This window comes from Rhopalosiphum maidis, chromosome 3, assembly GCF_003676215.2.
Source record: "Rhopalosiphum maidis isolate BTI-1 chromosome 3, ASM367621v3, whole genome shotgun sequence".
NCBI classification, from domain to species: Eukaryota; Metazoa; Arthropoda; class Insecta; order Hemiptera; family Aphididae; genus Rhopalosiphum; species Rhopalosiphum maidis.
The window spans coordinates 51,076,752-51,178,308 of NC_040879.1; the positions used below are offsets into that span (position 1 = coordinate 51,076,752).

General features: G+C 26.5%; 7 protein-coding genes and 2 non-coding genes across 15 annotated transcripts; 5 read left to right on the plus strand and 4 right to left on the minus strand.

The window, feature by feature from the left end:
- Positions 1-6,928: 6,928 nt before the first annotated feature.
- Positions 6,929-8,197, plus strand: LOC113557953 (histone deacetylase HDT2-like). Its single transcript, XM_026963492.1, has 2 exons — positions 6,929-7,165; positions 7,439-8,197. Exons 1-2 carry the CDS (start codon positions 6,929-6,931, stop codon positions 8,195-8,197), a joined length of 996 nt encoding a protein of 331 aa, XP_026819293.1.
- Positions 8,198-24,574: 16,377 nt separating this feature from the next.
- On the minus strand, positions 24,575-24,769 carry LOC113559497. Its single transcript, XR_003405997.1, has one exon. It is a non-coding gene; the product is annotated as a U2 spliceosomal RNA (small nuclear RNA).
- Positions 24,770-32,619: 7,850 nt separating this feature from the next.
- On the plus strand, positions 32,620-32,746 carry LOC113559516. Its single transcript, XR_003406015.1, has one exon. It is a non-coding gene; the product is annotated as a U5 spliceosomal RNA (small nuclear RNA).
- A 2,387-nt stretch (positions 32,747-35,133) lies between these two features.
- LOC113555463 (WD repeat-containing protein 20) lies at positions 35,134-52,590 on the plus strand. The gene is made up of 7 exons (XM_026959769.1): positions 35,134-35,152; positions 35,862-35,909; positions 49,189-49,517; positions 49,854-50,036; positions 50,804-51,201; positions 51,739-52,258; positions 52,341-52,590. The coding sequence occupies exons 1-7, from the start codon at positions 35,149-35,151 to the stop codon at positions 52,428-52,430; spliced, it is 1,572 nt and encodes a 523-aa protein (XP_026815570.1). The 5' UTR covers positions 35,134-35,148; the 3' UTR covers positions 52,431-52,590.
- On the minus strand, positions 42,045-47,922 carry LOC113555464 (general transcription factor IIF subunit 1-like). Its single transcript, XM_026959770.1, has 11 exons — positions 47,784-47,922; positions 47,642-47,715; positions 44,617-44,751; positions 44,426-44,545; positions 44,201-44,371; positions 44,006-44,133; positions 43,828-43,932; positions 43,427-43,553; positions 43,106-43,359; positions 42,862-43,000; positions 42,045-42,799 (listed from the first exon to the last, which is right to left on the minus strand). Exons 1-11 carry the CDS (start codon positions 47,796-47,798, stop codon positions 42,541-42,543), a joined length of 1,527 nt encoding a protein of 508 aa, XP_026815571.1. The 5' UTR covers positions 47,799-47,922; the 3' UTR covers positions 42,045-42,540.
- Positions 52,591-55,468: 2,878 nt separating the features above from the next.
- On the plus strand, positions 55,469-75,771 carry LOC113556107 (battenin). Of its 4 annotated transcripts, none has more exons than XM_026960859.2 (9): positions 55,469-55,720; positions 67,508-67,735; positions 69,667-69,803; positions 70,784-70,942; positions 72,449-72,595; positions 72,958-73,141; positions 73,213-73,362; positions 74,463-74,603; positions 75,383-75,770. In XM_026960859.2, exons 2-9 carry the CDS (start codon positions 67,589-67,591, stop codon positions 75,503-75,505), a joined length of 1,188 nt encoding a protein of 395 aa, XP_026816660.1. In that variant the 5' UTR covers positions 55,469-55,720; positions 67,508-67,588; the 3' UTR covers positions 75,506-75,770. The 4 variants fall into 4 exon arrangements, with proteins under 4 accessions (XP_026816660.1, XP_026816658.1, XP_026816661.1 ...); XM_026960857.2 differs by lacking the exon at positions 55,469-55,720 and adding an exon at positions 66,310-66,536; XM_026960860.2 differs by lacking the exon at positions 55,469-55,720 and adding an exon at positions 66,688-66,706 and having other exon boundaries at positions 75,383-75,771.
- On the minus strand, positions 75,180-90,519 carry LOC113556106 (Bardet-Biedl syndrome 1 protein). 3 transcript variants are annotated; one of them, XM_026960855.2, is made up of 13 exons: positions 90,397-90,519; positions 87,873-88,023; positions 87,695-87,794; positions 82,487-82,764; positions 82,260-82,397; positions 80,918-81,136; positions 80,173-80,425; positions 79,291-79,446; positions 79,102-79,217; positions 77,777-77,908; positions 75,876-76,023; positions 75,627-75,678; positions 75,180-75,536 (listed from the first exon to the last, which is right to left on the minus strand). In XM_026960855.2, coding segments are annotated over exons 2-13 (1,680 nt in total). In that variant the 5' UTR covers positions 87,960-88,023; positions 90,397-90,519; the 3' UTR covers positions 75,180-75,535. The 3 variants fall into 3 exon arrangements, with proteins under 3 accessions (XP_026816656.1, XP_026816657.1, XP_026816653.1); XM_026960856.2 differs by lacking the exon at positions 90,397-90,519 and adding an exon at positions 90,102-90,213; XM_026960852.2 differs by lacking the exon at positions 90,397-90,519 and adding an exon at positions 88,127-88,334.
- Positions 90,520-90,580: 61 nt separating this feature from the next.
- LOC113556108 lies at positions 90,581-93,787 on the plus strand. 2 transcript variants are annotated; one of them, XM_026960861.1, is made up of 4 exons: positions 90,581-90,719; positions 91,396-91,875; positions 93,190-93,340; positions 93,438-93,680. In XM_026960861.1, the coding sequence occupies exons 2-4, from the start codon at positions 91,496-91,498 to the stop codon at positions 93,678-93,680; spliced, it is 774 nt and encodes a 257-aa protein (XP_026816662.1). In that variant the 5' UTR covers positions 90,581-90,719; positions 91,396-91,495. The 2 variants fall into 2 exon arrangements, with proteins under 2 accessions (XP_026816662.1, XP_026816663.1); XM_026960862.1 differs by lacking the exon at positions 90,581-90,719 and having other exon boundaries at positions 91,496-91,875; positions 93,438-93,787.
- Positions 93,788-95,293: 1,506 nt separating this feature from the next.
- On the minus strand, positions 95,294-100,537 carry LOC113556903 (tubulin polyglutamylase ttll-4-like). The gene is made up of 18 exons (XM_026962123.1): positions 100,418-100,537; positions 100,001-100,307; positions 99,606-99,899; positions 99,201-99,418; positions 98,740-99,131; positions 98,638-98,672; positions 98,449-98,562; positions 98,254-98,358; positions 98,067-98,177; positions 97,053-97,321; positions 96,775-96,982; positions 96,590-96,716; positions 96,268-96,487; positions 96,079-96,204; positions 95,859-95,987; positions 95,700-95,785; positions 95,489-95,610; positions 95,294-95,406 (listed from the first exon to the last, which is right to left on the minus strand). Exons 2-18 carry the CDS (start codon positions 100,302-100,304, stop codon positions 95,309-95,311), a joined length of 2,958 nt encoding a protein of 985 aa, XP_026817924.1. The 5' UTR covers positions 100,305-100,307; positions 100,418-100,537; the 3' UTR covers positions 95,294-95,308.
- Between the last annotated feature and the right edge of the window lie 1,020 nt (positions 100,538-101,557).

Genomic DNA, 101,557 nt, shown 5'->3' on the forward strand with positions numbered 1-101,557 from the left:
CCCTAATTTTATGGTACGATTTCCCTGTAGCGTCTAGCGTCAACTACCTGTCTGGACATAGGTAAGCATCTAGACGCGGCGTCATGACATAGTGCTGTTCCACTCTTTGACGCTGCAGTATCTTTAGGGTTTTCAGCTTAAACGAGATGAGTCCATAGAGCATGTGTTTAACTAATACATGATTAAACTAATGATTCAGATTTAAATTAAAACAAAAAGCATTTCGCACAGAGCCCCGATATTCACCATGCCTGGTTATCACTAGTATATTTGCTTTGACAAACTAACGTTGTATGTTGTTCATAGTTTTAGAAATAAAATCATTTTATTTCTCAAATACATTGATATGTTATGTATTCAACTCGATCTAGATAAATTATTGTATTCAATCATATGATTAATATTTAATATTGCTATAAGCTAATAAAGTAATAACCTAAGTTGTTTAAACTGAACCGTGAATAATAATAATAAAGTATTTTAAATTTTAATGTATTAATTATTCCAAAAAAGCGCCTATTAATACTTAAACAACAACTAACTGAACATAGCATGATTTTATTCAAAAACTTTACTAGGTACCTATGAATTTTTTAGAAATAATCAGAAAAGACAAAAGTTTCTCTACCATAACAAAATGATATGTAACATTTTATATCAATGTACAGTATGTAATGCTATATATTTACACAATTCCTTTCCATGGAGAATATTTTAAAAATAGAAGAACAAAAAAATAAAATATCATGTAATATAAATAATACAAATGGATCTACATTTCAATTTTTTAAAGCTATAATAAAGGCTTAACCTTCAATATACTAAAGATTTATCATGATGAGGTTTATAATTTATACTAGTATTTTCATGTTTAATATAACCTATCTATTACGTATGGTGATTTTTATTAATTATTATATTAGAACCCAGTTATACTGTATTCTTTTTTCCATAACATACCATCTTAGTATGTCTAATTTTACATATAATTTTTAGTATTAAAAAAAACTATAAATAAAACTATAAAATATAAATAAACAAAAATAAATCAAGTATGTATAATATTGAACATGAATTGATTGATATAATTATATACTATTATGTTGTTTTTTAGTTATTTTTTTAAACAATTTGAACTTGGATGTTAATGACCATAAATTTATTAAAATATGCATTTTGAAATGTTGAAATAAACAATTATAATTAAATATTCTTTAGATTTATAAAATATGATTAATGATTATTGATTGCTTTTCCACTAATAAATGTAAAAAAAAGGTACCTAAATGTTATTTAAAATTCAAAACAATGTATTAAAATGTACAATGTTAATACAATTTTAACTATTTACATAATGTGCTCTGTTTATCAAGCATTATACAAATCTATCAAACAGTATAGTTTAATAGTTGTGCAAATAATTCAATGAGACCTTTAGAAGTATAACTAAATCTAATTATACGAATTATGTTTAAATAATAAAGATTTACAAGAATATCCCTACAAAATTATTAAGCATTCAATGTACTTTTCGTGAGATGTTTGTGTGAACAATTTGTCGAAATTAAAAATAATTGAGCCAATTTGCATGAAACTAGAGCTATAAAATTAATGTACAGTATGTGAAAAAAGTTTTTGGTAAACATTTTATAGATTATTTAGTTCCAACTATATTTAATTTTACATCAATATTAAAAAAAAAATTGTAATAATTCAAATTAAAAACTTATATATAATTACTGAATAGAAAAATAGTGAACCATAGTTATTTAAGAAAAATCACTTTGTATATGAATTTATATTTTATTTTATTTTAAATTAAAAAAATTAAAGTTTATGATTTTATAAAAACATAGTCATTTTATTTTGCCTTGTATAAATTGTCTATTTAGTCATATTGGTAAACAATCAATAATCTAAAAAAATTATCTTTTGTATCCTAGTAATTTTTCAAAATAATAGTAATGAAATTGAACAATATTCATTTTTTTAAATTAAAAATATGCTATTAGATCTAAAAATTATCACTATTTGTATATAAGCGCAAAATAGTCAAAAGAAGATAAGAATTAGAAGAACCTAATGGTTTTGTAAGTAACTACAATTTAAGATAAAAGTATACAGAAACTTACCCAGGACAGGTCCAGTTATAATTATTCTATATTATATAATAGGTACACATTATTTTTTATTTTTTTTCATAAAATTTTTAAATTTAATTAGAAAAATGATCATATAATACAATATAACACAATTTCTCTTTTTTGTCTTATTAATAAATAATAATATTTAAAGATATTTAAAAGTAAAATTTAGTTCTCATATAGTTGAATAATACATGAATATAAATGAAACAATAGTTTTTTTTAATTATAAGCACCTTCATAAAATATAATTATTTAGTGAATTTAAGTTTTTTATTTTTCAATTTAGCTCCTTAATATTTGGTTAACAATGTTTTAAAATTAAAATCTACTGAATTATGTTTTTTGCCATACCTGAAATATTTTTCCAATCATTGTATCCCGTGACTATTATTAAACAATCTTGATGTTTTTACGAGATACAAAATTATATAAAATGACTTGAAAAATCAGAAAATTGCATCCAATTGTACATAATATTAAACTACGTTGCTTGTCACAAATTTTATGACGTGGAAAATTAATAATTTATCGAATAGATTGTACATCACTATTTAAATTAATACCGAGCATTTCTAGATAAGAAAATGAAGTAGAAGACTCGTTTGCAGTCGAGGTAACTTTTAATTTTAAATTTTATCGATTGAGGTTGATTTATTGTACTGTTATCATGCCCTTGTGGATTTCGAATAGGTCTTTTAAAAAAAAATTATAAGCAAAATAAAATAAAAATGTAAATACACATCAATAGTACTAGATTATTCTAGCAGTGTACATAGGTTAAAAACAAAGACAAAACGATTACCTCGAACTGGGCAAGTCACTAGTCACTTGTCACTACACAGACGTCTACACACCGTGGCACGTATATTATATTTTAAACACCAAAAAATAAAATTTATAATCCACATTCGTTATCTTACATCGACATCGTCAAATTCTTGACGACTGTCGAGGGTGAACGACCAGTGACGAACGTATAAATGACAATCGTTTCGGGAATATTATTTAATTTAGTATTTACTGAATTTTTAGTCGTCGCCGCCCGATCAGTAGATCACAATATTATTCGCATCGAACGAAAGAATTATCATAAATACGTACAGACGCTCGATATAAATGGGTAATAAATAGATAATTTTTGTTCCATAACGATTGAATTCCGCATGGTTTTACGATTAAAAAATAAAAAGAAAGATTATAAAATCGTGATTCTTGAAAAATTAAATAATAATCATGTCGATGTGAAAATAATAACATTAGCTATTTGAAAACCGGATAAGCTCGGGCCTACCAGAGTATCAGACCTGCCCGCCGCGCACACCCCACTGATAATATAACATCTCTATATAGTGTGGTTTTATCGATTATCGTCTCATCGTCTCGCTAGTGTATCGTGGTATATCATGGTATCGTGGTCGTACAACCCCGTCGGATTATCGAATCTAACCTGTTAATCGTGGTAAAAAAAAGTGGATTTAGGTACCAGGGACCTATACGGCAAGTGACTACCGCCGCCGTAACGTTTGGGCGGCGTAGCGGCGCGCGCGCGCCGTCGCCGATCGGCGCGGTTCAACGGTCCGCGGCGCCGTTCGCCGCCGTCGCGAGTCATATGAGCCCCTGTTAACCTAATATAATTTTCCGGGGTTACGACGGCCAGAGCGACGACCAACGCGACATAAAAATCGAAAATCGTGACACGGCTCAGTATGTCACGACATGGCGTATCAACGCGGCCACATAATATTTTATACAATGCCCACGATTGAAAGATTATATTGTATAGGTTGCTCAACGAGGCCCTATTAGTGACGCGCAAACGTTCTGGTTTCAAGTAGCCCAACAACGTCAGGAGGAGAACAGCTACTAACGCTCCAAGCGTTAACATCGACCGACAACCCGATATCGTATACGTTTTCAAAAATGTTTTTGGCGGGTTTTAGAATTTTTATAAACGTATAAACGTAGAATCTATAATTATCAGGTATAAATAACAAATATGTCTGTTTCTATTATCCTCCCCCTAATTCCTGTATCCGTTCATTATTCACATAAACTTGAATTTTTACTATAGATTTTGAAATTATTTTCAAAATTAACACTAAAAAACTAAACGCATATGATTTTAAAGTGATTAATCATTAAAAGCCTTTAAATTTATTGGATGTTCAGAATATTATTCACGAATTCAATATTAACAATGTATGCCGAGGAATAATAAAAAATAATACAAATAGTCTTGAAATCAATATAATTAAACCTAATTTTCGTTAGTGGCATTCGATCTAAATGCTTACGTACGTTAGTGTCGTTAGTAAATAAGAAATTTACTTAAGACAAATTTACTTATTATGATATTATATGTAACAATAGGGAATATCATGCTGTAAGACGTTTTTGCTATAATATTGTACTATATAATGTCGTAGTAGTAATTAATTGTTATAAAATATTTAATGACATTTAACATTAACAACAATAAGCAACTGTATCACCAAAACTTCGTAGATACTAATTTTTTTGATCGTCGTGTTTCAAATATTGTTACTTTCCCGTCAAGAGTCCTGTAGTGTAACGATTGCCGTCTATCGACATCGACTCATTGGATAAATTAAATAAAAAATATGATTAAAATAAAGCATCAATGATTTAATAAAAATCAAACAAGTCGAGGGTATTTTAAAAGAGTATTTATTATAATATTTATCTTAAACACACTATTAACTTTTCCTTAGAACTTATAAGCTCTCGAAATGTTGTATTTTGTTTCGTAATTTGTAGCTCAATTTTAGATAACAGATTATAAAATTAATCTTGACACATTCTGAAGTACTTGTAGAATAATGTTTCTTCTTCTTTCAAATCATTAAACACTGTATGATACTCCCCAAATTGCTTTCTTTTTCTTAACATCTCTCGTATCCACATCCTTCTACGCCGGTTTCTGTTCAAGCCTCGTCTAATACAATTGTAATTATTGCAAATTTTTTCTATTATAAACTTAATTTTAATTTACAATAAGATCACATCAAACTCAGAGCAGTGGTAAGTGCATCACGTCGCGTCGGTTAAATTTCCGTGGCGTTTCTGGATTATGACGTTGTAATGTGAACGGATGGAGATTTTAACGTGACGTTGCCGGTCTGTGACGTGACGGTGATGTTCCGTATCGTGTGAATCGATCTTAAGTAGAGCACGCGCTGCTAATAAGCCGAGTGTGGCTAACTGCTGACCAAAGGTTTTGGAACACATGTCGGTGTATATAATTATGACCTATGCGTGTTTGACGGAAGTGTGTGACACGGAGAGGAACCCGACAGGTGACAGTGAAGAAGACTGTGCGACAATACGTACGGCCACCATCGAATATCCGCACTCACGGCACGTCAACACCTACCCGGATCGGTAACCCTATTCATATATATATATATCTAATATTCAGTATATACATTATCTAATATCTATCTTACAGTTATTATCGATTATATCAATAATATACATAAACATAACTACCACAGAAACGTGCGTACACATTGCGAGTTAGTGAAGAGGGAGCGTTACAATAGTATATAAAAAAAATTGTAATTTATAGCTATTTCTAAACTATATAATTAATGTTGTATTGAGAATAATGGAAAAACTCATCGTCTTGTACTCAGAAATATTATCAAAATTTAATTTTATAATAGATATATTTACTCTAGAACCAAAATTAAGCAATTTCTACTCAGACTGCGTAGATGCGTTTTGTCTATGTTGCGCGTGGGCTAGAGAGAGAAAACAGTGTGTGACATCCTCTTAACGAAAAAATTTTTTTTAGTAGATAACAATAATAGATAGGTACAAAACATTTTAATTTGCAAGTTTTTACTTTTATGGCGAAGCTTAAGTTCACTCGTGACGTTTTTTAAAAAATCCTAGAGTTAATATCCTCTCATTTACTCTAATTAAAAAGAAAAACAGTTGAGTTTTAGAAAAAATAACTATTAAGTTATCAAGTTGCTATGACTTTTTATAATAGGCTCTATGATCCTCATTATTTCAGAATTATCAAATGGGAAATCAATAATAAAAACATTAAACAATATACTATGCATTATGCATGTGTATGGAAGTAAGTCAACTATACATTTTTTGCTATAATATTTAGTGATGCAATTTGCTCTAAAATTTTGTTATGAGGGTTCTAGCATAATTACAACGTAATACAATATATCTACTGAAGAGTAAAATTATAATATATTATGACCATATCGTGAATTGTGAATGTAATATATCAATTACATTTTGTATCCTTATTGTAACAATTGAAACTATTACAAAAACAACTTTAAGTAAATTCATTCATTTTGGATTAATTTTATCCGAGTTCGAATTTTTTTGCAAGGAGGCTATGCGTACTTTTTTCTTTAGTTGAGCTTATTTCAATGTATTATAATTTACATATATTCAGTGTTTGTTATTATATAAATTATTATAATAGGTTATTATAGGTTTTAGTTAAAAGTTACATACTATTATTACATAGTAGGTATATAATATATACTAATATACTATATATAGTAATTTGTATCTGGCAATGCTGGCATATAGAATTTATAGCTTTTCTGTTTTAATTGATTCGTAACGAAATAATTTTCTTGAACCCTAGCGACAAGATTTATTTATTTATTTATAAAATTAATTCAAGTTTTAAAAATTAATTTTAAATTGACTATAAAAAAAATTTATTTAGCAAAAATTTATATTTTATCAAATTTGAGGTGTATAGTTAATATTAAATAATGGCACATAATTGCAAGCGTATAGCTAAGTCTGAAGGGTGTTGCCGGCGAGATAAGCAAATGATGAGATGTGCGACAATTGCTCTAAAGCAGATGAAGGATATGTTTGAAACAGCTTGGTGTCCAATCAAAGAAAACCAACAGGACAAAGAATTGAGGAAATACAATGGTTGTGTAATAGATCCTGAATGTAATATCAAGGAATGTCCATTCCGTGGAACTGGGGTAGCACCTAACGTAAGTATAATGGAATTATAATTATTTAAATGACTATAAATTCGTAAAAATATAGTTATAACTTTATAAGATAACTATATTAATATATTGAGCATGCATAACTTCAGAACACTTTAAACTACAAAACAATTCTAGGAAAAAAATATTGTTACACAATTTATGTATGAGCTTTTCCAATCTAGTAGACAATTTATTTACAAAGGATTAATATATACGATTGAAATTAGCTCGATTGGTTAAATAATATTTGATCCGTACGCGATCGTTACGCAGGTTTTGCAGAACTATTGCACCAAAAGCTATGAGAGAACCTTCGGTGGGCAGTCGGACCGTGACGCCATGCGGCTGATGCCAGGCGAAGTAGGCCTGCGCGGTGACCGCGCCACGTTCTCTTTAGTCCGTGACGACTGCTTGGTGTATGATAACTACAGCACCGGCGGCGGTGAGGTATATTACAACATACGTCCGAACGTAAATCAATTTGCAGAGGAAGAAGATGTAATCAACTCCGATAATAATGACACGCAACAGCAGGAGCAAGATCAGGAACAAGATCAGGATAAGAATCAAGATAATGATCTAGAACAGGATGAGAATGAGAATGATGAGCAGCAGGTAGACGAGTCAGAAGATCTACCATTGTCAAACGAACGCAAACATGTGATGGAAGTGCTACCCAAGTCTGTGAAACCAAAGCTAGGACCAGTTACCGGGCTGCCTGTCAGCGATGATGAGCACGTGTTCGTTTTGTGGCTGGGTAAGCGGCCGGGCGAGCCTGATGAGAAGGCCCGACTGCAGATCGAAGTGCGCGTGCCCAAGTGGGTGCCGGATCCGGAGGAGGAGTCATCTGAGACGATGCTCGCAGAAGAATCACCGGAAATGATAACAAAGCCGGTAAAACACAAGAAACCTGGAAGCTCCAAAAAGTCACGCAACTCAAAGAAGTCTGACAACTCCAAGAAGCGTGGCAACTCCAAGAAGTCTGGCAACTCCAAGAAGTCTGGCAACTCCAAAAAGTCCAGTCGGAAATGAAACCTATAGAAAGTAAGAATGTTATTACGCGCGTAAATTATATTTACTTGGTGACCCCGTGTACTTCGTTACCCGTTTAAAATGATTTATGATCAAAACTTAAAAAAAAATACCTTAAATTATATTAAAATAATGCAATGTGACATTGAAACGCATATTATTTTTAAATAAACTAAAAATAATTAATTTATAACTAAAACGGTACAAGAAAGTTTTATTTTTACCTGTCCGTCATGACAAGTTTATTTTGACCAAAATTATAATAATTAACTATTTCATCTGTTGGAAACAATAACAGTTCTATATGTACAAAATAATCAGTTTTCGTGATCCTATACTAATCTTTGTATAAGCTATTCTTAAAAACGCAAATTTCTCATTTTTTACGAGTGTGAACTTGCATTGTAAAATGTCGAAATAAAAATACTGTCAATATTCCAAACATTAATTTAGCTTTTACATTTAAGCTATACATTGATTTTCTTTCAGTTAGGCCGTGTATAATTTATAATACGTAATACTTTCTATTTATTTTAATAATTATTAGTATCAATGAATCTTATTATTATAAATTATCGCATCTATTAAAATGTGTGAAACCTTACAATTTTACAATTTGCTGTATTTTTGAAAATATAAATTGCTTTTATTCATTTAAAATTCAACCGATTTTAAAATTCTATTTTATATATTTATAAAAAAAAACTAAAGCATTGGCTATTTTAGAGAATTTAATGAAAAAGTTAGTGTTTTTTGAAAAATGTATTTTTAGATCGTGATAAAAGGAAGGCATTAGTTGTATATATTATATAAAAAAAGCACCAAAATATCTGCATTATATTTCAAATTGGAGCTACTTACTTAACTTTCCAATTAATTAAGATACCATGTAGATATATAATACATAGATAGTAAACATATATAATTATATAATAATATTTTACTATTTAATACTATGTTGCCATTGTATTTGTAAGCACAGATACCTGTTGCTGCTCGTGAATGCTGTCTTAACATATTATTGCTGGCTATTCTGGCCGGCATTCTTGAAGCTGTTGAATTTTTTGGAACCGCTGCACTTTTACCGCTTCCGTGCTTCAAGTGTGTTACCGGCGTTGTTGTCATTTTCGGCTATTCCTACGTACCTACGTTATAGTACACCGCACCGCCACCGGTACTGTAACAGCTGTGCGTCAAGGCATCCAGGTTCAATCCTCTTCTTATTGTCTTTTGAGCATTAAGTCTGCAAAATCACGACGGACATTTCCAAATTTTACATACAGGGTAGATTACATCAACATTTCTGCTTATAGATTTGTCCAAATTTTCCGGATTTTCTGTGATCGTGGGCCAAAAGCTAATTAAAACGAGTCCGTTGCACAACCATTGTTTGTCCGATTTCTCTTTGATCGGCCACCAAACTGTTTTGAAGTAGCTGTTCTTTAGAGCAGCCGTCAGATATCTCATAATTTATTTGTCTTGCTGGCAACACCTTTCAGTTATATTCACTTGCAGTTATGTGCCATTTTTGAATCTTTTATTGTGTTTTAAACGGTTTATATTGGAAATATATTAATATTTAAAATATACTAAATGAAAATTTCAATGTTTGAGATAAATTAAAAGAAAGGTGGGCAAGTGGGTATCGCTCTGCTGTATAGTAGAGATAGATAATAGGTCACTATAATGAATGTGTTAAATTTGAATGCAATGACAGGTATCATTGTATACGAAAAACAATTCTGAACGGAGATGATTTATCAGTCTAGGGTAATTAATAAAATATATTATATTATTACCTATATTTAAATTGTAATATATCGTTATTTCACTCAATTTCGTAAAAAAATAAACTTCATATGCTCATAACATTTTTTCTATATTGACTATATTGAATATAAATATTCTATATATATTTCTATATTTTTTGTAACAGACAGATGTAATTTGATTATCTTCTTTATAAACCTATTTTACAATCTCTTACAGTGATTGTAATATTAATGTATATTCCCTAATTTGTCATCATATTTGACAACTAACATTAAAAAAGGAAACCTAGGGTTTAAAAAAAATCACTTATTAAAAAATAAAACTTATTCTAACACAGTAAGTATTACCATATTTCAAAATAATTTTGTTTTTAGTGGTTTGATACTTAGCTAAATTATTAATGTTATCAATAGAGTTTAAGTGAAACAATTACACCAGAATTAAATTAAAATAAATCTTATGAAATATGTACTATAATTTACATACACCAGCAATTATAGAGTATAATATTTTATCAAGATGTTAAAAATGTCCAATAACCTGGACCAATGTGGGGATTTCCATACTGACAGTGTAAGACAATTAATATTTACACATGTTGAAGGTCTATTATAAAAAATAGGTATATATAATATAATATATTTAAAAAATATATATATAAAAATAACCCGGGGCGGTTCGTCAGGGGAGACTTTGAGACTACGTCTTCCCTTAAAAATAAACTAGCTACTTATAAATAATATAATTAATTAAAAATAATAATGTATAGAAATTAGAAATATTTTTATTTGAATTGAAAATATATTATATCGTTTTCATTGTTTATTATTATAAATTGAAAGTCACAAAATCGAAAACCTATTAGTTATGTCGATAGAAATATTAATAATACTATCGTCTAATATTTATTATTTTTTACATTTTTATAAGCATTTCAGCATTTGTTCTTATTTAAAAATGCAAAAAGAAAATATAATAGAATTTTTACTAACCAGTGGTTTTAATGCTTTAACATACAAACAAAAAAAATGTTCGTTATTATATAACGATTAATCATCGGAATTATTATTATTAACTAAGATGATTAAAAAAGAAAAAAAGAAAAATAGTTTTAAAATAACACATAATTATCTTATTGATCGATATAAAATATAGGACGTAGTACTGTATGTAAGGTACTAAGGTATGTTATTTGCAACTTATAAAATATTATATTATAACAATAAGGAAATTATTTACTTTATAAGTTAAATAATATATAAGTTGTTGAAAACAACCTATATACACTTACAAAATACAGATTAATAATATTGAAATTGTATAACACAAATTTGTTATTTAGGTTTAAAGTTGTAAAAACTCTAATGTAGTACCTACTTAGTAGTCGAATAATTATTAATTTGGTCTAGGTGTGTGCTATGCACCTACTATGAATAAATATTTAGTAATTTATAAATATTCAGATACATTACAAACAACTAATTTATGAACTTATAGGTACAACTTATAGTACTAAGTATAGTACTTATGTTAACATATTGAACTAAGCACCACCAATGTTCAAATGTCCAACCAGAACGGTATATACGTTATATAAGGTATCTGGTTTTGGGAACCAAGGTGAGAAATTCATATACTAGATAATAGTTAATAAAATGAACACACCAAACTGGCATCATTTACAAGGCATATAATTGGCCGACGCCGACCCAACATTCCATCTGCCAGGAAATATTGTTATGCTCATAGGAGATGAACTGTTTTATTACATTCTACAAGATGGCAAACATTTTGGACCAAAGGGTACAGAAATATACTACAGAATTCAAGATTTGGTTGGATTGTCGCCGGTCGCTGTAACAACATCGCAAAAACTGATTCCACACAAACAGTTATTTTATTAAATGAGAACATATATGTTTCATGTTTTAAAGCAAAATGTGAATCGGGTAATTTTCTGAAAATGTTGACGTATTGTAATAGAAATTTGAACGAAAACTTTTGGAGTTATTTATTATACTTTAAATGTTAAGAAATGAGGATAATAGTCCATGTTTTGAAAACTGTCAGGTGCAATATTAATCCATAAGCATTTAGTAATAAGTAGTAATCATTATTGAATAGTTTATATTGCATACCGAATTATAATTATCGAACTCGTATCATTTACAAATTATTTTTGTATAATAGATTATTATCCTTAATTCTTAGTATTTAAAGTAGAATAACTCCGGAAGTTTTCATTCAAATTTCGATTATAATACGTCAACATTTTTAGAAATATTACTTGATTCACATTTTGCTTTAAAACATAATATATGTTCTCATTTGAAAAACCAATATTATGTCACAGGATACTTCTAAAATATTGTGAAAAATTTAAGTACTCGAAACTATTGTCTTTAATTACATTTAAAAATTCCAAAACTCAGAATTTGAATGTGTACATAATTTAAGCATAAAAATGGGGCGAGCATGCTTAAAAAGTTACCTTATAATATATAGTATATTTATATGAAACGTGTTGTGATGGGTGGCGCGGTGCGATAAACTATTTGGCATTAATTTTATACAAAATCCTTCTATTTTTAGATAATAAAAAAATAATTTAATTTCTAAATACACAGAATTGTTATTATTATCATTATTGAATAATAATGCTCCTATAGTCTAAACATTTTTCATTCTGATCAGACATATAATAAATTGTAACCATGACAATATTTAGAAAAAAAGTTAGTTTAAAAATTTAGGACCCAGCCGCCCGGGGCCCAGGGATTTTGTGTACCCCTAGCACCCCCGGTAGTTGCGGCACTGCACACAGATCACTACAAATGTACTATTATTAGTTAATAGCAACTTGAGAAACAAATTTAAAATTTCTGAAAGATTGAAGAAGTACCTAGAGTGACAATAATTGTCAAAGGAAGATCAACTCTACGAAGAACACTTTCTTAAAACATGTAATCGAAATGAAAATGGACGTTATGTTGTACGATTGCCATTTAAAGAAACTCCGCACTCAGCGAAAAACTCGTATGAAGTTGCTGTACGAAGACTCGCTTAGGTGAAAGGTCTCTTCACCAAAGTTTATCCGTGTATAATTGTACAATCAGTAATTCATGTCTGACTAACAGAAGCATATAGAACTTGTTTACTTGTGCAACTCACTGAAGACAGTTCTATTTGATGTCATATTCCTTATTTCTTAATACATCGCTTGAAAGAAAATGAAGTTTCATACACTACATTATTTTTATTTAAATTTCTATCCACCCTTGGAATTTTTATTATTTCAAACATCAATCATGTTCTAAAATTTTAAATACAAACATTTAAAAATGTCATCATAAAAATAAAATTGCATTTATAAAAAAACATTATTAAAAAAATGTGATTGTGTGTTTATGTTACATCAAGAAAAAAAATAAATGCGATTAGTTTATATGTTAGTATGTGGAGTATTAATGTTAATAGATTGTTTTTTCAGATTTATTACAGAAAAAATACTTTTATTCTGTTGATTAACTAAATTGTTACAATATATATTGAATTCTTTCAAACTAGAAATGTTGAACCTACCTCAGATGGATGAAATACAGAAGGATACTTTTTTCTTCATTTTTAAGACATAGCTGGTCAGTGGTCATTGGTAATTTATAACCAAGCAATATAAATTATTAAATTAAATATTATTTAATACAAAAATTCCCAAAAAAAAAAGTTTTACTTTAAAAATGTAAATAAATCGATTTATACATTTTAATATGTCGAAAAAAAACGTATTCATGATTAACTTGGAAATTATTCTAATTTAAGAAATGTTGATTGTAGAGCAATAATGTTAAGATATAAAAAAAAAAAAAATTAACTGAGTATGCACTTACATATATACTATTATGTACCTAAATACCCCTTATAGTTTGCCTAGTAAAAAGTTACTATTCAATTCAATGTAATCGGGTTAAAAAATATTTAGTGGTAATTGAAAAAAATAGCACACCACTATATTTCATCTTTTACTGGTTGCAGTGTACTTATTATTTTGACGTAACGTAATCACAATACTGAGCGTCATTATTTGACAGATGTAAAAGCTGAGCGAATTGCTTTAATTTTTTAATTAGTACACGTTGTGCTTAATTTATTATATCTATTAATCTATTATTTAATATTTTTTTTAAAAATATTGTTATTCAACTTTATAGTCTACTGAGAATATAAAATGCATTTTAATGTAGGTATAAGTATATAACCATAATCTCATATAGTCATATGCTTTATATTTTTTACATTATTAGGCTATGAGTGACAGAGTGAATATTATTATAGCAGTTGGTACTCACTATAGTAAGAGAAACTTACTAAATTGAATTTATCAGTTTTAAAAAAATTAATGTGTTTATAATCAGCCCTACCATTAGTGCGACTTTAATATAACTATTTTATTTTTTAAAAGTGAAATTTTACCAATACATCGGAATGGAGAATTTAAAATACTTTACTAGTAACATTCAGAAGTATTAAAAAAAATTATTACTTTTTAAATCATTTGGGGAGACGTTATAAATACAAAATATTAATATTGCTATATTATTAATAAAAACTAGTAGGTAATTAATTGTTATTTGGTTTTATACATAATTATTCTAATAAGGATATGTTATTAAAAATATTAATGGTAAAAAATAAGTAAGTAGCATACGCTTCATCAAAAAAATAGTGGGAAATAGCATATGTATCGATAGAAAAAAAATATATATTCATTAATTATTATTTTTATCATTCGATAAATCATTATGTTATGTAAGCTCTGTAACTAAAATAATGTTAGGTAAAACAAATTTCCATTGTATTTTATTTATATTGTAAAATAATTATTATAATAACTTAAGCAAATATTAATTATTTAATATCATTATTATATAATATTATGTTTTATTAATAATCATAGCTAACCGATGTCCGCGTTAAAATTAATTTATATAGCAAACAAGTATAACACAACATCATAATTGCTGAACGCAAGACAATGTTATTATAACCAAAAAAAAATTTAATATTATATTACATTAATATTGGTCATTTAATCTCAGTCCGTTGCCAAAGAAATATAATTATGAGTATAAATAAAGAAATTTTAAAATACTTCAAAAATTTAAAGCTGGGCGAATAGGCGATAGATAGTGGGCCAATTGAGGTCACCTTTTATATAAAAAATAAATTAATAAATATAACCAAAAGTTATTTGGAGAACTTGTATTCAATGAAAATAAAAATAAATGGTAAGTACTTAAAGATTTAATGTTTTATTCAATAAAATGTCAATAATTAACTTTTTTTAGAAGAAGAAGAAACTAATAGTATTATTAATTTCTGAAGAAAACAATATGTAAGACGCTTAATATTTAAACATGAAATCAGTTGGGTCTGAATCGCCCACATTTTAAACCCTCGTATAAGTGCATACACTCAGTATGAACAAGCAAATGCATAAAATTCCGGTCTCTAATTATGAGATAAATTATAGAATTAATAAACGAATGTACCTATTGCATTGTTTTTAAAATATGATTTAAAAACTAAAAATATATGTTATTTTTATTAAAATTAAACTTATAATGTTTATAAAAAAACTGTATTTAAGTATTTTTAGATCTTTTGATTGCAGTGTGAACTATTTATGAGAAACTTTGTTTTACATTTTCGTAATCGTTAACTATTAAAAAAAGCGGGTAAGTGGGTGTTGCTTTGCTGTACAGTATGTTAAAATTGAGTTACTGTCATTAATGTAATGGGTGGTGTGACATTTTAATTCAATGATATAAAATCATTGTACATGAAAAACAATTCTGAGAAAAGATGGTCTATTAGCCTATATTATTACTAGGGTGCGGATTTGTATGTATTTACATATTTGTCGCGAATGATAATATTCGAATGATTCTTTATAGAAATATGTTATAGGACTATCTGATTATTTTAAGTATGGTTGATGTTACATATTTTTACATAATTTACTTATATTACATATTTTTGTTAAATATTCAGCTATTTACAAAATTAGTACTGTATTGCCCATTTATATTATGTGTTTTTTTCTTCTCCAGTCCGTATATGTGTGCTAATAATAATCGTGAGTTTCAACTCTCCATAGTCCACACCACGTGATAATAAAACTAAACTAACTTTGCGATACGCAAACTTCTTTTGAATTTAGTCCTTACTGAATTAGGGTCCTTTAAATTTGCTCCTATAACTTCTGTTGACGTAAAAAATACATTGTATCCTAATTGACGTCGATTTACTTTTGACAACCTAGAAAAGTATATGATTGTCAATTGTCTTGTTGACGATAAAGAATGTCATAACTCTAATGAATAATTACTTAATTTGAATATATTCATAATTAATGTTAATAAAATAATAATCTAATGTAGTGTTGTATAATTTATAACTACGTACCTATACACTTATTTTATAATTTTTTTTCTAGAATAAAAACATTTTTTTTTACATATTTTGTATTTTTAATTGCATTTTTGAATAAAAATAAATACACATATATATGTACATATTTTTAAATTTATAATACATATAAATCCGCACCCTAATTATTATTAACTACTAAGTATGTTCAATGGTATTATTGTGAATAAAGTAATTCATTTTACTATTAGGCATCGGCACAGCAGTAGATTAATTTCATTTCTTCCAAAAAAAAAAAAATATATATATTTAAAATTACATTATGTGTATAAGATGTTATATAATCTAAAATTTGCATATGACTGCAAATAATATTTTTAAATTACAATAAAATGAAATTATTATTCTTTTTTGTTTAAATATATAATTTTGTTCGAATTTGAACTTAAAATGTGTATAACAAATAATTGTCTTTGTACATATTTAGATTTTATGGTTTCAATATGAACTACTTATAAAAAATCTTGCATAAAATGTTCAAAACTTAGATACAAGAAAAAAAATTTTTAAGAACTTTTAATTACAAAATAGTTTGCTATTTCTTATGATTTTGATAAATGCCAAAATATAAACTTCTAATACTAAAAATTATGTCTATGAGTCTTTAATATTTCTTAACTGCTATTATAACAGCTTATGAGTATCTTTATATTAAATTTTTAAGCTTTGTTATACAACATAAAAAAGTTTTATTGACATTTGTAATCTGTGTCTTGTTTATATTTCAATAATATTAATGATCATACGCTTAATTAATATAGTCAGGCTGTCTGAACTTTTCTATCATCAATATAAGGAGTTTATATAGGCAAATTCTATACATTTTAATTATTTTGGAAGTATAAAATATTAAATGATTCTTTTATTCTGCTATTTCTATGATACAATTTATTTTATATGTTATTTTATTCATATGGTACACTTCAAATAGTGAATGTATTAAGTATTTTATTGCATTAGTATACTACAGTTAAAGGTATTTTGTATAGGCAACCCTACCACACATTCAATATTTTTGCAATTTCCTATTTTCCTCATAAAGTATTACATACATAAAAATTGTCTACTCATTCATAATTGTTCAACTGTTCAAATTCTGGTATTATTTTTCATGAATTTTTGTCCAAAAACTCGATTTTTTTAATTTTTATTATTACGTTTTTCAAAAATCTAACTCCAAAACTAAATACTTTAATACTGCAGGCCCCATCTAAATAAAACCTTCAAGGATCAACAAAAATGTGTCCCTTGATGATTTTCCAATTAGTGAAAGTTTTTTAACTCAATTATTTATACAGTGATTTTTTTAAATGCAAATTTTTCAAAAAAAAAATTAGTGGAAAAATTTGTTTTAGCGATTTCTTAAACTTAAAATTGAAATTCAATATTTTTAAGAACAGAAATTTGATCTTTAGGTATCACTGCATTGAATCTCGGAGATTTCAAGATGAATATTTAAAGGAGTTAGTATTCTAAGCTGAGTGTCAAAATCATGTACCTATGATGTGTTAGAATAACGAGTTTTAAAATGACAATTTTTTAGAAAAGCTATGTCTTAGAACTTAGAATATAAAACTTTTAGAAATATTTATTTTATTTACTTATAGCATGTCTATATATTCAACATTACTTAAAACAATTTCTCCAATGAATCTGGTTTCGAAATAAATAATTATATTTTTCAATTAAGAAAGTTTGGCAATACTTACCCTAAACCGGTATAATAATAGTGAAAGCAATAACAAACTTATGATTTAGAATATGAATACATACAATTGAGAAAAAAGTTAAATTGTATTGACAGTAATATTAGTAACAACAGTTACATGGTGTATAAGATGCAGTATTTTATTTCAATTTTAATTTTTAAAAATTGTAACTGTAAATATAGGTCCTATCAGCTAGAATCAAAGAGCATTTAGATTGTAAAAATTACGACTAGGTAAAATTTGTAAATTAAAAAAAAAAAATGTTTAAGAAATATATTCGCAAACGATAAAATATGTTTATTATACAATATTTGATATAAAGAAAACAACTACACTAATACCTACTTATTATACGTACAGATTACAATATACCTTGAATACCTTTTTAAAAGCGTAAATATTCTTGATTTCGTAGCGTGTTTCATAATTATCTATTATGAGTATTTATTACTTATTAGTACTGTATATTTGCATCAAATGATTCAATTTTAGGCAGTAAAACAGTAAGTATAATATTATCTTATATGAACGCCATTTACAAATTTTAAATGATTTATTTAAATTCTATTAGTCTATTACATAATATTTACATAAATAACATAGATTTGTTCACGTTTGGCAATTACGCCATAAGCATAGAAAATAGTTTATTTAGAAGTATTTATTCATATAACCACATCGAGAGTTAACCCTTTGTTTAGTATTAAGAATTTAGTATGTAAGCTATATTTCACTGTATAATACGATGCAGTCAGTCGATCACTCGATCGTAAGCCATAATTTGTTTTACTCCAACAGTAAAACATGATTCTTCGTAAAGTAAATCTTTATCGACTATTCGACTCAAAAACTGCGTTAATATTTCTTAGTTCCACAAGAAGAAGCAACTATAAAAAAATAAAACAACCAAACCAGACCTGACTGGAACGAAATATTACACTGTAGAATATGAATAATTGTTCATATATAATTGATGCACTTTTAATTCAGATCATCAAAATTAAGGGGCCCCGCTACTGCCATCAATCTTAGTTCAAAAGACCTTAAGTTTTGACAAAATTAAAGTTAGTTTACAATGTCTGATTTTGATTCTGAAAAAAAAATTTGAATTCGGCAGAAAATTGTTTATAGATTGTTCGGAATACTTTGTTAAAATTAACTCTTATACCATAATGAAATATAATTAAAAATTTAAAATATATGATTTTTTCCAAATCATAGTTAAAATTAAAAACAGAAAGTGTTTCGTTGATCTACAGACATTTTTCTGTTGAATTCAAATATTTTTTCAGAATCAAAATCGGACAACGTTTACACCTCGAAAATGATTATAATTAAATGTATTTTATTGTACATGTATAATACAATACTAATATAAGTCTCAAAATTTACTAACGCTGGACAATAGGTATAGCAAATTACAAAATGATATATGTAATGTAATATATATATGTATAATATGTATATGTACATAATATATGTATAATCATGTTTTCTATTCAAAACTTTTGTCCTCGCCCGTTTGTGTATGAAATTTATTCCATATAGGAGAACGAAAAATGGTGAAATTTAAAGTTTATCAATAAAGAACTTTATGGAGATTCCATTTAAATGGTCAATGTAACAAATTGTCCAGTAATTAAATAGATACCTTTCAAAAATCATAAAAAAAAAACCAAAAAACAATACAAATCACTTTATCAATTATCATATTATTATAACTTAAAATGGTTTAATAATTCATAATTAATAATAATTTTATTATATAAATAATTTTACTTTTTACGTTTTCAAATTTTCTAAGTACCTAGTTTTTTATAATTGATAATAAGTTCACTACCCTGTACACTGTACAGTATACAAATTACAGATCTAAACAGTTCTCCTTAAATGTGATTTTTATAAGTCGTTTATAGTTGTTGGATACAACTTGTTTGCGTATTATGTAGATTTTATTTTATAATTTATATCTCATAACAGTGTAATTATTTCTAGGTTCAATGTTTCGACAAATAATTGAAATAATTGCAAAAACCAAGTTAAACTTATGCTATCTACAATATTCACATTCAAACCTTCATAACTCAAATCATGTATGTTCTTTATAGTTTATAGTATTAATTTTTCTATAATATTGTATAACTAATTTTCATTTACCTATTTTACATCTGAAGCAATTTAACAGATAGGTACACAAAAAAGATAATTATTTATCTTATAAAGTTGCAGTCAACCAGTCAAGTGTGGTTAATGGTGATCGAATTACTAAAACATAAAAAAAAGCTTATGTTTTTATGATGTTATTTTTTATTTTTCTCCATTAGACGTTAATAATAATAAATATAGTGGCGTAACTCTAAATTTGGGTTCCCGGAGCAGTATCAAGTGTTGCCTCCCTCCATATATTTTTAATACCAAAATTAAAAAAAAAACAGTCATTACTTATTATAAATATAGTTTATTTATGTTATATGTACAAAACTACAAAGTAGCTATTAATATTTTTTTTTTTTAGCTTCCATCTCAGAAAATGTTTTTATCAGTTCTTTAGTGTCCATTTATCTGTTTTCTAATTATATGATAGGTATGTTTTGGCTGTTTTGAACTTTTTTCTAAGTACCTACTACTAACCTAAACTGTCTCGTGAATTTTAAAATGAAATTCAAATATTTGTAGTTTGTATATCATTATAGATTCTGAACGGAGTGAGGAATGTATTGATTTTACAATGATGTATGTTTATTTTATTTTTTTGTCTGTCATCATGTTTTGGAGTAGAAATAATGCTTTGATTTTTTAGTTCAGCCCCTTTTTGAAAAACAAAAATTAATCTAGTTGGTATTTGGGAGGGGGTCAAAAAATGTCCAGTAGTTTTCAAAAGCGTCAGGCAAAACCTTAAAAAAGTAACAAAAAACGGGAATTTTTACGCATAATCAGTTTTTGATAAAATTGATTTTTTTATTTCGCTGTAACTCAAAAATGAATCATTGTAAATACTTGAAATTTTACAAAATGTTTATATTATGGTTATATATTTACGATTTAATTTTCAAAATATTTTGACTTTTAAAGCTTTTTGCAGGACAATTGAAATTTTCGATTTTTCTAAATTTTTTTTTTTTACTACGATAAGTACAACTTATAATAAACCTTGTATTAAATTTTATTTTAAATTGTACTTATCGTAGTAAAAAAAAAAATCAAAAATCGTTAGTCACAATTTTTGTTTATAAACATTTAAAGTTCAAATGTTCACAAAATATGTCAAAATCGCAAAAATTAGCAAGGAATTTTGAAGTTGAAAATTCATAACATTTTTGTGATTTATACCTAAGGTTAAAAAACTCAATACAAGGTTTACCATAAGTTTTCCTTCAAATAACTGTAAAAAAGAACTCCAGGTTCAATATAGAAAACATTTTGTGAGTGTATGAAATTTAATTTTTTACGAAATCACGTAAAATAACAATATATTACAATTTAAATATAGGTAATAATATTATATTATATCCTACTAATTATCCTAGACTGACAAATCATCTCGGTTCAGAATCGTTTTTCGTATACAATAATACCTGTCATTGCATTCAAATAGTGACCTATTCCTCATCTCTACTGTACACTATACAGCAAAGCAATACCCACTTGCCCACGCTTTTTTATAATATAAATTGTATTTACAAGAGTCGAGGGCCCCGGAGGGGCCCTCCAAGTCCAGGGCCCTGGAGCATTGCCGTGCCTTGCCATTCCATAGTTACGCTACTGAATATATAACAAAGTATATACATTTTAGGTACACAACTATAACTTAAGGATATTTGCTATAACAATATTGATTGGTTACATTGAATTTTAATATAACATTGAGCTATTGATACAATTTTCAAAATAATTTAATTAATAAAATTGTTTTTTTTTTCAATTATTTTAGTCAGCAAAATACAGTAACTGATGTATCCCCGGGCTAATTATGAAATTATTCTGTTTAGAAAAACATCTTTTTAAAACACTGTTCCTAATATCTTTAAAATCAGTACTCCCGAATTTCTATAAATGAACTACGGACAATGCGATGGGTCCCAAGTCTACAGTTTAACCCTCGTATTGAAAAGCAATTTGCGATAGTTTAATTTGCTTAACCTTCTAAAACTAAAACGCAATACAATGAATTTCTATGAAAAATACATTATTTCTGTATACCTTGTGTTTTCGTTTTATACTTAGATCATATACTATGGATGTAGTTACAATGTATTAATCAGAACAAAAAATTGTTGCAAATATCAGCGACAAGTCACCGAATTAAGTGTTCGATATGCGTATGCGCGACGCAACTTCTTACATATTTATCCACAGATAGATTTGATTGTCCATTGTACCTGTGGATAATTATGCCAGGAGTTGCAATGCGCATGCACACACCGAACACGCGTAATTCGGTGACTCGTCGCTATATCGCAACAAAACAATACACTGTGGTTTGCGACTACATCCATAGTATACGATCTACTGTAGGGTTTTATGCGAATATTAATAAACTATACTATATAAAATAAATAATACAGAAATATATAAAATATTAAAATTTAATTATACAATTTTTTTTTAAAAAATATTACGTATCCAGCACGGCGGTAGTGTTAAGTTATCAGAAAAAAAAATAGCGTAGTAACCACTAACGTGTAGTTACAGGAAACCGAGGGACCATTGAAAAACCACGCTAAATTGTGTTAATCTATCGTTCAGCTCTACGTGGCAAACGACTGAACATAATATAAAGTCGTATAAGCCATAATGTATCAATCGATCAGAAATATTGTGCAGATAGGAACAGAGCCAATAGAGGAACTCACAAGCAGATTGGTTAAACGGCCTAAACATTAAATTAAAAAATGTTCAAGGCGTGCACGGAACATTTTTGCTGGGAGTGCAAAATATCCTAAAAAACAGATTTAACATTTTATAGACTTCTAGTTAACTACGGCTGCTGAGGCCTACGAATAGACTGTAATACTGTATATGTATATGTTATCGACAATCGAAGTGGTACCTATCGTCATTATCTTAATTACATCGTATTAAATCGATATACATATAATTATATTATTAGATTTAAAATTCCTATAGGTACTCCAAATAACAACACATTATTATAGCAATGATAAAGTAGAAGGATGTTATAATAGATTATGGAACAAAAATGTATGTACTTAAGTATTAACTATTAATTAGTACATTTTTATAAAAAAACGTGCAATTTTATTTACATCTCTTGATTGAATTTTGTAGCTTGTTTAGGATTTAGAACACGCCGTAAAAAGATGCAATAGCACGGAAATTCTGTATTTACTAATGATTAAACCTATACTAAATGTAATATCACTACAACAGGAATATCGTTAATATCGTCGAGATAAAATAATATTATAAAATTTAATTGTTTCCAAGTAGGTATCGTATTTTTTTTCGTAGGCTACTATTACATAATATTTATACAAATTAAATTAAACAAAAACTGTTTCAAGAAAATGTGATATTTCAATATAAAAAGCTATGAAAAACATTTAAACATTTATAAGTTATTATTTTTTTTATATCACAAAAATACAGAATTAAGCTATACTATACTAATACGTTTTTAAATTTTTGTTTGTTTTGGTCATGATGGTAATATGATTAATTTCATAATATATACAAAATGATTTAATTAGTCATTAGTTTTTGTACACACGCGACACACCACACACAATATTCATGTTTACAGCCCCCCTCCCAGTCATACTACTTTTCTTTCTAATATTATCGCACCGCCCACATTATGAGCAGTCTATTTACCATTATATAAACCATGTACATACAGCCGTATTAGTGGAGATTATAATATTCATAATCGTGTAGTGTGAACACGGCAGACGGCAATGCACTATGCACATCGATTTGTTACACGGAATACTAAAACACATTGAACATTTCGTAATTTAACGTTTATCTTTACATCAAAATTAAAGTTAAAAATCAATATTAATAAATATTTGTGCAAGAGTTGCATGAAAGTCGTAAACTAAAGATAATAGATATATATAGATATTTAATAATAGCAGTCATATATATTACTACTAATACATTTTAAATTAAACACCACGTCACCACTTTGTACTTGCTTTTTCTGATAATTGAAAAATACAGTAATTTGAATACATCACACTCATAATGAGTATAACATAACGACACGGATCGTTATTCGTTACTATTGAAAACGTCACACAACATCCAAATTTCGAAAAGTCCAAAAAATGTCTAACAATTAAAAATCTTAAAATTTTGGATTTGATATTAGAACATTTTTAAGACGTAAACAATAAAGAAGTATAATAAAATGAATATACTGTAAATATTATGATCGTTTATTATGTGGGCCGTTCCCGGTGGTACTGCAATACCGGGTCAACCCGCGGTGGAGCAGGAGCAAGCCCCAAAATCTCCACCATAGTTTGAAAAAATTAGTTTAACATTTGAACCTTTCAATGAAAGGTGTATCAGATGTTAAGCTGATAAGAACAGATACTACACTTTGATCTTAGCCGATAGGCCGAGAAGCGATACATTTCAATCATCATTGAAGTATCTTAAAGACAAACATGATTCTAAAACGATTGCAGTTTTAAATTTTGACGTTTACAAAAAAGCAAAAATATCGATTTTCCAAAAAACGGATTTTGAAAAATGGCTATACATGTCAATAATGTATTCAACCACACCTTGCCTGTCTTCGATAATTAATTTTAAATACATTATTTCATGGATTAATTGACGACAATTCGATGATACAAATGGTACAACTCAAATGCGCTATCTATCGTCAATGAAAAACGATGCACATACCAAATACGGAACCGCTTCTTTTGCTGACAACGACGCGCAGCGCATCGATTCCGATCGTGTGTTGTTAGCGCCCTCTTGTTGTCCTTTTTAAATAATTAAAGGCCCAATAAATAATGGCCTTTACCAATCGATGATTAGTGGGACTACTATAAAATATTCAGAAATCAAAAATGATTTAATAACTAACAATATTGCAAAATTATCGATTATAATTTTTATTAAAAATCGTTTTTGTAATTGTGTTTAAAAATAAACATCAAAAACAATTCAATTATTTCACATTAAAATATATGTAATATATTTTCGTATATACTTTTTTTAATATTTTAATTTTGAAGCTATTGGTTATTAATATTAATAATAACTTATTATAAATACATAAAAAATATTGCATAAAACTCGCTTTAAAATTAAAATATCAAATAAAACAGGAGAACACGGATAATATTTTCACCTTTAAATTTGTAGTAATATTACAATTATCGACACAAAATTGATTCTAGTGAACGCAATAATGCTTTGTTTTATGTTTGTATGACGGAGACAACAAATACGGGTATAGCCGACGGTAATCGGTTAAAAAGTCCGTTTTAAAAGAAGTTAGATAAAAAAATCCGGATTCAGTTTTTATAGTTGGATAAAAAGTCCGAGCACATTTTTAGTGTCGGACAATAAGTCCGAAAATACATTAAAATATATTCTATATAATTAGGGTTGTGAATTTGTAGGAAAGTTCATTTCTTTTTGGTAATTGTGAAACGTAGCTTTGTTAGTACCTTCATATTTTGAATTGTGTAATAACAAATCCATTTATGAAACTTTTATTTTGTATTTTTTTATGTTTTTAATTTTTTAGGTCATTTTTGCCTTTTTAGATCATATTCTCCTGTTTTAAGTTTATTTTCCAGTGTTTTAAAAACCTTTTAAAAAAATGTTTCTGCCGTTTCAAGCGAATAGTGTTATTAAAGAATCAATAATTTTTTGGCATTTTAAGTACATATTTTAAGGTTTTTCAGTGCATTAAATTTACAGTCCTATATATAATTAATAATTATTTAAAAAATTTAAAAATGTTTGTAGACATAATATATTATACACATTATACTCGTACACATATGAGTATATGGCATATTATATTATTATATTTTTTTTCTATTTTCTTATTTTCATTTATAATTATATAATTTATTAATAATTTTAATTTATTTTAATATGTACGTAGATACATGTATTTAAAAATATTAACATACAGTCACACGATATCTTAGGCTTAACATTATCAAAATTTTATTTGTAATTAAATTTATAATATTAATTTAATTTGAAATATCAACTATCAAGTGTTATTCTTTATACATAATATATTATATATAGGTACCTAACTATAGTGGATTCCCGTTATATTTTTGTTAGTTATACGAAAATATAATATAATATGTGTACAAAGTACAAACATTTTTAAATTTTTAAAATAAATATTAATTCTATAAAATATTCTGTAATCTGTAAATAGTTTGTATAATTTTATGTTTATTTATTTAAATGTGATGTACTAATGTAATGTATATTGTATAATATAAACAAATTTACGTAGTGAAATTATATGCTAATCTATTTTGTTATAAAATAGTATGTAATAACTAATAATTAATTTAGGCTATGATTATACTTTATTTATGCGACACAACAAGGCCGTCTAAAAAGTTACTCTTGGACGCAAATAGGCTATGACCCTTTTTAAACCTTTTTTTATGTGACGTAAATCGCCTACTGATAATATTATAATAATCTCAGACGCAAGTAGTATGCACCGGTGTGATACACTGATCCCCATACCGGCCATACCCGAACCGTGGAATAAACATTCTTTGAATACAATAATATTATAACACATTAACACAGTAGACATATTATAATATTTTTGAAATGTTTTTATGAAGGTAATAGAATAGATATTTTTAAAACATGGAATAAAATATAAATACATTATTCTGTTAATATGTAATAGCTAGGTACAATTTATGAACTCCGGAAAAAAGACCAAGTTCATAAAGAACACAAAACAAAGTAGAAATGAATAAGAATAGGGAAAAAAGGACAAAAGAAACAAAGAAATTTTTTTAAATATATTAATTGATAATAAAAATTTAAAATGATCACTTACTACGCAGTATGCACACTTTTACATGACCCGTACTCACACGCATAGAAATTGTCTATATTGAACTCCTTAAAAACGGTTGGTTATCAAATCACCTTTAGAAAAATGTATAATATATATATAAATAATATAAATATATAATATAATTTTTTTAAATATTGAAATATAAAAAAATATTTCTTTTGAAAATGTTGTTTTATTATTAAATAAAACTATGTAAAAATTAAAAAAAAATAAAAAATACATCTTTCATTCTTCATTTTTAAATAGGTACCTAGTATATTTTTATTTTTTATATATTAAATACAATATAACTTAGCATAATATGGAGTAATACATTTTTATTACACTAATATACATTATGATATTATTATTTTAGTTTTTTTTGTGATCAATTGAACAAATATTACCAGCAACATGCTAAAGATTTTTATGTTATATATTTATAACGCTTGTAAAATTATATTGGTAATCGGTAAAAAACGACAAGGAAAACAACGACTAAGTGAAAAACATTAATTTTGGTTAAAAGTTATTAAAATAATTGTCGTCATAAATAAAATTAATTTTAAATTACGTAGAAATTTGAAAGCACGCTTGTCGAAATAACTTTACATTATATTAATTTGTTTAATATATAAGTTATATATATTATATATATATTTTATTTGAAGTAAGGCTTCAACATCACAGGTCATTAGCCTAAAGTTATATTTACATACCTATACAATGATACACATGGGTTGCGATAAACCGAATTTTATCGTTAAAAATGTAATCATATTTTATACCTAGGTACCTACGTACAGTGGCGAATCTAGGATTTTTTTATGGTGGGTGCTATTTTGTTAATAATAATAGTCCTAAAGTAGCTATTGTGTATAATTTGGGGGAAAAAAAATTAATAATTTGGTACTTAAACATAATTAAGCAAAATAAAAGTTATAAACAATTTAACATATTTTATTTTTTTTAAATTGGTGAATTATTAGTAATTTTTAATAGAAATACGCGAAACGAGGGGTGCTTCAGCTCCCAAGCACCCTCCCTAAATCCGCCACTGCCTACGTAGTTTTGATGAGCGAAGTCGCAAGGATAATAATAATAATATAGAGAATAGACACCTGTTACTTATTGAGTATAAAAAAAGTTTAAATTACGACTTTGGATGTTATGGTAAGATTATGGATTTAAACTATAGGTTCTAATATAGTTTGCAAAACGTTAGTTGTCAGTTACGTCTTGATTATTCGACATGAAAACGTGATACTTTACGGAAATTTAATAATTAACTAAAAATAATTGATTTTTTATAACATATTTATACTTAATTAATACCAATTTGAAATTTTAAAGTTAACTGCATTTAACTTTTTTGTCGTGTCGTATAATATTCAATATGATATCTATATAATTTATTTTTATTATAATTTATTTATAAAATGTCGTTTTTTTCCTAGATTTATTATAATAATATGATATTATTATTATAATTAATAAATGATTAATAATAATAATTTGATATCAAACATTTTTTGGGGAGAATAATTATTTTTATATAATTTCTATATGGGTATGTGCGGGTATTTAAATAATTATATTTTAATTTCCATAATAACTAATATATTTAAAATGTTTAAAAATTGTCTTTTTTACCGAATACCATTAACAAATATATAGATAGTAACTTTTTTTATTTACTTATGATTTTATTAATATATCAAATTAATAATTGTTGTAAAGTTTAACAATTAATGTTAATAAATAAACTTTTACATTTTCGATAAAACGACAAGTCAAACAAAATATTAAAAAAAATATTATAATACAATATATGAATTAATTGGAAAGTCACAATAGCTGTAATTCGAAAAATAATGCAAATACTGTAGTGCAGTTTTTTTACAGTATGTAATACATGTAATACAGAATACTAATAGTCCACCTTTTACAATGGCCTGAAATAAAAAAAGGTCAAAAACTATTTAAATACATATTTCTTTTTTCAAAATAGCCTTTTTGATGTTATTCATTTGTAATACGGAGAAAAAACAATTTTGAATGTATAAAAGAAACTTATATTTAAAAAAATACAGCATAAATCATTGTTTAGTTTTGATTACTATAAATTATAATGAGTATATAATGCTAGGCAATCCAAACCGTAATGAAGAATAGGTACAGTACTCATTGAAATTGAATTTAATATTTGCATTATTTTTCAAATTACAGCCAATTAATTTACGTACTGTACAATGTACATATAAATATAATTAAATATTACAATGTTTTTTTTAGATTGAAGTACATTACCATAGACATTTGACATTACCTTATATTATAATTTATACCTAGTTTATATTAATATATTATCAAAAGTTCACATCATTGTCACATTAAAAAGTTTTCGTCAAAAGATAAATAAACGGTGTAATAAATATCAATTAATATATTAATTTTTTATCAAAATATTGTACTACAATGATATTTTATTTCCGGGTATTTTTATTCTGATTACTTCGTATAATCTTCACGATGTACCTAGTATTCACCTTCACGACGGTGGCTATCGGTTTGATCGTTTTCGTCTTTTTGATCGACGACTAAGAGCTACTTTTTTGGATATCATAACGCTACAATCTCTAATTCGATTTTCGTACGATTCTCTCTTGGCCGCCTCACGCGTCTCCGTGTTTGATTAGTTTTAATATAAATATAAATAAATTATAAACTATCCTTGGACATATACGTTGATCGTTCTCATTAAGAACCGTTTTTCAACGTGTATCATTGAATTCAAATTTAAACACATCCTTTACAGTCGACAGATTTTCAATGACGATAAGGTATACTCGTCACTCGATGCCTACTATACAGCAAAGCTGTTACATGCCCGATTTCTAACATACCTATAAACTTTGATTGTTATTACTTTAAATTGTTCCCAGTTTGATGGTTTAATCGCCTGAAGTCAAAATAAATTTATAAATATTTCATCAAATATGATTACCGAAACTGAACAAAATACGCGTACCTATAGACGACACTTCCTAATCTGTTTTAAATATATTAACTAATTAAATGGTAATGAACTTGAAATAATTTAATTCTACCTTGTCATCCTAGTAATATCGGTGTTCGTAATTCATACGCTTAAATGTTTCGCGTACCGGTAGAGTGCACAGTTGATTGTGTTGCATTAGAGTTTGATAATATGAAGTCAAGTCATTCTATAATATTAAACTCAACACATATTTGGAACTGATGACCGCAGATTTTGTTACGTTCTCCAGTGGTCCACTTTAAAGACAAAGTAATAAGCATAATAATATACGTGAGTGGACTATATTATAAACTCTGACTACGGACGTTATTTAACGTATTTACCACCAGGATCACCGGTTGTACATAATAATATTCCGGCAAACGGTCCGTGGATGGCATTGGTGGCGGAAACAAAAAAAAAACTGTGTCCGGCAGCACGGTAAAGCCTTGAACTATGTTTGCTATGGAATTCTAGTTATATCGACCGCTGCAATTGTTGTTGTTTCCGACAATGTACGGACCGCGGCGTAATTATACGCAGTCCGTCGTATACGATAAATATAATTCCAGACGGATCCGCACAGTGGTGGCGGGATGTAATGTCGATCGGTATCGTCGTAGATCGGCTAGAGAGAGAAATAAAACGTAAAATAATGCGCGAGTGAACGCCGATCGACTCGAATTATAGTCAGAACGATGATTTATTCTCTTTCACGGGAGCGATACAATAGAAACACCAATTAATCTAGCAATTGTTTGATAGTGTCAGCAAATGAGCTCATCTTATCGATATTTATATAATTATTGTCGACTGTCGTCCGTGTTTAAATCGTTTTCTGTTTCTCTAAAATTAACAATTCATTTAATCGACAAAATTATTGGTCTTACTCGGTCGTAACTATTGATATTCAAACGTTAATATCGCGGTTTGGTCGTGGTTTGTTAATCGGTATCGACCGTGTAGTCACTGTTCCCGTCTTTGATAGGGTATTTTTGAGACTTTTTTTACGGCGTTTAATGCGGACTTTATCCGCCTGGAGTGGTGAGAAAGCCTTGTAATGTATTTACTATTACGGTATAATGAATTCGACTAAATACAGTAATTATAGTAGATTGTAGATTGAATATATTTTGATCGTAATGTACGTGCATTTTAAACGTAATGTCGACAACAGTTTCATCCGAATGTTTATCTAATTCATACCGATTTATCGGTAACAAAAGAGTTACTTTACTGGTCACCGAAAATGATATTAAAAGCAATTTATCATCAGAAACGTCGTCAGCGCAGTAAACACAAGCCAGGCACGAACGTAGTAGTATTATCATCGGTGCGTATTTACAATTTACCGGACCTGTTCGACAAACAGATTTCAGGCGTTACAGACATTAAGAGGACGCTATACCCGCCGTGTGTTGTTGTCTCTGTCTTATACACGCGTAACACGGTTACAAACGGTTTTGCGCGGGACAACTTTACTCCCTCGGTATTTATTTCAAAATTACCAACATTTTAAATCGCATTGAGAAGAACCTTACCTGTGTTGTAGCGTTTCTTTGATAGTGGTAACCAATAATTTTTAATAATTAAATGAGAAAAAAAACCTAGAGTTCTCAAAACGATAAGTTTGATTGCATTCATGTTATCAAAACAAAAAAATATTAAAACGCCACGACACGGGTAAAGTACTTCCCAGTGCGATTTATAATTTTGGTTGTTTTGATCAAAATATCGAGGGAGTAAAGTTGTCCCGCGCAAAACAGTTTTTAACTATGTCACGCGTGTATAAGACAGAGACAACACATGTGGGCATAGCGTCCTCTCAATAAGTATTTAATAGTAAGTAATAAAGTACCGTGTAAAACGACATTGTGCCGCACGGTACGCTCCGACTTGGACGTAGACCACCCCGCGAGTCAGCGCCGACCGACGACGCGGCTGTACACACAATATCGTAATGTAAGCGATTTAGCGATGGACCGTTTCAGCGCGCCTGGCGAACAACGCGTCCGCGAGATTTCGACTACGAGTACACGCCGTTTGTCGTCGCGCGTCGTCGTGTTCGCGTCCGCTCGTCGGGCGTTTCATCTGACGGCCGACAGATGTCGTGCGCGGGCACGGTCGTTTACGGACGCGGTTACGAAGCGGTCGTCGAGCGTTCCGGACCGGTCGAATCCACCGGGTGCGGCGGTCGGCCGTCACGACAAAGTAAAAAGCTTGCACTGGTCGCGGTCCGGACTCGCGCCGGCCCGAACCACTTGCGTCCGCGTCTGGGGCACCGGTGCGGTGCGAACACCAGCAAAGTGCACGGCTTCGCGACCCGGCCGATCGTATATAGGGAACCGAACGCGCAACAGGCGGCAACTCCGGTTCCCCTTCAAGTCGAAAAAATCTTTCGCCTTTTACTAAAGATTTCCGTGGAGGGGAGCACTCAAAGGAGTGTACATTGAAATGTAATTTTTTAAATTGCTCGACCTTCTGGTCGGGCTTCTAATGCGTGAAATATAACACTTGTCAAATCATGACCTATGCGTATCACTATCGTTTAACACATACGTTCACGGTTACGTACGTCGTTGACGAATTCTAAATCTCTGATAGTGATGATGTTATGTGTTAGTATATAACGCACATTCATATTTTATGTGAGCTACCGTTTCTGTACAGTGTACCTTACATCGTAATTACACAATATAACTAGTAAATGTATAAAAGCGTTTAAGTGTGTACGTCGGTACTCGTCGCATATTTATCGTGTATCTGCCCATTACCTACCGTAATACGTAAAAAAAAAAACAACAAGACGATACAATACATTAAACGTTTTCCCAAGTTTTTATTTAGTTATTCAGATTCTTCCCATTCTCTCGTTTAAAATAATACATAATAATTATTTATCTATTTTTTTTTTTTTTTATTGATAGTGTTACAGAAGAAATATACATAACTTATAAGTAGGTACCTAGTAGTAGTAGTAGTAGTAGTAGTACGTACACAGTAACGATAGCTATCTACAATAACAAAGTTAACACTAAAATAATATAATAATTAATTATGTTCATTCAATTCAGCAGTTTTTCAAGTATTAAATATCATGGCATTAATACATTATCACTAACTTATACGCAAGAGTAATTCAATGATTGTTACAAAATAGTAACGACTAATAACTATATATATAAATGAATATTACATACGTTATACAATAAATCAAAACTCGATTAGCTATAATAAATTTAAACACGAAAATGACGGTAAACTTTTTATTGACAATATACAAAATGTAATAACTATAACTGCCACGGACGTATATTGTATATGCGTCTGTGATAACTACGTAGTATTGGTTTTTGATTAAAATTAATTTAGTATATTTTTCTAATTGGTTTATACTGTAATATTTATATTAGTAATGAATTTGCAATTTTATGTATACTCAATTTTTGGTTATAATACGTATTTTTTGTTAAGAAAACGAAAACGAAATCAAAATGATAGAATAATAATCTTTGTAAAAAATGGTTTGATAGCTCACTTGAATATGGTTTTGACGAGTGTAATATTTTAAGTTTAACAGTCCTTATAGAAAATAAACCAACAGTGTATTACTGCGTATCAGGTCACCATCTAAAAATATTAATGATTTTATAATTTTTACATAAAAACATTCAAAACTAATGCTTATTTTTGATAATGAAAATTCATTAACGAATGCCGCGTGTAGACACGATATATACATATATGTATATTATATAACGATGACGCCACGACGACGAAGGTGATACTTGTGAATATTTTTCGAAGTTCCGAATTAACAAATATGTGTCCTATTTTTGATTTCCTATAGTTTTATTTTTTTGAAAAATTTTCTAATAGTTTTATTGAACTCCGATGGCGGTAGCCGCCGGCCGGTAGCCCACGTAGATTCTTTGAGAATCACCAAAATTAGATTGTCCTAATGTAAAATGTGGTAAAACTTTTTTTTCATGAATTATGGTATACCATCGTATAGCCCTACAATCTTGATATGATGAGACAGGCAGTGGCGTACATTCAATTTTCTTATTGAGGGGGCTACATTTTATACATATGTTTATTGAAGTATTTCACGTTTTACCTAATGCTATAGGTTCATTCAAAGACCATAGTTAAAATATTCAGAATTCACACTATCATATTTGTAATAATAGGCACTTTTATTAGAAAATTGAAAACAAATCATGTACAAAATAATAAAAAATTGAATAGACACATTTAATAAGTATTTAGAACACTATTAAAAATAAAATATGTCAATAAACATATTATATATTTATATATTAATATTATTTATTCAGTTATGACGTCTAATTTACCAAAAAAAAATGTATTAGGGTAGTGTAAACCAAATGTTCCAAGAAATTAAGATTACCTATCAAGAAATTAAATCATAAAATTGACCTACTTTTTAGATTACTATTGCAAAATTGCCTATTGGTGCGATATAATATCACTATTCACAACACTGATTAGACCGTCACTAACAAGCTACAAAGAATCAAATAATAAATTAATAAAGCTAACATTATAAAATATGTTCAACTGAACGCAAATTTGCTATGATGTACGTTAGTAAGACATGTAACACATGCGGGTATATATGTATAAGGTATAACGTCTTCTTAAGTTCTTATGTTAATTAATAATTTGAAAATAAACTAATTAGTTAAAAAGTTTCAACAAGTTAATTTTTTTTAATATAAGTTTATTTGATTAGTCGTGTATTTATACGAATAGTATTATAAATAATAATATTATATTTCGCCGCATCGGACGAACCGCACTACGGCAGAACAGCATGGTCAGAATAGAAATCGCACTCGCCCCACTCATGTAGAAGGACACGGCGTAAATGTGTAATTTATAAATAATTTATTCTTTTGTATAAAAACATAAAGCCCACAAAAAAATCTGACTATACTAAAAATCATTTAATTATTATTTTTACGGACATCAATAAATATTTTGAAAAATCAACTATATAGAAAGGTAAATAAATCTCCCATTACTATTGAATAGAAAAAACAATAAAATAATTTTGAATGGCTTTCATCGACGAAATTAGGAAACTATAGTTAACAACACAGACTAATATCTCGCTGTTTCTAAGTACCTATTTAACGAAGAAATTCACACTAAATCGATACCGGTTATCGTGTTATATAAATCTTAAATAAACATTAGCAATTAATATTTCCATTAAGCTCGTATCTAAGCTAACTGATGATAAAATATATGTTTTTACGTATAATGAAACATAATAATATGATATGAACAGTACTCATAAATCACTTACGCAGAATAGTTTACTACTAAACAATATTATATGGGCATGATTGTAAATTGTGGTAAAACGCGATTACCGATTGTTTAATTTGGTTTATATCAAAATATGTTAAGGAAAATATTATATATTATATTACGTGACGTGAATGACGAGTTGGTTGTTGATATATTATGCATCTTAAGTTTTTTACGATAAATATTTAAAAACAATATCTGTGCAGTCTGTGTGGTTTGTACTTTAATAATTAAAACGTGTTTGGGTTTTTTTTTTGTTTGAAGACCCATACAAGCATTACGAGATGATGATCAATTTGCGTAATCCTACAGGTAATAACTATACCTACTTAATTTATCATTCAGGCACATTAATATGATTACCCTAACCGCATGACATTTTTTTAATTACCTATCAAATGCCGGGCGTGATCAAAATTCAAAAGATACCAGGATTTTTTTTAATAAACCTTATTAACACAATACCTATTATTAAGTTATACATTTATTTTTTATTAAAAAAATAACGTTGACATACTTAATTGAAAATGTTGTAAAAAATTATTATAAAATAAAAAATACATGTTTAATACTTTTTAATACATATTAAGTAGATATACTTATGTGAATATGTCAGTCATATTTCTATATCGGTATTGATACAATGATATATAATAATAATATATTATAATCTCATTAATCTGTATTATATAAGTAAACATATATTTTATTTATATTTATTGTTTATGAAGATGACCTTTTGGTGTTTAAAGGTCATTATAAATAATTAATATCATAATATTTATAGAATAAATATATATTATACATTATTATTATTTTATGATTTGAACGAATGAACAATGCGAAGCAGTAAAATATTGTAACCATATACACACAATAAATACATCGTATTATGATATCATTTTTAATAAAATTTGAATAATATAATATAATAAATAATAATATCGACGATTCAAGGAAAATAACATTCAAATCATTGACAACACCAAAATAAGTAGTAAAATGTATCATTAATCATAATATAGGCACTATATACATAATAATATAATATACATATATGATCAGTGCTCGACTTGGCAAAATTAAAGTAGGGGGACTCTGTTAACTTTAAAAAAAAAAGCGTCCCCATCACTTGTTAAACGTTACTAAGCCGTGGGGTCTACGCCCCTGCACTTCTTATACCCCTCTTTAAATCATATGAAAAATATTTATAAGTAATTAAACTAAAAAAAAATTACTGTAAATATTATATTGTATACATAGGCGTGCGCACGGGGCGAGCCGGACGAGCCCCGGCTTGACTGAAATTTTTTTAGGGGCATAGTAAAATTTCAAATTTATGTATATTATATTTGACTTTATCATTATATTCTTGGAGATCATGAAAATTGTATTTGTCCTAATAGTGAAATAAAATAAAAATATTTGTGTACAACCACATAATTTTTATTGATTTATTTATCTGACTAAAACATTGTGCATTAAATGTCAAAATATGTACCTAGTATGACTGAAGAAGTACTAAAGAGTCTATACTCTATAGTATAGACAATGGCCTATCGCCTATGGGAAATAAGAAAATTAATTTATCAATTATTACATAATTACACATTTTTATATTACCTACTAATAGATAATTAGATATAAAAAATGCATTGGTATTTATTAATATAATATGTAATTTTATTTTTAACTTAAAAAATATACAAGTACTTATGCCTAGCACATTAGTGTCGTATGCACATTGCACATACAACTTGATTCTATTTGCATAGGAATATACATGTACACAATTTTAAATTTACAATTATTACAATTATGTTGTAATATATTATATTACAGTATGTTAATGTGTCAAAAAATTTAGGGGCACTGTTCAAGTGTTGGGGTATTAATTCTTCTAGGCTGGACAGGAAATTAAAGTCTGCGCACGCCTATGATTGTATATTCTAGTTATAACTAATATTATAACAAACTCAAAACTAACTAAATAAAAACAATTAATTTTAACTATTTATTTAAATAGTTCCATAATTTATCATAAGACGTATATTCTAGGATGTAATAGTAATTAGAACAAATATTTTGTAGCACAATTTGTAGTGATGATTTAAGATAATTAGTAAAATAATAATAATAAATATCTTAATAATTATTAAATCTATGGTAAGAAAAATTATTATGATGTTTTCACGTGCATTTTGATAAAAATTAAGAATGATGCAGACGAAGCAGTGTCCCCTGCGTTTCCCTTAAAAATAAAAGTAGGGGTATACTAAAATTTTTGAAAAATTAGTTGGAGTACTCTGTTCCTCTGCGTCCTCCCCCCAAATCGAGCACTGTTTATGATATATGATATATGTATATAATATATATTAGTATTGCCACCTAAAATATAATCATCTACTGTTATTTTAAACATAATATCATATTATCATGTATATTATTATAAATTATAATTTATAACACTTATTTGCCGAGAGAATAATAATCTGTAGCAAAAAAACGAGGAATTACGGAAGTCACTCTGTTACATGTACATCCATAGGCGTGCGCAGACTTTAATTTCCGGTCCAGCCTGGAAGAATTAATGCCCCAACACTTGAACAGTGCCCCTAAATTTTTTGACACATTAACATACTGTAATATAATATATTACAACATAATTGTAATAATTGTAAATTTAAAATTGTGTACATGTATATTCCTATGCAAATAGAATCAAGTTGTATGTGCAATGTGCATACGACATTAATGTGCTAGGCATAAGTACTTGTATATTTTTTAAGTTAAAAATAAAATTACATATTATATTAATACATACCAATGCATTTTTTATATCTAATTATCTATTAGTAGGTAATATAAAAATGTGTAATTATGTAATAATTGATAAATTAATTTTCTTATTTCCCATAGGCGATAGGTATAATACGAAATATACGAATATACGAATATAATGATAAAGTCAAATATAATATACACAAATTTGAAATTTTACTATGCCCCTAAAAATATTCCAGTCGAGCCGGACGAGCCCCGTGCTCACGCCTATGTGTACATCATGGTTCATGTATAATATATAAATATAATATTATAATATTAGTAAATACCACATCGTTGGACAGGTTATATATATATTGTAATACCGCGAGTCCGTGAATATTGAATTTGAGACTCGAGTTCAATAATAAACCGTCGTATACAAAATACGATTCTGAAAGGAACTAATTTACTTATTCATTTAAGCATTTTTTTTATTAGTATAATACGGTAGATTAAATTAAATTTTTCCAAAAATATTGCATATTTTAATATTAAAAAATAAGTAGCAGGTCTTTAATAATTCTGATTAATATATAGAATAGTGAATTTGTATAATAATTTACATATTTACATGTACAGCTAGTCGGCTATACTTATTAACAATATTAGGTTTTTATAAAAAACAAAACTTTCTCAGTACAAAGTTTGAATTAGGTATCAACACTACAAACAAATTTAATTTTGTAACTATTATTTAGAATTTTTGATTTTTTATGCCATTTTTGGCCCTTTTGAGTAGTTTTTACTTTTTTATTGGTTATTTTTTCGATATTTTTAGTAAATATTGTTATTTAAATAATTTTGAACACATTTTATGAATTTTTATTTAATTTTTGTCTTATAAATTGTTGTAAACTAATTAAAATAATTAAAAATTAAAAATTCCATTGTGTATAGAAAATAAAAATAGAATATGTAATGGTAAAATGTTAAGTAAGTACCTATAAGTAATTATATTATAAGAAAAATTTATTTTCCGTTAATATTCAATTTTATCAATATTTGAACTTTAAAGTTTATAGTTTGATTTTATTCTAAATTTTTTTTTTATTACTTATAAGTATAAGAAAAACTCACTTGAAACCTTGCACAACATTTTTGTCCAGGCGTACAATTTTTTTATCAACATAAATAGAAAACTATAATAGGCAATTTGCATATATTTTATTTAGCGGAGCATTTATGCAGTTGAAGTGTTGTATACTTAATATTTTATGAATTAAAATTATAAATGAAAATTCTTTATGTTTTGATTTTTGCTTTTTGAATGTATGATACATGTAGGTACTTATAAATGTATGTACATAATTAATTTAAAAAAATGGTAGGTACTACAATAATTACAAAATAAAACGTCAACATATGAAAATGATATTTCACCAACAAATAGAATCAATATTGATAAATTTACATTTCATGTTTAAGCTTTTTCAGTAAATAATTACATAATTACTATATAATTCATTATATATTTTAAATTGTAAGTGTTTATTTATATAATAAAATTGGGTCACCAATTTACACTCTGCAGTCACTCCAAACGGAGCCCCTAATATAGAACTAACTTTAACAAAAATATAGTTATAGTTATAGGTAATATTATCAAACAATAATTATAAAAAATTTTCATAGAGTAATATAATATAGTAGCTATTAAGTTATAATAAATTGAAATTCGATACCTATGTAGGTACCCTAGGCATGTTTTAATAGGTCCATAATATTATAAATTACAATATATTAATATTAATGTAGTATTATTTCAAATATTTCAATACATTATCAATTACTAGTCATTACTATAAATCAGATAATTGTTTTTATATTTCAAAATTTAAAAATTCAAAACATAAATAAATATATTTTATACACATTTCAATAACATTTGAAAATTAAAATATATTTTTGTAGTTATAGATTTTTGAATAGTTTATATACTTGCAAAATGTTGAAGCAGTGTAGTAAATAATAATTCAAAATATTAAGTATTATTAATTTATTGATGACAGAATATTGTCAGTAGTCAGTACTCAGCAATAACAAATAAATACCTACCCAACTTTGATAATAATGACAATTATATATTGATTTTAATGCATATTATGTAATTATGTACATCACTAAGTATTTAAAGTTAAATTGTAGTACCATCAACAAATTATCTTTTAATAAAATTAAACATTAAGCATCATGCATTCACATGAAAATTAATTAAGTACATATTTATGTGTTTATATTTTTGTTAAAAATAAGAGTTTTTACTATATTATATTCTTATTTATTTATAAATATAAGATTACAACATGTAAAAATAAATTATATTATCTATTTAATACTTGTAAAATATGGTACATTCTGTAATCTCTATTTACATTTAAATCCAAGCCATAGTCAATGCTTAAAGAGTATAACACAAACACATAGTTGTCTCAATTCCACCAATATACAGCATAAGAAATTTTATGTCGGCAGTTCCAAATACTTTTTGATTTTTATTTTCTAATATTTTAAATTGTAATACCTAATTTATGTATGTATAACATAAAAAAAATTCAAACATTGTATAAAATTCATATGAAACCATAAATAATATTTTTACTTTTAAGTTCGATAATAGGTTAATTCACTCTATTATTAAGGTTTTTACACAAAGCAACAAAATTGGAACTGTTTAACACAAATAAGGTATGTCGTACATTTGTAAGATATAGTTTGTGTTATACATGACTACGTGAGTGTAGTGTCTTTATTCTTCTAAATAATGCTTTACAAAAATGTAGTATAATAAAAACAATTAAACATATTACCTTCAAATATTGCAACATCTAATAAATATTCATAAACTAAATTCCAATTTTTTTTACCTCATGAAGCTCTGTAAATTTATTTATTTTTATTGATAACCTCAAAGAACTGTAATAGGCAATAGGATAATTAAAAAGAACATTGTGTTAGTGAAATAGGAAAGACTATGATAACAATATTAATATGTTACTCATAATTTATTATTGAACTAGTTGCATTAGGATATTTTGTAATAGTAAATGAGAATGCCCAACTATAGTTACAACCATATTGCCAATGCTAGTATTAAAATGTGTAGACAAGATTGTACAGTTGCCATAAGCACGGTTTACAGTGATTAGGTATGTTTTGTAAACAAATTAATTGGAAATAAAAAAGTATAAGCAATAAACATTCAAAAGATACTTTTATACTTTTCTTGGTATCAAAAATAGGTTTTTAACTGTCAATAGTTGGCAGTGACTACTGACTAACAAGTTTAGGTACATATAATGTAAATTACAAAAATTATTATAAGAGTACCAATATATTGTAAAATTTCTTTTATTTAAAATATTGGGTATTTTTGATAAAATAATTTTTTATTAAATATAATTTAATAAAATATTTACTTATTATACTCATTGTTATTATTTATTTGTTTAAATTCAATAAAAAAAATTATCTGTACTTATTTAAAAATCTAATTATAACTCAGCTTACAAATAACAAATAATATTTTAATATACACAAGGAGAAAAAAAAATTATTTAGAATTTGCATTTTGACAAAATATAAAAAAAATATATTAACAGGATATAATAATCAATATTTGCCTTCTTTATTATAAAATATTATTATTACATAAAAGAACGTTATATTAATATTACTTTCATGTATTCGTTTTTCAAGTACATAACACAATTTATGTTTCACAGTTCACTTTTATGATCATTAATTTAACAACAAATTTGAACACAGTAAATAAATTTACTATGCTACATGCCTACATAATATTTAAAATATGAAAACAAATACAGATTTAAATATTATAGTTACTTATTGAGTAAACAAATTTTTTGAGATGTTTTTTTAACCAAGTTAAAATTATGATAAAAATAAATTAACAATAAAAAAAAGTTTAACTATGAATCACAATTTAAGATAATACGATCAACCATCAAACTATACACAGGTAGTCAAATTAAATCACTAAAACAGGTGGTTTTTTGACTACAAGACATGTGATATGGCGTGAGTGCACAATTTAAGTAATTTAAGTACAAAAAAAAAAAAAAAATTGTAAAATTTAATATGATTTTGGTTAGGACTTTTAGTGTTTTAATGACAAGTACATTTTGTTCTTTATCATTTTCTTTTCGGGATTGATCCTCTTTAATAACAATGCTATAATCCTAACCAATTGTTCAGAGCTTAAATTAGAACGATTCTTAAATTTAGTCACAAGTTGAGTAGTAGTTATTGGTTTTCGTGATAAATATCTACGAACAGCCTCCTCAGTTATTCCATGAGTATCAGACATAGTAACTGGTGAAAAATCAACTTTAGCTTTTTTCTGGGTAGGCTCCATACTAAAATGAAAATATAAGTTTTAGTTAACAGTATGGTATGCAATACAAAATGTTAATATTACCTTTGATTAGATGAATCGCCTGACAAACCAATGAGATCACCACCATTATTCTTCATTCCATCTAGACTAAATGGTCTTTTTCTACTAATTGGCTCACTGTCTATATCTGAACTATCTACAGAACTATCACTGTCTGAATCTTCAAATAAAAAATAAAAAATATATGACAATAAGCTATTTGACTTTTTGTATAAGCTTACAAATTAAATTTGATAAAATACTTGATATCAAATAAATTAATTACCTGATTCTTTTTTAGATTTTTTGTCAGTGATTTTCTTTTTTTTCTTATTCGGTGAAGATTGTTTAGGTTTATTTTCCTCTTTTTTGATCTTATCTTCTTCTTCCACATCAGTGTTATTTTGCTCATCCTTATTTTCTTCCTTTTTCTCTGCGTCTTCATCTTCGTCTTCATCTGATGTCAATAGACTTTTTAATGCCTTTTCTTCTGACACTCCCTGCATTTCTTTAGTAACTTTAGCTTCATCATCTGATACACTATAGAAAAAATTATAAATTTTAGATTTACAATGTAAAAAATACTGCAACATAGCAAAATAATTACTCGTCTGAAGAATCTGATATATAATCCAACTCTCTGCCCTCTTCATCACCATCATCACTTTCTTCAGTTGCTGATTCATCAGACCCTTTTGACTTTTTTTTTGGTTTAGCTTTGACTTTGCTTTTTTCTATAAAATAATAATTTCATGATTATATTTTGAAAATCATAAACAAGCAACTATTGTTATATTACAAACATTTATCAAAATAAAATTGCTATTTTTCATAAAAATATCTTTTTTTAAGTTATTTATTATTAAATAAAAATGTAACAATAATGAATATTTAAGTTTTTAGATTTCTGAAACATTGTGAAAATTCTAAATTTCTGATATTAAAATAATTGATTACACAGGATACATAGGTAAATTATAAATTTTTATCAAATGAAGATTGCCTTACGTTTTTGTTTCTTTTTCTTTTCAATTTTTTCCTCGTCCTGTTCTTCTTCTTCAGACTCATCTTCTTCACTTTCCTCCCATTCTTCCATTTCAGATATTTTGAGTTCTAATATAAAATTGACCAAAATATATCAATAATAGCAATTAATATATCTAAATAGTAGTTAAGTTTTTCAAACCTTTGCTTTTACGACTTTTTGCTGTTTTTTTCCCTTTAGTTTTATCATCTTCATCAATTTCTTCCTCTTCTTCATTTTTAAGCCTCTTTTGTACCATGAGAGTAAAATGATTCAAAACTTTATTGCGCCTATGTATTTTTTTATTTATATAATTGTAATATATATTAATTAACTTATAATTTTCTAATCTAATACCTTCCAAATTCTTCTTCTGCTTCTTCAGAAGTTAATGTTTTGTAACGTTGTACTGGTTGAAAGTTATACCATTCTTCTAGTTTATGTGCAATGATTATACCATCTTCACCGTGAGTAAACAAGTAATATGAAGAATTGTCAGTAATTCCACCTTCACGTACACCTCTAAATCTAAAATAACCAATTATGTATTATCATATAAATAAATTAAAAAAAAAGACATACTTTTTCCCACCAACTTTCAATGTCCAAGGACTAGATTCTGATACTTTTTTATTACCTCCATATCTTCTTTTCCTTGCTTCTTGTCTAGCTTCACGACCAAATTCACTTCCAGCCCCAAATCTAATATAAATTAAACATCAAAATTTATAGCATCATGATATTATATATAAAAAAAAACATTTGATAGGTACTTAGGCATATCTTCTTCTGCAATTTTTCCATCTACTTTATTCGTGTCTCTTTCCATTTTGGCATGAGACCACTTGTCAAAGTCAATGTTTAAGTTACTATTAAATTTCATCATCTGATATTTTACATCAGATGTTCTATAAATTAATATAAATACAATTTGTTAAATTAGGTATGTGATGTTAATAAGTAATTGTTTTTTTTTCATGATATTAGTACTGTTACACATATAAACTATATAATTGGTTATAACGGATAAAAGCATTGAATTATATATATTTTATTTTAAATAATGTAAAATAAAAATATGAATGTAGAAAATCTGTTCTAATTTTATGTTTAAAACTAGAGTGAATTAACCTGTTATCAAATTTATAGGTAAGAATATTATCTGTGTTTTCTTGCTGGGTTTTTACAATAATATATTCATTTTGGTTGCAACCCAATTGCATGTAAAAAAAAATAAAGGTACAAAGTTCATGCCATCTCTTGAAGGAGTCTGCCCGAATTGCATGCCACCCATACTACCCACAAGTTCATTTATCATGCACTTAAGTGCATAGCTTAAACTTTCTGATTAGGCAATTCAACTCATATACATACATAATTTTGTGACTTATTTTATGGCTAACAGTTTATTTCCACTATTAAGTTGGGTTAAATTTTCTAATTCTACAATGCGTACAACTAATGTTTATGAATCATTCCATTCCAAACTGAATATCATGTTTTATTCTCTAAGTCCTAGTATATTTCAATTAGTCAATATTTTAAAGCAAGTACAGTGTGATATACAGTGGACGCTGCTTATAAAACTCACTTTGGGACCAGCACAAAGTGAGTCTTATAATCGAATGAATCTTTTAGGCAAAGTGGGGAAAAAAAAATTTAATTACATATTTATGTATTTTATTTTACTACATATTTTGATTTAATTTAAATTACTTTAATACATAAAATTATATATTACATACTTATTATTGAATGAATTTAAAAATTCTGATAAAAAAATTTAAATTATAATACATATTATACAAATAATTATACATTAATAAAAAATTATAAAAATGTATATACTGTTTATGAAAACAATTTGTAATTTTGGTTTATTTTGAGTTATAAACTAATATTCTGAAAATATATTTCTCGTACTCATATTATCATATTACAATAATTGTGAACATGTGAAACGCGATAAAATTTGTTGTACATTCAAACATTATAAAGAATAAATCAAAACTAGAAATAACCAATAATGTTTATTTTTTACCATTTTTTTTTACAAAATTTGAGTCTTATAACCGAATTTTTTATAATGTATTTGAATACATCCATATTGTTCCAGACGATTTTGAAACTAATAAGCAGAACTTTATATCCATAAGTTTTATAAGCGGCGGCCACTGTATATGTGAAAATGCGTAGTTCAAATTTAAATTATAGACGTCAAAAAATATTCGATAAAGAAAAATGTATAAGTTCAGTGATGACAATTTTATTTGTAGATAAGTAAATAATATTCACAGTGTCAACTTCTCCCATATTTGTATATTTTATTTAAATGTAAGAAAAGCCTATTCTTTTAGTGGAAAAGTAAGTTAAATAATTACTTTATTCAGCAAAATTATGCAGGGCATGCAATTTGGATAAAATCCTTTATGAGGTGGAATTTAATTTAGACAGACCCTTCTAAGAGATGGCATGGAATTTGGACATTCCAATTTATATTAATTTTTTTGGCATGCAATATGGATAATAAACCAATTCATTTTTAAGTAACGCATGAATACTATATTCTATTCAGAATGAGATTGTATCTTGGCGGCCAGCTTGTGCGCATGGGTGTGGCTTTACTACACAGCAGGCCTGCAGATAGTTGACTCGGTAGGATGGACAAACGGGTGTTGTCTGACTTCCGCTCGACAAAAACTGGTTGCCGCCTGAGGTACGATCTCATTCCGAATAGAGTATAGACCAATTAATTCTAATATTTAAATTAACAAGACAAAATTGTAAGTATTGGATATACATTTTCCTATGTTAAATATTAATAAGGTGGAAGGTATGATATGTAATATGAATAAAATAAAAATATCAAAAAAAATTGCAGAAAATTACCTACTGTAATAACTAAGAAGAAACTTTTTTTTACATAAGTTACGATTTATAATGATCACATAATGACACCTTTAATTTTATTTAAAATACATTTTTATTTGTTAGTAATCCCAGTATAACAACTTTATAATTGACTTTAAACACAACATCTATGGCAGATTATAGTTGGAATATTTATTGGGAATGAAGAAAAAAAACATTATCAGATATTCAGATAAAACAAAATTTATTTTTTATTTTTTTTATTATTATTATTATAGTAATAGTGTCAGATGAATATTCTTCACTTATTTTAATATTTCAATTTTTTTTTATCATACTTATGACTGTTCATGTATTATTTATTGACATATGTACTGTTTATTGCTAACAATAGGTTTTATAATTTTGTATGCAAGTACTTAAATTAATAATATTAATTTTAAATATTTAGGTACTTTATGTTTAGAAAAGATATAGGTATTAATCATCCATTGTTTATTAATTAATAATTATTAATTTTTTTTTTTAAATATATGAAGAACATATTACTCAGTAGTTATTAGTTTTTTTGGGCTTAAGGATCATTCATTGTAATTAATGGACTTGACAAAAATTGTTAGAGTTAATTTTTTATGGCTTTGTAACACATTGATAACAAAAAATAATCTTATCTAAAATGTACATAATATTTAATAATTTAACATGTACATAAATCAAGTTACAATATGTTTTTGGGGTTATTAAAATGATTTATTTAATAAGGATGATCGTTTAAACTAAAATAATAATTTTAAAACATATAATCTAGCAATTAGAGGATACTTACAAATTATAAAAACACTAACAAGGTTTACATATACAAAATTGATAATTGTACTTGTATGCATAGAAAAAATAAATAAACATTTATAGCTGTATAATACTCACTTGGGTACTCTTAACGAGAATTCTTTTGTATTTACCATGGGTGACATGTAAGCAATATTGCTACTGCCGACTTTCTACAATTTGTAAAAAATGTTAATCTATAGTAAAAAAAGGTAGAATAATTATTAACTATGGAACTTACTTGTGAAAAACTCATCGTTGGCAGTCAAATATAAAATAATAAATTGTTTGATTCGTACGTCGAGTCGTCGTTGTCAAAAATACAAGTCATTAGCGTAAAGTCGCTTTAGACGAGCACACAACACTCAGCTCGGAGTTCAGACTGAACACACGCCAAATGTTATCAATGAACTCGTGATAAATCTCAAAGCTTGGGATAACGTGATACTGATCGTAGCAGTGGTACCAACACCGCCGCTGCCGGCCAAATAGATGAATAGACGACTAATTCACGAAATTAATATTTATGTGCGCGAATGTCGCGAATTAGTTGATTATGAAATAGAAAAAAGATTATGACTTCCGAGTTGCCACTTGCCGGTGTACTATATTATAAACACATCGTCATCATCAGTCATCTTCTATATCCGTTGAAACGTTGGGTTATATACGTCCAAGAGATACATGTTATAAAAAAAAAAATACAAATTTACAATGATACACGACGTCCTGTGCTGGTGCAGCAGCTATTCTAGCGTTCTCAAAACGTAATTCCTTAACCATAGATCGTAGAATTATTATTTTGTGGTCTGCGATAATGTTGATAATTTCGAAACAACCCGGTATGCTCTTTCGAGTCTTACGTTACCTATTATATTAGTTACGTTATAAATGGACATGCATGTCGATAATAAATTTAATATAATTTTCATGGACGAGCCCTCTCTAAACCCTCCAGCCGAATCAAGTATATTATTATCTCCGAGTCGTGTTCAATAACCGCAGCCTCACGATCTGTGAAAAATAATATATATTGTTTATTTTTCATTTTGTTATCACTTGACCTATTGACAGTCAGGACTGCGTTCTGTGCAGTCAGTTCCCCTATCGTCCTATCTGTAATCCCGAATATGTCGACATGTCGAGGAGCTGCAGCTGATAACGCGACTCGACGTCGTCTCCGCCGCCGCCGACGATGAGTTTTTCATCCGTAAGTACCAAGTACAATCCCATGATAATAACACAACTTTATCATGGTAATGAATTCGGGGCTATTTCGTGTATCTTTTATCATCAATCACATTGCTCGTAATATTTTCACCGGTGATGATTGACAACAACAATAACACTACGATTATTGTTCCTTCGCCGTCGATCGCAGTGATACAACGCGGCCAGTATCGTCGCGAAAGCCGCCCGGTGCCCGAGACAATGTTGTGCTCTGTCCGACGGTCGTAGTTGACGGTCTGCCCGGGACGACGTGACAAGTCGAGAGACGACCGCGCGATAGTTGTTCGATAAAACAGGTGCCATCCGTCCGTGATCGACAGATCGCCCAGCCGCGATGTGCCACGCGTTTTCGTCGTCGACGTTCGCGTCTTGTCGCGCCCGGTCGTGATCGACAGCGTATTCTGTGTGTTCCGCAGCTGACCGGCCGAGATGTGACAGACGCCCGACCGGTATGAACGCGGCGGCCGACGGTTACGGTTCGTCGTGCATCATGTCCATGAGCTTGGACGGCTGTGGCAAGGAGCAGCTCAAGACGCAGTTCGTCACCAGGGAGGGCGTTTACAAGCTGCTGACGTTGGCCACGTACTCCCGGCCGAACCGCATCGGCTACAACGTGCAGACCAACACGTCCGTGCACGTGTCGTTTGTCGGCTACTCGTCGTCGGATACCAACGGCAACAATGACCGCATGTGCTTCAATATCGGACGGGAGCTGTACGTTTTCTACTACAAAGGAACGAAAAAGGTGAGCGATCTCAGTTCCGTTTCACTCGTTACAGTCAGGCGTATAGTATAGGTAGCTCTACGTCGAGGTTTAAGATGTCTCACGGATGTCCTTAAGACTCCAATTTTTTTTTATGTTATCTAAGAGCTTGTCTGATTTCGTTCATTGTGGTTAGCAAAAGCTCGACATTCAGATAGTCCTTAATTTTAAATATATTTTCAAGTCAGTTCAAACAATCATATAGGCACAACTTTTCTAGTATAGGTTCTACTATTTAACATGAATAAATTATTATAATTAAAAAAAATATATAATATATATATATATATTTAATTTTTTGTTTTGTATTATTTACAGGGAGCAGATTTAACTAAACCCATAGATAAGAAATTATATAAAGGAATAAGTCCTACATGCCATGACTTCAATTCAACTGCAACAACTGAAGACTCACTACCATTAATTGTGGGGTTTTCAACAGGATTGTTACAGCTAATTGACCCTGTTAGAAAAGATGTTAGCGTATTATTTAATGAAGAGGTAAGCAATATACTTTTTTAGTTAATTTGAATATTATATTTCACATATTTTTAAGTACTAGTGTTATTATATGGTATGTAGAGTTTAAATTGGCTATTTTGTATAGTGGCACAGTAGAATGTGTTTAATAAGTCACCAGTTAATAAACTTATACCAAGTTGTATGACAAATTGATTAATTTGATGGTTCAATAAAATTTAATAGACCAATCATGGTTTAAGGACTATTAGCTCAATATTGATTCATTAAATGTCGAGTTAAATGTTTAGTGATTGTTCATGAAACTCGACAATAAAATCTTTAGTCCCAGCTGAATTTCCTATCTTTTTTGTGTATCATGTTTTATACAACCTATAGTTAATTGGACCAAACAGTGTGGTCCCTTGAATGTTGCACTAATAGGTCATTAATATGCATACACATGTGTGTATTGTCTTCTTATGTATTGTGTAACAAATTGTATGTTTAGAAGAATCCATTTTACTTGATTATTTTAATATTAGACTGAGTTTACCTATGTTCAAATTTAAAGATTGTTATGCTTCCTAGGACACCTCAAATGGTTTTTTGGTAATATTTTTACCTTTAAATTTGATAATAATAATAAAATGCTAGGTATACATATAATTTACTCTAATATTAAAAATAACAGTGAAATGGATTCTTTTGAATGTTAAATTGTTTATATTATATGTTAGCAAGACAGACTATTTATGTGAGTATAAAATCCTCTTAAATAATTTATACTGTATTATTTTTTCTTCTAGAAAATCATTGATAAAACGAAAGTCACATGTGTCAAATGGGTACCAAATTCAAAACATTTATTCCTTGCATCACATGCTAGTGGTCAGTTATATTTGTATAACGAAACATTTACATGTGGTACAACAACGCCAAGTTATCAACAAGTGAAATCTGGTGAAGGTTATACAGTACATACATGTAAAACAAAAAGCACGCGAAATCCAATGTATCGATGGTTAATTGGCGGCGACTACAACAGCATTAATGAGTTTGCATTTTCTCCATGTAGTCTTTACTTAGCAGTTGTTTCCCAAGATGGATTTCTCCGAGTATTCCATTATGATAAAATGGAACTGATTGGAATGGCTCGAAGCTATTTTGGTGGATTTCTTTGTGTTTGTTGGTCACCTGATAGTCGGTAAATAAAATATTACATATTATATATTGATAAATTAAAATATTAAGTCAGAAAAATTGTATTGGCTCTGCTATATGGAATGTTGCATAAAACAATTGTAAATTAATGTTAACTAACGTTATTGAATAAATTAAACCATATTTTATTTGATAAAACTAACTGATAAATTTTGTTATCAGTTCTGTAAAATTACCATACCAAAATTTAACTTGTAAGATACAGGTAAAATAACAAATAAATTACAGAGCCAGTAAACTTTTGTGTTCAAGCAATACCCAGCTTTATTTACAGATAAGTCGCTACAGAATGTTTATGCAATCCACACATAATATCTTTAGAAATTTCACTCCAAATTATAAACAAAATGTTTTTGGTCTATTCTAGACAATACCGATATAATACCATAGTAATAGTACCTAACCCAGTAAAAATAGAACAATTTCAATTATTTTTAAAAATACATCATTTTATTTTAATGTTGTTTGTGTATAGAATTAACTAATAAGTATAATAATACTGAATAAATATTATTTTTAGATACATAGTGGTCGGAGGAGAAGATGATTTGGTTACAGTTTATAGTATTTCTGAGAATAGAGTCATAGCCCGTGGTCAAGGACATCATAGTTGGGTTAGTGTGGTGGCGTTTGATCCATACACAAGTACACCGCCGTCCATGGAACCATGTATACCAGGATACTACAGACTAGGTTCAGTAGGGCATGACACACAAATGTGTTTATGGGACATTACTGACGACATATTACATCATGTAACATTAGTGTCACCGCTTCCTGTGATATCTAAACAAAACGGTGTTATGAATAATGTGAAACATAATGTTAATGCTAATAATGTACAAAAACAAACTCAAGACCCTATGCGATTGATTGGTACTACTGCTTGTCCACGTTTTGATCAGTGTCCACGACTTGAACCATTAATATGTAAGAAAATTGCTCATGATCGATTGACAGCTTTAATTTTTCGGGAGGATTGTTTTGTAGCTGCTTGTCAAAATGGATATGTGTACACTTGGGCTCGTCCTGGAACAATTGTAAGTGTTGAATCGAGTACAAATCGTTTAAATTTAAAAATAAATACTTTAATATATTTATACAAAATTTTTTTTTTTCCAGACAAGCCTCAATGCACATTTGGTTTCAGATCCAAATTCCATCATGTCATCATTAGATCTACCTTCATTAAATCCTACATCTGCAGTGTAATGAATAATTTACTGCAAGTAATACGATACTCGTTATTGAAATTATGATAATTTTATGTTCTGTTATATTTATAACCAAAATAAATGAAAAATTGACAAGCAAAAGGTGATAATTAAAAAAAAAATTAACAATTATAGTTCAAATGAATAACTTATTATTATCGTACTTTAGAATAGTAATTACATTTTAAAATAACAAAATGAATTAAAACAAAAACAAATAGGCTGTGATCATTTATTAATATTGTCAGCTAATCTAATAAAAAATCTTTTTATATCTTAATGGGAATTGTAAAATATGAAAGAAATATTTTATAAAGACCATAGGTATATTTTATTTTGTATGTTTTTCTTTGATCAGATCTGTTTAATACTTGTAATCAGGACTTTTGTTGTCTTGTATTCAGATATATTGTGTTCAGTCTTAATTTCTCCCTTCAAATTATGTGAGTAATATTTTTCATGTTCAAAAGTTTTGATTGTATACCCTGATAAAACAGATAATATAATTATTTTGATAACAATTGCGCAGTTAATGTGTTGTTAAATGGTTCATTAAAGACTGTAAAGCCCAAGAACCTATGCGAGTAAAAAAACTGAATAATAACTTAAATAACAAACAAACATTACAAGCTTTTACATTTTTTTATTATTTACAAATACAACTACATTAAATAAGTAAAATAAAAAATAGATCAGAAATGGATTATATTGATTATTTATTAAAATAAATTTATTATTACCATTGTACATAAATATTATTTGTACTAGACAATTTAGACTGATCCCAAATAAAACATGCTAAAATGTATATATATAAATAAGTATCTTTATTAGTTTTATAGTATAAGATCATTTTGATTGACTGGTAGGATTATTATACATAAATGTATCTGTACAAAATATTATATAAAACAAGTTTTCATTTTGTAATAGTTTAATTATTTATACCAATATAAAATCCAATTTGAATTTATTTTCATACCACCTTATTGACTGAGTTATATTTTTTTTTCATATTATATTTCATTACTGTTATTTTTATTATGACATCAATGTTTGTATTGTAAGAAAGGACATAAATTAAAATGCAATTGTAACTAGAAATTAGTAAACACGCCAAAATTGTGGGTTAGATAACTTTAAAAAACCAACTTTTTAATCTCTAAAACTACCACTTATAACTGGTTTTTTTATGCTAGAAACTGTTTTAATTACATTTTATCTTTTATCGTACTTAAACATAAAATGTTGTCACATTCCACAGTCTGTTATATTATTTTAAAATAATTTCTATGTGTGCTTAGCTAGTCAAAATTCTACTATGAACAGCTGTACCTTTACTTTTCTTTTTCTTTTTTTATATATTGCAAGGGTAATTTTTGTCTTGATTGAATATTTTAATTGATTAGTATTGTATTATGATTTTTTTTTTTTTAAGAATATGATATAATATTTTACTAATCATTTTTGTATACTTTTAATATAATTTTAGTTCAATAATTATTTAAAAATCATTTAATTGTTCTTATTTGTTGGATAATTTTATGGCCAATATATATATTTTATATATTATTAAATTACTTACTCATTGCATTCAGTAAAAAACATTTAGTTGTTACATACATACTATAAGTTACTTTTATGTGTACGAGAAACATTTTTTTTTAACTACCTACCTTGTGTTAGTGATTTAAAATCAAAATTCTTTACATTTTTCATAACAAAATATATAACCTATAAGGTAGTATCTTGTTACTAATAGATTAAATTATATTTGTTTATTATTAAACTTAAATATAATGTAATCAAACCATATTAATTAATTGATAATTAATTATTTTTAATTTAAAAAATTGTAAAATTTTTAATTTCAATTAATATAAATTATTATTTTTTATATATATATACCTGTATATAAAATAAGACTTATTTAATTTTTAAATGGAATATTTGAAAGCAATTGGAATACTATCAATATATCAATTAATATTCTTTTGAAATGTAATATTATGATGTAGATGATAATATGTTATTTTATTATGTATTATGGTTTAAAGTTATTATATGTCTTTTTGTATTATTAAAAACATTTAAAATGAAAATTATACTATACAGAAACGTTTTGTTTATTATTTAGTTATATGCTGTGCTCGAGCACACACAGATCCGTACGTCAAGTATTTATATATTGACATAATGTAACTTAGTTACATTGTTTAGTGACTTGAAATTTGATTACATTACCTCAAATCAATATGATTTTTATTATTCCTTAATCTCCTTTGACACTGTAGCAAAATCTGAAATGGATTTAAAAAATATATAAATGGTTTGATTTTTTTACTTTGAAAAATTAAAATAAGATTAAAAATTAAAAACTTTGAGTTACGTCAATCAGTCAAAATTTACAGAAACAAAAACTAAAAAGTACTACAATCTGAACATATTTTTTTTATTTCGACGGTTGGTAGTTTTATAATGTTGTATACGCCAACCAAACAAAAAATGGATACCTTATTTTCTTTGTCTATGATACCTACTACAAGTACTATAATATTATGGACATTATATTACTCGTTTTATATTTGCACCCCAAATGATAGGGCCAACGAGTAAAAAATATTGTATATTTTTTGTTAAAAGTGGTATAATTTCTAATTTCGAGTGACAGGATGATAAAAACACTTAATTATTATCATTTGATATATTAAATTAATATTTTTTTTTCAACAAGCAGAGTCAATAATAATATAATGTAATATCTATGATACAATTTTTATGAATTGTCCGCACTATCGTAATTCCGAATACGTGTTGACTGTTAAGCAGTCAAGCACAAGTCCAATAGTTGAGTTTTAAATTGTAATAATTGTATCTATTTTTGAGTAGTAAACTAGTAAATGATTTTATTTTTCGAATAATTGAATAATTCATACGATAATCTTTGAAATTGAAACGGTTTTCAACTAGTAGATAGTACTAATGTCTTTGGGATAGATCGATTCCCGGCGTTCCGCGTAGTGTGTACATTCTTATCAAATTCACTTATCAATAGAGTCTCGTCATCAGACGAAAGCATGAGACAACGATACTCGTTCGCGATCGAATTATCAAAATTAACATTTACATTTACGCTGTCAAATTATTTAGGATCGTTTACATTTCTAGAAGAGTGTTTATTTCTTGATTCATTGATTGTGTCAACAAACTACAAAACAACGTCACATACTTAGGTACTGCTGGATTATACGATCTGTCATAAATATGGTTCTCCTCGAAAAGACCAAAGTAAGTGCATTTCAATATTTTTTTTTTACTGCTTCGATTAAACGTACTTAAAAGGTTTACGGCAAAACACAATGCATTTCTGACGATCTGTACAAAATTGAGCGGACTAACAACAATTGTAAAATCATTTACAGCAACATACACTGTGTTTTGTATGTAAATAATCGACCGAAAACTTTTTACTGATTACTGACAATTTTGTTATTAATCTGAAATGCTATTCATTTAGTGCCATTTTTTTCATAAATTATTCATGAGTATTTAATTTTATTATAATAGATAGTGTTTCTAATAAGACAATGTCAGCTCGACGTTGATTGTATCTCTATATTTCACACATTCATCGCAACGAAACCATTATTTGTATTTTTTATTTTGTAGTTAACTATTCAAATTAAGTTAGCGTGATTTGTTACTAAGTATCAAAATTGTGTTAATCTGGCGTTCTACATAGTTTTGTTTCAAAATTGTTTTTTTTTTCATTTTGTTAAATGGTTACAACCAATTTAAGTTGATAATAAAATAATACAATTATATTCTTCAATATTTTACTTAAAGAAAATATTCTATATAGGTTACTCAATTACTACTTTAGAATATTTGTTATTCTTTGTTTATTTGTAAAAAGGGTTTTACATACAACAAATGTTAAGCTGGTAAACTCTACTACCTATATTTTATTTATTAATATTTTGTGGTAAGCATTAAGCACACTCAAGAATGTATTACATATTTATGTAAAACCATTTATTCACCTCATAATAGATTCTTATATTTTATCTACCCAGTTGAAAGTTCTTATAATTAACTAACAGTCAAACATAATAATTAAGTATATTGATTTGGATTCATTTATCAGAAACTATCTTTATTGTTTATGTTTAAGTGTAAAGTGTAATATTGTATTTGTTACTTAAATTGATTACCTATTCAATTAACCATTTACATGGTATGATTTCCTAAGTCTATTTATATTTTTGTAATTTATTGAAGTATTTAATACAATTAAATGTTACACTTATTGCCAATTTTCAATTACACTTTGATAGATAGACTTAAAATGTCAGTTTTTGATATGGACTTTTCATTGGCCTATAAGAATTCGATATTACCATCTGATCGATGTTTCAATATAAATTTATTTTATAATTTTTGTGAAGTTGGTTATCTGTCTGTAAATCATATAATTTTAATAACTTGTTTATATGTATAGTGAAATTTCCATTATAACAAAGTCGCATGGGTAACACATTTTTTACATAATTACATATTTCATGTTCTATATTGTATTAAAAAAAAAATTATAAATTATAAAAATTAACATCAAATACATATCATATTATAAATCTTATTACACATTTATCATATTTATCTATTTGATTAATTATTGAGAAATAATAATTAGTGAGTTTTGTTTGTTTATTATTTTTATAAATTGTACTTTTTTTTTTTAAATGTTTCGATTTCGTTTACAAAAATAGGTTTTTTATTGAATAGTTTATTTGTTATGTAGAAATATCAGATTCTTTATATTAACGTATGATTAACAATGAAGGTCATGGTTCTCAAAAATAATTTGTTAAATGGAAGTTTGTTATTTAGAAACTTTACTGTATATTGATATACATAGATAAATGTGTGTATTGATCATCAACTTTGACATTATTATTTATAGTGTATGATAGACCATAGACAGATAGATGTTAGCATTATTTTATATTTATATTTTATTATTTTAAATTACTTGTAGCTATGTATATACCTCTAATATAAATCAAGTAATAAAAAAAATCTATAGACAATTTGATCTTTTTTTTGTTTGTTCTCTTAGACAGTTGGGCCGGTTTTTTTTCAAATGAAAAGTTGGCAACCCTACATATAGATAGAAGTAATATTATGTAGATGTACAAATGCATTTAAGGTCTTATTTTTTTATTTGTTTCCTTATAACTTGAATTTAGAATGATATAACAAACCATAACTATCACTTGACCAATAATAATAATAATAGATTTATTATTCTTTAATTTCTATTGTAGTTGTAATGGTTGTTTACTTAAAATTTTAACTAAATTACTCAAATTCCTATCTAAATAAATATTGATTACTATAATTGGTTCTATTATTGTGAATTGTGGACTAAGTCTTAACCATTACTCACTACAGTCTTATTCAACATTTTAATATTTTAGTAATTATTAAGTTATATATTATTTTAAATTTTGAGTATGGCTAATGAGTTTTATAATTTTTCTGTTTTCTTTTTAACATATTAATATAAATTTTGAGTATTAAGTTACACGTTAAATTATGTTTATGTATATAGTATATTATAGATAGGTATTATTACCAAATAATGATTTAGATATAGAATAGAATATAGAAATTAACATAAATGAAATATAATAGCATATTATAACTTAATTAGACTTGACAACTTTGCTAAAAAATCATAAAATAAATTAAAATTGTTAAGCCTTTTAAGTGTATATATATATAACTACTTAAAACTAAAAATGAATAAAAAATTTAAATTAATGAATGAAGCTAGAATAATTAAGTTTTATTCATAGGTACCTACACTTTGTACATTTAAATTAAAATTTATAAAAAAAATTGTTTTATCTTAGTAGTGAAATTTTTATACTAATAAGTTTGATTGTTAGTTAGTATCATTAATGTAATTTGTTCTTTGTTTAACAGTTTTTAGAAGAGTTAAACATTTTGTTTAATACATCTCAGTCATCTGGATCAGTAAGAATAACGATGAAATTATGTAAGCTACTCATTATTTAATAATACAGTGAAATCTCTGTTTATAAATAATAAATGTGTAATTTAAAACTGTAATTGAGCCCAAAGGTATATAATATAAAATGATGTACTTATGGAGTAGTGATTTTCAATTGGTTGAAACAACAAGTTTTTTTATAATAATTATAAATAATAAAAATATATCATGACAAATCTTCATAAATTAATTAATTAAAACATATAATAAAGTACAATTTTGCTTACCTTATTTGATGCAAAAAATTTACTATTGACCTCCCCCTAAACAAAAGAAAAATAATATTAACTGAAGAGGAGATTGTAAAGTTGCTCATAGCTAAGGCATATGCTGTGAATAGTGCAGTGTGCTGTGTTCAAAAGGTTGAAATTCACTGTAATTGATTATAATATGTTTAAGTTTTGTTGTGAAATTTACAGTTTAAAAATGTTTGACGGAGAATAGCTATCTATAAATAGAGGTTTCACTGTGTATAGATTTATGTTTTAGAATTTAAAAATTGATATGTTTATACATATTTAGTGCTATTAAATAAAGAACCAAAGGATCAAAAAGTTAAAATTGAAGTTCCTAAGGAAAAAGTGTGTTTGATCAGGGCTACATTCAAAAACAAAAAATTAAGTACTAGAGTAAGTGTTGATTTTGTTGTAAAATTGGATATCAGTTATTAAATAAAACTGTTATACCATTTTTGTACATAGATAACTGCCAATGAAGTGAGTTCATTCCAAGAAGAGTATTGCACATTGCTGAAAAATTCGTTAAGTAGTTTGAAAAAGACTAAAAAGTTAAAGAAAAAAGTCATGTCTTAAAGTGTACAACATTGTTTGTAATATTTCAACTATTTTTTCAAACATAAGTTTTTATGACTTGTACACAGTTAATGTTTTTTTTATTAAAATAAGATTTTACAATATGGTTTTTTTTATTTTAATCAAAAATTTACAAATTTAAGTACCTATGTAATAAGTAATAATTATATGCAAAACTTGATAAAAAAAAAGTATTATATCTAAATATTTACAGCTTAAATTAGTAAGAATAATCTTATGAGTTAAAATATAAATCATAAATAGTACAGTAAAGCAAAAAATACATTTATTTTATATTGAAGATTGGAGGTAGAAAATAAAACTAATAGACAAATAAAATAAATTGGCAATGTTGAGTTTACAATGACATTTTCTTCAATGGAAAATATTCTAAATAATAAAAATGTCTATATATTCGTCCAGAGTAATCAAAATCACTAGAATTACTAGAATTATCAATGTCAAGTATTTGATGTATAAGATAGTCATTAATTCAGCCCTTTTTGGACGAAGACTCATATTTACTATTTGAAACAATTATTTTTTAGCCACAAAAAAAAGCACTATATACCCGCTTAAAATGTTGTGTTGCTGGTAACCACTTGGCATATAAATAATATGGGTATTGTGACCGCCGGCTATCACTTAAATCTAATGCAGTGTTTCTCAATCGGTGTGTCGCCGGGTAAGTCCAAATGTGTTGCGGGAAGTACTAATATTAAATTTACGAACATTGTTGACACTATATTTACAAAAATTAATAGGTATTATTCTTATATTTTTTTATAGTGTGTCCCAAAGTAAGAGAATTTTTAATAGTTTGTCGCCATAATACAATAATTAGAACTGTATATGTATATTATTAAACCTAAATATTATAATAAGTTAAAATAATGCTTTTGTATTACATTTTCAAATTTTAATACTAATAATTGAAGCAGGGTCGGACAAAAGTATATTCCATGTGCAATTAAATTGTTGAAAGACTTTAATTTACATAGTAGTGTATATTATTCAGATTTATATATTGCATATGAACTTTATTAACACTTTCTTTTACTTAAGTCTCATGTAAACGTTTTTTCTTTAAGTTAAAATTATCAAAACTCGACTCTGATCACTTATTGGTCAAGACTTGTTGGAATCCTTTATCTTCTGAGGTAGACATTATAATGAATGGAACTATGAGGACAATGGACATATCTAATCAATAAACTTGCAAATACATCCAATGAACTTAAAACATTGTTATTTATTTATTTTAGAATTTAATTTTTCTTAATAATTATTACTATATCATTGAAAGAAAAACATTAAATAAAGATAAATATGTTGTCTTGAGTGACGATTGTAAATTATAAAGTTTATTTATTGATGATAATTTTCAGGTGAAAAAAATTAATCATCTTTTTCAAGTGAATTATATTTATGACTATTGTTGAAGCCTTTTGTAAGTAAATTGCCGGTGAGGCCCATACTATCCAGTCCGACCCTGAATTGAAGTCAATTTTATAAGCTAACAATTTAAATAATTAGATGATTATTAAAATCTCATGATATTTCCAAGCAATTTGGACGACAATTTGGTATTTATAAAAACAACTTTTAGTGCAATTTATAAGATATTTTTTAATATTAAATTAAAGGCTCTATTTTATTATATTTTACTGTAATATAGGTATAGGTACTATACATTTTATTTTGTACAATCTATACTATATGAGTATATATTTTAATAGCCAACATTTAATAACTTATCGGTAAGAAGGTGTCACTGAATAATAAAATGTATTATTTCTTACATTATAATTTTAAATTAATTAAATATTTATAAATTATTAACCTGATAAACATTACAACAATTACCGCTTGAATTAGGTAGGTAATAGGTATATTATATTTCTGTGAAGAAATTGTTTTTGTTATATATTTTCTACATAAATATTAAGTAGGTAAGTAAAATATGAAATGAACCGCGTGAAATATTCTCTTTTTAAGAATGGATAACATCTTATCTAATTATTTTATTTTTATGAAAATGGACGTATTTTATTATTAAACCCAGGTTCCTTAATTCGGCTCTGTGCTCTGTCCATATGTATTTTCGTACTGTAGTTGACTTTATATTTTATTGTAACCTATTACAATATACAATGTATTATAATAAAACCAAAGTCCCCTCTCCCCTATATTATTGTAATCAAATTTACTTTAAATAAGTACAATATGATGTATAGCGTATAAAGCTAATGGCCTCTGTCGGCGAAACTAAAGATTAATTACAAAAAAAAAAAAAAAATAAATTTATCATTATTATAAATATTTATACGACTGTTATACTCGTTTGTTTTATCGAATATTATTAACAGTGAATACAAATATTCCATTGATAGTAAACGTGTCAAACAACCGAAATTAGATTGTGTAGGTGTTGGGCGGCCATCGGTACGGCCACAGCGAAAACATTTTAAGGTCGATGTTTTTCAAACTTAATCGCGCCGTATACCTATGTATAATAATATTTAACAATATTATGCTTATTAGGTATAGGTATTCAAATTTCAAATAAAATATTATTGTAGACATTATTATATTGGCAGTTTGGCACCTCGACAGTTAACTATAAAATATTTATGTTTTAATTTTAATTTGATGCTGTAGGTGGCTCACAATGTTTAAACCGGTATTTATGAACAAGTAAGTAGGTATAAATTGGTTTTTTGTATACCTACTTATATAATGTTTTAACGACCGTGTGTTTGTTAATGTTTCCAGTTTGTTATTTTTGTTATTACATACACCTGTATCTACGAGTATATAAACTTCATGAATAAATACATACAAAACGCTTTGGGAGTTTCTTCTAAAGTCTGAGTATAATATAAAAAGCATGACCTATATCTATATAGAGGTACCTATTACATAATATGTTTTAACAGTCAGTCGGCAACAAGTCCGGATTAAGGGGGGGGACAAGGTCTATTTTTTTATAGAACCTATTCGCGTTTAAAAAAGTTTTCAAAAAATACAATTATTTTACTAGTATATTATAAAACAAAAATGTTTTTAATTTCATATAGGTATCAAAAAAAAATATTGTTAAATGATAAATTATTAAATAAATATTAAAATTTTAAATGATTGGTATTTGAATATTTGATTAAGTTTATAATTCAAAACGAGAGTTCTGAATTTGTTGTGAAAATTTAAGTAAAGTTTTGAATTTAATTTATATAAATATGGTTTTACGAAAAATCATTGCAAGATATTTCCAAACTTTATAATTGCACTTAGATTACATTTTCCTTCTCAGTAGTCAATTATTTGGTCAGAAGAGCATTTCTTAAATTGACATCAATATAAAATAAATATAGAACAAGCCAGACACAAGAAAATGTAATATTATTAATATATTAGGTAGATTTAACAAATAATATTTTGCCATTTTAATCGATTTTAATAAAAATATAATAATTAGCAAAAGAGAAAGCAAGGAAAAAATATAAGTTATAAATCTTTAACAGCTAATTTATGCAGTGTGGTCTTATATTAATATATTATATAGGTACATACAATATACATAATATTACATAATTTTGATGTTAGTTTTGTATTTTTTTTTTTTTGTAATTTACAAAATTATATAACTATCAATAGTTATATTATGTTATATATATTATAAGTATATAACTATTAAATAATTACTAAAAAATACAATTACATAATTTTTTTTGAATTTTGAATTGAAAGTTGAAAGGACCCCACACTAATAAGTGTGGTGTCTCAAGTGGTCTTTAATATGGCTCGATCGCAGAGGAATAATTTCTTTAAATTTTCTTTTAAAATCATAATTTACCTACATAATTTAAACATAGTATAATAATTAATAGTTTTATTCACAGTTATATTTTTTTTTAATCATAAAGGCACTTTTTAAGGTAGTTCCTGGTGCCACCATTATTACAATACATTTACAATATATTTTCGTATGCAAAGCGCTATGAAATTGGCCATTGTACATGTTTTTATGAAAAGGTCCGCTTGTTATTTTATAGATTTTTATACTTATTTTATAAGATCACAATATTATAAGCGTTAGCGGCATTGTACACAAATAAAGTTAGTTTAACGTATTAGTGTATTGTGTTATAAAAACGATAGATAATAATAAAAAGTTTAACCGTCTGCAACGTATTCTTTCATCTGCACTTGTCGACTATCGCCAACTGCGACTGCAGACTGCGTATAAATAACGATTGGTACAAAGGTATATAATATGATATAAGATAGAGAACATAGATATAAATAAGATATATATTATATAATATATCTCTACAAGTACATCTGTCTACACATAAAAATATTTTCCTTTAAGATTTAAGTAAATATTAGATAATAATTATTGTAATAATTCGTAGAAATTTTAACTTAATTACAATACAAGCATGTCGTACAGTAGGTGTAAATAATAAATTGTGTAAATTTAGCGGATAAATAGATAGATTGTAATTCAAGAAAAAAAAAATAAATATTAAATTATAAGTACCTACCTAATATAAAATAGTTGTTGATGCTTGGAAATTTAATCGTATTATTAAAATGATCGAAATGTTTACTTATATTTATGGGTAACTACTATAATGTTATCAAATATTCAAGAAGATTATGTAACCTATGTTTTCGTGCAAATTACTATTCCAATCTGTCAGTCTTTTAAGTATTAGTCTATAATAGTAAATCTATAATAACCCCTTAAAATATATATTATCATTTAAAAGTGACGAGGACATGAATACTTATTAGTTTAATTTATTATTATTAATATTTTATTCTGTACTAGTATAGCCAAGGCCGTAACTAAAAAAAAATTCGGGGGGGGGGTCCAACATTTTTTTTATTTATAAACGTTGAAAATGTATAGTCAATAAACTATATTAATCACTAAAATATTTCAACTTTTAAAAATTTCGGGAGGATCCGGACCCCTGGACCCTCCCCTCAGTTACGGCTTTGAGTATAGCTAGTATATTAGGAACCTATACTAAATTATCGAATTTTTGTACAAGCACTTGAAATCTTAATGTTTCATGATTTGTTTACTTAATATGTAGGCAGGTATTTTAATCTTTATAAACTTTATTGGTAATGTTTGAATTTATTTCGCACCTATTTGTTATTTGTATAGGATTATAGGTACCTCCTAAAGTACTCTTTACTCTTATTAAAAATTTTATATTAGGTATAAACAATCTTTAAACTTGAAATGTTAACTTATAAAATAATAAAATATATTATTATTTAAAAAAAAACTTTTACTTTTGAACTACATATAGGTATATAAATTTATGATTTATAAAAATGGCCTAAGTATAATCAATAATTGATCCGATATTATATCTATTTTACATTTTTTTTACAATTTGTACACATAATATTATAATAATAGAGAAAGTGATACCCGCTTATTGTAAAAAAAAAAATTCAATAAATATAAATAATTTAAATTAAATAAATCAATATTATATCATATTATGGTAAAAATGGTATTTGTCTTAAAAACATTTTTGAGAACATTTTTGGATATAATTTTAACATGTCTATACTATATCGTACATCATTAGGATTTAGGTCTTAGGTATCGTTCAAACAAATACATTTTTTAGTTATAACGCATATATACCAAATAGTAAATACCATAATAATGATTGAAAATCGATTTTATTAAATTATTTTTCACGCTGTCTGTATAAATATAGGTAGATATTTTAGTAATATTTTTGTTATTTTAAACCAATTTGGCTCTGCATGTTTTCTTTGAGCAAATTCATGTCGAATAACCGCTAATTTTGGAATTATATTTAAATTTAAATTTAAAATTGTTTAGCATTAGTTGTTTGCCGTTTTAGCTAAACATTTGTGTAAGTTCCATTTTAAGTACAATATTACACGACTCAGCACATTCTAACCTAACTTGTAATGATCTTGTGCTTGTGAAGAAGCCAATATTTAGTAAATTGAGTTAAAGCTTAAAAAAAAATTTGGATTTTCCTTACAATATTTGTCTCCAACACAGCATATTAATTAAATTTATCTTATCTTATCTTATACCATCATTACCATCAGTACTTCGATGTACATAACTGGTTAAATTTTTGGTTTTGAATTTAAATATAGGTTCTTTGCTTTCCCTTTAAAAGTAAAGTCAGTACAAATTATTTTAGAAATTATTAAAATGTTCTTATGCTACTAAATAATGTTTTGAGCATTATACAAATTTAACAACGTCAAAATAATTTATTTTTTAACTCCACTCTTCTGTGTAATATAAAAATTATTTTTGTGTCAATAAGCAAGTAGGTATTAGAAATGCTAATTGCAATAATGAAATAAAATTATTTGTTATATAAATAATTTTGATGAACAATGTTTATTTATAGTTTATAGTTATTTTTGTTGGATTTAAATTAATTTTATTTAGACTACAGATAATATAATTTATATAATTGATAAATAAAACGATTAAACATTTAAGTTACTAATCGTTTGAAGGACTAATTGTTGGAAACTTAAAATATATTAAAATATTGACGTTAACGTACGTTTTAATCATACTAATAATATCACTATGAATCAATTATAGTTTAGCACTGTTTACTATAACTAATATGCATAAAACACAGATATAATTATTATAGCACATCTGTGCGTAGATATTAAAAGTTTCGTTTAGTTAAAATTAGTTACTCGACCTCTGTGAAGTGATAAATATTTTTCATCAATCTAACATTTTTTTTAATATTATCAAATGATATAAGTACACAATAATTATATACATATTATACTTAATTTCATTATAATAATTTGTGTATTATATGCCACTGAGTCATTCAGATAAAATATAATATAGGTATATCTATTATCATTAAAACTATTACATGGTTTATTAAATGTGAGTATATAATATTATATATAATGTATACTGTATACAATATACACGAACATTTCATGATGTGATGTAAACGTACTGTAACCATCTATATCTGTACCTATGTAGTTCTTGAATTTGAACTTATATGAATTATCTCAGTTGTATATATAAAATTATCGTCATTTTGATCCTCATCACGCCACGTTTCAATTCAAGTATTTACTCAATTTGATATTAGTACCTACCTACCTACTTACTGCACAGAATACCACTCTTATTATCAACGTAAGTAAATCTACTGTTTTATTAGTTTATTACTATTTACCAACTAACTACTTGTAAAAACATTGAATGATTTTCAATTAATATGCATGTACTTACGTTTGATTTATAGTTATCTATAAATTATACATAGTTCAGCAGTGCCTACGGTTTTTTCAGATCTAACTATATCGGTAGGTACACTTATCGATCGTTTTTTGTCGAATAAACAAAAATTATATAACTTAAACACGTTTAATATTTAATCGCTTATCATAAAAGCTTTAAATAAACGTACATCTTTAAAATACAATAAAAATGTAATTTTTACAACGAAATACAGTTCAAAACCTCTTCGTAAATTTTATGGTATCAAGGGCCAAGGGGATAATATCACAACGTGTTTTCACAGGTACAATATTTATTATAAATTATTTAAAAAAAATAAATTGTCAACAAAATTTAATTTTTATAATATTATTCGTGTCTCATACTTGAACCACATTACCACATCGATAAAATATAAAACTAGGTACCTAGCATATTTTGTTATTGTTTAAATAGCATATTTTAGTAATATAAATATTAATTATACCTGTGTACAATGCGTGTATTGACTTATGTTGTATTAAAATTTATATTTCATAAATTACTCGTAGATACTTATAACCTCTAGGCTTAGATAATTAATTTGTAAGCTGCAGTATAAGTGGTTAAAATTTTGAACACAATTTTAGCATACTTATTATGCATTCTGGGAATTAAATTTAGTTCGATGCTTTTTATTCGGCTGGTTTGCCTTGTCCTTGTTCCATATAATATACCAAACCTCGTCCATGACCATCTTCATTTCGAATTTTTCGTACGACGTTTACATATCATAATAATATAATAATGTATGGACGTACTGTGACATAGTGTTGTATAAGCACAGTAACAATTACTATACAAGTTTGATTATTGAACAATTAGGTTTACATATTCGTTAATATCAGTTTTAGACGAACGCGAATTGACTTCCAGACCGACCGATAAATAGATTTCATATCCGTCAAGACACGCATTTACAATACAGGATGGAAAACGTCGAGGTGAAGGCAAGCATTTTGACTTTGGCGTCATTCTGGATCTTGGGTCTATGCAATAACTTTGGATACGTTGTGATGTTGAGTAGCGCACACGACATTTTAAATTCCAATTCTGCCACTTCGGGAGGAAACAAAGTAAGTATTAAGTATAATATTACTTCAAAAGTATTATAAGCAATCAGCTCTTTTTATGCTAAGAAACGAGTATAAATTAACGTTAAATTAAATTATAGAGTATTTCTAACCTATAATATATTTATAGTTATTGGATTATTATTAATAACTTGCTACCTGTTTACAAAATTAAAGAAATAAAAACAAAGAAATATTAGACTAGAGATAATTTTCTATTGATGTTTTAAGTAGGTGCACTTACCATCTATATGCTTAGGTATTATCTAAGCATGCCTATGATTATTAAAAAAATTTAAATAGTTGAAAAATATAAATTTAAAGTTTAAAACGAAAGTTTAATATACACTCGAAATTCATCTACGCTATTTTATATTTACAATTGACTAGGTACCTGTACCTAATCATGTTTTAGTCTAATATCATTTTACTCGTATATAAAATGTTTTTTTTGGAGTATGTAATCTTTTTGTATCTTATGTAGATAAGTTCTTAAAACATCACGATACAACAATATAAATAGTATTTTAAGTATGTATTATTTAACGTGTTTGCAATTTTAAATTTATTTTAAATTTCTATAAAATCCAATAAATGGCATGCTAGGCATAGAATTACTTATATAATATTCGACATTCGTTTATTGTAAAGTTTATAGATAAACATCCTACATAATATTTACGCGTTATAAAAATTATAATTCGTTCATTAATTGGATCTCAGGTGAATTACAGAATAAAGAATAAATGTTTTTTTCTTCAAAAAAGATTTGCTATACATAATATTAAAAATACAATATAAGTAAATAAATTTAAATTAAATATTATTATACCTATTAATATTCATAATGTAGGACTATAATATCTATACATTGCAGGAAGCTGAGTCGTTCTAAAAGTTTATAAAAATTTCTTGAAAATAATATACACTGAAACTTCCATATAACAAAGTCGAATAAGCAACAAAAAAAAATTTTTTAATTAGAATTACGTATATTCATTAACAATTAAAGTCATAGTTTTTAAAAATATTTCGTTAAACAGAAAATTTCGTAAAATGGAAGTTTCACTATATTAGGTATTTGATGTAATAAAAGTAGGTTACATATAGCTTAAAATATAAATATATAATTTGTATGATTATACACTGACTATAATATACTATTATTTAATTATATAGATACTATTAAAATAAATTAATACCAAGCTACAGTGCCATACTTATGACAAGCTTTAATTATGTAAATAATCGAATTTCACATTGTTTTAATTATGATAGAGATGATATAATACGTACAGACGTTCTTATGTTATAATTTAATTTTATTATCAACGTGAACAAGTTGATCAGTCAAACTTATAATTTTGTAAACTTAAACTTACTACAACTGTTGATTTTCACTCTAAAATTACGTGTTAAGGTATGTGGTTATATATTAATAATATGATGGGGATTAAACAATATTTAGAAGTATAGGAGATTTATTAAGTCATCAATGAACTATAAGTTGTAGCAGACAAATTAATTTGTAATTTGATAATGAAAAACATTAATTAAGTATTATAATTAGATAAGTATGTTACTAAATATTATAGTTATTAAAGGGAGCTAATAATTATTAATTTAAATAATATATTAATCTACATAATGATAGATTGATAGGTATGGATTAACAGAAAAATAGTTCATTATAATATTTAACTTTTTAATTATTTTAATCTACCTATCTAAAGTTTGACGATATTTTGTATATATAATTAAGAGTAAAATATATAGTATGACCTTTATATCCTTTATTTATTTTTATGGGTAGGTGTAGAAGATTATACCTAAATCGGCTAAACCTAATGTTATAAATAAAATTTATATTTTTATGGATATATTTAATGGAATAATAAAATACATATTTAATACCATTAAATTTGATTTTAAAGACAGTCAGCCTTAACTCCACTCAAGAAGAATATAAAAGAGAGTGTAATCATTTGTCTACTGGCGTTATACTTTTGGCCGATATAATACCCGGACTGTTAATCAAGACTTTTTCACCATTTTTCGCGTTGTATATCAAGTGAATATTATTTATTTGTTATTTTAGTATTAGATTTTAGATTATTAGTAATTGAACTATATAGTTATTTTATTATTGTTATGTCTTATGTTATTGTTCTCTTAATGTTTAGATGATACAGTAAATAGCAATACACTATTGCAAATGGTTGGGTATAAAGAGTTAATAAGTTAATTTTAGTCGTTTATCTTAACTTTTTTTACATTTAATTTTTTATTAACAACTTTTAGCTTAATTGATATTTATAAATATTAATTTACTAAATAATAAGTTTGTCAGTAGTGTCTATGGTCATTAATGTTTTCAAGTCTAGTGCAAATTATTAACTTATCTATTTATTGTATTATTTTGTGTATTCAGATTGTTAATGAATTTTATAAATAAAAAAAATAAATACTTTCAATTAAATAGTTATTTTTTAAAAAATTACGTTTTTTTTCTATCAATAACTAAATAATAAATATGACAAAATAATATATTGATATAATAACATTATACATAGTGAAAATGCTATTTTTAAATTTAATTTGTTTTTGTTGCTATTTGTTATGATATTTATTTTTGATACCATATCCATATGGATATTTAAAATTAATAACAATATTAATAAAAAAAGTTTACAAAATTAAATAATAAAATATATACCTGAAATAACAAATAATAAAATATTTTTATCATATAGTGATATTAAATATTGAAATTATATAGGTATACCTTTATAACCTTAGTAAATTATTATTTGTTAGTTATTATTGTTAATATAGACGATATAGTAAATGTATTACTTGCGTCCAATGAGATATATTGAATATTTTTGTTATTTTAAACTATCTAATGATGGCTATTAATACATTAAAAAAATATATTAAATTTAAATGATTTTTAATTTTTTTCTATTAACTTAATTTAATTTAAAGAATATCATTAACTTACCCAGCTCTCCTAATACATTTATATAATCAAAAATATTATTTTTACAGCCGAAGACTATCATTGTGTATTTCATTGACAATCGCTAGTTTTATAACTGTAGCAAAAGCGAATACAGAACTAGTTGCTGCCGTCGGTGTAGCACTTACATCCATGGCTTCAGGTCTAGGAGAATCAACACTTTTATCTTACATGATTAACTATGAACGGTATGAACACAGTATAAAGTAAAATATTTTTATAACAAAATAATATACAAGTAAGCCAGCATAGAATAAACTTATCGACCATCAGTCATCACCATTATACACGGTGTGTGATTGTGAAGGTTTGAATTCTCAATAACTCGTAGATTAAACAAAACTATTATTATTATGGCTGATGGTTATTAGGTTTTCTCTAAAAAATCGGACTCCTTGTATAATTATCATAAAAATTATAAAAATATATTTTATAATACGCACTTTTTAAATATATTTTTAACAAAAAGAAACACAAGGAAATGTTGTTTATTATTATATAATGAAAAACTAACAATAATTTTAGAAATAAATTTCAAATTTATTGATGCCTCGGAAAGAAATTTTAATAATATAGTAGGAAAAATGTAATAAAAAAAAAGTTAGAACGCCATTTTAAAATAATTTTCATGAAGAATTCAAACATTTTTCAGACATTTTATCGAATAAATAGGTTACAGTTATTGACAAAATATTAATACTTTTACTTTATAAAAACGAAATAATTAATATTCGTGTAGTGCGGCTATCTATTGACGTATGCGTGATGCGTGAATGTACTTTAAATCACTAATTAAGCACATATGACACGTATGCGCAACTTACAAAAATTGCTTATACTGAACTCCTAAAGACTACGTATTTTAAAATTTTTTATTTTTTTAATACTACCTACGAAAAATGTCCTGTGGCAAAACAAACTTCCTTTAAAAAAAAGAGAAATCCCCCTTTTTACTTGAAATTATTTAATAAATAATTGTTTTGAAAATGTTAATTTTACTAATAAGTAATTAAAAATCATATGAGCAGATTCTTTATTAATAAAATGTGCATACTTTACATTAAAAACAATAATCATTCAAAATGGTTTTATAAAAATATAAAATCTTACATTGGATCTAGTGATTATCATACTTTGACTGTTTTTATAAATTATAAATGTGTTGATAAGTTAATGTTAAATACAAACATTTTTAAATCACCATTCACCATAGCTCTCAAATCTTCAAATCTCATTATCGTCGACCTATTATTCATAATTTATTAATTAAATAACTCAAAAACTTCACATTCATAATTTCATTTTAATACGGCAATATTTTAAGAAAAATTGTACGCTAAATAATTTATAGTAGAAAAGGTAGGTTCTCACTTGAAAAACAGAAGTTTGTATCTATTTTTACAGGACACTTTTTAAGTAACACACACAATCGTACACACAATTGTGAAACTATAGTATTAAAGCATATTTAAAAATTTGAAAAATTCGATTTCTAATAACTGTATTATTGAGGAAAAAAGGGATGAGCATACTTAGCGAATCTTTATGTATATATTTTCATTTTTTATGAGGTATGTCGATTATGCGGAGAAATGTATTCTGTGAAAGAAAATAAAGATAGAAATTATGTTATTTTTTTAAGACGTTATGACGATTATTGTTGCAATTTTTGATTAAAATAATTTATATTGTAGAAATGTAATTACATCTTGGTCATCTGGAACGGGCGCTGCTGGTATATTAGGCGCGTTGACGTATGCAGGATTGACTGGCGTTTTTCATTTATCTCCATCCACGACAATGTACTTAATGCTGTCAGTGCCATTTTTAATGGCAGTGTCGTAAGTATTTGTTTAGTTTTAGTTCACTTTTTTTTTTTTTATAGGCACTCATCAATAATAAAGAATGCGTTTAATTAAAATAAATGTAAGAAATTCGATCAGAATTAATTGTTTATCATAGACTCAATACTCATATTATGGATTTTTTGATTATTACCTACATTTAGGTTTAATTGCAACGTAACAAATTATTGTTCATATACAATATACACGTCTGAAATGTATTTCTAATCATTATAGTTTTTTAATATTTGCAGTTTTTGTATTTATTATGACAGAGATAAAAAAAATACATATTTATCATTCGATTTTATAAATTAAACTGCAATACCTATTTTAAAAATAATTATTTTTGTTTTAAGATTTTGGGTATTATTAGAACACCCGAAAAAAGATCAAATATCAACGATGGCTAACGATTGTCCAGATCTCAGTACAAACAGTCAAAGTCTTTCAAATAAACTATCGTATGTGCCCTCATTGTTGAAATTTATGATTCCTTTAGGGTTAGTGTACTTCTTTGAGTATCTGATCAATCAAGGATTAGTAAGTTTTCCACATAATATACGCTATATTTAGTTTAAATTCATGTTATTAATAGACTTGATTATTTTTAGTTTGAGTTGGTTTATTTTGAAAAAATATGGTTGACGCATGCAGAGCAATACAGATGGTACCAAGTCTTGTATCAGTTGGGCGTTTTTGTTTCTAGAACTTCAGTGAACCTGTTTCCGATTGAAAAAATTTGGATCTTGACAATATTGCAGGTATCATATCGTATACATTTAGGGCTGATGATATAATTTGGGAAGGCTATACATTTAAGAGTAACAAAAAAGCGCATACATTGTACTTAACAACACATTATTTTTGTTTTTAACATATTATAGGAGTTTTAAACTAAATACAAATTTTAAATTCAGTACATTTTTATGAGTATTAATTAATTTAACATTCAACTTCAAGCTCTATTGTGATTACTGATTACTCGTTAATAAATAATCGTATAAACGTTACCTATTAACCAATTCTGTGTTTAGAGAATAGGAGGAAAATGGAAATTGGTTAGGGTATCATTGTTTTAAAATAGAGGATTATCTTTTAAATTTGAATAGATAAATAAATTAAAAAATACATTAATTTTTGTCAACGACTGATTCGTTAGTTTTTTAAAATATATTTTTTTATCTCTAAATTATAATAAAGTTTTACGTGAAAAAGTTATAAATTACTAATTAGTAGCAGTGATAGCATTGATTCTTTGAAGATTTAGAACCTGATCTTAAAAATAAAATAATTAAATTTAAAATAATAACTAAACATTTTTCAGAAGAATAAATCAATTCATGTTTTAATATAGAAGCATTAACAAGTTAAAATTGAATAGTACGTTTTCAAATTTTAAAATAGCAGTGAAACATTTTGTTTCAATGCCATAATTCAACACTAATGGGAGAAGATTGATTCACCATTTAAAGAGAGAAAAAAATATTACAAAATTTAATGAAAATATGTTATTTTTAACCTTTAGGGCTATAGAAAATTGTATTATATCAATTATTAAAAAAATATATATAAAATAAATAAAAATGTTAATAATGTAATTATTATTATTTAATATTTATTTATTTTAGCGATAAATAAAAGGGTAGAAAAAGGTAGTAAAATAAAATCAGCCGTCTATATAATTTCAAATATTTTAACACGGCACTGTAATTTAAATTGTGAACATTTTAATACGAAATTAATTTGATTAGTGTAATGTTTTAATATTTCTACTACTGTTTAATGTTATTTGAAACTTAAAAGTAATTTCTACAAATGTATAGTTGTGATGATAAAAATGTATTATGTTTTTCATTTTCAGGGTTTCAACGTCGTATACTTTTTAATCGAAACTCTGTACTCTTTCACGCCGAATATATATATCATATTTGCAATGATAGGATTCGAAGGTTTATTAGGAGGAGGTGCATATGCTAACTCGTATCATAACATCATGAAAAAAGTATGAAATTATTTTATTCATATTATAACTTATAACACATAAAATATATAATAATATATTTACAGAATAATTTATCAAGCATGCTTAATCCCATTCTTTCCTTTAATAATACATTTATTCAAATTACGAATTATGGAATTTTTAAATGTAGATATTTAAGAAACCATATTTTAAAATACTTTGATTTTTTTTTGTCCAATTTAAGGAGTAACCGTGGCAAACTTATTTTGTCAAATGTAAACCACCCTTTTTGGTTGGAAGAAGATTTTTATTTTTTTTTTTAAATATTTTTACACGTTCATAAATTTATTAACTTTGAATGAGCATTTTTCAAGTTATTATAAACTTTAAGTACTAAGGATAGTATAGTTTACGATAATACTATGACTATGATGATTTAAAAAAAAGAAATTCACTAAAATTTATAATTTGTAAAAATTGTTCGAATATCATAAGCACTCGATTGTCTTAAATATGTATTTATTTTATATTCAAAATTAAAGTATTTTAAAAGATTATTATAACTATTCTTAATACATAAAATTTAATAACTCATACAACTACGTTTGTGTAGATTTTAAATATATTGTTTAAAAAAAAAATAAATGTCAATAAAAAAAAAGTGTTCCTTGTTAAAAGTTCCAAATATCAAAATTTAAATAAATTCATGAAACTATGAAAGAATAAACGAGGAGTAAGCACTGAGCATGATTGATAAATCGTTACTTTATATACGTACATGAAATCGAAAGTAAACTCTGCCTTATTATTGCTTGCAGGTTCCGAAGGAGCGTCAAGAATTTTCAATGGCCATGACGTCACTTTCTGACTCGATCGGTGTCACATTAGCCGGACTACTGGCGATTCCATTACACAATCGAATTTGTTATATACCGAAATGAGTCTACTTATAGATAATAATTGACACTGTATCTATAAACAAATAAGAGTTTAGTTAATTTAAGAATATTGTGTAAGTAGGTTACGTTAATTTTAAACAAAAATGATGTCAATGTTACTCACTATGGTATAATATCGTTTAACTCCTCATTATTATTATTAGTTTGAATATTATCTATAAGCAAACATGTTTATTATTTATTATAATAATATTATGAACAAATAAGATAGGACATTGGTACCTATGAGAATGTCATCTTAAGTAATAATAAACTATAAATTGTAAAAGTTTTATAAACAATTAAAACGTTTTGATACCTAATATTTAATAATAAAATATAATATTTTGTATTCATAATTTGTTTAACTTACAAACTGGCATGTTGACTTTTGCTCTATATATCACGTTCGTTTCTCGGCTAACTACAATGTCTATTGCTCGTTCATCAGAACCGCCGTATGTACAACAAGTAACGAACGTCTCACAATAGATTTCCATTTCCGGAACAATTATTGGCATCTATTATGAATAATTAATAGATAATTTATATAGATTCATGTATTAGTACAATTTTCCCTGTTTTTCAAAATTCTTTTACATTACTTTAATTTTCGATGTATAGTCGTATGAAATCACATGACTAAATTCACAAATGTCTATAATGTATAATTACACTAAGCCCAGATTAAGTCATTTAGGGGTTAAGGACGTAACTTGGCTGTATTCTCGAGCGATTAAAAAAAAATCTGTTCCATTTCCACAAAAAAATTAAACATTGAGTATGATGTTTAAGTACCTACCTACACAGTACCTACACATATTTTTACAATGATTTATCGTTAAATAAACAGACAAAACAGTAACTATCATTATTTATTAAGTTTAGAGCTAATCGTTAATATATTATCCGAAATAAAATATTAAATTGTTTATAAATTATAAATTACAACGGAGTAAGTACATATACATTATATATATATATTATAAAGGAGCTATATGAAACAAATTTGAATTTATAATCCCATTACTACGAGAAGTATACTAATAGTATACTATTAAAAGTACTATATTGTTTAATATGATGCAAGAAGACAGTCTCTATTTATTTTATTACTACTTTTATCATAGTTATTCATAAATAATAATGCACCCCTATTTTGTAAAATTATGTTAAAATTCTAAGACTGTTGTATTAAGTATTGAGTATGAATAAATAAATATATATAATAACTAGTATAGGTACCTATTTAAATACCTACATTATAATATTATATAAATTATATATACAACTACTTTGTATATATTTATTACTTATATTTATAACCACTAACTTAATTTTACTGTTTTTTAATTAACGTGAAGTAAACTAATAACATTTTTATTTAGTTAACTTATTTTATTTTATTACATTACATTACGATACATTTCGTTATCGTGTAAAAAAAATATTTCGGGCTTTGTATGTGAATTATTTATATTAGCGATAAAAACTTCAAAGAAGTTCTGTAGGATCTGCATTATATATAGTTTTGAGTTAGAAAAAATATAAAGTAGGCTGGTATTGAAAAAACTTTTTTTTTCTTTAAAGCATATGTGTATTAACTGTTTTTATTAATAAATATTAATTTAGCTTAAATAAGTTTAAAAAAATAGTGATCTTATCCAGCTTTCTCTATGAACGGGTTTATTTTCTTAAATGATGTCTTAATTCTAGAATTTCCTGTATTATTTAAAAATATTTGATAATATAACTCTTTCTGCTTCACATACTGTACATAATATTATATTAGGTTTCAATAGACATTTTAAATAATTTTTACAATAATTTATGATGTTATATAAATCACTAATGATTATTGATATAATTTTAGACTAAATCAGGACTTACGTAACAATAAAAACTATAAATATTGTACTTCAGAGATATTTTACCAGTATATATGTTGTCTCTATCGACCTATCGTATTACAATACATAACATACCAAAATATACATATAGCAGTTTCAATTTTGTATGATTAGCAAATTGATGAATTACCAAACTTTAAAGTAAGAATATCATCTGTGTTATATCGTAAAAAGCAACAAAAGAACACGAGTAATATTCTTACCTAAAAGTTTGATATTAATCAAATTACTCCAATATTTAAGCTAATCACACACAATTTGAACTATACTGAACATGAATGTTGGTTTATTAAGCGTAGATAAAATAGAGACAACACGTTATGCTGACATATTAGTACGACGTCCTTTTAACTTTTATGCTTACCCTGCAGCGTGGCGATTCTATACTATGATATTGGGCGTTGTATAAAAATGTCACGTTGATACCCATCAAAGGTTCTTTACCCAAATTTTTCAATAAAAAACGTATTTTGAAACGCGGACCCAGACCTAAAAGCTAAAATATATATTTCATGCATAAGTATCTGTGCCAAAATGGGTAATATTTTATACTGCTACCAGTGGCGTATTCACAGAAATTGATAAAAGGGACTATGATAACTCGTCTAGTTGTCTTTATATCTGGTATCAATTTTATTGTTATTATATTATATCTATGCACATAATATAGTCAACATTTTAAGAAATACATTTATCTCTGTAAAAATATCAATTTAATGGATTTATATCATATAACATTTAACTGTATGTATGACGTATGTTAAAGTTAATAAATCGTTTTTAGATTCGTCTGTAATGCGCACAAGCTGTATCCATTTAGTGAATTGTAAACAGTTTTATTTATTAATCTTATTTCATCCAAATTTCTAGCTACATTCTTTAGGGCAAATTTTCACAGAACGCGTAAATAAATTTTCACCTAACCTTTTTATAAGCTTTAAAAAGTGAAAAAGTCGTAAAAGCATAGGTAAGTATAATTAAATTAATTAATAATATTTTATTGGTTTTTATGTCATACCTAGTCTACTGTAATTGGCCAGTAGGCCAATGTGATAAAAAAAACGAACAAACACAATCCACCGAAAACAAAATGTAATATTTCTAATATTGTAATAAATTATCAACGTAACGAAATTGAAAAAAAAAATGTGTAAGTACTTTAATTATCAAAGTATTTAGAATACTTTATTTAGTTTTGCTAACTAGTAACATTACACAACACTTATAGTTATATTATTATTTGATATTATGATTATTATTATTGAAGTAATTTAATTGCAAAACATATATAATTTAATATTAAGTTAAATTTAAAATAAATTAAATTAATATTGTGACAGTGCAGTTTATATTTTATTGGATCTTTCATCTTAAAATATAAGTACAATTTAAAATTGATAAAAATCAATAAATACTGATAAGTAGTATTTTATTTGTCTATATTGTTTAGTTTTAGTCGTTTTAGATAGGTCTTTAAATGTGTTTTGATGAAGTTGTTTTTAATTTAAATTTTAATTATTGAGAATACTTGAGACTACTTAAGTATAACTACCAACACCTACAGATTTCTAAGGTTGGTTGTAAGTATTTAAGTACTCAACACACATTTTTACAATATATAATATAGAAAAGTAGCCCCTTTCAACTTTTTTTGCGAATACCACTAATCACTAATTTTTAATTTTATACTTGAGCAGACGTGTGTAAAAATTGACTTGTAATTTTTTGTTTGATTGAATTCAACCGTTCGTTTGATACTACCATTTGCAGTATTTGCCACGTTTGTTGAGTTCGTACGTGCATTTCTATAAAAGGAAACAAAAAAAAAAAGAAACGTATTAATTCGAATTCTGAATTGATTTTTCATTTATTATTTACCCTTGCAGTGTTCTCTTTCTCGTAAAGTCTGTTCTATGAATACATTGCTTCTTTTTGGTATGCTCAAGTTACCTTGGACGTGCGCTGTTAACGTCGGGCGAACACATAAGTCAAACGTCGCTGTTCGTTTCAAGAGTTTTATGTCCACTTTTCCGTCTAATAATATTTTTGTTATCATTTAGGTCAGTTACTATATTTTATATATCTAGTTAATATTATAATAAGATTATCTGCCAACTGTCGTTATGTCTAACGGTTATAAACCATATCATAAAAAAATAATTATTAATTTTATAATTTGTCGGTAAGACCGTGAGTTAAATGAATTATAACCACGAAATATGCACGCGGAATTGATAATACATTTGAAAACAGAAAAAATTGCACACGAATTCTAAAAATAGTATGCAGAATAAATTCACAGTTTTTATTTATGACATTGAAGATATTTTCTCTACCAAAAAATAATATACGTAAAATATTAAAATTGTGTTTAAACAAATTTAACTGAAAAATAAATAAATAGATGAATATTTATTAAAAAATAAATATTTAAAATATTCTTAAACTTTTTATACAAAAATATGATTCTTAATTATTATACATATTTATATTTTATGATGGTTTAAATACTATTTAAATTATATACATCATCAAATCCATAAATTTATAAATACAAAAATGTTGATACAAATACGTAAAAAAAATTAAAAACGAAAACACCTAAAATATACGAATAAGCGAACTGAAATGGTATTATATGTATTGAAAAAAATATATATATACTAAGTTCAGGCTAACTTTGAATTCAGAACGAAGTTTATTGATTTGCAAAATTATTAAATGCACGGACCTGTTTATCATTAGTAAGTATATACTCACTGGTAGTAATCATGATCAGAGCATTTTCTTCTTGTCCAAATCTTCCAAACACGATGCAAGTCACTGGATCCGGCATAGGAATCTTGTGGATCACCGTCGAACCGCAATACATGAGAACCAACCCTCTCGAGTGTCCATCAGTGTTGATTACGTTGCACGACACAATTGTCATTTCGAGTGACATGCTTTGCACGTACATGTTTACCATTGACATAGGATCTCCAGGTAACTTAACGTTCCATAAAGACACACACTGCAATAGGTAAACGGAGTTGTCGATGAAAATAAAATTGAAAAATGTAGATATAAACAATATGTTATGTCACATTATGACACATAACTCATGTGTATATATAAGAGGAAGCTGAAAGTGCTGAAAGAGATTAACATATCTGGACCTTATTCAAATAATATACAATTATTCGTACAATAATAATTTTGCATCACCACTCATCAGTACCGCAACTACCATTTCCCGTTGGAAGGGGGGAGTTTATATCACCAATTTAGGGCCATGATTGTGCGACCAACTCGCATCTGGTTTTAAATAAAATAAAATATTATAGTATTACGATTTAATTACTGACATGTTCTGGATTCATGCCCGTGTATTCTATATGACTACTATAGATTTTTAATTTTTGTAGTAACACATTCATAAATATGAATTACACAAAATAATTAATACATAATTTCATGTTTAACTGTAAAAGAACACCATGAATATTTATACAAAATATGTCACCTTTAGCGTATAACACTGTAACAGTCCGTCTATAGTACAACAGATGAACTTGTCAATGCGGAGTATTACGGCCACAATCGCATGTGTCATCTCAACCTTAAAGCCGCTCGTCGATGATTTTGAAAAAATGTACAACCGACCCGTTCTTGTGGCTACGAGGATCTTATAGTCGACGTCGTACAGCCCAATAGAAGACATATATGCTGTTTCTCCCTGTAACTAATAGGTGTATGAAATATTATCTATTTTCTGTCCACATTATTATCATATTAAAATAATTTGGAAAAATATTTTATAGCTGTGCGAATTCATTAAATTTATTTCATAATACAATCAGAGTTGGTCGGATTATGTTGTTTATATTATTTTTTGATAGTTGACGATTTATTTTACAGTAAAAAGAATATATATATAGAGCTTTCCATTGTAGTTTGTAGATAATATATTTCTAGACACCTATAGCATACAAGTATAAAATACTGAGGTAAAGTCGTTTGATTGTCAACAGTATTAAATAATCAGAGATTTTTATCAAGAAAAGCTGCAGTGCTCAATTTTTGAAATAGTTTAATAAAACTAATCGATTAATCGAAACAATCAAATAGTCGTACGTATTGATACCTCAACTTTTTTTAAACGAAATTTAAAAATATATTAAAATTATGTCTGCGCACTATTTGTAGTTTCTCTCTTCTTGTGTTATTATAGATTTAATATAATAGTAAATATTAGTGTGCTCATTATCAAAATTAAAAGTAAAAATATCATCTAGAATTTTGATAAAATATTATGAAGTAATCCTAATAATATTCTTAATTCTAAGCTACCATTGTGCTAGGTTTACGCTTTGCAGATAGCAAACAAATATCATCTAACTCTAAAAATAATTATAAAAAAAACATACCATAGTTTTTGAGAATCTTATTAATTTATTTAACTACGAAAAACCGTCAAACATGCAATTTCATATGATATATATTTATAAAAATTCATGTATATATTTATAGTGATATTAATTTAATATTTCAATTAGGCTTTATGCATTTTAAAGAAAAAAAATACGTAATTGCATTTAATCCAAATAAGGTTTGCACAATAACTATACGGTTGTTAAATAGTATACCTATTTTGTATAATATAGATTATACAATATACACAGTATGTATAATTAATAATATATAATCAATATTATTATTATACAGCTATAAGCTTATAATATTATCCCTACAACTGAAATATCAACTAAATATTAACTAAGGGAATTTGGGAAGAAGAATTTGACAATACAATTATAAAATGCATTTTTATATAACATCTTTTGAAATAATATTAGTAATATTACCTCATATTTGTCGGGTAAAATTTTAAACGATTCAGTATCTAGTATGCTGATCATGTCAGTGGTTGCTATTACCAAACAACTGACCCCGTGTAAGTCGCTCTTATTCCTTTTCAACTCCGTAACACATGTTATGGTGTGCTAAAAATTATACATTTTAAGTAGCTATATTTTATCAACAGTTATGGTTGAAGAAGAAATTATGTAATCAATAATATTGTAATACTTACTTGTTTGACTAGATTATTTTTTCTGTACTTATCAAAATATTCGATGAGATGACATTCGTTTAAGCATAACATTTGCTGTGACGTTGTCGAAAGATTCACGAATCCTATTGTCGACGACAATACTTGCAAACGTTTTACCAAATCGAACGCATCTTCACTGTCTTGCCACAATTTACATTCTTCGGTTTCTTTTATTACCGTCGACTGAATTGAATATTTATGATAGGGCTTACAATTTCGGTAAAAGTATATCTCGTTTTTTATCACTACAGCTACACCTGCAGTAAATATTTCATTCGAACATAATAAAATTCTAAAATAATAATATAATTTATTGTCTTACAAAATATAAGTTAAAGTTATCTACTCTCTGTAAAATTGTGTCATAAATAAGCGTGACTTTTTAGTATTATGTATTTGAGCAAAATTTTTAATTATATGTTTAATGCATTTGGGTAATATTTTATTAATGCATTTTCTATTTAGTGTTTATACCAACTGTCCATGGATTACACTAGTATGATTAAAAATTCAGTTTAAAAAAAAAATCACAAATCACAAATCAAGTTTAAAAAGGTGGGCAAATGGATACATTAAGTATCGAGTAAGTCACTGTAATGGACGAGATAAATTTGAATTTGATTAATTAATTTTGTTATTTTACCTATACGAAAAACGGAAACGATCTATCAGCTTATATCACTTATTATGTTAAATTAATTATATGTTTTTTAATACTCGTATTATAACTATTAAAATCATTTAGTTTACTATTAGTATTATGTTATGTTGATTTAATTTTTTTCAAAAACATTGCATTTATTATGTAATTAGTACATAATTATTGTAATAATAATATACTATCTTATGTTAATATTATTATTATCAACTTTTGAATTAATACCATAATATAAATATCTAAAAATCAATTTATTTTAAAATGTTATTATGTTTAGTAAAAGTCATAATATACGTAAAAGTTTATTAAAAGTAAAAACCATAAAAGTCTTCACGAACAATATTTTTGAATTATAACAAAATAACTATCATCGTTAAAATATGTAATTTCGTTTAAGAGGATACCCGCAAGTGTTACTAGTACGAAACAAATTTACGCTTAGCAGATCACGTTTAGCTCGGTTAGTTTAAAAATTAGAGTAAATCAACCTATTATGAAATGTGGTAGTAAGAAAATTTGTGTTCGTATGTTGGTTTTTTACGATTGTTCAATTTTTTAGCAAGTTATACGCATATAATAATATAGCGTAAATTATAATTGCTCATAACTCCTTAAAAACTGAATAATTGTAAAAAAAAACCAACATACGAACACAGATAATGTTCTTACTATCAAGTTTCATAATAGGTCGATTCACTCTAATTTTTAAACTAATGAAGCTGAAAATGATCTATTGAGCGTAAATATGCTATGTTGCGTACTTGTAAAACGGAGATAACACATACGGATATGGCGTTCTCTTAAACGAAATTTCATATTTTAAGGATGATAATTATTTTGTTTTTAAACTTCAAATATCTATAAAAATTAATTGCGATGTTTTTACATTTGATGTGTTGAGTTTTTATTTTGAGCATAAACAATTCAATATTTTAACGGCAAAGCAATTCGCAAATATTTGTGATTTTGATTAATTTTGTAATAATTCTAACTCCAATTGAATATAAAAAAAAAATTGTTCTTACGTATATTTAATATTTTTTTACAGACATAGAAACAACTTATTGAGATTTTGTAGAAAATGTTCAAGCATTTTAACTCAACGAATAATATTTACTGACATTTATAGAAAAAAAAGGTAAACAAATCTTAAATGTCTATAAATAGCTCAAAAAGATTTAAAATATTTTGAAAATTGTTATATGTATAAAAAATGATAACATAAATAGTTGGTAAAAATTTACCTATTATTATATTTATTTTTGAATTACAAACAACAAAAAAAACATGATATTACCATCAAAACTTTTCCCAGTAGGAAGTTATATTTACCTCTTGTACCATCTATAATCTTGCATAATTGGACATACTTTTATACGAAAAACATATTCATAAATTGAATAGAGATTTGGATACTATATTAAATGTATGTCGTAAATCATTATGTTGCACAATTATTAATCATGACCACTGTTCCTACTCCTAGGCCCATTGATGATTTGACTACGTAGTTTAGAATATTATATAGGTATACTAGGTATAGTCGTATAAAAATTTAGAGTTTAGTTCTTCATATAAAAAATGTAATATCGTTTAAGATACGCGTAACATAATATTTATTGTTTGTGGATATGCAATAAATTCAACTCTCAAAAATACATTTAAATATTTTCGATTATATTCGTTACGTATTTATATAATTAACAGTTTATAATTTATTTTGATTTGATATCTATCCAAACCTTAGAATGATCGTTATTTCTCACGTCGCATCGCCTTCTTTGATCCTTTTGCACAACAGTTTTCTGTTAATCAGCTACCCAGGTTGGCTAGGTTGTATTATATGGTCATATGGAAAAATATTCTTTAGTACAAATATTTTATACATCATGAATCATGATATTATAATATATTTATAACTATGTAGTTAGGTATAAATAGGTATAATCATATAAAGTAAAAGGCGTTTATTTGAATTATTTTGAACTTGTTATTATTGTTACATTCAGTCCTTGTGCTTAAATTTAGAATTGATTGAATGTTAAAAATTTATAATTTAAGTAATTGGAATAATTGGATAGGTTACTGTTTTGTGTTACTACTATTAATATTTAATACTTTTCGAGTAACAACGACAAAAAAACTCAAATCATCTAACAAAAAATCGTTTTTTTTCATGCGTAAATTTTATTGAAATTTAAATTTACACTTAGTAATTACGTAAAAAGATTTTCAAAACAAATATCTACCAAATAATCAAGGGACAAGGGTTTTCGTTTGTAAACCAGAAGTTTGTATGACCGTGTCATACCATAAATGGTACAAATATAATAGTAATGTTGTGGAAACGCGTTATAAACGATGTAGAATCGCGTTATAAACGATGTAGAATCGCGTTAAAACCGTTTATAACGCGAAAGATTAGAATATATGTAACAGGGACGTATGTTGTGATCGTGATGGTTTTTGAACGAGTAGCTACTGCAGTTGCCGCCGTTTCGTGCCGCCGTCGTTGCACGCCGCGCGCCGGATGACAAAACTAAAATGTAAAAATCTAGTGGCGACTAGTACGTGGGACCCTGGTACCACAAACTCCGTTTAGTCAATGCAAGTCGCCATCGACCGCGTCGACCTAATATAATGCACCTCCATATTCTCCCGGTTGGTCGACTTTAAATTCCCGCCAAGTTTATTATCACACTATTACTATTATCACACTGTTCCACATTGAATTAAAATAATATTAATAAAATAATAAATGTCACTACTGTTGTTATTGTTGTAATTTGAGCTCATTAGTCATTCAGTTGATAAAAACATTTAATTATATAATTATATGCTGTATACCTAACTCATCCAGTTTATCTTGGCATTCGGTGATCGAAAAAAAAGTTTAAAAGAATGATGGTCCAAAACTACCTACATTAAATACTGAAAAAGTCCAAGATTGCCAATTTTATTAGCTAAAATCTACAAAATAATCAACAATTTTTCAGTTTCATAACATTTCCAAGCAATGTTTATACGACTTATATTTATATAAATACTTTTTGTGTATAAGACATTATTTAATTTACGTATTATGTATGATATTTTTAATATAAAATCAAGGGTTGTTTCATTATACTTTTCTGTAGCCTGTAGGTACTATAGTGTGTAGTAAATAATTTTCTGCGCAGATGAAATTATTTAAATATTATTTAATAGGTAGCAAATATTGTACAGATTATCTGTAAATACATATATATATATATATATATGTTATATAAATACAATTAATTCAATATTTCCAATGAACGTTACATGAATTATACTTATTATATCTATTCACGTGTAAAAACATTTTTGTATAGGTTACTATAAGTAGGTGTGAAAATATGAAATGTGATAGCATAAGGAGTAATTTAAGGGCATTTAATACTATAATTTATAATGAACCATTTCATTAAAATAGAAAATTAACGCGTGTCTTACAAGGTATTATTCTCGGGTGTAAAATTCATAGATCCAGCCCTGATATTTGTTTGATAATACACACACGCACAAACAGAATAGATACCTATATTTTTGTTTATACACCAATATTACAATTTAGATATTCTTTAGAGGTCTATAAAATTAATATATTTACAATTTATAAGACTATAATGTCACTATTCACTAATACTTTTACTTATCTTTGTATATATACAACACTAGTACACTACTAATATTAGTGAAAACTTAAAATGAAGCAAAATAAGAATTTATTGTCTGTATATAATAGTTAGTGCACATGGTTCTAAAATTTATATTTGTTAAATAGATAGACGATAGACGTCTAGCAAGCCAGTAAATAAAACAATTATATCGATGATGATTTTTTGAAAAATAACAATTCCTCATATTAATAATTGATATTGGTTGTTTCATGTAAAATATTTCAATTTTTAAAAATTATAGCAAAATTAGTATTGAAAACGTCCAATTTAAATATTATCCTATTTATATATAAATTTAAATACGTATAGCTTTTATTTAAAGTTACAATAATAAAAATTGTAACCGAATAATATTGAAATAACTTGATTGTAACTGATTTATATTATCTAGCTCTGACTATAAATTATATAACATTAATATAACGAATTCACGTCTGCAATAGCCGAGCACAACTGATGGTTAGGTATTTTCAATTTTGTCAATATTATGTAGATCACCATTACTTACAAAAGAATCTCGCTCATTAATGTATCGGCATCGCGCGCTCTCATTTTTCCCGTTACTTAATTCTTTATAGTTATAAATTATAATATTATTTTGACATCCAATGTAACGATTTGATTTCATGAAATCGTTCAACCTTATGTCGGATAATTTTTATATTTTATATGTTATTATAGTCTATAGACATAGGTACCACGCACACATTTTATATTATATTATTACCGTTACTCATTTATGTGTAATATCCTCATATGCATCATTATACATTTATACGTAGATCATCTATAAGTAAATACGTGATTTAAAATTTTTTTTAAACTTACATGGGATGTGTTGTTCGCTGTTGTCTGTGTACACGGTTGTAATAGCTGATGGTTTTTCGTTCAAATATATCACGTGCGTTTGTTTCAACCCTTTGAAAATCTAAAAAGAACGCTAATATATGAGTAATAGGTATTTATAGTTTATATATTATATAGTATTATATGAAACGTTTATTACTTTTAATTGTGGGCTGGACGTTCCCGAACCGAAATCTACGACTACAAATTTATTATCATTATCACCGTGGACATCAGACAACATCATACAGCAGTTATATGTTTGTAGATTGATTGGTGGGTTGATGTCCACATCTATCCACGTAGAACTCCTGTAAACAAAGGTAAAATTAATGACCATACTGATTGCAATAGAATAGCAATTAATAGATAACAATAAATCACTGAAAAGTAGTCGACTAGTTAATTATTTACATTTTAAAATCTATTTTAACGTAAAAACAACTGCAATTATAACTATCGTAACATTATTCAAATCGACGCTCGACATGTATTAATTTGTGCATGTATAATATTGTGACTTTTTTATAGAGTATAGACAGTCGTGTCGTACTACTGACGATTAAATTGTATTTTATACAGTAGATAACTTTTTGTTTCAGAACGCTTCGGTGTGTTGTACGGTCGGTCGCCTAGTAACTAACTATCCGTCCTCGTGCCGTTTACCGTATGAATCGAAAGTGTTGTATAATTTTCTAATTTAATGTAAGAATACTTTTATTTCCCCTAATTTCAATGAAAAATGGTTGGTGAACTGCGAGCTAAAACAAAACAGATACTTAAATATTGAGTGGTACGCAAAGCGTATTAAAATATTAAAACAATTTAATATTATACCAATCTATATTTCTTTTTCCAAAAAACGTAACCCTTTAAAATATTTTAAATGTTATTTTTGATTTAAAACTATTATTTAAATTAGGTACATGTGTTTGAAATCATTATCTATTCTGTTTAAGGTATGATTAATAAAAACTGTACATTTTAGTGATCTTAGTACTTTTAAAAGTATTCATCTTTACATTACATATATTTATTTATTTTTCTGCTTAATTATTAATTTATTATATGATTACCATAATTAAGTGCCAACCTATTATATTATTATCTTATAACAATATTTTAATGTATTTTTGGTGCCATGTTTTTTGACTTATCATTGTTATTACTTGTTAATTTACTGTAATTTGTCTGTTAATATTATAAATAAATAAATTATGTTCTATAATTCTAATGACACTATTGTAATATTGCTCTTATTTTCTTCGTGTCATATGATCTTTTATAGCAATATGTTTAAAATATTGTACCTGGTTTGAGATTATGAAATAAAAATTACTAGTTATCTTTTAGAAATGAAAGTTTGTTGGATTTCAAAAACATTTATAAGGATGATAAAATGTTAAAAAATATAAGAATTTCGCATACCGAAAGCCGAAAGAGAAATTAAAAAAATTGAGTGTTTGTTGTTGAGTTGGTCACCAAGTATTATATAACATACTGTATGATGAATGATGATTAATTTAAATGTTAGTAAGTAACTCTGTTGTCGAAGGATAATCGATACATGAAAAATTAAAAAACTTAAAATATACTTTTGAAACATTTATTTTTTTTTAAAAATTAATAATTTTTATTATTATTACTAATATAATAGTATTTAGTTTATACAAACATATTTTTTGTCTTCATAATTTTTATATTATTAATATGTTAACTTGACCTACAGGATTAGTAAGTCTTATACATTTATACATGGAAAATATTCGTCAATTATTAGATTTTATGAGTCTTTATGTCTACATATTATATATCTCACTCACATATTAATACATTATGGTAAATAAAAATGTAAAAAAATGTAATATCAATATCATTACATATATCATTATATTATATATTATATAATATCTTACGATCAAAAATTCCTAAATATTAGGTAATTTATACGAACAGTTATCTGATATTACTTTCAGTAAATTAAATATATTTTTAAAATGAAACAAATTATAAAAAAATTTGTAAAAATAAAATTAATTAATAATTCTAACCGACCCGCGGTCTGGCTATTATTAGAGTAATTAGACTATTTAAACTATTATAATTAAATATTAAAATAATATACCACAATTACTTTTATTAAAATAATTCTATACCTAGTATATTTGTCAATATTATAAAGTTTGTAATGACTAATTATGAGTGATTTGTGATAGTATTTACATTATTCAATAAATAATAAATTATGATTCATGTATTTTGTCTTATCTAATGATACAATAATATATTTATATTTGATAAGTTGTCTAGAATTTATTTATTTTTTAGGCCAGTCAATCTAAGAAGCCAAATCACAATAATATTGGATTTTAAATACGCAAATGCATACCTGCGTTGTCCAAATGACGCCACTACTTAGCACAAAGCACAATAGCACGTATTAAAAACCTGTAAATCTGATCGATAAGGACGGTCGACATAACATTTACCTACATAATAATCTCTATGTCTACTTGGACGAAAAACAAACATCTGCCGGAGTAAAAATATTAAAAATATCATTATTTATCACACTATTCACACTGTTTACCTATATTCATGTGCGGGGTCTGCGTGCATATCTTATATAATATAAATATAGCGTATAGGAAAATAAATAATAATTATGTATACTCAGTACTCACCGCGTTGTCTAAAATCGTTTTATCTTTGTTTGGTGATATAATGTAGTCATGTAGTTGTAATAATATTACCACGAGATAATAATATTGAGCGCGCTGTGCCGACGTAACCGCTTACATTTTACCTATTAATTATCACCGTTCAAGTACATCCGTAAACATCGATATCGAAGGTATACGTCTAAACATTAAAGTTCTAAGTAAGTACACTCAGTACGCACCCAACTCATTCGAATTGTACGTCACCTGAATAATCATGTAATGTATATACCTTTGTGACATACAGCGTTGCGTAAAATCAGTCATGTACGAACGCATTACTGCAGGTAATAATAATATTAAATATAATATCATGTAATACGTATATACAGTTTGGGAATTGAAAATATAATTTAATCTTATTCGAAGGTGAATCCAGGTTTAGTATAACAAAAAGTATAATAAAGGAATCTGCGCGAATAAAAATTACTGTTTCACTCGAACCCATCATATAATACTATGTGTATTTTACTATTTTATATAATGTAGCTCGTAATTTTATTTTTAATTAATTTTAAATATTTTAATATTTTAAATTAATTACGAAATTTTTGTTCGTTTTACATACACCAGAGAAAGTTTGATATTGAAACTAAGATTTCGGTAGAATATAAAATCGTATCAATTTCCGCGGATTAAAAGTGAAAAATTATAGAAGCTAACAATTGATTACCTACTAGTTATTTGTTCAGTTCATTGAATTCTTTATATATTTGTGTCTGCCAATGATCTACAGTATGAACGTTAAAATATAATTATGATGGTTTTACACGGCAAAACCATCACGCCAATTGAAAATTGGTCGCATATTCGCAATCTGTTGAGTTTCTATAATATAATTATCTATGTAATAAAAAATGTACATATAAACACAGTACGAAAAAAAAGACGCACAAATCTTAATGAAAAAATAAAATAATGACAAACGTGCACATAATGTTTTAACATTCGATGAATTTTTAGTTTTTTTAGACAAGTCATAAACTGCGAGCCTAGCCGATTAATATATTATACTATATAACATCATCGTAACATTTCGTCCAGATATAAGTCCGTCGTCGTCATGAAAGCCGGCGGCGGAACGCTGGTCAGGTTGACGCTGAGCGGCGGCGCGTTAGCCGCGTCCGTTGCGGCTGCCTGTTGTTTCCTGACCGTGTGGTCGTACTGGTATTACGAGCTTGACGCCGACTGCACGCAGGCGCGCGACTGCAAGTGTTTGCTGTTCGGCACGAGCTTTGCGGGCGGCGGTTTCGTGGGCGGCGACCGGTTCGCGTGTCTGTACGTCACGTACTCGCTGCTGGCGTCCGCCGGGCTCGCGGCCTGCGCATGCGTATACTACGGCTGCAGGGCGCTACTTTGCCCGGGCCGCGGCCGTCGCCGGCACCCGCACCACCGGCCGGTTAGGAGATCGGCGGCCGAGACCGGACCCGAGGACGGCACCAGGTACCTTTATTGTACTCGAACATTATTTTTTAGCAATTATAACGGTTCAGGTACTACGTCATTTTTTTTTTATTTTGAAAACAGAGGTAAAATGCTAAAATCGTTATTGTTATTTTTACCGTGCCGTTGTCGGGATTAGGCGCACACGATTAGTTTTAGGGTTATGGTGATTTAATGCTTGCCAATTTGAGTACGATTTTATTTAAATTTGCTCGTTTGGGTGGGTTATTTTTACCGGCCCAGGGAGGGGAACTGATTTATTATCTAACGTGAGACCTGTATAGGTCCTATAATATATAGGGCCTCAAGTATTGGACCACTGAAGCTGGTAATCACCGTAGGTGTATATGTGTAAGGAAGCAACTATATTGTCTACTCGTTAATCGTTATATTTCAACTAGTAAGACTAACAAATGATTTGTGCAAATTTCGTTTTGGCACTGTTAATTTTAAAACAGATTTATCTATAGGTTCGGACAGAAAAATTACAAAACTCATGTGGTAGCCAAACTGTTTGTTTGCAAGACGTTAAAAAATACAATTATACAAAATATGTAATTAAAAAAATGTTTTCGTTGGCAGTGAAATATACCTAACTAATAGTAATTTACAGTATAGATTGTATATACATAATATTATAGTTATAGACGTACAATTGGTTGGTAACCTGAAACATTTAAGCATCATAATATAATCGAAATGCGGTATAATGAAATATAATCATATTCCAAGTTATTTTAACGTTGAATTAATGACATTGAATTAAATTTAAATTTTAAAGACAATTAAAAAGTAGATCTAGAGGAAAAAAACGCAATACTAGGTACTTAAACAGTTTAACAAGTCTTAATTTTCATCACTCTCTATCTAAAAATGACTTCTAATAATCCATAATAAAATCAAAGTGTAACTCAAATTTTCAAGTTAATTAAAACTTTCGATAACCCACAGAATTAATTAACATTTAACAATGTGGATTCCAAAAAAAACTACCTATATATGTAGTTATAACCTGGATTTTGTATCGACCATATTATATATAAGTATTCAATTCATACTCATACAGTTTAATTTTGGATAAAATATATAATCTACTGCAATGTGCTTTTTATGCGGAGTTCACGAGCTCACCTTATAGCTATAATAAATTAAGTGTTCAATGTATTTATTCGCTTAATTGACCAATACCTATTATGTCATTTACGAAACATATAATATAGTTCATTACTATTACTGTTTTAACAATTTAGTATTTACCTAAATATATTAGTATATTACACACAGTCACACTCCTCTCAGAATCTAAATTTTTAGTTCACAGATACAGATAAGTGGTTTAACGATGTGTTTTGCAATTATTCTCGCTGTCATGGCGTTAAATATGTTTATTGCATCCATTGTGCTAAGCAATGGATATATTTCGACCTGTTTGCAGTACGTGCATCGAGTGAAAAGTTTTTTGATGGTACCTAATATTTTATTGTCATATTGGTTTATATTTGCTAACTACAACGACTAACTAATTTAACAATTAATTCATGATGTTTTTGTATGATTTATAGGTTTCCGGAAATATGGTAGAATTGATTTCAAATCGTATGTCATGCGGTACCATTTACGATTTCATGGATTACTTACAACCGCCGTCGCGACAAGTGACATATGAACTAATTCATCGACGCAAGACCAATCCGCGTGATTCTGTGATTAATACATCGGCACTTTTAATAATATCTATTATACTGTCGTGGTTGAACACATTAATATGGGTAGTATTTACGTTTTGTACTTATTATTTCAAGTAAACAAGAGTATCTATTTATTATAGTAAATAATTTTACTTATTTTTAAAGTAATTTATTGAGGAATGCTATTTATCTAATTAGTTGTTAAATACAAATTAGATTTGTTATTTGTGTGTAACATTTTAACGTTTTTCCATTGGTACCTACCTTATACCTAACTGTATAAGAACATACTACATAGAATAATCAATTGTTTGTACAAACAATGAATACTTTTATAGTTAGTTCTTGTAATTTATAAGAAAAAAATTTCATCGTGCTTTATAAATTATAAGTATATATAGTTACTAGAATAATTCGAAATTTAAAGTTCATACAACACGTTGTAAAATAAACATTTGACAAAAACCTCTTCGTTCAAACACAGTACATATTCTCTACTTAAAATTCTATGATATTTAAATTTGTTCTAATATTTAATATAAATTACCTGTATTTTTGTAGTAAGATTTCAATATGTAGACTTGTTATGTACGTGTGTGTTAGACAGAGACGAGTGAGACGACATTTTATGCGGTTACGACGTCCCATTCAAAATATATATTTTTTATGTTCAATTTAAAATAAATTGAGATTAAATAAGTTTTATAACAAAATCTACTCAGTAAAATATGAATCTTAATTATTATTTATGTATTTTGAAATATAAGCATTCCTTTATATGGCTTAAAAAGTAAAATATTAGTAGGTAATATTACCAAGTTCGAGTAATTACTAATTAATTATTTTTGTTATATATTATAAGTTGATCTTTTTAATAGTAAACACTAAACATTAATTTATTGTTATCTCAAAAAGTATAAGCATTTTTAAAAATATTTTTTTACAAAATTTGAATTAATAATAAAATAAAATATTTACTTGAGAATTTTCATGTAAAGATATTTTACTTTGGAGTTAAGAGTATGAAATTCAAAATGTAATGTTGTCATTAAAAATAGTAAGAATACATATATTTTTTAAATGTTGTTTTGAAATGTCTTCAAATTATATTTATGAAAAAAATATCGTTTATATACTGTTTGGATAATAAGTGTTTATTGGTAAAATAATTATCCTGTGTAATATATTATATAGGTAAATTACTAAAAATACAATTATGAATAAGTTGAGCAAATTAAAATTATGTAACACAAATCACAATGTGATGAGTGATGACAGTCCAATACATAATAAATTAATAATATAATTTATTTAGTACCTATATATGATATTCATTATTAAAACACAAAAAATACAAAACCTTATTTTTATAACAGTCATAATACTTGTGATAAATAGCTTTTATAAGTAAAACACCAATATATACGCAATATTTTTGAATAAGTCTTTATCACATTAGTGATTAGTCTTAGACTCATTCAAAATTTGTACCTGGTCCAACAAATATAATATCTATATAAAAATATAATATCTCCATAGGTACTATAAAAGTATGGACTAATACACAACATCAGTGTGTTTAATTTAAATTAAGTCATAAATGTGAAAACTTGTTGTACCTTTTATTTATAGGCAAGTGAATTGATAAATTTTTATTTATTAATAGTTTAAAATTTTTATAAATATTTATTTTTAAAATCACATTTACATTTTGTAAAATTTTTTTTTCATGCGAATATTGACATTTATATCTTTATAACTGTTACTTTTGGTTGTTCTATATCAATATCTGGTACTTCCAGGTGAATTTTTAATTGACATAACTTTTCTAGCACAGCAATACCTTAAAAATTAAATGATTGTGTTCTTTTTATATTTTTGAATTAAATTATTACACAATTCAAGTTTTTAATTATAATTCTTACCATCTTTTCTATTGTTACTATATTTACATTCCCATGCATCAAAAAGCATATTATAATATCTAGATCCATCAAAGTATTGATGATATTCAAAAGATGAAGTAGATGGAAAAACTTTTTTAAATCTAAAATAGTAAAAATCTTAGTAGTATGTTTTTTCTTATGTATGAAGTTATAAATGTAGAAACAGATAAATCATTAATGAAGTACATACGAGCCACATTGTGTAAGTTCATCTTCATACAAAATAAGATGCCGAATATCATCTGGTAATAAATCATCTAATATGCTATCAATATACTAAAATAAAATTAATTAATTAATAAAAGTTTTTAAATGATTGATAATTATAATTTTAATTAATAATTTATACTTCTACTCTGGATTTAATATTTGTAAAATATTCTTGTTTTTCTTTTTCTTTAGCAGATAAATTTAATGTATATAATCTCTTATCATAACATAGTGGTGATTTGACTCCCAACATATTGAGTAAAGCATTCTATATAAACATTTTAATTTAATAAAAATATTTATTGAATGTTAATCAGTTATTATATGCAATTTATATTTTACAAGTTATTATAACTCACATGAGTACTATATGACATTTTATTTGGGATATGATAACCAACCATATTCATTAAATCTCTGACTAATGGTCCTTTGACAGCCAAGTCAAGTGGGGAAGATGAATGTAATGAAGGAGATATATTGACCTATAATTATTGTACATAAAACAATTTGTAAACTAAATTCTATAAACATGTAATTTGAATTACCTCTAATATCCAAGGTTTAAGATATTCATCAAACAAAACATCTATTCCAAATAACTCATATGCGTTATACCTATTGCTTAAATTTGAACGACACATTTGACTCACAGGTGATTCACCACTAATGACAGTTTTCACAACCAGATCTTCTAAGCTCTTCCACAATTGTTTAACATCAATTTGGCGTTCTTTCTCCATATATGTCCATAATGATCGTAATGTCCTAAATGATTATAATTAATTAATAATCTACATTTTTTTAAATATAAATCCTAACATTAAACTTGAACTAAAAGCACTATACACTATATACTTTATTATTTACCATTTATGACCTTGACATGCATTAGCGTCTTCATTTTCAGTAAACTGACTACTAAGTCTGTTAATACTATAGTTTGTCAAGTGCATATATCGATCACATATAGTGGTAAGATCAGATGAATACTTGACTGAAATATTCAAAATAAATAAGCGATAGTTTCAATCATACAACAGAAATTATTATACCTGAAGCAAATCGTACAAGCCCATTATCATACAGATATAGACAAAGTGGATTGACTGAAGTAATGAGTATATAGAGTCTTAAATCAAATTTAGTATCATTGATTAAATATGGATTATCTATATACCTTTGTACAACTAAAGGTATATTCTTTGGTATTTGATCCCATTTTGATATAACGCAAATTCCAGTTCCTCTAGCGGATGCAGGCTGCAAATAAAAAATAAATTTAAGATATTTGTTTAATTATTATCCTAAAGAATAATTTCAAAAATAATACCGGTTTAATAATCCATTTATCTTCATCATTTTTCTCCCAAACTTGTTGTAACATTTCAGCTTCTTGAGGTAATATATATGATGTGGGTATGAAGCCAAATTCTTTTTTACCATACTTTAAGATTAATGCATTCAAGTTTTTCCACAACCTATCTTTGCGACCAATTTGAAAAGTACCCGGAAAATGGTTAACTTTTTGCTGTTGCCAAAGTGTTTTGAAACTTAATGATTTCATATGTTTACCCCAAGTTCCAACCCAATCATTAGATTCTTAAAAATAATAAGACAAACAAACATTAGTTATTATTTTTAAGAGGGCGTTATACCCCCATGTGTTGTCTCTGTCAGACTTACTAAAGTACATCATAGCAAATTTGCGTTGAGCAGAACACATTTTGTGATGTTAGTTTTAATATTAAAGTAAATTTACCTATTATCAAATTTAAAGGTAAGAATATTATCTGGAAAATTTCTAATGCATTTATTGATATTATCATTTTGAAGTGAGTTATGAACATTTTAAAGTTATAGTATTTTACATAGTTATAACTCACTTAAATTTGTTAGCAAGTTATGTGTATACAATATAGTGTAAATTAAAAATGCTCATAACTCACTTAAAAACTGAATAATTGTAAAAAACCATACAAATACAGATAATGTTCTTACCATCAAGTTTCATAATAGGTCAATTCACTCTAATTTTTTAACTAATGAAGTTAAATATGATCTGCTGAGCGTAAATTTGCTATGTTTCACACTTGTAAGACGGAGACAACATATACATCTGTTACGTCCTCTTAACATTTGTTTAATACATAAGGAAAAAAACTACATATACACTCACGGGATCGAGGTAACATCATTAATTCACTAGGTGGAGGAATTATACCACAGAAAGCATCAATAATAGGAGGTGTTACACCACAGTGATTTTGTAAGGAAATGCCATTTTGACTGGATTGATTAGGTGTGACAGAAGGATCAGTTGTATCTTCAACTAAACTATGCTCACTTCTAACGAGTTTAAAACCACTATTTTGTACAGTACGACGTACAACAATTGGAGTTATTGAACTTAGTTTCCATTTTAATAACTTTTGCAGAGATAATGGGAATGATTCACCTGTAATAATAATTATATTAAAAAATTAATGATTTTTATCTACTTAATTAAATATTAAATAAAAATACAATTATACCTTTAATATCATACGAAGAAAATCTTATGTATGGTGGAATATTAGAAAATAAACTAGGTCTTAAGGCTGAATGATATTCAAAATTATCTTTTTGTTTTTGATTACCTGTAAGTTTTATGTAATAAAAATGATCATTATTATACATGTATACAATATTTTTAATTTTTATCATTAAATGTATATTTGAAACATTACCAGAAAACAAATGGTCAAAAGTTAATTTATTTGGTTCATCAGTCAAAAAATCTTGTTCCATTATACTTTTGTTAAGTGTTTGCACTATTGGAAGTTCTAAGTATTTTTTAGTATCTATTATAAAAACAGTCTATTAATATCAATAAATATATAGTATTATAGCAAGTTTTAGTTAATTTATTATTTTACTTTTAAATTTTAAGTTCTCGCGTGTCTTTAATAATCTGAAATAAAAAAATTCAATAATAGGATTTAAAAAAAAAATTTTCAGTTGTTTAATTTAATTCTTACTTAGTAAGTAGCACAGATGTGTTATTTATATTATCAGTTATGTTTCCAATTTGAGCAGTTAATATTTTACTATTCTTATCGGATAATTTTTCTTTTTCATTGATATCACTATTAATTATTGGTTCTGATTTTAGACTTATTTGTTTGTCTTCTTTTGCCTTAGGAGTATCTTCAATATTTTTTATTGGTTTAAATGTTTCTTTTGATTTTACTGGCATAAGTGTTGCTATTTGTACATGGTTGACAAGTGTTTTCTGATTTGGAATGTCCACAAAATCTTTATTCTTTAATTCTGTATTATTCAAATGATTATTTATGGTTAAAGATGAGCATTCTATCTTTTGCATACAATTTGTAGAAATAAGAGTCTTAGGAGAAACCGTTGGTATTATCTAAAATATAATAATATAAATAATTTAAAATACAGATAAATAAAAAAAAAATTTTAATGTAATACTTACCTTTTCCTGGCAATGAACAGGGGCTTGTCTAATCTTTATGTTCTTTTTAATTAATGTATAATTAAATTGATCAATATTTTTTAACTCATCTTGATTTGTACAGTTCTCGTTTTTTTCCCATTGTCCAAAATTATTATGATATTGAAAAACATTGTTGCATGTATCATTCTTTTCTATTTCATACATAGACTGTGTTGTATAATCTTCCGTTTTGTTTCCTTAAAAATAGGTATTTTACTATTTAGTTATTCTCTATTTGACTATTAATTTTGAAAAATATTATTTTTTTAAATTTTTTGTTCGTATAATGAAATACATTTGACTGATTATTAACCAATAATATTAATTTTGATTTTAAATAAGAATATTTTAATAAATTAACTAAAAATTACTTATCCTTCTTACTTAATGAATCCGGAGATTTGGATATTGCATTTGAGTAGCTTAAATTTTCCAATGTAGGAGCAGTATCTAAAATTGAATAGGGACTTATTTTTAGTAGTCTATCTTTACTATGATCCATTTTTTTATGTAAATTGGTACGTAGAGTTTGTAAATTATTCATAGGACGTAACTGTTCTTTAATCTCATCTGATGACAATGCATTAATTTGTTGATGGCTATCAAATGATTGAGATCTTTTTATTGTATTCATATGTATATTAGATACAGTGCAAACACAATTTTCTGGTACAGTTCCTATACATAATTGGAAGATTATTGACCAATAATATCAATTTTGATTTTAAATTAGAATATTTTAATTAATTAATTAAAAATTATTTCTCATAGGTACTTACCTAATGGATGAGGAGATTTAGACAATGCATTTGAATAGTTTAAATTATCCAATGTAGGATCAGTATCCAAAATTAAATAGGGATTTAATTTTAGTAATGTTTCTTTATTAGGATCCATTTTTTGATGTAAGTTGGTATGTAGAGTTTGTAAACGATCTATAGGACATAAATGTTCTTTAATCCCATCTAATGAAAATGCATCATATTGTTGATGGATATCAAATGATTGAGATCTCCTAAACGTTCCGTCATCTCCAATCTTCATTTTTTCTTTGGTTAATATTGAGTATGATATATTGTTCATATTCTATTAATTTGTATAATATTATTACAAAATAATTGTTAAATTTATCTATTAAAATAATAACATATTAAAAAGAATTAAAATAAAACAATTATATTAAAAAAAATACCTACTAAGACAAAATTATGTTATAATTTTATAAATTAAAAATACCACAATAAATATAATACATATAAATACATTTATTTGAAAATATGTTATTGAGCAAGAGAGAAGAGTAAGGTAAGATGTATTTTAAACAAATGAGGTCAGTAGTTAGATGGTGGCATGTGTATAGTATAGGTACTTGGCACAATGTTAAGACACTTTGACATATACAAGTAGGTATTTTATCATTTATAGAATGACATTAAAAAGAAGCTATGTTTCAAATTATTTAAAAGGAAAATATTCTTTGGAATTTTTTAAAATATTTTGCAAATATAAATATAGAACTATTGTAACTATTTTTATTTATAGATAATAAATTAATATAAATATAATTCAAGTATAAAATATTTATCTTCAAATTATTAAACTAAACAAATCACCATGAAATATTAATATTGTAGGTACCTACTGCATTCAATATACTTATATACGTAAATAAGTTTAAAAAAAATTTAAAGAGTGAAATATAATAAAATAATAAATAAGTACCTATGTATCAAAATAACTAAATCTTACAATTCTACTTATACTCTAAAATTTACTGGACTTGGCTTAATAATCAAATACATTCAAAACAATAATTTTAAAATAATTTTCAAACGAGTTATTGGATTTTTTTAAATATTACTTGATACGTTGATTTAAAAAAATATATTACAAATATTTATTCCAAATTACAAGATTCATAGTTCTTAAAATTTAATTTTAACCAAAGTACAATGTTTGAAATTATTATTATTATTATTTTAATAGAGAAAAATAACTTGCTGAATATAAATTTTACACTATTATTGAATATATTAAATGATCATTATTTATTTTTTTGTATATTTGTTAAGATATCTTTTAATAATCTTGTATGGTTAACCCTGGATTCAATCCCATATTTACTACTAATTACAAAAAATCTAGGATAGAGCTCATTTTTTTAAAAAAATTACATGTTTTCTGGTTTATATTTAAAAAATGGAACTGATTATGTCAAATCACTAGTAGGTACTAGTGATTTTATTAATGTCTTTTTTGCTTTGGTTCATTTTACTTGAAAATACATTTTGTTTTTATTTAAAAATTTAATTTAACTTTTCATAATTGTTGATTAG

Bases quoted from the DNA above. Each gene is read 5' to 3' on its own strand.
- LOC113555464 (XM_026959770.1), bottom strand. The intron at 43,360-43,426 runs GTAATTATTTTG...TTTTTTCTATAG, and splicing joins ATATCAGATTCTTCAGACGA to TGTATCAGATGATGAAGCTA. The intron at 43,001-43,105 runs GTAATTAATTTA...TTTTATTTGAAG, and splicing joins AAAATCTAAAAAAGAATCAG to ATTCAGACAGTGATAGTTCT.
- LOC113556903 (XM_026962123.1), bottom strand. From the start codon at position 100,304: ATGAACAATATATCATACTCAATATTAACCAAAGAAAAAATGAAGATT. The intron at 96,983-97,052 runs GTATTATTTTTG...TTTTATTTGCAG, and splicing joins ATAAATGGATTATTAAACCG to CCTGCATCCGCTAGAGGAAC. The intron at 95,407-95,488 runs GTAAGAATTATA...TTAATTTTTAAG, and splicing joins TAGTAACAATAGAAAAGATG to GTATTGCTGTGCTAGAAAAG.
- LOC113556108 (XM_026960861.1), top strand. From the start codon at position 91,496: ATGAAAGCCGGCGGCGGAACGCTGGTCAGGTTGACGCTGAGCGGCGGC. The intron at 91,876-93,189 runs GTACCTTTATTG...CTAAATTTTTAG, and splicing joins GGACCCGAGGACGGCACCAG to TTCACAGATACAGATAAGTG. The intron at 93,341-93,437 runs GTACCTAATATT...TATGATTTATAG, and splicing joins GAGTGAAAAGTTTTTTGATG to GTTTCCGGAAATATGGTAGA.
- LOC113556107 (XM_026960859.2), top strand. From the start codon at position 67,589: ATGGAAAACGTCGAGGTGAAGGCAAGCATTTTGACTTTGGCGTCATTC. The intron at 67,736-69,666 runs GTAAGTATTAAG...TTGATTTTAAAG, and splicing joins CCACTTCGGGAGGAAACAAA to ACAGTCAGCCTTAACTCCAC. The intron at 73,363-74,462 runs GTATCATATCGT...TTTCATTTTCAG, and splicing joins GGATCTTGACAATATTGCAG to GGTTTCAACGTCGTATACTT.
- LOC113556106 (XM_026960852.2), bottom strand. The intron at 79,218-79,290 runs GTAAATAATAAA...TTCCTTTTATAG, and splicing joins AGAAAGAGAACACTGCAAGG to AAATGCACGTACGAACTCAA. The intron at 76,024-77,776 runs GTAAGCATAAAA...TATTCATAATAG, and splicing joins TAGAATCGCCACGCTGCAGG to ATGCCAATAATTGTTCCGGA.
- LOC113557953 (XM_026963492.1), top strand. From the start codon at position 6,929: ATGGCACATAATTGCAAGCGTATAGCTAAGTCTGAAGGGTGTTGCCGG. The intron at 7,166-7,438 runs GTAAGTATAATG...ATCGTTACGCAG, and splicing joins GAACTGGGGTAGCACCTAAC to GTTTTGCAGAACTATTGCAC.
- LOC113555463 (XM_026959769.1), top strand. The intron at 35,910-49,188 runs GTAATAACTATA...TGTGTTCCGCAG, and splicing joins CAATTTGCGTAATCCTACAG to CTGACCGGCCGAGATGTGAC. The intron at 51,202-51,738 runs GTAAATAAAATA...TATTATTTTTAG, and splicing joins TGTTGGTCACCTGATAGTCG to ATACATAGTGGTCGGAGGAG.